At 41.1% G+C, this 144,179-nt stretch overlaps 2 protein-coding genes and 1 pseudogene across 3 annotated transcripts in view; 1 reads left to right on the plus strand and 2 right to left on the minus strand.

Annotated features, from left to right (window-relative positions):
- Positions 1-8,057: 8,057 nt before the first annotated feature.
- Positions 8,058-113,306, plus strand: LRP2 (LDL receptor related protein 2). The gene is made up of 60 exons (XM_004744018.3): positions 8,058-8,333; positions 8,734-9,015; positions 10,466-10,705; positions 11,879-11,998; positions 12,110-12,226; positions 14,201-14,578; positions 15,789-16,037; positions 17,411-17,622; positions 18,370-18,554; positions 19,585-19,813; positions 21,105-21,282; positions 23,342-23,467; positions 28,728-28,894; positions 29,976-30,119; positions 34,178-34,287; positions 36,232-36,409; positions 39,492-39,705; positions 40,796-41,029; positions 43,077-43,265; positions 44,939-45,859; positions 45,992-46,157; positions 46,702-46,860; positions 47,933-48,222; positions 48,967-49,170; positions 50,078-50,320; positions 54,968-55,093; positions 56,390-56,509; positions 59,086-59,217; positions 60,602-60,803; positions 63,444-63,739; positions 64,797-65,313; positions 65,832-65,984; positions 66,499-66,669; positions 67,943-68,166; positions 70,771-70,948; positions 73,114-73,310; positions 74,009-74,254; positions 74,946-75,068; positions 76,143-76,262; positions 77,662-77,778; positions 78,485-78,601; positions 79,451-79,588; positions 81,088-81,210; positions 84,182-84,310; positions 89,050-89,181; positions 90,296-90,427; positions 92,146-92,289; positions 93,767-93,932; positions 95,566-95,694; positions 96,879-97,099; positions 97,841-98,017; positions 100,404-100,523; positions 102,768-102,858; positions 103,678-103,745; positions 103,934-104,051; positions 104,562-104,691; positions 105,745-105,846; positions 107,613-107,720; positions 111,442-111,513; positions 111,703-113,306. The coding sequence occupies exons 1-60, from the start codon at positions 8,264-8,266 to the stop codon at positions 111,859-111,861; spliced, it is 11,103 nt and encodes a 3,700-aa protein (XP_004744075.3). The 5' UTR covers positions 8,058-8,263; the 3' UTR covers positions 111,862-113,306.
- LOC106004976 lies at positions 53,638-54,450 on the minus strand (annotated as a pseudogene).
- Positions 113,307-142,059: 28,753 nt separating the features above from the next.
- Positions 142,060-144,179, minus strand: part of DHRS9 (dehydrogenase/reductase 9) — a 21,514-nt gene continuing 19,394 nt past the window's right edge. For both annotated transcript variants that reach the window (XM_045066757.1, XM_045066756.1), the window contains exon 5: positions 142,060-143,690. In XM_045066757.1, coding sequence (XP_044922692.1) covers positions 143,467-143,690 — 224 coding nt within the window. In that variant the 3' untranslated portion in view covers positions 142,060-143,466. The remainder of the gene's footprint in view (positions 143,691-144,179) is intronic.

The raw sequence follows: 144,179 nt of genomic DNA on the forward strand, positions 1-144,179 counted from the left end.
AAAAAAAAAAAAAGAGTTTGGAAGGAAGAGGAGAAAATGTATGTGGTCAGTCTTCTACTTTGAACCAGAGTGCATCTTCTCTGGGGACCAGAGTTAGTTCCTCTGTGGTTGGAAGACTGCAGGCAATCTTAGTTCTCACCAAAAGTCAGTGTTGGGTCTCACAGCCCCATCTAAGCTCAGTCTCCTACCGGTGTCTCACAGCTTAGCTCCCTTCTGCTTTGTCAAACTGGAATGCTCATCATGCTTTTTGTCAGTTTCCAGTCTACATGTTGAGCAAGTTACCTTTTAAAATATTCTGTAGTCAGTGGTTAAACTTTCTATGCTTTGGTGAGGGAGGTATTGCATTGCTCTTTTCCAGGGAGAGGAATAAGTGTTGGTGAAAACGTGTAGAAAATGAGTTGTTAGAAATCAGTTAAAGTCAAGATCAGTTGAATGAAGCTCAGGAACTCAGATATGCTCAAATCTCTCATCCTAAAAATTTAACCCACTTGCCAGTTCCTGTGTCTCTCTAGTTACTGCTCTCTCCACTGTTGGTTTACATGTTCCTGTTCTCACTTCCACATTTGTACTTGCCACTTATTTCTCATGCCATCTCAATCTGCCAACTATGTCACTTGAAACCCTTCTCATCTTGGTCACCTCCAGTCTTGTTTTCTTCTCTTTCTTGGCCATTTTTTTTCTGGTGCTCTTTACACGTCTTTCCTTCTTTTCCTGTTTCCTAAACAACTGTATTCTCTGGTGTTTAGCATTGGTTCTCTTCTTCTTCATCTTCTGCATGACTTTGCACCTTCCGTGTCTTTGATTACTGTTTATGTAATGATTTATCAATCAGTGTGGGGAGACTTATGATAGATTTTCCTCCTAACCTGGGGAATGAAGGAAAGATCAAGAAGGCTCTTTCAGTTGATGATATAAATCTCTTTCTGAGCTCTCTAAGGTTCAGCCGTATAATGCCAACTGCCTTGGATATCTCTCCATATATCCCACAACCACCTCAAAACCAAGAGGTCTAAGTGGACACCTGGACCCAGTTTCTCACAGACGTCCTGCCTTAGCATAGAGCATGGCCACTCTCCCTTCCCCTCTTATTCTTCCATTCCTCCCAGGATCTGGTGGTTATCTAGACTTTTCCCTTTCTTTTAGCCTATGTCATTAACGTGTTAACTTTGAAACGTGGAGTTCTCAGTCTGTCTCCCTCTCACCTCCAAGCTTTCGCTTTCCTATAGTATCCAATTCAACACTTCTTTGGGAAAGTTTTCCTCATCTCTACATTGCCATACGCTTCATTTGGAGTCTGTGTTTCATATCATTCTGTGCATACCTCTGTCATAACACCCATTACTCTTTGATTTTTGCCCCCTGGCTCTGTCCCACTTCATTTATAAATCCCTTGAAGGCAGTGTCCACACTTCTTTCAGGCTGCTTCACTTTTCTAGGACTCAGTTTCCTCATCTGCAAAATAGAGATACTAGTAATACCTTGACTGAACTAATGTAAAGGTGGATGAACCCATGTAAAATTCTTGGACCACTTCCTGGCTCATAATTAGCGTTCAGTGAAAGCTATTATAATACTATTAGCAATACTATGTTTCCTAAATATCTAGTTACGGTGTCTAGCACCGAGAGGACTTTTCTTTTTATAATTCACTAAGTAGATGAATGGAAAAGGCAGTAACATTGGTTGTCCTACATCAAAAAAAGAGTTGTCTTGTACTGTGACTTAGATTTTCTTTAGCAAAAATAGGAAAAAGAAAGGATAAGACAGAAAAGTTTCACAAAGAGGAAAGTGGTCTTTTTTCTCCCAAACCCAGTTCTGGTTTTCTTTTGGTATCTTCACTGGTCTTTTCAAAACGTGGCAACTTAGAGTTTTTGAAATGCCGTTGATGAGAAGGTTGGGCCATCCCACCTCAAAGATCCCTCCCTCCCCCAGTCGTACCTGTCGGTGTCAGCTTATCAGAGCTGTCTGTGGGTGGTGTTTGTGAGTATGTGAACTCAGGTATCTTCTCTTCAGATGTTCTGCAATGAGAATTTTTAAATTTTTTTTCTAGAAGGTTGACCAGGGGAGTAAATGTAGGGCATATCATTTCTGGTTCTGTTTATCAGAATCATTTCTGTTCTCTGAGATCCAAACTTCGGGGAATGGATAGATTCTAGGTTTATCTCATGTTTTTGCTCAGCAGTTTAGGTTTTTTTTTTTTTTTTTAAAGGAATTCCATATAGGTTACTGAAATATACTGTAACTCTGACACTATTTAAATATGCAGTAGCAGGAAAATGTATGTCATAGAATATGCTTAAACTCTGTCCATATTTCAATTTACAGGAAGAGAGATTCTCACTGCCAACAGGGTGGAAAGTGTTGAAAGTTTGAGTTTTGACTGGATTTCAAAGAATCTCTATTGGACAGACCCTTCTTACAGGAGTATCAGTGTCATGAGGCTAGCTGATAAATCGAGACGTGCAATCATCCAGAATTTAAATAACCCACGATCAATTGTAGTTCATCCTCTCGCTGGGTAAGTGTGTTCATGTTCCCTGAAGATCTTGGAACGGTATGTCTTTTAAAGTTACGGAAAAGTGGTGCCACAGTTTTTTGGCAAGTTTAGCAAATGTAGGATAGAACTATATAAATTGAAATCACCTTCAATTTTATCCCTTTAGCATAAGCTTACATAATCACTTTATCTCTTTGAAAACACTTTCTCCTTAGTTTCAGCTTTCCCAGTCTTCACTAAAATTTGGATTTTTTTTTTTCCACAATTGAAGAGGACCAACAATGTGATACAGATTGAGTAGAGAAGGATTGAATGTACAGTGGAATTATCAGGAAAGGCTCAAATTCTTCCCCTGCTTTAATGTATTGATATAAAGCGTAGCAAAACTTGCTTAATCATTCAGTAGTTTTCAGACTAAAAAGTCTTTCAGACTATACACTGATTTCATGTTTAACCATTCCATGACTGGCAGTGTCAGACAAAAACAGTTTATACTATTCTTTCTAGGTTCTAATCTTTCTAATTTAAATATGGTTTATAGCTAATATGTTTGTTTTCAACAGGTCTCAGCTGGGTAGTTGTAGTTGAGTGGAATTTAAAAAAAAAAAAAGAAAGAAAGAAAATGTGTAGGAATTCTCGAAAGCCTGACTCATGGAGGGCGCATAGTGAGCACTTCACATAATCTTGTCTAATTCAAAAGCTGGTTTGTGAGCCGGGTAGATGACTGCCTGTTAAGCCATAGTTAGGATTCAGATTCCAGGCCTACTTTGACTACAAAACCTTTGTGTCTAAGAACTCTGTATGCTGCCTCTAGAATGTTTATTTTGTATTTAAATTTTCTCCCTGTGAAATAATGTAAGAAACATTTAAAAATTGGTGATACTATTAATAAGAAATTGTATTGCCGTGTAGAGAGTTGATTTTCTAATGAATTTATCTTAAACCAAATCTTTGGCATTTGGTTTTGAAAAGCTGTTAAATTCCTTTCCTACTGACTCTTCCATTTAAAAGAATATGAAGTCACATTTTAGAAAGTTACTTTTGGAAAAGATTAATTTTAATTTCTAAGGCTCACATGAAAGAGAAGTTTTTTTTTCTGCTAGATTTTTCTTTATGTTACTCCTCAGAATAACACACACATGCCTTGGGTAGAGATTGTATGAAAGTTATGTTGGTTTGGGTGCACTCTTCAGTTGGCGGAGCATGTGACTCAGTCTTGGGGTTATAGTTTCGAGCCCCATGTTGGGTATAGGGATTACTTAAAAAAATAGAATCATAAAATGTAACCTGAATTATGTCTTTTTATAAAAGAATCTACTTGATGACAATAGTTTTAGCTCCTAGGTTTACCACAGTGGTTCTCTCCTCTGGATGCCCATTTTAATGCCATTTGTATTTGTGACTTTGGTTATATGTCGATAACCAAACTTTTAATTAAGAGACCCAAAAAACAAGAGTTAGATCAGTTGTATACTCAGTCTGCTTAATAGGCAGATTTTATTTTTTCTGTATAAGCCCAATAGCATATACAGAAAATGAAATTAGTTGTAGCAAGTCTCTGGAAAATCTGAGTTTGTGCTAAATCTCTCCAAGTCCTGTAGTTTGTCCCAGTGTTAACATGTTTGATTTATTATCTCTTTTTTTAGGTACATATTCTTCACTGACTGGTTCCGTCCTGCTAAAATTATGAGAGCGTGGAGCGATGGATCTAACATTTTGCCGATAGTAAACACTACTCTTGGATGGCCCAATGGGTTGGCCATTGATTGGGGGTAAGTAGGAATCATCCCAAATTACTGAGTTCCCACTTACTGTGACATAATTATGAAACAATATAATGTAGTAAGGAAACTGGTACTACTTGCACTCAGATATTTTCACATCATTGATTGGTGCTGGGAGAAGGCTATAGAATGATACAAGGATGCAAACATAGTTGGCCAACTTCTCCTGGGATGAAAACTAATGCACTGCATGAATATTCTGAGGGAATTGATAGAGGAGGCAGAATAATAGGACCTTTTGAGAGGTCAGTACAGAGGAGGCAAGACCCAAATCCCTTTAGATATAAGATAGAGATTTGATGAAGTTCAAGTCGTGTAATTTTCATAGAGGGCATCTTGAGGATAGGCAATCTTTTGTGTCAATTAATCAACAAATGCATATTTGCACATGTATGTACTCTGGGAGAATTTTGAAGTATAAGAGAATTCTCAGGATATTAATGATCTTAGAATATAGCAAAAGCTATCAGGGTAAAAAAGCTGACAGACATGAAATGCCAAAGTAGTTTATAGGAGAGACCAAAGAAAGAAGTATATTTAGCCTTTTAAACATGGTTTTCTTAACTTGTGGACTTAACCAGGAGAAAAATGAAATACCTAACTTGAAGATAACAACATCTTAAGTTTTCTTTTTCTTTAAAGATTTTATTAATTTATTAGAGAGAGAGAAAGAGTGCATGAGCGGGAGGGAGGAGCGGAGGGAAAGGGAGAAGCCGACTCCACACTGAGCAGGGAGACCCATCTGGGGCTCGATCCCCGGATCCTGGCATATGCTTAATGAACTGAGCCACTCAGGCACCCCCATTTTATGTTTTCTAAGATAATTAAAAAGCACTTTGTGAAAGTACTTGTGTCAGGGGGGCATACAACTATTAGGTTTTTAATGAGTATAATTTAGTTTTTAAAAACTTTGCTTAGGGGCGCCTGGGTGGCTCAGTGGGTTAAGCCGCTGCCTTCGGCTCAGGTCATGATCTCAGAGTCCTGGGATCGAGTCCCGCATCGGGCTCTCTGCTCGGCAGAGAGCCTGCTTCCCTCTCTCTCTCTCTCTGGCTGCCTCTCTGTCTACTTGTGATTTCTCTCTGTCAAATTAATAAATAAAATCTTTAAAAACTTTGCTTAATAAATGTTTCAACTGAACATACCATTTATGAATGCCCTCAGTGTAGAGGATGCATTACTAGTTTCTGGATGACAGATAACTAAGTATTTTATCATTTTAGTGCTTTACGGTTATACTGGGTAGATGCCTTTTTTGATAAAATTGAGCACAGCACCTTTGATGGTTCAGACAGAAGAAACCTGGGCCATATACAGCAGATGACTCATCCATTTGGACTTACTGTCTTTGAAGGTATGCTTTGAAGCAATAAAAGTGTGTTGTTTTTATACTCTGCAAATTGTTGACAGTGGACTCATCCTCATTTGACAGTCTCACACTTCCAGAAAAGTTGGTTACTTTAGAATATGAAAAATGAAAATGGTGCTATTATGTATAGACTAAATATTTGGGTTTTTTTTTGTCTAAACATTTCACTGTTAAGGTGTATTTTTCTTATAGATGCTTTTAGATAATAATTGGTAACTAAGTAGGTATAGCATTTTGTAGGTTGCATGTATTATAAAGTTTAACTCCCTGAGTACTCTTTTACATAAATATCCCACAAGGAAATAGTAAACTACTGCTTTCATCATTTTCAGGAATAATACAAGAGCGTTTGTGGTAACCTGTAATGTTTTGTTGTTTTCTCTATGAATGTCCTCAGATTCGCTGTGGAAAAACCATTACACATATTTACCAACTGCATAGTTACTGAATGACTCTGAAGCTTTTTAGACACATGTTGAGTAACTGATACAATTGTTGCGTAGAAATGTTAGAACATGGCTTGTGTAAAATAGCAAGATGTACTTGTTTTTTCATCAACCTTTCTAACAATTGACTGCTGCTAGTAAAGATTGTTGGGGACATGGAATTCTGGGAAGCTACAGCCATCGGGATCACACTGATGTATCCTTCCCTCTTGAGTGAAGGCATGGTATTGTGGGTTGAGTTGCTGGGAATAAGAACGTGGCTTGGCACTTGTGAAACAGGTGGTTTGTCGAGTCTTGAAAATAAGGTTTCTGTGAATGATTGAAAAGTTTGTGCATTGCACAAAAGTGCCAGGTCAGGAGGGTGAGGGGACACTAAAATCTACCATGGTTCTGTTTGAAAAAACCAGCATTAGTCCAGTTAGAGATCCCATTTTGGGATCCACCAGAGGCCTTAACCCATGGGCTAGTTGTGTCCCTGGTTGAAACTTCCTACTCTGAAAAATCAGCCAGGTGCTTTTAAAGACTAGACACTGACTCTAAATCAAAGACTTTCTCCCACACATACAGTGTGGAATGATAACTAGTAAATATATTGCATGTTCCATCCTGCTGTCCATTTATCTATGGAGGAGGGCATGGTATTTAAAAATATTTTAAAAATGCTCTTGAAAGGGTAAGATTTTTGATGAGATGAGTCAGTTATAAATACTCATCCTTCCTCTTTATGCCTTCCCATTTATTCACTCCCTTTTCATTAATGATGTCAGACAGCCATTTGCTGTTACACCGGAACATTATAACAATGTTAAATTTTCTCTGCTCTTGATAAAATGCTTTGGGATTGAATAAAAATGCAGCTTCAATACCTTTTTGCTTTATCAGTATGAAAAAAAATTTGGTGTATACTCATGAAAAAAACACTGTTTCCCAAATAATAATAATAGTAATAGTAATAATAATAATAATAATAATAATGTTTCTCAACACTGCCCTCATTGTGAATTTTTTGTGGAAAATTCTTTGATTGCATAACATCACAAAAATCATCATTCTTTTGAATGAAAGGCTAGATCTGCTTGACTGTGCACCACACAGGAGTGAAAGGTTTATTGAACTTCTTATCTATTTAAGTTTAGTAAGATACCTTCTTGAGTGGTGGGACTCAGTCTAGATAAGATTTAGTAAGTCAGTGACTGATTAGTCATTGATTAGGCCACAGATAAGGAAAACTGGTCTAATGATAAAATTTGTGGCATTTTAGGCATTTTTTGGTTAGCTGGGAATTTTAAAAGTATCCTTAAAGAGAAAAATTCACTGATTCTTTAAAAAATGTATACGTTCCCTGCTTCAGTAGTTAGTGTAAAGTGAATATGACTAAATTTTTGAAGTTTAGAGTCTTATGAATCCTCTTTCTCACATTTTGAACTTCATGGAAAAGGACTATAGCCGTAGAGGTAGGCACACTACTGTGGATCATTTTACTGATCTCCAGAGCTACAGCAAAAGTTCCTTTTTGTACCAGATCTGTATTTTACCCTTTCAACAGCTTCCTAGTAAAGTTGAGTGTAAAAAAAAAAAAAAATTAGTGTCCTCAGTGAAGACATGAGATATATAGAATGGTCGATCTGAAAGGGAGGTTAGAGATTTAGTCTGTTTTCTTAATTTTACCAAAAACAAAACAAAGCTAAACAAAAAAACCCTCGCACAGTTAAGTATTTTGCTTGTAAGCACTCAGAAGTCTAGTGCTTTAGCTAGAATAAGAACTCAGTCATATGAGGCACATTCAGTGCTCTATTGAATAATCCAAAATTTTATTTTTACTTAGGGAAATCTAAACCTAATGGCTATTAAATGCTGTCCACATACTCCATGCATGCCTGCCTGAACTGGAAACCTGGTATCATTAAATATATCATCTTTGCCTTGTAAAGAGTCATTCCTAGAGAGTAACAAGTCACGGAAAACGATCACAGAATCCCATTACAGATACTTACTGGAAAATCTTCTTGCATTTGCAAAAGTGTTGCAAGCATGTTGTATTTCCCAAAAGGATTTATAAGGGAGCTGTGATGAAAATACTAACCACTGGTGTTTCTTCTTAGACTATGTGTTTTTTACTGACTGGAGATTGGGTGCTATTGTTCGTGTCAGAAAAACGGATGGTGGAGACATGAGGGTTATCCGAAATGGCATCGCTAATATAATGCATGTGAAATCATACGATGCCAACATTCAGACTGGTAAGATTGCCACGTTTTTTTCACCTGATTGTATTTATTTAACATGGTGGCTTCTTTTATCTTTAGTACTTGCAGTGTAGGATAGCTCCTGATTGTTACACATTCCTGTCACCTAGATAGTTAAAGAATGTAAGACTTAAAGTTTCTTTTCAGCTCTGTTAACCCTAGAAGTATTGCTGGGAAAACATATTTTAAGGACTTTTCTGTGTTTGTACTGAATGTTATATTTGGCATGTTGATTTCCAGAAAGAAGCCACTTCGTAGTGTTGAGTCGGAACATTGTTCTTTTCCTGTTTGTTTTCCTTCATAGACTACACCTGTGATCCACCCAGTGGAAGTGTACATAACTCACTGTTGTCCCGTCCGTGCCCCGCCCCCACCCCTGGCATTGCTTTTTCAGGTTCTAACTACTGTAATCAACCCACACATCCGAATGGTGACTGCAGCCACTTCTGCTTCCCGGTGCCAAATTTCCAGCGGGTATGTGGTTGCCCGTATGGAATGAGTTTGACTTCCAATCACTTGACATGCCAGGAAGACCCATCCCATGAACCGCCCATGGAGCAGTGCGGCTCCTTTTCCTTTCCCTGTAACAACGGCAGGTGTGTGCCCAGTCACTACCGCTGTGATGGAGTAGATGACTGTCACGATAACAGCGATGAGCACCTGTGCGGCAAATTCAGTAAGTAACTTACACCCAGGAGAGACTTCTGTGATGAGCAGAATACAGAGAGGTGCCCCCCTCCTTTATTTAAAGGTTGGGTTGTCTCTGTGGGAAAAAAATCATCTGGAATTTCACATTTTAATATGTAGTCCAAGGCCTTAGGAATCTAGGTAATAAATATCATTAATAGATAATGTTACCAGTGATTTCTGCCATTGATTTGGACTATATTTTTTCCCCCTGACTTTGCCTGTTGGATCACCAGTACATCATGACATAAGGCAAGCACCTCAAAAAGTCATATCAAAATAAATAGGCTATAATCTTTCATATATATCTGAAAGGATAGTATTTCAAAATAGGTACTTGGAATCATGGCATTTGAAAAAAATCTATGTGCTACTTTCCCTTTCCCCCACTTTGGAGTAAAATAGGGCTGAAATGGTGGTCTTAACATTTATATTTTTCTTTAGTTGTAATCTAGTCTACAACCTTTGGGGCCTAATGAATGCTATTGCAGAAAACAAAAGCATCCCGTTAAAATGTAAAATGTAAAAAAAAGAAAAGTAAAAAAGAATTGAAATCTAAGAAATTTCTATCAAGGTGAGATCAATGGTAATAATAACCTGATTTTTTTGGAGAGAAAGAAGAGGGTCAGATTTGAAAATAAAAGTGTGCACTTGCACTTATCTGAAATTTCTAAAATTTTCTCTCTTTTGTTTGTTACTTCCTGTCTCTGAAAGTACCCATTTTTGCCTGAATATTTTATGAATTTGCATTTCTTGGATGGCACATTTTCAAGGTTTCTTCAGAAACTGTGATTAGAGGAACTAGCTTAGAAGTAAGGGATGGGCCTCAGATCACACCAACTAGAGATTGAATATGGGGCTGGGTCCTAAGTCTCCCAAAGCCTCAGTTTCCTCATCTTTAAAATGCAGATAATTCTGCATACTTCCCAGTATTCATGTGAAGATTAAGAGAGAAAAAAAATACGAAGCACTTAGAGAAATGCCTGGTGTATGATAATTGCTAAAGAAATGTCCGCTAGTGATGATGAGGTTGATGATAAGGACTTGAACATTTCTTCCCTTTTTGAATTTTTAATTGATTTATTTTATATTTTAAGATTTTATTTATTTATTTGACAGAGATCACAAGCAGGCAGAGAGGGAGGCAGAGAGAGAGAGGAGGAAGCTGACTCCCCGCTGAGCAGAGAGCCCAATGTGGGACTCCATCCCAGGACCCTGAGATCATGACCTGAACGGAAGGCAGAGGCTTAACCCACTGAGCCACCCAGGCGCCCTCTTTTATCTCTCTCTTTTTTTTTTAAATTAAGTTCCGTTAGCCAAGCTCCTCTTCTCATTTGGTATATTGCTCCCGTTGAAAAAGAAGAACTGGGTCTTTCCAAGCTAAGAACGCGTCTGACATAGAAACAAACATCTTGGTGACCAGTTTATTTTCATTGTAGATAATTCCTGCGCACCTTCCGCCTTCACCTGTCGAAATGGAGAGTGCATCCCCGCACACTGGAAGTGTGACCAGCAGTTCGACTGTGTGGACGGCAGTGACGAGGAGAACTGCCCCTCCCAGGCACCCGTTTCCTGCCCTGCATCCTTCTTCACCTGCGATAATCACCTGTGTATTCCAAGGAGCTGGCTCTGTGACACAGATAATGATTGCTCAGATGGATCTGACGAGAAGAACTGCGGTAAGTTTGGCACGGACTTCCGTTGGTGGGTCAGCCTAGCAAACAGATGTCAACAGTCAGGAGGCCTTGTGCACTTTCCTCCAAGGCTCACAACAGTTTTCACGATGTCGTTGTCACGTCTGTTGTATCTGTCAGTTCCCGTATCAATTGGCTGTAAGATCAAAGACACCAGAAACTTTTGATTGCCCCTGAGCCTGGAGTTCTGTGGATGCAAAACAGGGATCTGGGTCTGATGTCTTAACATCCAGACTCGAACTGGGAAAGAACTGCTCCACTGACTTTTCACATATTTAAGGCAAATTTGTTTTTTTCTAAATCATATAAATGATCCAGATATTTGGCTACTGGTTTTTCTTCTCATTTCATAGAGGCAAAAAGGGGATAAAATACAGAGGCATGGGAAATTTAAATTTCCATTAGAGCTGTCTGCCTGCTTTTCATCTTGATAGTTCTGATTTCTTTTAGGTTACTGTTTTTGTGTCTGTAATCATGGTTTAGGGTGGAGTTCCCTGGAGGAACGTCTAGTCTTGGTTGCATGACTTGGCTGCATGACTTGGCAAGTCACTTTCCTCTGTAGCATTTGGACTTTAAGACCTCTTTTAGCTTTCACATTCTGTGAGTCTCTCTTTAATATGGCTTCATGAGGATGGGGCAGCCAGCAAGCACATCTGACTCAAAGGCTATGTGTCTCTTCCACATGGTGAGACCCTGGTTTCTAGAATTAATTGTTCTGCTTAGACTTTGGATTAAATGCAGTCGTGACCTGTCTGTATACTGTGGCTGCTAGGCCTGTGGGTCTTGCCAACCGTGATGCCTAGTTGGGCTCCATTGCTTAGCATTGCTGTGGAGCCACAGACTCTGTCCGCAATACTCATGAGGTGTTGTCCAGTCCAAGTTCATGATGCTCGCTCTGAAAGTGTCGTCTGTTTTTCAAAGTTTAATCACAGATTATAACTCTGACCTATCATCTTTTTATTCCTCTTTCTAAAAAACTGTCCTGGCTTTGCGTGCTCTTTCTGGGCTGACTTTGGCAATGTGGCCAATTTGAAAGAATTTTGGACACACATACAAATGAGATGACTTGTGTATCTCCTTAGTGTTTTGCAGTTTGGCTCTAGTAAGCACTGAACAAGAAATAAACCGTTACTTGATTTTGTTTTTGAATGACATTAGAACTTACAGAGACATGCATGCCTACTCAGTTTCATTGTCCTGATCATCGCTGTATTGACCTATCTTTTGTCTGTGATGGGGACAAGGACTGCGTTGATGGATCTGATGAAGCTGGTTGTGGTAAGTAGATTGCTTTATTTTTATTCTTGATGTTTAAAATTAATCTCAGTGTTTAGTGGTTTTCTCCTTGAGCTAATTTCTAATGCTTTTTTTTTTTTCCCTCATTCTTAGTAATTAATTGCACTACTTCTCAATTCAAATGTGCCAGTGAGGGTCGATGTATTAGTAACATATATCATTGTGATGGTGTTTTTGACTGTGATGATCACTCTGATGAGATAGACTGTCGTAAGTACCATATATCTATCTGCATGTATCATTTTTCTTAAAAGATTTTATTTATTTTAGAGAGCAGGGGAGAGAGGGAGGGTGCTAGCAGGAGGAGGGGCAGAGGGAGAAGTAAAGAAAGATTCTCAGGTAGGTTCCATGCTGAGGCCAGAGCCCAGAGTGGGGGCTGGGTTTCAGGACCCTGAGATCTTGACCTCAGCTGAAGTCAAGATCAACCAACTGCACCACCGAGGTACCCCTGCACGTTTCAGTTTTATTGGCATTGATACTACTGCAGGTTTTCCCTAATTTGGATAAACTTTGGAGGGAAGACAGCCTGAATTACAAACTATTATCAAAGGATTATGGTATTGAACACACAGTAAAGTTGACTAGGTATTTCCAAATAATGACTTAAAATTTGTGAATCAAGTGGTTGTATAAATGGGCATGTTCTAATAGTTCTTAAATAGGTTAAATATTTTTTAGATATTTTTGTTCTTACTATTAATTTTTCCTAGGATATCCTAAATTAGTGGGTTTTAAGTTTTGGGGGCTTCCTATACATAAAGATGTCTTAATGGTTTCTTTGAAATCTCAGTAGAGAGATCAAATTATGGTATAGATATGGTGTGAAGTGGTATTTGATATTGACTCAAATGAATTCATTTCAGCTAGTATTTGTTGAATATCTGCTGAGATGTTCCTTAGAGTAGGGTAAGAGAAATTATGTAATATAAGAGATAACTGAAGCAAAGTATACAGTTACAAGGGCCTTAGAAATGGTACAAGTAAAATTCAGTTGAGGTTCACAGAAAAGAAATTCCTTCTGGTCCTATGATTCAAGGAGAACTTCATGAAATATAAATCTGATGGATCTATAATCTCCATGGTCCGGAGACCTATAGTGGACGGGAACTCTTATTGCTCACTTTTTGTGTTAAATAGATTTTATACTGTAAATAAATGATCGTTTGTTAGAATAATGGTGTTTTGGATCATAAAAAGTAGATTTTTATTAATTTCTTTCTCCCCAGTAAGGAAAAAAAGTGTTTAAATCTATGAATACAAAGAAAAGTTAAGGGGGGCCTGGGTGGCTCAGTAAGTTAAAGCCTCTGCCTTCAGCTCAGGTCATGATCTCAGCATCCTGGGATTGAGCCCCACATCAGGCTCTCTGATCAAGAGGGAACCTCCTTCCCTACCCTCTCTCTCTGCCTGCCTCTCTGCCAACTTATGATCTCTGTCAAATAAATTTAAAAAAGAAAAAGAAAAATGAAAAGTTAAATAAGATGTATATTACTTTATAGATGTGTACCGCACCCAGAAATTCTTAATCACTGATTTCCTGTTTCATGTTGAAAACATGAAAACATGAAATTCTTCTGTGATGGTTTGTGGTTAAACTGTCAATTGCCGTTGACTTGGCTGTTGCTTGACAAGGTCCCTGGGAGGAAGCTTGGGTTTACCCCTGTGAGATAGGGAAGCAACTTTTATCTCTCCAGGATTGCTCAATGAATAGTGGAAAGTTTACAAAGAAGTAAGGATTTACTGTCACCTTTTGTTTACATGATTTGTGCTGGTTTCATTGGGTATAGGTTGCTTGAGGGTAAATTAATAACATCGAAATATATGATACTAAACAATGAATTCAGAGTAACAAATTAATGGCTGTTTAAGCTCTATTGAAATGCACTGGTGATTATTTAATAAAGAGGCAGACAAATTTTATTTAACCTGTAATTGAATGAACATTAAAAACATAGGAAACAGAATTTTATTTTGACTCAGGAACTTCTCAGACACATAAAGATTTCTCTTTACCACAGTGTTTGAAAACCCTGTATCATTTGAGACTTTGCTGTTTTAACTTGTCATAGTCATTATCATAAACCTACCATTGATCCAAAATCATTCCCTCTGAATCTAGGAATTCTATAAAAAGGATTATGAATTCACTGCATTCACAAGCCCTTCTCCCCCTTGCATTTCTCTTAGCAACTAGGCCTCCTGGGATGTGCCACCCAGATGAATTTCAATGCCAAGCAGATGGTGTCTGCATCCCGAAGAGCTGGGAGTGTGATGGGCACCAAGACTGCATCTCTGGATCTGATGAGCACCATGGCTGTCCCCCCAGGACCTGTCCTCCTTCTCACTTCCTGTGTGACAATGGAAACTGCATCCGCAGAGATTGGCTCTGTGATGGGGACAATGACTGCAGGGATATGAGTGATGAGAAGGACTGCCCCACTCAGGCCTTTCACTGTCCCAGTTGGCAGTGGCATTGCCCTGACCATAACATCTGTGTGAATCTGAGTGCAGTGTGTGATGGCGTCTTTGACTGCCCCAAAGGGACAGATGAATCCCCACTATGCAGTAAGTTTCCTGACCACAGTTTAATGGCCATAAATTCATTCTGAGCACACAGTAGCCTGTTGGCCATCACCGTTGTCTCAGTCACCATATAGCTTTAAGGAAGGGATTTCGGTTCCTCTAAGAGTTCAAATCTGTGTAGGATAAGCATCATGGAATTCAAATAAATCACCACTGGCTGCTATTTCTCATTAAATCCTTTGCACTTGGTTCTGTGTTTTTACTTAATTTTTTAAAAAATGAGACCAAATGAGGCCATTAGATTGTCAAATTAAAAAAAATTTTTTTTTCGGACTGTGGTCCTAAGGTTTTCTAACTTTAATATTTTCTAATTTCAATCACAACTTGCCACAAAACAAATGAAGTTCGGGGATTTGTGTTTGCTGTGATTAAAATCCTGTGATTGGCATGTGATCCTAATTGCTGTCCTTTCTTTCTTTCCTTTTTAATCAATGCTCACTCTCAGATGAACCCTGGCCAGGTATGATTGCAAAATATTTTAGATTCCTATGATTTTAAATGAGTTACGTTTGTGCTGAAGATATTCTAATCATTTTGACTGACTTCTCCCTCTAGAGCGTGTTTCATATCAGGACTCTGAAAAATAACTTTAGAGTATACACATGACAATGGAGGGCATTTGCATCCCAGGCATAAGACTGACTTTGTTCGGGTGGCTTCAGGCATTGCTGTTTTGGCCCGGAAAGGAAGCAATGGTGGCTTGCTGGTGGATCTGTGCCCTCTAGTGTTCCAACTGCCTTTCCCTTTTCCATTTATTCACTTTCATAGATCTCTGAGCTCTTGCTCTTGAATGTCAAAGTCTTACCTTCCATTTCTCTGTAGGTAGAAGAACGTCAGGAAGCAAGTGGGAAGTAATTTAAGTCTCTTTGCATGCTTTATCAATGACGGTTCTGTTTCTTGATGCTAGCAAGATTTTCCCAAGATTGTCTCACTGCACCAAATGGAGTTATAATAGAGGGTATAGTGAAGAAAATGGTTTAAGTCTAGTAATTGTGAAGCACAGTAAGTCCTTGAGCAAATTAGAGCACATACTGATGAGCCTATGGGACTTATCCAAGTGAGTGCTTTTCTTAGTTCTTACCTGGGTATTGTGTTGAAGGTGTCAGCAGGCTGTATGACAAATGTTACAATAGACTAAACCAAAAAAGCAAAGATTCCTGACTTTTCTCCTTTGTGATTCTCTTTATTCTAGACCAGGATAGCTGCTCAGATTCCAATGGTGGTTGTACTCATCAGTGCATTCAGGGCCCCTTTGGGGCTCAGTGCCTGTGTCCATCAGGATACCTTCTTGCCAACGATTCTAAGACCTGTGAAGACATAGATGAATGTGATGTCCCAGGCTTTTGTAGCCAGCATTGTTTCAATACGAGAGGTTCTTTCCGGTGCTGGTGTGATGATGAATACACATTAGACACTGACAGAAGGACTTGCAAAATTACAGGTAATGACTGAACTTGAAAGTGAACTAAGTCCAGCCAGTAAAACAGCACACTCCAGAATTTAAGATCAAATGTTGCGTGCTGGTGTTTGACAGTGTTGGGAGTCAAATGGACTTGAATCTTAGATGGGTTATGTAACCTCTTTAAACCTCAGTTTATTATGAGGATTAAATAAGTTAATACTCATAAAGATCTTGGCATATTTTGGAAAATGGAAGTTTAAACATAAGTAGGTAGATGATTTTTCTATTATTTAAAGTACTATCAATGGTTTTTGAATTTTTTAAAAATGATGTCTATATCACATGAGTCAGTTCGACCAGTATTAATTCAGTTTCTATGATGTGAAATTGATTTTAGTATGTGTGAAGCTATTGATTTGACTGCTTCAAAAGGGACCAAATAAAGAAGTAAGAAAAAAATAGATGGTTCCTTTCTTGATTTCAAGTAGGAATGTGGATGGTAGACAGTCCAGGGGATAAAGTTAGGGGTAACGGCTGTGTGCCCTGCTAAAACTTGGCGTCATTCATTACCAAAAAATAAGTAGAGAGGGGATATTGAGAGATAATTAAAAGTCTGCTGCAGCTCAGTGCCTCAGGCAAAACAAAAATATTTTAAGAATTAATTCCTGTTGTTAGGAAGCCTGCATTCCAGGAGGGAAGATAATGTTCAAAAGTAAGTACAAAAATAACAAATAATAACCGGGAAAAATGCAAGGATAGTTCGTTCCAGATTGATAGTGAGACAAACATTGCAGTATAATTATGCAAGGAAGAAAGCTATTTTGGAAAAAGCTTATATTAAATACTCGTGGAAATCAGCTATTAAGATAAACATGAAATGAATAAATTATTTTTATAGGGACTTCTCTTTGTTTTTCCTAGTACTATAGTTTGGAGTTAAGTCTTCCTTCTGTTACCAAAAGTATTACATCAAATATTTAAGAGATGGTTTTTTTTTAATTTTTAAATTTTATATAAACACATAATGTATTATTAGCCCCAGGGTACAGGTCTGTGAATTGCCAGGTTTACACACTTCACAGCACTCACCATAGCACATACCCTCCCCAATGTCCATAACCCCACCACCCTCTCCCTATCCGCCACCCCATCCCCTGCAACCCTCAGTTTGTTTTGTGAGATTAAGATTCACTTATGGTTTGTCTCCCTCCTGATCCCATCTCATTTCATTTATTCTTTTCCTACCCCCCAGACCCTCCTCGTTGCCTCTCAAATTCCTCCTATCAGGGAGATCATTTGATAGTTGTCTTTCTCCGATGACTTAATTCGCTAAGCATAATACCCAAAGAGGTGTTTTAATTGTGTTGGTTTCTCCCACATTCATTGACATTTTTCATCTTCTTCTTGGGCAGGATCTGAAAGCCTGTTGCTGCTTGTGGCAAGTCAGAGCCAGATTATTGCTGACAATATCACCTCCCACGTTCACAGTATCTATTCAATTGTCCAGAATGGTTTTCACATTGTAGCTCTTGATTATGATTCAGTCAGTGGTCGTGTCTTTTGGTCTGACGGAAGTCAGGGTCAAATCTGGAGTGCGTTACAGAATGGAACAGACAGAAGATTAGTAAGTACATTTCTGTTGATCTTCAGCCTGACTAGTCCCCCTATCTTGGGTCTGTTACTCTTACTCACCCAGGAGAACAGGTCTTATCTCATCCTGGGTAGCTCTCCTATTCCCCTCTGGGCTGTATTGCACCCCAAAGGCCTGGATGTTCATAACTCCCAATATATACGGATATTTTAGAAAAGAATGTGGCCTCCAAAGGCAGATCTGTGATTCTGAATTCCAGGTCACATGATCCTGAGACTTCACAATTTTTTCCCCCATAGTCGATGAGAGCAAAGGAAAATATGTGGGAGTTAGTGGTTGCTTTTTCTTAGTTTTAGTCTGGTTATGTTTCTCGATCCATCTCCCACAGTTTGTTTCTTAACACTTGATGGTTGTGTTTCCTCAGCCCTGTAGGACTTAATTTTGTAATTGTTGGCATTTAATCAGTAAGGAGATTATTTTGGCATGTGAACATTATAAAGTTTCATAGATTTGCCAGCTTAGCGAATGGATAGAGCTTTTGTTTAAATGCAGAAGGTTTAAGCAGTAGAAGTATCCTAGAGTATTCAATCCTACAAAATGTAGTATATTTTTCTTGGAAAGCCCTACTGTTGATTTGGTGGTTAGCTACCTGGAAGACAAAATTTTCTCATTGTCATAAGCAATCATATGAGTTCAGTGTCTTATTATAGATTTTCATATAATTTCAACGTCTGTATCTATTATCTTTAGAATTCACTTTGTATTCATTTTTGTCTTTAGATACTTAACAGTGGTGTCACTATGGCTGAAAGTATTGTGGTAGATTGGGTAGGTCGCAATCTTTACTGGACAGACTTTGCTCTGGAAACAATTGAAGTATCTAAACTGGATGGTAGCCACAGGACTGTGCTGATCAGTAAGAATGTATCAAATCCAAGGGGACTAGCATTAGATCCCAGAATTGGGTAAGGCTTTTTTTTTCTTTTTTCTTTTTTAATGATACCGCTGTGACATGATTATGAGGGAAAAACAGTAGTAACCTGATGTGGCTGACATGCATACCTCAACATTTGAAATGCAGCCTTGTTTAAACATCTCTGTAGAAATGCTAACCATCCAAGGGTTAATTGGTATCCTTCCTTTATCTGTTTAGTCTTCTTCATAAATCATAAGAGCGATTGGTTGTTCACTTGAAGAACACATGGATTCATTAGCTTGGTGATACAATTATTGAACCGATTGTTACAGAATTATATAATTAGGTCTCCAATGAATGCATATAATAGTATCCCATAGATGGGCCAGTTTATTACTTTGATATCTCATTGTTATACAACAGCAACAACAAAAAGCAAGATTTTCCTGCTTTAGTTTTATGTTATTAGAGTTCCCTTTTAGGTCATATAGGGAGGAAAGAGTTTGCTTGCTGGTCAAACAATGGGAAGGAGAAATTCTCCCATGTGCTTTGAAACGTTGGATGGCTTCCTTCCTTGAATTTACTTCAGATTCTCTAACTTAGATTCTCTTCAGTAGAATTGTGAGTTAGGCAGATGATACTCGATGGCAATGATGACTTCTAGGTATTGAGAAGTATTACACACCAGTGAAATTTAAGATGGATCTCTGACGATTAACAAGTGACTCTCTTATCTTAAAAAATGACAGCATAGATAAACAAGGCTAGATGGATGTTTATAGATCAGCTATTTGTGGATTATACAGAAACATGAATAGACATTGAGACATTTCATTGTCATAATGTTCTGCATGTTTTATGAACATTATAGAAACCCCCAGATGGCTTATGACTGCATTATGATCACAGTTTTACTTGGGGACACTGAGAGGAAGTCATACACTCTGTACAGACTTTCTCAACTGGAGATGATTTATTTTAAGCAGCACATAATGATGAATTTGTCTTACTTAAAGTGGCAGTTATTTTCCAGATTGAAATAATATCCTTTCCAGTTGGTAACAAATTTCATTTTGCAGTGACCACTTGATGTTCTGGTCTGACTGGGGCCACCAACCCCGTATCGAGCGAGCCGGCATGGATGGCAATCTGCGCACTGTTATTGTCCAGGACAAGATTTTCTGGCCCAGTGGCATAACTATTGACTACCCCAACAGACTGCTCTACTTTATGGATGCCTATCTTGATTACATAGACTATTGTGATTATAATGGACAGCATCGCAGGCAGCTGATAGCCAGTGATTTGGTAAGTTGACACAGAGGAAGACTAAACTTACGAACCCATAAGAGTAGCTTAGTCGAAAGCACATACAGTAATAAGAAAACTAAGAAATGAATTATTGTGTCTTAGACATTACCAGGTCAATCCAGGGACTGTCAACAGGAGTCAGGGCTTATCCATATTTTCTTACCAACAGAAAATAAATATTTTCATTCCAGTTCATGGTCAGATTGTACCATGTCCAGGAAGGATTAATTGTTTGTGTGATTTAGTTGACCTGTAGATGCTTATCTGTTGCTTCTACGGTTTAGATAAGTGTGTTAAGCAAAAATTAATAATTTCATATTTAAATTCCTCAATTAATTCATAACCTGTTACATATTTCATATCTTTCATTGGAGTATAATTGTTACACAATGCGATATTGGTTTCAGGTACACAACTTACTGATTAGACAATTCTGAATGTTAATCAATTTTTATTCAGAAAATGCCAGTGAATTTACTTTCACAAGTTAAATGGGAAAATACAGAAAACATGTATTTTACCAAAGAGCTGTTCCAGACTTATATTTAAAATTGTCATTGTTGGAGTGCCTGGATGGTTTAGATAATTAAGGTCTGACTCTTGATTCAGCTCAGGTCATGATCTCAGGGTCCTGAGATCTAGGCCCACATTGGGATCTGTGCTCAGCATGAGTCTGTTTGGGTTTCTCTCTCCCCTTTCCCACTGCCCCTTCCCCTGATCATGCTCTTTCTGTCTCTAAAATAAATAAGTCTAAAAAAGTAATAAAAAATAATACAGTTGTCACTGTTGATAGTTCTGTTGCCTTAGGAGACCCTGGCAGGGCCTCCCTACCTTCAGAGAATAGGCATCTACTATCAGATTTATGTGAATCTGTGACTGGCAGAGATAGCACTGGATAAACAGTGGTGATAATGGGCTGGGGGCTGAGGCTTGGGAGTAGGAGATCCTGATAAGTCATCTTACTTATTTTTAGACTAAAATGTTGCTTTTGTTCGTAAATTGGATGCCCAGAGTAATTACCAGAGTAAAAAGGAAGACTAAATGACACACACAGGTGAAACAGTTTTGAGTAATACAATGGGATATAATACAATGGGATATATATATATATAGATCAAGCAGTGCATTTTTTTTATGTCTCTTGCACAATGGCTTCCCCATGTCTTTATTAAATAATTAAATGCTAAAGGAAACCATCTTCTTGGACAGATACCCTTTTCCTTTTGTATATTAGTCACCTTGTTTTTTATTTCTGGGTGAAGTCTCATTGTTCTCTCTGGCTTCACAGATTCTGCGACATCCCTATGCCCTCACTCTCTTCGAAGATTCCGTGTACTGGACTGACCGTTCAACTTACCAGGTGATTCGAGCCAATAAGTGGCATGGTGGGAACCAGTCAGTCATAATTCATACTGCTCAGCAGCCCCTTGGGGTTGTTGCAGTCCATCCTGTGAAACAACCAGAGGGTAAGTGGTATAGAGACACATGCCTGGGACTAGCTTGGAAAACACGTGTGCAGGGAATGCTGAGTGTACAGTGTTGCAGACCTGTTTGAGCAATACATTTTCCTTTCCTCTTCACCAACCACCCCAGTCCTAACCTTTCCATTACTTTCATTTACTGTGGTAGACAAAAATCTTGTGTGTAACAACAGTGACTTGAAATTGTGTCCTTTTATTCAGCAGTTGGCGTCTGTCTCTGGGACGGCCTCAGAATCCCCATGTCCTTGGCCGACAACTGGAACACAGACCAGATAGTCTCTTCGATCCTTTTCTTGCTACCACTCTGGGGTTTGGAGCAGCTTATTCTTAGGACTTGTTTATTATGGCACCGGTGTCCTGAGGGTTCCGTGCTGCGGCTTCCCCAAGTCATCCTAGACGTAGGGTGTGCATGGCTGGGGGTGACTTACACATTTGGCATTGGTAGTGTTCTTTCTGGTGGGAAGAGGGATAAGTTGCTTAATCCTCACTTAATCTTCTCTCTTAGAAAAACAAACAAGAAACCCTCCCTGTAGTACTTTCTCATCATGTCTCAGAATCTGCCCCTTTTTCTTCCTTGTCTCTTCTTCCTTTTACTCTTGCCACGCTGGACTTCATTTTGGTCCCAAAGCATACCAGGCTGCTTCCTACACTGAACTTCTGTACCAGTTCTTTCTACTACCTGGAACACCCCTCTTCCAGACTTCTGCTTGAGTTCTTCCTTCAGGGTCATTTTGGATTCTCTCAAATACTCCTTGGTGGCCCTTGGCTGCCCTACATCCAAAATAGCGTGCCTCTCTCATAATGCTTCTGCTCTTCACCTACACATCTTGAAATCACATCATTTATGAGTTTAGTCCTGTCTCCTTTGTTAGAATATCAGCTGTATGTTTACAGTGTTCTCAGTGCTTAGAATGGTGTTTGGAACATAGTGAACATTTTTTTGAGTGAATGAATCTAACGCATTATATGTAATAAGGACACAGAGGATCCAGAGAACATTCTGTGAGTTGGGGATGCACACAGGATCCCTTATTTTTTAAAAACAGAGACACACAAACATGTCATCAATAGAGGAATAAAAGATGACTATCTAACCAAAACTTGGACGACAGTGGGTAAATGTCAAGGTCACAAAGGGAATGTGCATGTCAGTTTCATTTAATGTAAAAAGATCTCTCTTAGCTCAGGCAAAGAGACATGTAGTATTTGGCATCATGTATCTATTACTAAGCTCTGGGCTACTCAGTGGCTGTTTGTTCATAATCTGGTTATAGACAGGATTGATCTGTGACCTTGGGCAAGTCATTCCCCCCTCTTCCCAATTTTGTGTTAAAAGCACAATGCTAGGGAACATGGGAAAATATAACCCAAACCAACAGGGGTATCTCCACTGGAGGTCTCTGGGAGGACAGTAACAGCATGACTGTGTGCACATTTAAAAAATGTATTCATTTATTTTAATTGAGAGAAATTTGACATACGAGGTTGTATTTTTAGGTTTACAACATGATTTGATATCTGTATATATTATGAAATGATCATGACAATAAGTTTATTGTCCCCCATTATATGAAGTTACAAAATTTTTGTGTGTATGATAATTTTTAAGATCTACCCTCTTAACTACCTTAAAATAGATAATCAGCATTGTTAACTATAGTCATCATACTGTATATTACATCCTAGGACTTACTGATCTTTGTAATTGGAAGTTTTCACTTTAGACCACCTCCCCCCATGTTTCCCACCGCCTACCGCATGCAGCTGGCAACCGCCAGTCTGTTGTCTCTAAGAATTTGGTTTTTCTTAAATTTCACATACCACTGAGATCATGTAGTATTTGTCTTTCTCTCTGATTTCACGTAGTGTAATGCTTCCAAGGTCCATCCGTGTTGTTGCAAACAGCAAGAGTTTCTTCTTGTTTATGGCTGAATGATACCAATAGTGTGTGTGTACCACATTTCCTTTATCCATTCATTCTGTGCACTTAATGTGAGAGGTCTTCGATTCACCAATGTTTTTGTCTTTCCTTTTTCTGTTACAGGTGAAAATTCATGTGCTTTTTCCTCCTGCAGTCATCTGTGCCTGCTTTCCCATGGGCCACACCTTTATTCCTGTGCTTGTCCTTCCGGTTGGATTCTTTCTCATGATTCTGTGACTTGCTTGAAAGGTACAGTATGCCTGAAAGGGGAGCCCACCGTAGTCTAACAAAGCGGTGTCAGCTCTAATCCACTTGCTAATGGAACGTGGGCTGTGTTCCCTTCCGTGCAGCGAGTGTCTGGAGCACGTGCTCTCTGGGGTGATTGAGGTGAGCCCCTCAGCTGTAATATGGTTTCTGTATGTGAAGCTCATAATGTACGCATGTACTTCAGCAATCTTTAACCTCATATTTTGTCTTACCTGGTTACAGGTAGGCAAGCTGTGAAGATAGGAAGTTCCAGATTCTGTGCCTAAGAAGTAACATTAAAAAAAAAATTTACTTATTTATATGACAGAGATCACAAGTAGGCAGAGAGGCAGGCAGAGAGAGAGGGGAAAGCAGGCTCCCTGCTGAGCAGAGAGCCCGATGCGGGGCTCAATCCAAGGACTCTGAAATCATGACCTGAGCCAAAGGCAGAGGCTTTAACCCACTGAGCCACCCGGGCACTCTGAGAAGTAAAAATTCTTTAAAAAAGGGGGGGGGTGGGGAGTAAAAATTCTTGACACTTGTGTATGGCTTTATTTTTCAAGTTCCTTATTTTATTTTTATTGTTAACAATAGGAGTGTTTCAGTGTGAGTCTTCTGACACCAATTTCAGTAATTAATATCTGGTATTTTAAAAATGAAAATTTTCTTTTTGTGATAGACTGTAAGCGACTCTTGGAGCAATTTAATTTTGTTTCACTCTAGATATTTTTAGAAATGTATGTGGAGAATTATACTAAAGTTCTTCAGGGAGTAAGAACAAAAGGGAAAGAGAGAGTCAGTCCACTGAAGAGATTTCTGCTGGAGTATGTACTAGATGTATAACAAAAAATCATTCACCTTTTGGTCAAAAATCTAGAAAGTTATCTAAGTTCCAGTTCTTTTCTTTTCTCAGAGGAGTGAATGTGTTTTGGTACTGACAGAAATGGTTGCAGAGAAGTTAAATATTTAATGATAAAAAAATTCTTAAACTGAGCTAAAGTAGAATCCTAGTCTAGAGGGAAGTTAGTTTTCAAGTGGAAAATTCATGCCGAGTCCAGGAAATTAATGGTGTTTTCAGATTTTGCAGATGGAGGCTTACTGAAAATCGAATTCCATCAGGATATAATATTTTGCAATGATACTTTCATGATGAAAGATTTTAATTATTGGTAATGCTTACAAAGGGATTGGCATTTGCTGTTTTTCTCCAGAGACTTATTATGCACCTAATCCTTGTTGACATTGTTCAATTTAGTGTGTCCTCTGAGTCTTTCAGCAAGAAGATTAAACTGGGGCTATAGACATTTTGGATACAAAGCATTCTTTCACCCCGCAAAGGTTGTTGAACTGTGCATTAGGGATTGGTGTAATCAATAATACTATCTGATGGTGATTGATATCTAAATAGTAGCTTTTGTTGTTTCTTAAATAATTGCACTGGTTGTTTTCCATGGGCTGACTTTACTGAAGTGGAATTTTTGGGGCTATTTCTCAGGTGATTTCTGAGCACCAGTTGGGTAACTTAATGCCAATATATTTTAACTAAAAAAGAGTTCCACTTTTTTTTTTTTCAATAATAAGCTTAGAAGACTTGTAAACACTTAGGATAAGAACATTTTTCTTCATTTACAGGTTAAATAACTTTTAAAATATTGCTTACTAAGTATCTAGAATATCTTTGGAACCGCTCACGGATAAGGTAAAGTGAAAAAGTAGATACTGTTCAGTATTGGCCATAGGAAAAAAACGCATTGAAAAGGTCTGGAAGGAGCGCTTAGGTGGCTCAGTCGGTTTGGCGTTGGACTCTTGATTTCGACTCTGATCAGGATATCAGGGTTGTGGTATTGGGCCCTACATCGGGTTCTACACTCAGCATGGACTCTGCTTGAGATTCTCTCTCTCTCCCTTTCCCTCTGCTCCAACCCCTCCCCCAGCATGTGCTCTCTCTTTCTCTCTAAATAAAATAAATAAAATATTAAAAAAAAATAAAAAGTTTGGAAAACAACAGACATGAACATCAATAGTGGTTACAGTTCAGCAAGGGAATTACGATGTATTTCTATTTTTTCCGATTCTATGTTATAAAATTAAAAACTGAGAAGTGTCTCTGCATGAAATAGCTTTTTATTCTTTAGAAAATATGTTCTCTGCAATGGCAAAAGACCAAAAAATAAACAAAAAGCAAACCAAAACATCTCCCAGCATCCTCTACAATAAACAACCTAAAATCCAAAAGAGGTTTCTGGCTCAGACTGAAGGACACAGGGAACTTTTTTCAGTGATTATATGCAACTTAAGAAGAAAACACTGCCTGCACACACTGTTGGAAAGTTTGCAGGCACTGATCAGTTAGTGCAAGGTCTGAGTTAATTAAGGAGGACCTGGTTACGGAGAAATAAATGTTGCTTTTCAATTACATCATCAATTTCCAATTACATCATCAATTTCCTGTTTCTGACTGCTGTCTCTGCTTCTCTGCTCTGCTAATATTAATCATAATGGGATCATGACATAAAGAATAAAAATGAAGAAATGATTTTTTATTTCAAAAGACAGACAGGTGCACCTGGGTGTCTTCGTTGGTTGAGTGTCTGCCTTTGGCTCAGGCTATGATCCTGGAATTCCAGGATTGAGCCCTGCACCAGGCTATCCTGCTAAGCAGGGAGCCTGCTTCTCCCTCCCTGCTTCTTCCTCTGTCTCTCCACCTTCTCGTGCTCTCTCCCTCTCTAATAAATAAATAAAAATCTTAAAAAACAAACCCAAAAGACTGAGACATGCTGTCCTAGGATGGCTTAAATGTCACTTCCTCCTGAAGTCCTTCCCATTCAAGCCCAGTCTATGCATATTCCTTCATTGGGACTCATAAGCGTCCATGTACTTTCCCTTGTTTTGTAGACTCTTAAGTTCCTTGAGGATTTAGTCCACCTGATAGGTACTCATTGCCTGTGGCACATGACAGCACTGAGTAAATGCTGAGTGAATGACAAGCCCTTTAGTAACCATTTTTTCTCCTTCAGTTCTGTATTTTGAACCCATTTGCTCCTTTATAGCTGTGTAATGTCATAAAATCACTCCCCTTTTTCCTTTACCACTGAGTACTTTTTATACTCCCCGCCCTATGCCACTTGTCTCAGCGGTCAGTCCTGTCTAGCTCTTCCCTGGCATCACCCTTCACCTTGACTCTCACGCTTCCTGACAGCACAGCTTTGAATGACACTCCCCCTGTGGTGCATGGCCCATAAATATTCCCAAGTGGTCAGTCCTCTCAAATCCAGCAGCAGCCATCAGATCAAGGGGCCCGAGACATAGCCTTGTGAAGGAGTAGTGGCCAAAGGAGTAGATCTGGGTAGGGCTAGAGAGGAGCTGCTTGGAGGAATCAAGAAGGCCCATGTTTGATGGATGAGAAATGCAGTTTTTAGGTGCTCTGGTTGAGAATCCTCCAGTTAAACAGAAGGAAAATTACATATTTACAAGAGCAGTATTAAGTTCTGAGTAAGTAAAATTTAAAATTTTCCCTGTGATAATTGGGGAATATTTCTTGTTTTTACTGAACAAATGAACACTTATAATGTATAATGAATATCTCAATATAATTTCAAATACATCGGAACTCCTAATATAGCTTTCTTACTGCAGTTAAATGAAGTGAGTGATAATTTGATACTCAGCCTGCACTTTTTGCAGAGTAGTGCTTAGGAACATAAGTTCTGGAGTCTGAAGATCTGGCTGTGTGACTTTGGTTAAATCGCTTTATTTTTTGTGCCTCCTGTGAAAGTTGGGGTGTGGGGAAGTGTTATGACCTAACAAACAGGGTTATGAGGCTTTAGGGAGATAAATTAAGTGAAATAATATTTGGGGCATAGTATGTGGCACATATTCTCAATAAACTGGGACGATTATTATGGGTTTTGCATTGGTTCAGAAGAGAGGCAATGTGGAGCAGTTGAGAGAGGACAGGCTTATGAGTTAAACGGCCGTTAGCCCCTGCAAGTTGCCTTGGCCTCGGTTGAAAACAACTTTGCAGGTTTATTGGGAAAGACTAAAGCTATATATAATAGCTGTAAAATATAATAGTTAGTGGTTGCAATATTACTTTAAATGTTTACTATGTTAATAAATGCTAAGTTATTTTTAGTAATAGAAATGCCAGGAACAAGGAAAAGCTAATGCGGTGTTAAAATAAGTAAAGAGCCAAAATAATCCCTTTGAAGAGCTAAAACTTTCCAGATTATTAAAATAACGCAACCATAATTTTTAGCAGGTGAAAATTATGCAGTGATTAATCATTTTAATTTTACTTAATATGTGATATGCTCATGTAGATGTTTTTTCATACCACAAAACTCAAGTTGCAGTTTTCCTTTTCTGAAATAGTCATAAATAAAACCCCACTCTTGAATTTCATTGATTTAGATTTTTTTGCTAAAAGGACTACAGATGGGATAAAGGTTATCTTTGAAAAAAGACCTCTTACTTCCTGTTAAGGAGATAAAGTGAACTGATAGTTAGAATAAGACACTATGAGGATGTTTAAGTTGCAATGTACAGATACCTTTGAGGACTTCAGAAGATACTATTTACATATTCATTTATGCTTCCATCTGTTTATCCATTTATGGTTCTTTCATTTGGTTAGCAGATACTTATTTGGCAACTATTACATGCCAGGTTTAGGGACATAACAGTGAGTAAATCAGACATAGTTACAGCTTTTTTGGGAGTTAGAATGAAGCGCAGAAGACAGCTGCTGATCAGAGAACATTTGGAGAGATAATACATTGGATTTATTTAGTAAAGTCTCTAATAAACACTAAGCTACACTTGATAATATTAAAACTAATAACTTGCCATTCAGCAATAATAGTACATATGTTTTCTTTGACTTTTTTTCAAAATCCTTTTCTTGAGTTATTGGGTATTAGGTTTGTCTGTGTGTTCCCTGTGATGCTTAATAAAAGCAGATGCTTTATCCATGTAAGCAAGGGCTTCACGAAGAGTAAGGGAAATACAGACCTGCCTTGTTGGGGGAAGTCCAGGAGCACTATATGTAGAATTGGAGGTCTGGTGCCAGGGAAACCTGCTGAAACACCCAATCCAAGGCCTGGGTTGTCTAATGAAATGTGTACCATGTATGATATTAACTGCTGCAAAACTGCAAGGGCATTTTATCCTAGGAGGTGATAACAATCCACTGCCTTCCATTACTCTACATGTCTGGGAATAGTGGGGTATAATTTTGATAAGTATTTTTCTGTTTTCACAGATGATCAGCCTTTCTTAATAGTCATGAGAAACAGTATAATTTTTGGAATCTCCCTTAACCCCGAAGTGAAGAGCAACGATGCTATGGTCCCCATAGCAGGGGTGATAAACGGTTACGATGTTGAGTTTGATGACTCAGAGCAGTTCATCTATTGGATTGAGAATTCAGTAAGTTTTGAATAACATTGAAAGTGTATAACTGGTTCTTGGAAGAGTCTCCCTGCACCGATGCCTTCTTAAAAGCAAACATTTGTTGGGTGGATAAAAGGGAAGTGGTTCAGAAATTAATTTACCACTCAGTTTTTTAAAAAAAATTACTTGATTTAAATTCAGTTAATTAACACATAGTGCCACAAGGTTTATTTTGGTGAATAATGTACATAGGAGGCTGGCCTGGAGTAGTCAGATAATAAGCATATTTAAGCTATTGGATGTTATTTATTCATCCAGCAAGTATTAAGTGCCTACTCTTTGCTCTGCGCTGAACTAATGACTTGCTGCTGTGGAATACACACCGAAAAGAAGGAGCAACAAGGCTTGCTCTTGGGAAGCTTAACCTAGTAGAAGATATTAGACGATCATAAAAATGATCATAACAAGGCTTGCTTTTGGGAAGCTTAACCTAGTAGAAGATCTTAGACAGTCATAAAAATGATCATAACAAGACAAAAAGCAATAGTTCCCTGAGGAAATTCCAGCAAAACATTTGATGCTGGGGTCTTCATCAGCATATTTGCCTCCAGGATTAAAAAAACATTCTTTAGTTCCCTTCCTGTGGGAACTCACCCTTTAGAGGAGAAGATCTTTAGATCAAGACCATCAAGATCTTTAGAGGGAAGATCTTTTTGTTTGATGCTTCTCTCCTCTATGTAAATAAAATGGGCGTTTATGGCTGTTTTGGCCTCCTGATTTTCACCTATGACTTGGGTTATTTTTATGACATTTTTATGACTCTGGTCTGTGATAGTTAAGAAATGAATCTCTGTAGCCAGTCTCAGGAGGCAGCCTAAATGATGAGACTTGAACAGTCCTCAGACACACTTAAAAATCAGTGTTTTCAAAGTATTGCTGATGTTAGTTAGCATTATACAGTATGTGCCCGCTCAATGGTGCTGAACCTTTGCCTTGTCTCCAGATGTGAGGAGTGTTCAAGAAACATGGCAGCCAGCAGTAGCCACAGTGAAGAAAGTGCCTCCATATAGAAACTGTGGGCTTGAAACAGCTCACTTCTCTTCATCTTTCTTTCCAGGGTGTAATTCAAAGAGTGAAGACAGATGGTACCAACAGGACAATATTGGTTTCTCTATCTAGGGCGGGGCCTTCCATGAGCCTGGCCTTAGATTGGATATCAAAAAACTTATATTACACCAGTCCTGGAACTTCATCAATTGAGGTAATGATTCCATAATACTGTTTACAGGAACACTGGTTTTTGATGCATCTAAAATCTGTTCACAAGAAATATTTTCCTAGATTTTGAACTTATTTTTCAGCAGAGGCGAAAGGGAGGAGTTTATCAGTATGAACTATCAGATTTAGAAGTGAAAGAATAAAACCACCTTAGAAATAAATTATTTGGAACTTCCTACTGCCTTACTTTATTTTCCTCTTAAGCATCAATATTAGCTTGTTCATATAAAAGGATTTTAGATGATCTATAAAAATATATAAAAAGATAAATGAAAAAATTACATAAGGAATTCAGCATTAAGTATGAAAGAATAGAGTAGGCTGGAAATTTTCCCTATCTTTCCTCACCAAGTCTGTAACGTATTTCAGTACAAACCAAATTTATAGGTTACTTCTATTCTAAGATGGAAATCTTTCTATGGCTCCATACAGTTTTTCTAACAGTGAAACAGAAAGTAGAAACTTGATTCTAATTCCTTTGATACTTTCCTCGATGTGATAAGTATTCTTTTTACTTTAATTCCCAGAAGAAATTTTAGATGGGGTACTGGTATACAATCACATGAAGTAAATCAGAGGTAACTCAACTAGTATTGGTTTGCTCCATTCTGGGACAAGGTTAAAATATACAAGGGATTATTAAAGATTTTTATTTATTTATTTGTCAGAGAGAGAGAGAGAGCACAAGCAGGGGGAGCTGCAGAGGGAGAGAGGGAAGCAGGCTCCCTGCCCAACACAGGGCTCCATCCCAGGACCCTGGGATCATGACCTGAGCTGAAGGCAGACACTTAACTGACTGAGCCGTCCCGATTTTCCTGTAAGGGATTATTAGTTCATAATAATTTGAAAGTGAAAATTTCTAAAGCAAGGGGAGGGTCTTGTGAGCGGGGCAGTTAGTGAGGATGTGCAGAGTGACAGTTCACAGCTCAGGGTGAGGCACCACCTGCTTAGCTGGTTCTCTGTGGAGTATTCAGAAAGACAGATGCCGAATGAAGGTGAGGAAGGCTTCTAACAGTCAAGTGGGTAAGTCAGCACAGATTGGACAGGGGAAGTGCTTATTTGACGGTCAGAACCATGCTTTTAGTTTACAACGGTCTTCTACAAACAGGATCTCGGTAAATTATCACAGCATTCCTGAGGGCAGGTAAGGGTAGTGCACATTCACAATGAGAGGGACATTTGAAATATGTACAAATGCTAACCTAAGCTCTTAACATGAGGGCGATCTTGGAGATTCATCTGGTTCAAGCCCTTTGTTGTTTAGATAAAAGCCTGAATTTTACATAATTTAAGAAACTGGCTTCAACAGTTAGCTTCCCTGCCCTGATTCCCAGGAGGTGTTTTGAGTTTGCCTTGTTAAAAAAGGACAATTCCAGCAGTCCAGCCTGCTGTAGCCCCCTTTGATAGTGACAAAATACATTTTTTCATAACCTCAACTACAAGTGTCACTCTCCCATCAAAAGACAGGCATGATTGACTGCCTAAAACTCTTAATTCCAAACTCACATCTTAGCACATCTTCATTCTGAATGACAATGTGTTCCTACTCTGTCTTTTGTTTCTTGCTTTGTAAATAGTTTTCCGAAAGTAGGGAGCATGTTTCCTCCATCAGTATTAAGTACAATGAAAAGGCACCAGCTGATGGATACTGTGTGAGTGAGTGAATGAACGTGTGTGTGTGTGTGTGTGTGTGTGTGTGTATGCACGCAGTACTGGTAAGGCCTAAAGTCTAATTGTGTCCAAATGCAGTGAGGCACGGAGGAAAGATAATTTGCTTTGGATTCCAAACACCTGCTTTGAGTCTGGCTTACTGACTTCCTAAACACATAGTACTAAACAGAGATCAGTCCCACGGTTAGTCCTGGATCTTCAAAGATGAATAAAATACTTGTTTCTTCCTTTAAGTGGTTCACACATCTGACAGACATGCAAAGAAATCGCTCTGTTCCAGTGTGTTAGGTATAATAGGAGCAGTGACTGTAAAGTGTTCTGTGACTAGGGGAAGAGGTAAACGTGTGAGGCGGGAGAATGGCAGGAGAACCAATTTCCAGGGAGCTGTGTCCTGAAAGATGACTCATACTGATCTCTGCTAAATGAAGAAGTAAGGAAAAGTCTTCCCATGCGGAGAGAAGCACTTGATAAGGACTTTAAGATACAAAAATGCATTTTGTGACTGGGGACAGCACTGTATTTCCTCCACTCCCCGGCTATTTGACCTTGGACAAGTTACCTTTACTTCTCTGAGCCTCTGGTTCCATACTGTAAAATGGGGTTCTGGCTCAGTAACTAAAAGTACTTTTGGACACTAAGGTAGCCCGTGAATACAGAGTCCGGTTTCCCTCAAACCACCAGTATGTTCAGAATAGCCACAGAGGAGCTATGAGAACAATGATCCAGAGGTAAATTGCACTTTTAGTGTTTTTTATTGGTTTTCTCCTCTGGTGTTGTCAGTAGTGACTGTCTCAGGGGAATGTTAGATGGAGTAAGGATGCAGAGATCGTGTTCGCTTACTGTTTACACGAACCCAATAACTTCCGGGATAAGAATAACTCATACTTAGTTCAAATTTGAAAATAAGAGAAATACTGAATAAATTGTTTTCCACTAGGGGTAGCTGTGTGCCCATTCACTAAACGCAGTTATGTTGCTGGAGAATGAGGCATACAGAATGGTTGTGTGAGAGAGAACTTGATACAAGCCAAAAAAAAAAAAAAGGGAAAAAGAGCTTTCCTTTGAATTTAAAGAGATCCAGTAAAAGTAGAGAAATTTTGACAGAAAGAGGCAAATTAAAAAGAAAGATACCAGGAAGGAGAGAGAAAAATTTAGAAGAGTGAGGGATTAAAGAGAGGTGTGTATGGGGGGGGGGGGATGAGGAGGAGGAGGAGGGAGTTAAAAATACATATAGAGACAGAAAGAGGGCAGAGATAGAAATGTAAACACTGATCCACAAATAATCTATTTGCATTAAAAAACAGCTTTATAGAAAAACCTTAATGCCAGTCAGCAATCAACATACATCTTCTAATCTCTTACCTCTCTGATGGTCTTAAGTGCATATTAGAATAGCCTCATTCCTATAAGAAGGTATTTGTAATATAGTAACCCATATTTTTCTGTGATGTTTCAAGATTCTGCTAACATTAGTTTTCACAATTTACAGCGATAATAATTAAAAATAGATAACACTGAGAAAGCCACTTAAGGTCTCTTTCATCATATATAATAATATATAGTATATATGATATATAATAGTTTCTTCATATATAATATGGGCATTCATAATATGGTATCTGTCTCACAGAATTATTGTGAGGATTCAATCCAACAATGCTTACTATAATGCCTGCTACATAATAAGTGTCCAGTAAATGGACCAATAAGAAAAATAGGAAACACACACTGGGTGCCATGTTTAAGGCTTTACATGTATTATCTCATAGTTCTGTGCAGAATATCCCATTATTGTCCACATTTTACTAATAAACTAAGTTCAAAAAAGTGAATTTACTTGCCTCAGGCAGATCTAGATGGTCAGGGATTTGAACTCTTGCATTTTAACTTGACTGTTAACCTGTCACAGATTTCACTCAGAATAAATTTGGACTGTTTGGTCAACTGTATTTTCGATGATGGGCCACTGGGTGCCAAGTCACTGGAATTCCAGAGAGCTCTGGGGCTCCTATGTTTCTTCCAGAGTTTTCTCCTGTTTCCTTTTCTGAAGACATTTTTGTAGTTTCTCTCAGGTGATGAGTCTGCATGTTTACCCATTTGAATCCTTCTTTTATCCATATAAATTTCCTCTCCTGAAACTTGAGGTGAATTGACATAGGAATTTAAGGGATGATTTTGCTTTTCTTACTTTCTATTGAGCTGATTTCCTCATAGCCCTGAAATGCAATTAGGGATTATCTGAATCTCACACAAACCCTCCCATTCATCTCTAATTGGGCTTTGGAATTTGTTGTGTAAGTTCTCCTTCATCTCAGTTTTCTTTGTTTCCCCTTATGAAACTCAGTTCTAATAAGTGATTTTGTGCTATAGGTTTTGAAACTGCAGGGAGATATCAGATACAGAAAAACACTGATTACCAATGATGGGACAGGTTTTGGAGTTGGTAGTCCAGTTGGCATAACTGTTGATCCTGCTAATGGGTGAGTGTTCATAAATGACACGTATCTTCTATGCAGCACCATTCTTGTTAATATTATGGCCTGATAAAATGGAAGATTTCAAAGTTAAAACCTTTTCTGATTTCATATGCCAACATTTTGAAAAATACAGAGCTCAGTGAGAAAGAGAAATAGCTCCGAGTTAATGTGAAGCATATAATTTGTGTTTTGTTCTATGTTCTTTAAATTAGCAACATTGGATAACTGGATAACATTTGAAGTAGAACTTGAAGAATTCAAGGCTTCTCATAGGTAGAGAGTGGGTTGGAACTGGGGAGTGGTTCTTGAGGTCAAGTGAGCAGTGAAGGCATAGAAACATTTCAAGGTTTTAGCATGATCATGTGGAAGGCTGGAACCAGAGGTTTCGAGTTAGGGGTGGTTGACAGGATGGGAGCTAAAGGTATTTGGGGACAAATCCTGGAAGGACTTTAATGTCATTATACTAAGAAGGTACATTTTATTCTTTTGAGAAATAAAAAGCCAGCTGGGAATTGGGAGGAAAGGAATTATGATAGAATCAAATACGTATTTCAGGAAGATAGGTCAGATAAGAGTGGAAGAAACCAGGAGCAGGGAGACTAGTTAGGAGAAAATGTTCAGCTAGGGGAGAGAGTTCCCAGTTAAGGTTTGGTAGCTTAAATTTTTGGTCAACTCAGAAGTCACAAGAGTTTTGTGACTTTGTCCAGCAAACTTTTGGTAGCCTGGAATTTGAGAGAAGAAAGAAATTATGACAGGAACTCAGGGCCAATGACTAACAAGTTAAGCACAATGGGAGATCAAGAGAATAAATAAGGATGTTGGTAAAATGCTTATGCATTAAGTCCAGGCAGAGAGGAACCAAAGGTTTGGAAGCTCAGGCAAGTTTTAAGGTCGACGAACAGACACAATAGAAGAAACAAAATAGGAGCAGTGAAGAGATGGGAGAGTTTGGTCAAAGCAGAGAATGTCAGAGTTTGAGAACTTAGAAGTAGGGAAGTTTAGATTTGAAGATGAGGTTCATGGACAGGCATATGGAGGGTGCAAGAAGTTTGCAAATAACGACTGAAATGAAGCGTTTTGAAGACTTGTGGGAAAAGACCATAGTCTCCTCAGGCTGTTGCAGCAGATGAGGTAGAAGGAATGGAAACTTGGATTCATATCCAGAAGGTATGTCCACAGAGGACTTGGAAAGCAACCCTTCATATACCTTAATGAAATTTTATGTATTATGTATTTGGCAGTTGGAGATTAGGTTTATGTACAATATTTCATTTTTCATCACAAAAATCAGAAAAGAAAGTAGCTGGTCTTGTGCCAGATGATGATTTGGAGAAGAGTTAACTAACAGGTCTGAGAAGTAAGCAGGGAGGTACCAGTGTCCTTCCCAGGACTGCATATGCGCGATTCTTTGAAAGGCATTGATTGTTGATGTAGGCTCACTCTTAGTAATAAACTTTGAACTTACCTGATCAGGGTTAAGGATCCTCCATCAATGTAGGTTGCTAGCATCCTATTTTAAATACCATTTTCTTTCTTTCTTTCTTTTTAAATAAGATTTTATTTGACAGAGATCATGGTAGGCAGAGAGGCAGGCGGGGTTGGGTGGGGGGAAGCAGGCCAGGGAGCCTGATGTGGGGCTCCATCCCAGGACCCTGAGATGATGACCTGAGCCGAAGGCAGAGGCTTACCCCACTGAGCCAGCCAGGCGCCACTAGATACCATTTTCAATAGACTCTATCCTAATAATAAGAAAATATACAGACATTGACAAAACCCCAGCTAAGTACTCCTCCATGTCACAAGGTACTAACAGTTCCGATTTCCTCCACTGAACTGTGCACATTTCAAGGACAATCAATAACACTTTTTTTTTTCATTTAAATATTTAATGTAACTGTTTTATGCCTGTCTGTTTTGTGAAATGCTGGTGTTTTTCCATGGTTGAAGGAAACTGTACTGGTCAGACCAAGGAATAGACGGTAGTGTTCCGGCCAAGATTGCAAGTGCTAACATGGATGGAAAATTTCCAAAAGTTCTCTTCTCGGGAAATCTTGAGTACGTGGAGTTCATCACCCTTGATATTGAGGAGCAGAAACTCTACTGGGCGGTCATGAGCTCGGGAGTGGTACGTGCACTCTGTTGATCTTCATTGCCTAGCTTGTGTAGCTGATACTGATGTTCCTTGTCTGTCTGGGGTTCCTGAATAACCTCCCTTGGCCACTTGGACCAGTGTTTTATTGCCCTTTCTTCCTAATAACTTTTTTCCCTAGAGCAAATATTGCCCTAGTTGAAGTCATTTTTCACTAGTTTGTGCATAGTTCCTTATAGAATAATTTTCATTGTCGTTTCCCCGATCCTTTGCTTTTCTTCAAGATAAAAATATTTCCATTTTTCATTTCTTATTTGTCCTTGAAGAGCCATTTCTTTCATGTTTTAGTGATTTCAGTGATTTTCTTTGAAAGCTATCCAGGCTCTCCAGTTGTAGAGACTAAGGGGATAAAAAAGTAAATACCAAGCCTTTGAGCATGGCATCCCCTCCTAGCTATGTGCCATTCTCTAAGGTCTTGACATGGTTGATGCATATGGGAAAAGTCCCTTTGGTGGTAATTTTAAACTTCAAGGTTGAGCTCATTATTTTCTGCAGTAAGATGAAGAAACTATATAATTACATCCATTCACAGAAATAATGTTTGATCATCACTGTTGTGCTTATGCAATTGAGGTGTGACAAGGCATGTAGAAGGTGCTCAGTAATAACTATTGATCAATTAAAATATTGCTGTGGATATTGTATTGAATATGTGTCAGTCTCTTCCCTGTTTTTTATTTTTTTAATTGGTATTTTTTTCTAATTTAAAATCATCTTTAGTAATTTGTTTTTATGAAATTTCATCATTAGTATGTATCTGTTTTTCTGAAGAGCAGACTGTGATCCAGTCTTTGCATTGGTAAGTTCCTCTCAGTGGTTGGTAGTAAATGAATCCCTGTAAATATTATTATCATTACCATTATTATTTTCAGTTAACCAGCATTTAGTACCTCACAAGTTTTTGTTGTATTGTTCAACAGTTCATTAGTTGTGTATAACACCCCGCATCATCCCAACATGCACACTCCTTATACCCATCACCCCGTTACCCCATCCACCCACATCCCTTCCTTCTGTAAGCCTCAGTTTGTTTCCCAGAGTCAAGAGTCTCTCATGGTTTGTTTCCATCTCTGATTTTTTCCCATTCAGTTTTCCCTCCCTTCCCCTGTGGTCTTCTGTTTTATTTCTTATATTCCACATATGAGTGAAACCTTATGATAGTTGTCCTTCTCTGCTTGACTTAATTTCACTAAGCATAATCCCTTCCAGTTCCATCCATGATGATGCAAATGGTGGGTATTCATCCTTTCTGATGGCTGGGTAATACTCCATTTATATACAAACCACATCTTCTTTATCCATTTGTCTGTTGAAGGGCATCTTGGCATCTTGTGGACATTACTGCTATGAACATTGGGGTGCATGTGCCCCTTCTTTTTACTACTGTATCTTTTCTTCCCTGCTTTTTAAATAGTGGTGATTTCAGATGTTTTGGACATTTCAGATGTTTTGGACATTGGTCCTTAATGTTGCACAGTAGGTCCGATGTTCAGTTTGTTATTAGTTCAGCAGTGCCAGTTTCAATCCTAATATGGACTTAACAGTGGTGATAAACTAAGAACACTGAATAGAAGTAGTGATGAGTGAAAGCACTTCGCGCACTTCAGTGTCTGTATGCAGTAATGAGGGAACTCTTACCACATGGTGTGATCTCTCTGGCAACTTAATATGTCCCAGACAGTGCCCACCACCTTTCTCCCTTCCTATTTTCACATCTGCTCTGCCCTCCTGAATGGGTGGGCTTTCTGGAGGTGTGACTCTCCATCTTTTCTCCCAGGTCAGAACCCTCATGTTTCCCTCACTCTAATATCCATCAAAAAGTGCTGGCCATTTGTCCTCTGCCTCTTTTCTCAGGTGCAGCCTTTCTCTGCCACTTCCACCCTTCTGGGCCTTGATCGGATGATCGCTATCATTAATCAACCTTACTTTCACGATGGAGGCATGTTGTCTTCATAAATCCACAACAAATAGGTCTGATCACTGCTCAGCTTGAGGAATAGCTCCAGACACCTCCCTCAGCTGAGCTTGGACAGCTAATCTGGTCCTGGTCCGCTCCTTCAAAGCTCCCCTCCAAGCTTATCTTCCCTCTGCTCTGACTTTCTGGAACTTCTGTCAGTTTCTAGGGCATAACCTGCTCTTGTAACTGCTGGGTTTCCTTGTCCATTGAGGTCGTGAGCCAAACCTCATTTGTCTCTCTTGCCAGTACTCGGCTCAGATCCTGGCATAGAGGAGGCCTTTGAGACAAGTTTCTGGAATGAAATCAAACCAGCTGTGTCTACAGTTTATTTTTCTTCTAGAAGCAGACTTGCCATTTCCCATTAGGAACTTCATTTATGTGAGTTCTTTTCCAGCTTATCACGGTCATTTTGATGAAGACTTGTTACCTGTTTGAATACAACAGCACCATTCAATACACCATTCGAATACAACCTTGTCCCATTCAGTCTTGCTGTCTTGTCATTGAATAAAACATGTTTCCTAGTCCCATTGTAGAAATAGTTTGTGAAGATGTTAAATGCAGGGTCCATCAGCTCCTGGGTAGTGATCTACAGTTCGACACTAAATGTGTATCCTTGTCCAGAATATGACAAGGACTAGCGAGGTTTAGTTCCCCTTTTCGTCACCATGTCGTCTGAGAATGTTAGTTGTCTTAATTGAACTGAAACTTCATTGTCAGTGAAATGGGCATGATGACATTTGCCTGGCCTACTGCTCCATGCAGTTGTGACTATCAGATCCTAAAACAGATCCGAAAAATGTCTGTGAAGGATAGAGTGCTAGATAGATGTGATGTATTTTTATTAAGAGAATGTAGTTTGCTGGAGGGGAGGTTGGTGAGGGGTTGGGGTAACTGGGTGGTGGGCATTAAGGAGGGCCTGTGATGTGCTAAGCCCTGGGTGTTCTATATCCCTGATAAAGTACTGAACTCTGTATCTGAAATTAATGATGTACTATATGTTGGCTAATTGAAATTAAAAAACAGAGAGATAATGTTAGTTTTAAATGTTTCTCTCATTTCACCATCAATCAGTCAATCATGACAATTCTGATGTTTTAGATCGAAAGAGGAAATGTGGATGGTACAAATAGAATGATCCTGGTGAACCATCTTTCCCACCCATGGGGAATTGCTGTCTATGGTTCCTTCCTTTATTACACGGATGGACACTATGAAGTCATTGAAAGAGTTGATAAGGCCACTGGGGACAACAAAGTAGTCTTGAGAGAGAATTTTGCAAATTTGAGGGGTCTTCGAGTTTATCACAGACAGGGTAAGTATTTGCCCCTGAAACACACACGTTCATGAATGTAAAATGTACATTCACACTTCTGCACACTGACATATGTAAGTTCACACCCGCACATAGACCCATGTACACATACATGCATGTGAATTGAAATTACCTCAAATATTTTTGAAATGATAGCCCTGTCCTAAGGTTGGCTGAGTGTCAGAGACTAACCTGGCATCTGAGAGGCCAGGCTGACTTCAGAGTAAGCTTAGTCCCCATTCTTTCCCCATCATTTTAAATTCCTTACTTTGCTTTGCTTCATAGCGGTCCCTGACATCTATCAGTTTGTTGTCTGTTGTTTCTAGTTAGAATGTAAACTCCATAAGGACAGGCATTTTTTTCTGTCTTGTTTCTTGCTCTCTATCCAGTAACTAGATGAGTTCCTGGCACGTTGAAGGTGGTCAGGAAACATTGGTCGGGTACCTGATGGGGAAGTGTTAATAGGTTAGAATTTCTAATCTTAAAGGGAATACTTGGCTGTTTTCAGCATTTTTTCGTAGATAATCTAACTTTTGATTTGCCCCTTAAACTAGCGTTGTGATACAGAAATTACATTTGGAAGTTTTGACATATTTTGTAGCTTTTAGTCTCTAACCAAAGTTGACTAAACAGTTTGCTGTCTGTAACCTAGGTTTGTCACTTGGCCTTTGTTTTTATTGCATGTGAAAAAAACCTTTAAATGTTCTTAATTAATATATTCTAAATCAAATGCCCATCACATTGTTGATCATATAATTAAAACTGATATAATTTTAAATGCCAGTACATAGGTCAGAAGGGTTAACAAAATTAGAATTTGCACACTGATTTCCCCAATTCTTCTAATTTCTCTATGATTTATGGAAGAAAAAAATGGATGTTCCATTCTCTATAATAGTTGTGGTACCTTTGTGTGTTAATTGTTCAAGCTGTAGTCTCTTCAATGCTGTTTTTAGATTGTTAACCCAGGTGCTGTATTTTGTTACTGATTTTTTGTAATGAATTATTCGGTGACCCAATACAAGATATTTGAGGTAGAGTGTCAAGTATGTGAGGTCAAAAGTTACAAACTAATTTTGATTTCATTTAGATTCATCCTCCAATGGCTGCAGCAACAATGGGAATGCCTGTCAGCAGATTTGCCTGCCTACACCAGGAGGATTGTTCTCATGCGCCTGTGCCAGTGGACTGAAACTCAACCCTGATAATCGGACCTGTTCTCCATATAGCTCTTTTCTTGTTGTTTCAATGCTGTCTATAATCACAGGCTTCAGCTTGGAAGTTTCAGATCACTCTGAAGCCATGGTGCCAGTGGGCATCCCAGGTATGCCAACTCCAGTAGATGTAAGATTTCACTCTGCTGCCATGTGAAATTCTTGGTGCCATAAAGCCATTCTCCATGTTTGGATTTAGCATGTAATGAAGCTGGTCTTTCCCTTGAGATACACTGGCTCTGCCTTGAATTGTTCTCAAACGTTAGTGTACATCCGAATTGGAGAGCTTGTTAAAACTCAGATCTTGGCCCCATCTCCAGATTTCCCCATTTAGTCATTTGGAGTAAGGCTAGAGAATCCACATTCCTTTTTTTAAAAAATCATTTTATTTTCTGGGGCGCCTGGGTGGCTCAGTGGGTTAAATCCTCTGCCTTCAGCTCAGGTCATGATCCCAGGGTCCTGGGATTGATCCCCACATCAGGCTCTCTGCTTGGCAGGGAGCCTGCTTCCTCTCCTCTCTCTCTCTGCCTGCCTCCCTGCCTACTTGTCATCTCTCTGTCAAATAAATAAATAAAATCTTTTAAAAAAATTTTAATTTCTAAAAATTTAAAAAAATTTTAAAATTAAGTTTAATTAGCCATCATTAGTTTTTTTTTTTTTAAGATTTTATGTATTTGACAGATTTATTTGACCGGAGCCAAAGGCAGAGGCTCAACCCACCGAGCCACCCAGGCACTTCAACCCACCATTAGTTTTTGATGTAGTGTTCATTAACATTGGTTGCATATAACACCCAGTGCTCATCAGATCATGTGCCCTCCTTAATGCCTGTCACCCAGCAACCCCCACTCCCTTCCCTTCTTCAACCCTCAGCTTGCATTCCTAGCAAGTTCCCAGGGCATGATGATGTCTCTGGTCCATGGATCACACTGAGAATGAGAGGCCTAGAGCAAGATAGAATGTAGCATGAGACTGCAGGAAGTATGCAGAGTTGGTGTTTAGAAGAACAGTTAATGGATATTTGGGATCAAGGTTAGACTCTTATTTAGAATAGTAATACAGTAGTCCATAATCTAGTTTATTATATATTTGATGAGTTGAAATAAATGAGTTGGCCATATTAGAATCTTCTTAGTAAATGTATTTTTGCAGTATTTTGTGTTTGTATACTATGAACATAGAAAGTGATCACTGTTACTGTAGGAGGAACCAAGTGTTCACTACCATCACAAGGGGTATGTCACAGGTAATGATAGAAATAAAAGATAGAAAAGGAAGAAAAAGGGTGAAGGGAATGGAGGGGAGGAAGAGATGGCCAGAAGAGATGACCATACACATGGTGGAAGGAGTCAGGGGATGTCTGGTACCATGTATGCTCTTGGCTGATGGTGCTAGGCACAAGTACGCATGACTCTGCTTTGTTTTCCCCACATCTGAAATGTTATGTCTCTAAATTACCATCTTATAAAGATCATAAAATCAATTATTTTTTCTCCCAACTTTTCATTTTGAAAAATTTCAAATCAGAAAAGTTGAATGAAAGGTACAGTGGCCATCCTTACATTGTAAACCTAGATAGAAAAATTGTTAGTTTTAACACATTTGAAATTGTTATTTTAACATATTTGAATGCTCAATCTGAGTACATGCACATGCATATATGTACATTTAATGTTACTGGTTTCAGGGGCACAGTGTCATCATAGATTCAAGTTTTTATTCATTTTTAAAATTCAGTGTGTTAAAACATTTACCACAATTACTCTTGATACTGTATTGGCCTCATTTTGGCCAAGTAGATTTTCTGTTGGAATCAATGACTGCCTGTATTCTTTTGACATGATTCCGTGAGTGTTTGAGTGCTTCCTTGCTTCTGGGTCTAAGAGCTTCTAGGTTTACCTTGTACCTTCCCTTCCCAAACCTAGAATCAGCTATTTTTCTTGGGAGCCAGTTCTCCTTATTGTGGGAAATGGCTTTTAGAAACCCAAGATCTGGGCGCTGGGTGTACTCATTGCAACTGAGAAACAGTTTTATTTTGTCACAGGGACATGGTCAGAGCAGGGGGTTGGGAATGACAGATGGAGAGGAAAGGCGGGAATGTCAAAGTTCTAGTTCCAGTTAGAGCATTGTTTAATGAACTTGTCTTAAATGTTTCAGGACAAAATGCACTGCATGTGGATGTCGATGTGTCTTCTGGTTTTATTTACTGGTGTGATTTTAGCAGCACTGTATTAACTCATAATGCAATCTATAGAATCAGACCCGATGGGTCTGGTTTTTGGAACATCGTTGCAGATGGGATAGGAGAAAACGGAGTTCGGGGCATTGCAGTGGATTGGGTAGCAGGTAGGTAAGCTGTATAGGGATTTAATTGAGAAATATTTTGGTGTTTACATTTTATTTTATGCTTGAAAGTTTAATCTAACGCTGTATGTGCTATAAGTCTTTTTCTAGATAACTATTGGTATTATTTAATGTAAATTGAATTATGCTTTTAGACTAAGCTGTATGCCTATTAAGTTAATGACAATGTGTTTCAGTGGACAGAGTCCTAACAATTCATTTTCTTCCATTATTAACAATCAAAACTATAGGCAGAATGGCTAGGAAAATTATGTTGATTTTTTTTCACACTTAAATTAGCACCTAATTTCTAAATTAGAAATGTCTAAATTTTCAAAGAGGAAGGGATATTAAAGTAAGTGAACCATGAAATGACAATGATTTATTTTAAAGCTGAGCAGTTTTAGTTGACAAATTCTTAATTGCTTATCTCGTTAATGTATAAAAATCCTTTGATCATTAGGCACTTCTTTATTATAATTATATTGAAATGCTTGACCCAGTATTACATTAACTTAGTCTATTGATTCATGTACCTAATTATATTACTTTTATTTTTTATTTTTTTAAATAATGACATATACAGCATACACTTATTAATATTGTAAACAACACTAGGAATAAAATGTGATCTCCAGGTGGTAACAGAACCTGTCACCACTGACTTATTCCCTCATTAACCATTGTTGCAGCTCCCCATGAACCCTGCCTGTTCATAACCCCTGTCTCTCCTTTGATGTACTAAGACATTGAATTGGTTGGTCATTACCCTCATTTAAGACTCGACATGTTTCCACTCTTGCATAACAAAATTCTTAAAAAATTTTTACCTTAAATTCCAGTTAGTTAACATACAGTATAATATTAGTTCAGGGGTCATGTACTTAATTTTAAATTACTATTTGTTTTTATTTAGTGATGAACTGAGAAACAGATGTATCAAATGTATTCTAATTTTGAGACTAGACTCTTAGTACTAAACATAAAGGAGGACTTGAAGACATCAAAATAAGCTGAGAAGCTCTTGGCTCTCCCTCTTTGCTCATTTTGTCGTGTTGGGAGTAGAAGTTATGCTATGATAATGTGTATTAGAGTGTTTGGAGATTTAGGAGTTAAACATTCAGGTGGAAGAGGAAGAACATTCTGGAAAATGATTTTTCAGTAGCAAGTGGGTTATGACGTTTGCTATGAATTCTGATCTGATTTAGAAGCTGAAGGCGGGCACTTCCTCTTTCAATGTGAAGAAACAATTTTTTTTCAAAGGGATTTATTCATTTATTTGAGAGAAAGAGAGTGTGTGAGGGTTGGGGAGAGGCAAACGGAAAGGGAGGGACTCTCAAGCAGACTCCCCACTGAGCGTGGAACCCCACATGGGGCTTCATGCAGGCTCTTCACAGGGCTGGGTCTCCCATCCCCGAGACCATGACCTGAGCCAAAACCAAGAGTCAGATGCTCCAACAACTGAGCCACCCAGGTGCCCCAAAACAGTTTCTTTAGTTCCTAAGAGTAAATATTTATTTTTCTAACTCTGAACTGGGACTGTTTACTATCTTGTAAAAGACAGCATTTATTGACCCAAACCTCAGCTTTTTATATTTTGTTCTGAATTTGAAAAGTTTCCCTCTTTTTCCTTCTTGGTTTTGCATTTATCAGCACGTTCTTTCATTTTCCTGCAGGAAATCTTTATTTCACCAATGCTTTTCTGTCTGAAACACTGATAGAAGTTCTGCGGATCAACACCACTTACCGCCGTATTCTCCTTAAAGCCACTGCAGATAGGCCCAGGGATATTGTTGTAGACCCCAAGCATAGATACCTCTTCTGGGCTGACTATGGGCCGAGCCCAAAGATTGAACGTTCTTTCCTTGATTGTACCAATCGAACTGTGCTTGTATCAGAAGGCATTGTCACCCCACGGGGTTTGGCAGTAGACCATAGCAATGGCTACATTTATTGGGTTGATGATTCTTTAGATATAATTGCAAGGATTGGTATTGAGGCACAGCAATCTGAAGTGATTCGTTATGGCAGTCGTTACCCAACTCCTTTTGCCATCACTGTTTTTGGAAATTCTATCATATGGGTAGACAGGAATTTAAAAAAAATATTCCAAGCCAGCAAGGAACCAGGTAACAGTGAGCCACCAACAGTGATAAGGGACAATCTCAAGTGGCTAAGAGATGTGACCGTCTTTGACCAGAGTGTTCAGCCTCGGTCACCAGCTGAGGTCAACAACAACCCTTGCTTGGAAAATAATGGTGGATGCACCCATTTCTGCTTTGCTTTGCCTGGACTGAACACCCCAAAATGTGGCTGTGCCTTTGGAACCCTAGAAGGTGATGGCAAGAGCTGTGCCATTGCAACAGAAAATTTTCTCATCTTTGCCTTGGAGAATACCTTGAGAAGCTTACACTTGGACCCTGGCGCTCATAGCCCACCTTTTGAAGAAATACGTGTGGAAAGAATTGCTGTAGACCTGGCCTATGATGGCATAACTAACAGAATCTACTTCACACAATCTTTAGGATCTGGAAATGGTCAGATTTCGTATGTCAATCTAAATTCAGGGACCAGGTCTCCTACGACCATTATTTCAGGTAAGGGCACTCCAGGAGCAGCTTCTCTTGGAAGTTGATGCAACATAATCAACACATGTGTTTGACCCAGAGATTCTAAAATGCCTTTGAGACTCTTAATGCCTTTGTGTGTGTTTGTTGGTATATATCCAGGTAGAGGGACTCCTGAGGGCATTGCCTTTGACTGGATCAATAGAAGAATATATTATAGTGACTACAGCAACCAGACAATTTACTCCATGGCTGAGGATGGTTCTCAGCGCACTGTGATTGCCCATGTTTCAAAGCCAAGAGCAATTGTATTAGATCCTTGCCGAGGGTATGCCATGGTCTTATTTATCATATTTCTCTATGTTTATTTCTGGAAGGGTTGGGGCCTGAAATTATGTTATGTCCATAGCCAATATTTTACAGGCTTGAAACTCTGTAGCTATATGTTCAAAAGTGAAAAAACACAAGCAGTTTTTTTTTTTAAATATTTTATTTATTTACTTGAGAGAGAGAGACAGTGAGAGAGAGGATGAACGAGGAGAAGGTCAGAGAGAGAAGCAGACTCCCCATGGAGCTGGGAGCCCGATGCGGGACTCGATCCCGGGACTCCAGGATCATGACCCGAGCCAAAGGCAGTCGTCCAACCACCTGAGCCACCCAGGCGTCCCACAAGCAGTTTTTAATGGGAAGTAACTCTTGTTGTTGCTAGAAAGGTTGGCTTTTGGGCAAGTTGTGTAGATGAGAATGGAGAATGGAGAATGGAGAATTTGCCATATTAAATGTGAGATTTTGCAGTTGAAGAGGGCTGCCATTCTTAAGTAAAAGGTATTATGATCCTTGTGAATTAATTACAACTCCATTTGGATGACTAGGTACATGTACTGGACTGACTGGGGTACTAATGCCAAAATTGAGAGAGCTACACTGGGAGGAAATTTCCGGGTACCTATTGTGAACAGCAGCCTGGTCTGGCCCAATGGGCTCACTCTGGACCATGAGAATGACCTTCTCTACTGGGCAGATGCCAGTCTGTAAGTTCTTTCATTCTTTTGTGGGTGCTGATAAGAAGAGTTCTTGCTTTCACTTTCAGAGGAGAGATTTGCATAACATGATAAAATTATAATATGCCAAATGGAAATGGCCAAAATGTAGAATCACAGTTTTTATGAACTGAATTCTAGCTTGGTAGATGTACCTGTCAAAATTGATCTATCATGAGATTGAATAAGAACTAGAAGGCATCTAAGGATACATTACTAGATGAGTTAATTTCAGTTATAATTACAAATGTAATCACTCAATTTATAATCTCCAGGCCCCATCTAAACTATCAGAAAATTAACTACCAGAAAATGTGGACAAGTTTTAAATGCACATTGGTACTAAGTTTTCTCTCGGCTTTATTTAGCCTTCAGTTAAAAACATTTTCCTTTAGTCTTTGTCTATTGGTCATCTTCTCAAATAGATTTTTCTTAGCCAATTTGAGAGTATTTTCCTTACAAACTTCTGTTGACTCTAATTTCTCATGTATCTTCTTTAAGTAGCCCTCAGATTACTCACATTCCAATCATCTTAATGGAATAAGGATTTCATTTATTATTGCTGGTGTCTACATGTCAGGAATCTCAACTTAACTTTGCTTATTTTCTTAAGATTGTGATTTCTGCTTGTGACACTAAGCACCTAATGATCTCATCTTTTATCCTCTCATTTGGAAGCAAGCAGTGATATTTAGTGTCTAAATTTGGATCATTATAGGTAAATATCTCCAAGTACTGGGTAAATGACAAATCGAGAAGGTCATTAAGGGAGTGGGAGGAAAAAAGTAATTCACATTTTATTGAGACTACTGTGTGCTAAACACTGAGTTCCGTGCAATGTGTGTATTATTTCATAATCTCCTATTTCTAATTTTGGCCTGGTTACCTTTCTAGGATAACTTACAGGTTATATTAATACTTGGAAATCAGTGATTTATGTAGGCCATATTGGAAAGAAAGTTGGGGGCTTGTGAAAAGAAGTGGTTAGGCCCAGGCATTGGGCTGCCATTTGAGGTGCTTATTTTTCTTGAATTCCAGCATTTTCTTTTATACTTCATTTTAGGCAGAAGATTGAACGCAGCACTCTAATCGGCACGCAGCGTGAGGTCATTGTCTCTACAGTCTTTCATCCTTTTAGCATGACTGTCTATGACCAGTATATTTATTGGACTGACTGGAGCACGAGAAGAATTTATCGAGCTAACAAATATGATGGGTCAGGTCAGATGGCAATGACCGTGAATTTTCCCTCCCCGCCTAATGGTATTCGTGTTGTTGTGAAGAATCCTCAGCAACAGTGTAGCAATCCTTGCAGCGAGTTTAATGGAGGCTGCAGCCATATTTGTGCACCAGGTAAGACATTGCCAATGAAGACTGAATCATGTAGGGTAATAATGATAATGATTGGTAGGGAAGGCTGAGGGGATATTCAGCTCCAAGAGGGGTAGAAAAAATCCAAGTTCTCCTTGCTTTCAGGATAATTCATAAAATAGATTTGGGTATTTGTAGGTTTAGAGGAAGACTTTGACAGATTTCTTTTCCATTTAATGTGGAGCGCTCCCATCAGGCTTGATGGGAGTAGAAAGAAAGATGGGGTCTTTGGATGCCAAACTTAGTGACTTGGATAGAAATTCCATCAAAGAGCTTACCTCCCTTAGGAAGGGATCTAGTTCTTCCACTTAGGAGGTACTATTTATAGTCTGAAGTATTTCTGATCATACTTGAAAGTGTGATTCTTATGTATCCCATAGTGTGGTTTATAGATAGCAACAGATTCGCAGAAAGATGTATCTTTTGATGCTGTTGTTTTACAGATGTTCCTAAGAAGGGAGGATCATTTCTATTGTTTCAGTGTAGGCAAGAGCTAGTTGTTAATGATTAGGGTAAATTAGCCACATTTATTGGACTTGGTGGTGGTTCTTCATGGACAAATGACGCAGAATGTAGTTGAGAGGCTGATGGGAAGAGTTTCTATGGCTTGCCTTACAGTGCCTTTACTATAGAAATATTGCCACTGCTATTCTGGAAGAGAGAATATGAATGGGTGCTCCACAGATGTTTTGCTTTTTGGGCCAACTTTTATTTTTTTTTTTCCAGGTCCAAACGGTGCTGAGTGCCAGTGTCCACATGAGGGCCACTGGTATCTGGCCAACAATAAAAAGCATTGCATCGTGGACAATGGTACACGGTGTGACAATTCCAAGTTCACATGCCTCAATGGACACTGCATCTCGGAACAATGGAAATGCGACAATGATAATGACTGTGGTGATGGCAGTGATGAGTTGGAAAGTGTCTGTGGTGAGTTGGATTCCTGGAGTTTTGGTTAGGCTATAAACTTGTCTTTATGCCAAGTGTTTGGTACAGAGTCCTGCTGTGTGTGAATAGCTGTGAATTTTGTGCCTATATGTCCTGTTTGAACTGAAAACATTTAGTCCAAGAACACAGACTGTTAAATCCCATATAAGCTGATGTACATGCCAGGGATTAGTGTTGATGCTTTATTAGAAAGCACCTCTGTAGTGGTTAAGAGCAAAGGGGCTGGATTAAAATCCTAGCTCTTCCCTTTATAATCTGTGCAGCCTCAGGAAAGTGACCTAACCTATCTGAGCCTCCGACACCTCATCTGTTAGATGGAGATATTCCTAGGATTTTTGTGAGGAGTGAGAGAAGGAATACATAAAAATCACAGCATGGGGATTGGTGCATGTCAAGCATGACTTAGCATGGAACTGGGAGCTCTATTCGATGATTGTTATCATTTTATTAATTTTCATAGCAGAAGGATCATTAGTAATTTACTGAAATCATTCAGTATTCAGCTTCCATCTGGATGGGGTGAGTCAAACACTAGAAATTAGCTACATTTTTCCAATAGACTATAGGAGCTAAGAGTTTGATTTTCCCCAAAGACATTGTATTTGCATGCTTTTCTGGGATTGGGGTAAAATTTTAAATTGAGATAGTAGAGGAAGCAAAGCGACTCCAACATTCGCTTAAAGTACCTAATTTGCCTAAGAAAAGTATACAACATATTTTGTTTGATCTAATTTAAAGTTTATTTCACTTTGCACGCAGTCCGTTTTGCAGCCATTTTTGCTTTAGAAGGTAACCTCAAAGAATCCATTTTATTTGATTGTACTTTTTTAGAAACTAGGATGATGCTCTGTGATCGGGAACTCTCTTCAATGTTTTTTCCTCCTTGTAGCATTTCACACCTGCCACCCGACAGCCTTCACCTGTGCCAATGGGCGATGCGTCCAGTATCATTATCGCTGTGACCACTACAATGACTGTGGTGACAACAGTGATGAGGCAGGGTGCCTGTTCAGGGACTGTAATGCCACTGTGGAGTTTACCTGCGGTAATAAAAGGTGCATTCCTCTTCAGTTTGTCTGCAATGGCATCAACAACTGCCATGATAATGATACCTCAGATGAGAAAAATTGCTGTAAGTTCATCAAGGACTTATTCTGCTTTGTGGGTCTGAACTCTCTTTGTTTGCTTGTTTTGGGTTTTGTGTGTGTGTGTGTGTTTTGTTTTGTTTGGAGTCTCTTTCACCTCATGGGAGATAGTTTTTATGTAGAAACAAAGGCTTTCTACAAAAAAAAAAGAACCCTAAGTATTCATCTAGAATATAAGTTTCATTTTATTATATTCTGCTAAATGGTTTTGTAAAAACAAATCTAATATATCTAATTATTCACCTAAATTTATGGACCCACATGACCATTGAATATTTTAATCTTGACTATTTTATCCTTGGTTTATTTATCTGCCAGATAAAAAACTCACTTGACAAAATTTTTGATTGTTTTAAGACTTTACCAGTAGTTGCTGACAAAAACTATTGTCTAAATGTGATATGGTTAATCTTTGCTCTGCACAAAGCTAAAATGATTTCTTTCTTTCATTTTTCTGGTAAATTGTTTTATTGATTTTTCCAAAATTTCTGGGATTTGCTCTTTAGCATGTAGGGAAAAGAGAAGAGCAGTGTGTAAATTCAAATACATTTCAGTTTGGATATATCTACTTGCTCTGCTGCTTTTGTAGGTAGAATTACATACAATATTTCTTCGGCTATGCATTTTTTTTTTAAGATTTTATTTATTTATTTGTCAGAGAGAGAGTGAGTGAGAGTGAGCACAGGCAGACAGAGTGGAAGGCAGAGTCAGAGGGAGAAGCAGGCTCCCTGCGGAGCAAGGAGCCCGATGTGGGACTCGATCCCAGGACGCTGGGATCATGACCTGAGCTGAAGGCAGCTGCTTAACCAACTGAGCCACCCAGGCATCCCGGCTATGCATTTTAAAAGAACTCCTTCTTATGGAAAATTTCAAACATACACCAAAGTACAAAGAATAGTAAAATATATCCATTAATCAGCTCCAACGTTGATCAATAAATGATGAGTCTGTTTCCTCCATTTCCCCTGACTCCCCTTCCTTTGAATACTAGAAAGCAGCTCTCAGACATGCATGTCATTTATGAAGACATTTTGACAACTGACCATCATGCGGTAATGATGTCTGGCAAGACTGACAGTACTTACTTGACTACTCAGTCCATATTCAAATCTTGCAGTTATTCCCCAAATATCTTTATGCAGTTGTTTTGTTCAGATTAGCATTCAGGCAAGGTCTACACATTGGTTTTGATGATTATAACTCTGTAATCTCTTTAATGCCTCAGCAGTGCCCCCTCCCCTTTTTTCCAATGCCATTGATTTGTCCTGTGGAATTTCCCGCACTCTGGATTTGACTAATTTCTGAATTGAGCCATCTATTTTGTCCCTCTTATTTCCCATTAACTGGAATTTGTACCTAGTCATCTGATTGCATTAGGTTTAATTATTTGGGTAAGGATTATAGAGGGCACGGATTGCATGGAGCACTGGGTGTGGTGAAAATAAAATAATGAATACTGTTATGCCAAAAATAAATAAAAAATAAATTAAAAAAAAAAAAGAATTCTCCATAGGTGGAGCTGTGTATTTGCTGTTGCATCACATCATGAAGCATGTAATACTTAGTTGTTCACTTTAATGATAAAGTTAATTAGTAGATTTAGAAGTCAGCCTAAATCTTCCCTTAAGAACATCCCATCAACCTGCTCCCCAGTGGTTTTAGCATACATGGATGGTTGTTCTATAAATCCATTATTTCTTTAAGGGTTACAAAATAGGCATTTAAAAATTCTGTTATTTCTTCTACATGTATTAGGTAACGTTCCACAAAGAAGAAATTTTCCTGATCAGCTATTTTGTTACCCTGAAGTACAATTCTGTAGGAGAAATGGCTTGATTCCTTTCCTTTGTCAGTTTTCAGAGTAATGAATTGGTGACCAGTGAGCACTAATTTTTTGTCTTTTAGTATTGCTTTTAGTATTAGACTGATGAATTTCTACCGATTTGATGACTTTTAGTGCAGTAAAGTCATTTAGTGTTTCTGGTGGTCAACTTCCCTCTCTTAGGCCAGTGGGAGTGCTAAGTTGGCTTTTCTGTTATGGCCCATTTGGTCCATTTCCTGTCTCGGACCTTTTGGAAAGGGGAACCCCTTTAGGGCTACATGTTCCTTTTGCAGATTTAGAGATTACCACAGTGTATGGTTGACCATTTCTATTTGGCTCTCATTGCTTCCAGCACTTTTCAGTGTACAGAGCTAGGAAATAGAATTTTTAAGGAAAAAAATTTATATTGGTCTTTCCCATTTTAATTTAAGATTACAACTTCTTTAGATTTTATAATCCTGTCTCTTGCATGCTTAAAATATGCAATGACGTAATGATGACATTAACACAAATGCTTATTTGCTTTATTCTACCGTAATTTCAAAATGCCTATAGTTTCAAAATACCACACAAGTAATACTACTACCAGTAAATTTACTAGTGATAATTTAAGATTTTTAAGTCTCTCTTGTTCTTAGATTATGTCCTGCTATGTAGTACTGGTTTTAAAGTCACTTGAATTCTTTATTTATTTATTTTTATTTTCAGCATAACAGTATTCATTGTTTTTGTACCACACCCAGTGCTCCATGCAATCTGTGCCTTCTCTGATACCCACCACCTGGTTCCCCCAACCTCCCACCCCCCGCCCCTTTAAACCCCTCAGATTGTTTTTCAGAGTCCATAGTCTCTCATGGTTCACCTCCCCTTCCAATTTCCCCCAACTCCCTTCTCCTCTCTAACTCCCCTTGTCCTCCATGCTATTTGTTATGCTCCACAAATAAGTGAAACCATATGATAATTGACACTGTCTGCGTGACTTACTTCACTCAGCGTAATCTCTTCCAGTCCTTTCAATGTTGCTACCCCAATGTTTATAGCAGCAGTGGCCATGGTCGTCAAACTGTGGAAAGAACCAAGATGCCCTTCAGCGGACGAATGGATAAAGAAGATGTGGTCCATATATACTGTGGAGTATTATGCCTCCATCGTTTTTTTTTTTTTTTAATTGTTGTGCTATTAACTTGATGTAGTACTTACTTCTGTTACTATTTCCAAATTTTAGGAATTGCTTTCCTTTTCCCATTTTTTTTATTTCATTCTTTACATTTATACAAAATAATATAAAATAATACGTGGTTCTGTGGTCAAAATTATATGATGAGGTATATTCACAGCAGTCTTCCCTCCTTTTTTTTCCATTTTCTCCAGTTTTCTCCATTCCACTCACTCTGATCTATTCTCAATCTATCCATAGGTGTGACAACTGTCATTTTATTTTTTCATTATTTTTTTTGACACTAGCTGAAAGAGAGCTTTTTATTACTTTTTATGTACAGAAACTTCAACCCCATCGAGTCCTTTAACCTTTGCCTTTTCTAGCTTTGCAATGGATTTTGGACCCAGGTCGTTGCTTCTCCATTGACCATGGATGTCATCGTAGCTGTCATTGTCATTGGTTCTGATAGCTTCCACTAGCTTAGCCAGAGCTCCTTAGTGTTCTCCGTTAACCGGTGTGAAAGTGACAGTGATGCAGGTCTTCTATGCACCAGACGCCCAGCCTGGCCTTCCCCTTGATAATGGAGAAGGGAGCGCCCATCCTACAATACAGAGCAGGCAAGAAGACAGCCAGCTCAGTGGGATCCACAGCATGTTCAGTCACTACCAGCTGAGCCGCCTTGTTTTAAACCAAGGGTGGTGACAGTATTAACCCCAACTTGAAGGACAGGCAGCTGCTTAGTGGGGACATCCCCTTTGCCAGCAGCTGTCTCTCAGCCTGGGCCAACGTCTCTGCTGCTTCTCTTGCTTTGTCCCTGGTCTGTATTTATGGGCCAACTTAAGTGGTGGAGAAGCTCTCTGGCTGTCCAAAGCCTGCATGAGGTGATTAATTGTGGGAGGTGCTTCTAGATGTTCACTGAGAATAGCCCTTTGCCACTGTGGCCAGGTGTTGCCAGGCCATTTGACAAAGTTAGTGAGGTCCCTTTAGGGCTACATGTCCTGTCCGATGCAAGAAATCTTGAACCTTTTCTCAGATGGAAGACTGACCACCACCTTGGCTTCCTGCTTCTTTAGAATAAATAGAAGGGGCTGGGACCACCTTCTTCCCATAGCCTTCTTTCCTTTCAACATCTTGGAAGCCTGGAGATTCATTATTGTTTTTTAACATAAGCATCTCTCTCTGTTGTTACACACACAAACATACTGTTTTTTTCTCACACAAAAGATAGTCTGTGGTTTTTTGAATCTTGCTTTCTTTCTGTTAACAACATGTGCTGGAGATCATATCATCATTCCTTACCAGTGTTTAGAGATCTTCATTCCTTTTTATAGCTATGTATTAACCCATTGTGTGGATACACTATAGTTTATTTAACTAAGTGTTGAGACTCTTGTTGGTGCTATTAAATAATTAAAATGGATGACTTAAACTACAAAGTAAGCATACCCCCCCCCCCCCGATAGCTGGAAATACCTCCTTCTACTTTAGAAGCGATGGTAGGAAATGAATGTTGTGGATGATGCCTTTGTGAGAGCTTTAAACATGCTTCCCTTCTGGTGTTTTGAGTCCAGTAGCTCTGTTAGCATGGACATTTTTAATGTTCTGTGTATGGCGTGGATCGGTTCCAAATGTTTCTCTTTTATCTTTTCAAAGCTGATCGCACCTGCCAGCCCGGCTATGTAAAATGTCAGACAACAAACATTTGCATTCCTCATTTTTACTTGTGTGATGAAGACAATGACTGTGGAGACATGAGTGATGAAAGCCCTATTTTCTGTGGTAAGATAGCCAGGCTGTTCCTTCTGTGGTTCAGGGATGCCTATCTGGAGCTAAAGGTCTTTGGGCTACTAGTCAGCATAAGTTGACTGAATCGGTAGATGGAGTAGGCAGTTACTTTAGTATGTGATTGGAAGAGTGTAAGCAGCCCCTGTCTCTGTTCTCTGGATGGATCCCCTACTCCAAATATTTCTTCAGAGACTTGCTGTGGTCCCTGACTTTTTATAATTGCAGAGCCATTTCTCCCAGAGTCAAGGGCCTTTTGTCTTCAGGAACCCCAGGCAGAATGTGCTGGTCAAGCCCTTACATTTGCTCTTCATTTGATTATAGTTACTATTTAGTAACTGCAAGAATTTTTGTATCTTTTTAATATGCTTGAATTTCAGAAAACTTTATTTCATTTTCAGTCAAGCATTTTCCTGTATTTATAGATCAAATCAGGAGGCCTTTCTTAAGCTCAGTAACTTTGAGTCTATTAGTGTAATAGGTACATAATTAAAGAATTTAGTAATTATCACCAGAGGAAGGTATAGGCCAAGAGCAGGCATCGGTTGTAATAACAGCCGCAGGAAGAAGCAGTATTCAGGATGTAGCCATCAGAATGGGACATATAGATTAGAGACAGCACTGACCTTTCAGGGGCCTCTGCTTCCTGATCAGTTTTACCCCTGGCAAATCATCTGATATCTTGGGCCAAAGTAAGGGGCCTTGCAGACCAGAAGAATTGTAAGACCTGTTTCTGGTTTATACTACCCACGTAACAGTTTAGAAAATACATCTGATCAGGGTTACGTGAATTAATCAACGATCAAACATAGGTAGAGTCATTTTTGCTCAAATAAAGATCCCATAAGAATGAATAAGAGCACAACTTTCTTTTTAGAACCATGTGTGCTGAGCTCAGATATGGTTATATGTTGTTTTTGCTTTTCATACTATTTCCATAGAATTAATCCAATTTTAGGTTACTGCAGACAACATAGAGCCAAATCTTCTTATCCATAACTTGTGGTTTCATGTATGAAAGAGATATTTCTTAGATATTTCTAACAAATACAATTTATTGTTGGGTTTCTAGAATCTAGAAAGAGAAATTCTGGAAAACTGAAACAGTACTGTCCGCCTTCTCTCCCTGCACCCCCATCCCTTCCTCCCCATACAAATCTTATATAAAACCATTTTCCAGGTCTCAGCCTTCCTTCCCTGGCACCAGTTACCTAGTTCAGAGCTGTGGGCAGATGGTTAAGGTTGACGGGAACAAGCTTGTATTTTACTCCTGGGTTTTACCTCCATCCTCAGCTTCTCACACGTGCAGCAGTGACGAGTTTGCCTGCACATCTGGACGTTGTATCCCGAGACACTGGTACTGTGACGAGGAAAGAGATTGTCCTGATGGCTCTGATGAACCTGCCACTTGTGGTAAGAGAGCAAGCAAGCAAGCATGCCAAGTGTTATGATGCAGTGAGAGAAACTCTTTCACTGCTTCCAAGTACAGTCTAGGACCAGAGCTGACTACTGTTTGCGCTCTCTGCTCCTGCTTTCAGCTAGGAGGGTGAAACCACTCAGCAGAGAGTCATTAAAAACCTGTTAGTGTGAGGAGGGATCAGCATATAGAGGCTGCTGACTGATGTCCATGAAATGAAATTATGTTGGTGATGCACCTAATACTGTGCCTGGCATGTAGAACTCAATTAATTTTAATTGACTGTGAATTGGGATTTTTGAATTTGGTTCAGTTGTAGCCCACAAGGCTATGGGAGGATCCAAAAGAGACTAGAATGATTGTATCCAAAGGGAAGAGGCATATTATGGCACACATCCTCCTCCTGGTCTGTGTGCCAGCTTATGAGGTAAGGTCCCATTGCCATCTGAGTTTCCCAAGAAGTTATAGAGCCCCTCTGGTTGTATTCCTGGAGGCACTTCTACCTATTTGTATTTGGAGGCTGCTGTTAACCTTTACAAGTTCTAATCTATATCCATGCACATTTAAAAAAATGTAATGGTCATTGCTTTTTTTTATCTGTTAATAAATCATTCTGCAGACTACAGCCATGGCCAGCTGCCTGGCTTTATAAAGTTTTATTAGAAGGCAGCGACATACTGTCTGTGGCTGCTATGTGCTACAGTGGCAGTATCAGGTAGGTGTGACAGAGAACATTTGTCCTATAAGCCTAAAATATTTGCTATCTGGTAAAAAGAAAGTTTGCTGATCTTTGTTACACAGTCTTCATACTCGTTTTTAATGGCAGTATAGTATTCCATCAAGTGGTTATATTTGAGTTAATTGCCTCAATTTTAACCACTTGAATGGTTTTTATTCCCCCGTTGTTATAATCCAATCATCTACAATACAATCCTCACATATAAAACTTTTTATTTGGGGATGTTTTCTTAGTACCGTTTTTAGAGTTTTATAGATGAATTCAGACTATTTTCTGTCCCTGTTCTCTCTCAGGAGAGTGGTATCTGAAATTCTTTGCCAAGTTCTTTTTCCCCAACACTGAAAGTTTTGTGGAAAGCAAAGAACATGTAGAGTTTTGAGGATCTTAATATAAATACATAACTGTGAGTAGAATAGTGTTAGGGAATGATTTAGACATGTGAATGATGGGTTCAAAAGTACGAAGAGTAAGTATACTTTCTGAACTTCTCTATGGGAACCAGAGTCAGTAAGTGGTACCAACTGCATGTCTTATTTATGAATACATTCTCATAATATGTAAGAGTATTACAAGTCTTAAGGTGTATACAAAAAAGCAAAATTTACATTTTCTCAGCCTTCTCTAATCTCACTCCCCAGAGATAATCACTGCAAAGGGTGAGTGTGAATTCTCCTTACCTTTTGCTGTATATTTTCATATATAATTTTTAAAACACAAATAGAGATCTTACTATGCATCTTTTTCTGCAGCTCTGCCCCTTACAGCTTAACTGCACCTTGTCAGCTTGTTAGTGAACACAGATCTACTCATTCCTTGGCACTGCTGAATATTACTCTGAAGTGTGGGTGGCCCAAGTGACTTTTCCTTTGCCTATGTGATGGATGTTTAGCTTATTTTCATTTTTTCACTATGAAAAGTAATCCTGGGGTGAAGACCTATTTATTTATTCATTTATTTATTTATTTATTTATTTATTTATTTATTTATTTGAACATCCTTTTAGAAACCTCTATGTGCATATGTGGGAAGATTCTTCTGGGCTAAATTTCTAAAAGTGGTGTTTTTGTGTCAGAGCGGCTTTGTCTCTTAAAAAAGTTATGGTGATGTACACTCCTTTCTTAGCAGCTAATTTTCTTTTGCCTTAGGTTAATTTTGAGGGGACCCTGTGTGTATGGGCCTATGGCAAATAGTTGATAAGGACGTGTAGGTTTATGATGAAAGAATTTGAGTCAGTGATGACTAATATAAAGCATAGCGTATCTTATCAGTTAAAATCAACAAACATTTATTGAGTGCTTATGTTCTAAGTACTTTGGGGCCCACATTGGGCTTATATTCTGGTGAGGGGACACAGGCAGCAAAACAGATAAGTAAATTATATAGCATGTTGAAAGGTGGTAAGTCCTATGGAGAAAAGCAAAAAAAAGAGAACAGGAAAATGGAGATCAGGCATGCTGTGGGGGATAGTCTACATCAAATAAAATGTTCTGGGATGAAAAGTAGACTTAAAAATGGAATGTGTGAAGTAGTAGTTTATATCCTCTTCGGAAAAGACTGTTAATTCTCTATCATACCTGTAAGGAAATAGCAAATCACATCCTAGTAACAAAAAATAGTGAGGGCTTTCCACCATCAATCAACTGCTTCAGTCGCAGACCATTGGTCACCGGTATCGGTCTCCTTGGAGGACCCAGCAGAGCTGTACATAGCTAGGGAATGCTCTCCTCGAGTTTTTTAGACAGCCCATGTGATAGCAGGCTTCTTGTAAGATTTTTTAGACTGCAGACCACTTTCTTTCCCTGAGACTTTTTTTTTTTTTAAATCTTTTCTCAGAGTACCATGAAGCAACATGCTTAAGTAATGAGTTCAAGTGTGACAGTGGGAGGTGCATTCGAAGTGAATGGATCTGTGACGGAGATAATGACTGTGGGGACATGAGTGATGAGGATGAAAGGCACCACTGTGGTAAGAGAAACCGTTTGTTCCTCTGCAGAGTTACCTTCTAAGGAAACTCAGGAGATTGGTTTTGTGTCTTTGGAGAGTATGACTGGTAGATTCCTCTTTAATTGAGTGCATGCTGATAAATTGTTACCTTTATTTTTCCACTCTGAAATGGTTGGAGAGCATCTACTTAAATGCCTTAAAATGATAGAAAATGATTTTATTGTTTATTGTCTTTCTCTTGCATTTAGCTGACAGGAATAATGTCTTAAACTTCTTGAGCAGATAAAGAGAACTCAATTGGCCAATCTTACTAGTAGCCTTAAACAGTGTAGCAATTAACTGTGCCTCAAATTTCATTGATTACCTTGTTGATATTATTTTGAGGAGTGGGTAGTGGGAGGGTTATTTCTTTTGTGTAATTTGTGGAACAGACCATGGAACACCATTTTCCATTACCGATAGAACATGGAACTCTTTTAACTGTGATGTCTTAGAAGAGTATCTTTTCATGATCAGCAATGAAAACAATGGCTCCCTGATGTTTGCATTTCATTGCAACCCCATATGTCATTGACGTTGGTGGCTGTCTATAGTTCCATGTGTACTCCATCCATTGAAATGGGCAGTTGGCAGCTGCACAAACATAGACTATAGCATGTACTTCTCCCATCTCACCTCACCAAGACACCCCCTCTTTTTTTCCCATTCATTCACAGGGTGATTGGATAAAATGCCGGTTCTTTTATTCTGCAGGCATTAATGATGATGTGTTAGCATCTCTTCTCTTTCCTGACAGTGTCAGGGTTTCTGACAAGTCTTGGTGATATATTCTGTTCCTATATATGCTTATTCTACTTGGGTGTAATATAGTTGAAAAAGCCTAAATTTGGAGGAGAAAGACCTATGTGTAAAGCACTAGGTCTTCAGAAAGTTCTATGACTTGGAGTCATCTAGTTTGAGCTCCAATTTTTATCTGTAGAACTGGCATAAAAATACCTATCTCATACTGTGTTTTTGTGAGTACACTTTATAAACCAAACATTTTTACCAAGTATGAGGCATTTTTGGTACACAAATAACAAAATGGGAGTAGGTTTCTGAAGTTCTAAGGGAAAAGTATTATTTTACATAAATTTTATAGTAAATTAATGAGATGCTTTATTATGTTTTATTTCTTCTTAAAAAAAATCCAAGGTCTAGAGCAATTAAAAAGGAAATTTGAAGGTTTTTTTTTATTATATTCTGTTACATGAAAGCGATGTGACTTGTCCACGTGTGGTACTCTACTTTCCTTTCATCCCCCTCACTAGTACGTAACGTAAAGCAAGGGGAATGGTTCAGAATGAATTTGACTACTGGAATGAGTTTTCATGTAGTTTCTGTTTCTTTTGTGCTTTGGTTTCAGACAGCCACAGCTGCTCAAGTTCTGAGTTTCTCTGTGCAAATAATGAGCCTCCAGCCAGGAAGTGCATTCCCCAGTCTTGGGTCTGTGATGGTGATGCGGATTGTACGGATGGCTATGATGAGCATCAGAATTGCACCAGGAGGTCTTGCTCTGGCAGTGATTTCACCTGTAGTAATGGATTGTGTGTTCCACACTCATACAGGTGAATTGGGGCTTCAGATTTTCCAGTAACCTCAAATATACAGAGGGGCAGGGCTAACATCCATTAGGCATGGTGGCCACAATGCCTAAGATCATAGTACTTTTAGTGGTCCATGAAAATATTTGGATTCCTTTTAAAATCAAAAGAAAAAAAGGAAAGTTTAGATCAAAGAAAGTATTCTAATGTGTAAGATTAATATATCTGCCTTTATCCCAATGTGGTCATTAAATATAATTTTTAATAAGCTCCTGGAGGAGGGAACCCATGACGGTAAAAAGGCTTATGGCTCATGAAAGGCACAATGTAACCTTGGCGCGAGGGCCAGGGAAACAAATGAGGTGAGCTTAATAGAAGAAAACTCTTTCTTAAAGTAGGTGAAATCTTGGTTTTCAACTTGGAGTAGAGGCAAGGGTACAAGATACTTGATTTCCTTCTCTTTGCTGTAAGAAAAAGAACAGTACAGGCATGATCATGAACAGAGCTTGGCACTTAGGCTTAGAGCCAGTGAGACATTGGGGAGAAGCAGGTGAGGTGAGCTGAGAATGCATGTTGTAGCTAAGAGATGTGAATGCTGTTCTGCAGTGCACAGGAGTGTGTTTTTTTTTTTTTTTTTTAAGATTTTTATTTATTTGACAGACAGAGATCACAAATAGGCAGATAGACAGAGAGGGAGGGAGGGAAGCAGGTTTCCCGCTGAGCAGAGAGCCTGATGCAGGGCTCCATCCTAGGACTCTGGGATCATGACCTGAGCTGAAGGCCGAGGCTTTAACCCACTGAGCCACCCAGACGCCCCATGCTGTTCTATTTAGTACCATCAGTCTGAGATATATTCTGAAAACCTAGCCTTATAGTCTACAGAAGAGATTTCTATCAGTTCTTAATGTTCATCAGATTCTAGATTTTGTCTACTTCCTTTCTGAGCTCTTTCTTCACAATGCCATGATCAGTGTGATCTTGTAGCTGACTTACCCCTGTCCTACCAAACAAACCTTCACTGCTTCTTTTCTTTTCTTTACTTATTTCCTCTTTTCTACACTCCTTTCCACCTTCCTTCCCCTTTCTCTCATCCTAGTTTTTTGTTTGGTTTCTGCTGAGCTTTCAGAACTGCTTTAGCCAAGGGCGATGACAGAACAGAAAAAATACTGCTTCTCTGTAAACCTGAGCTACAGGTTCTAAACTAACTGCAGATTCTGTTTGCTTGGGGGTGCCACTAGCTGCTAATAAGAGACCTGTTCATGTGCACTTTTGCTTGCTTGGCACAATGTGTTTTCCCCTATTTGAGAGATGGTCAAGGGGATCATTTTTCCTTTTGACTTTTTTCTTCCTAGCTCATTACTGTTGCTGCCGAGGAATCTGGATAAGACTGAGTTGTGAGCCGTTTGCTGGAATAGTAATGTTCAATTATGTCCAAAAACCTTCTGATTTACTTTACAAACTGACTTTTTTTTTCCTTCCTTTTGAGTGGGATCTAAGCTAGAGGAAAAGAAAGCGTTTGTGTTTCAGATCATTTGGAAATGAGTTAAGCAGCTCCTGGGAGAACAAATGGGGCTGAACCAGCTTGCTCTGATCACAACTTTCTTTACTATTACACACACACATTTTGTTCTAAGTCACTTAGCCAGTGCCCTAGGTTTATGGATGGCATTGCTTGTTAGTGACCTGACCATAGATCAGTTATAAAACTGACCACATTCAGCTTTGGTACCTTGACGTCTTCTAATGCTAAGCCTCTAGGCCCTATGCCCTCCATGGTAAATCCTTTTATGAATTGTCAAGCACAAGCTTTGCCAATCCCTATCCAAGGTGCTTTTATACTTAATTCCTTGCTTTTGACTTCCATGATTCCTTTATGCTTATGTTTTGTTACTGGCAGCAGGAACCCCTTCAGTAATCATAACTTGCCAAGGATTTTGGAATAATGTAGAAAAGAAATAGCAGTCTGGCTTACAGAACTTCAGGGAACCTTATTGTCTTTGTGATGCCTGGGAATGTTAGGTCCCCAAATAGGACTAGGAAGTGCCTTGTTCCTTTGCCCACAGCCTTGCTGTTCTGCTGGTTCTCCGTCTTTCCAGCACCATGACTACTCACAGCTCATGGTGGGTGGCAGGGTATTATGATTAAAGGTGGAAGGAACAGGACAATGTAACCATTACTCCGAGCGGAAGATACATACATGTTCTTGGAGGACACATAGTGATCTTCCTATGTATAATACATGTTCATTTGGATGTGGGCACTTCTGTCATCTGGCTGCCTAGGAATTTGCCTGTGCCCATAAGTCATCTCATTGTCTCATGAACAGATCTGATGAACACCAGAACTATGAGTTTATGTTTAATTTGTTGACTGCTTAAAAAAATGAATGCAGTTATTTTTAATATCTCTAGATTGCCATTTCTAATGGTAGCCACCAGCACCTGGAGAGATCATATAGAATGCTAAATATTAGATTCTTCTGGAACTGGAGATTGGTGGGGTAGATAGTGATTCCAGGAGAGGGAGAACTAAGGACATGGGTAACCTTGCGACTGAAATGCTCGGCCTGACATTCAGGTAGACAGAGGAGGAAGCAAGGCCCTGAGCGTGTGATAGTTGGGACTTGTCAGCCTCTCCAGGAGTGGTACTGGTCTCATCACACAGGTGTGACTGGCGCAATGACTGTGGGGACTACAGCGATGAGAGGGACTGCTCCTACCCCACCTGCAGCGAGAACAAGTTCACCTGTCAGAACGGGATGTGCATTTATAAGCAGTATATGTGTGACGGGGAGAACGACTGTGGTGATGGGTCTGACGAGCTGGAGCACCTGTGCCACACTCCAGAGACCACGTGCCCCCCTCATCAGTTCAAGTGTGACAATGGGAACTGCATCGATATGGTGAAAATCTGCAACCGCCTAGATGACTGTTTGGACAACAGTGATGAGAAAGGATGTGGTGAGTATAACAGAGGATTTGGGAAAAGGAAAACCAGGGAACTGAATGTGGTTTCTCAACACTTCATGACTCACCAGGACTTTTCCAGTTGTCCTCTAAGTAGAATGTTACCAGAAAATGACTATTGCTTGTCTTTGTTCTTTTTATCAAAAGGCAAGCGTTTCTTAGTATATGAAGTTAGTACACAAACATTTTTAGGCTAACTCATCAGTTAGGCAGTCATTACAGAAAATAGAAGATGAGTAGATTCATACCATTAGTAGCTAACACCATTGTTAAGCAGGACAATCACTTTGAACCCTTGAAACGACTTCTCTGAGGTCTCCCTCTACTAGGATTCCTTCCCCTGTTCATTTTCATCTTCAGGTGATGGGAGAGTTTTAAACTCCCTCTCACTCCAACCTTCATGGGTAAACCAGTTGGGCATTTATAAAATATAATTACTAGGAACATACTCTCTTCCCTATGTAGATAGTTTCTGGGTGAGCTTGGCCATGTGTCACAGGACCAGCCAGAAGGACACCCAGTGGACTGCTGGGTGGCTCATCCTATCTTGTGGGAGCCAAATGTATGCATCTCTTCCAGCTCTGTGTCCAGTGAGGTCACTCTGGTAACCTGAAATTGGCCATGGTATGAGAGTCACATGGCCAAAATGGAAGATGCTACAAATTACAGCATCTCCCTACCCCCGAGATCTGTTTTACCAGCACACCACTGGCCAGGCGCTTTTCTTCAGCTCTACTTTCTTCTCTCTCCTGCCATGTTACTTTTTAAATTATTGGTTACAAGGAGATTGGCAGCTGTAGGATTAGAAGTCAGACATAAGCTTGTTCATTATATTAGTTGTTAAAACCACTGGTGAAGGATTAATTGGGGAGGAAGTTGAGAAATAGGGAATTTTGAGTATCTCTGGCTTTTAGAAAACCCTTATTGTCTGTATTCTTTTAGCATGTTTCATTAATAAATAGGCTGTCCAGAGGGAAGCTTGACTTTGGACCACTCTGGTGGGTATATTGTGGACATTTTAGCATCTTTAATACCTGTCTTTTACTTACAGGCGTTAACGAGTGCAGTGACCCTTGGCTCAGTGGCTGTGACCAAAACTGCACGGACACCCTCACCAGTTTCTATTGTTCTTGTCTTCCTGGTTACAAGCTTCTGGCTGACAAACGGAGTTGCAATGACATTAATGAATGCAAGGAGACACCCTTTGTCTGTAGTCAGATGTGTGAGAATGTAATGGGCTCCTACATCTGTAAGTGTGCCCCAGGCTACATCCGAGAACCAGACGGAAAGAGCTGCCGGCAGAACAGTAACATCGAGCCCTATCTCATTTTTAGCAACCGTTACTATTTGAGAAATCTCACTACAGATGGCCATTTTTACTCCCTCATTTTGCAAGGACTGGGCAATGCTGTGGCCCTCGATTTTGACCGAGTAGAAAAGAGATTGTATTGGATTGATACGGAGAATAAAGTCATTGAGAGAATGTTTCTAAATAAGACAAACAGGGAGACAATCATAAATCACAGACTACCAGCTGCAGAAAGTCTGGCTGTGGACTGGGTGGCCAGGTAAGAAAACACTGAGGAGCTCTCTAAAAGTTGAAATGGTTTTAAAAAGTATATTATAACCAATAGAGAATCAAATCTAAGCTTGTGGCCATAATTCAGAGTTCCTTCATGCAGTCTCAATAATTCACTTAGATAAGTCTGTTTCCTTGGCTCTACCATTTAAACTGTGGTTCACAACACTTAATGCCTCTCTCTTCCACATCCCTGCTCCTCTAAGCTCTTACCTTGCCTGGGAAGGATGCTTATGCTGCATTAAGAAAGTAAAGCCAGAATCCTTGTGTGAGGTGTGGCCCCAGAATTCCCTATGTGACAGTGGGAATTATAGCTCGCTCTTGAATCTTCTGCCTCTTTGCGCGGAAGTCCATTTCCTGTTTCCCCCACTGTTTTCTTGGGGGAAGTGCCTTCTAACAGTTGGCTTTGGGATTCCACTGTAGCTTGGATAGGAAGTTCAGTGACTACTATATACTGTTTCCCAAGCAAAACGTCTTGTCGTCGTAACTCCTGGCTTTCCATTTCAGAAAGCTCTACTGGGTGGATTCCTACCTGAATTGCCTCTCTGTCTCTGACCTTGATGGTCGATACCGCCGCAAGTTGGCTGAGCACTGTGTGGATGACAACAATACCTTCTGCTTTGATCATCCCAGAGGAATTGTCCTTCACCCGCGATACGGGTATTGTCTCCCTGTAATCCTGGGCTCTTCTCTCATGCCTATATTCTGCCTCTGTCACCAGAAAGGCTGTTGACATAGTTATCTCAAGGCCAGTATCTTGCTGGGATTTGTCTTCTGCTCTTCCTAACTGGTAAATGGTTTAGTTGTAATGGGTAGAAGCATGGCATCCTCAAATGATATTCATCAGCTCTTCTGTTTTCTTTGCCATGACACACCATTTCACTTTTCAGATTACCTGTTTTGGCTGCATGCAGAGAAATTGTAGTTAAAAACAAAAAAAAACAAAAAACAACCCACCTTTACTTGACTCTACACGTCAAATCCACTGAAATGCCCAGTTAATCATGTTCATTCTTGAGCATTTCCTATACATCATCCCCTTTTAGATTATTTTCTGTCATTTTTTTTTTCCTTTCTGAGACAGTGTGTAGAATTCTGATTGGAGAAGAGTTATGTCTTTTGGCTACTGACTTTTTTAACTTCAGGGACTGACCTTTTGTGTTTCCTCCAATAGGCATGTCTACTGGGCAGACTGGGCTGACCGAGCCTACATTGGGAGAGTAGGCATGGATGGAAGGAATAAGTCTGTGATTATCTCTACCAAGATAGAGTGGCCCAATGGCATCACCATTGATTACACCAATGATCTACTCTACTGGGCAGATGCCCACCTGGGTTACATTGAGTACGTAAATAGAACAGGATAAAGTGAACCAAGCAACTATTTATTCCAAATACTAGGACTTGTATTGCTAATGTGTTATTCCCATGTAGATTCTAACTGGTCTCTGTGTTAGAAGTCACTCTGAAGTCCTTTTCAACTAAAACTGCCTATAGGAAATACTGAGCTCTGTGGTTATGGTATAGTAGAAAGAGTATGAACGTTGAAGCCAGATCCATCAGGTTTTTGTCCTGGTGCTTTTACTTCTTTTATTTTCCTGTAGAGAATAGAGGTAGTAATCTCTCCTCTATTGCAGACAGCTTAGTCCTCAACTCATCTTAATTTCCTTGTCCTCCTTTTAAACTGTTCATTTCTAAAATTGAGATCTAATTGTCCTGTAACATTGGCCATGAAGGTCTTGAAGTTTTCCTATGGCTTCTATAAGTTCACATAAATTGTCATTTTTGGACAGCCTTTTTAATTTTTTATGGCTAGCATCAAATTTATTAGCTGCTAGCTCTCCCCACTTTCTTTTTGGATTTTAGGGTCTAGTCTAAAATTGTAAAATATTAAAATACCAGTATTTTGACATAGACTCATAGAATGAGTGAGATATTGGAATTGGAAGGACTGGAAATCTGGCCATGGATGCTCTGTGATACCTTGAAATCAGAAAACCTCCTCTGGAATTTTAATTGTCTGGAAAAGTATTCAGAAATAGAGCCTAGGGCATGATTAATAATAAATGTGCTGCCACAGTAAGCAGAGTGAAGCCTGCAGGCCTGTACTCTATCTGAGTTGGCATATTCCTCGCATGTGACACCAAGAATCTTGGTATTTCCTAAGAACAGCTTCTCCTCAGAAATGTTCATGAAAAGGCAAAATTCCAGCTTTGTATTGCCCTCCTCTAATTTCTTCCAGTGACTTAGGAAACGAAAATGGTGTCCCAGGGATGTTGAATAGAGAACATTAATCGGAGCGGTTATAAGCCTCTAAGAGCTGAACCAGCTGTATGTCCAGCAAAGCAGCTGTGGTTGGGAATTAAGAGATGGTTGAACAACTGTGGCTATTACAATTCTTTGAGCATGGCTTTTTCAATTTTTGCATGTTTCGTTTAGTCCAAAATATGTTTTAAGCTTAGCTTTTGTTTTAATTAGAGTCTAGGAGTTTGGGGGAGGATCTGGGCTGTAGGTACCCTGAGAAGGTAGAATTTTATTAATTGATTTGTCAGTGCATCTGTCATTAATGTCATTGGAAGAAAGATTAGCTTGACTGAGTGACTCTTCTTCTGCCCCAGGTACTCTGATTTGGAGGGCCGCCATCGGCACACGGTATATGACGGAACGCTGTCTCACCCCTTTGCTATCACCATTTTTGAAGATACTATTTATTGGACCGACTGGAATACAAGGACAGTTGAAAAGGGAAACAAATATGATGGATCAGATAGGGTTGTGCTGGTGAACACAACACACAAACCATTTGACATCCGCGTATATCATCCATACAGGCAGCCAATTGGTGAGTGTGTGGAAGTTTGGCCCAGTTGCTTTAGCTTCTCCGCATGCCATTCTTATTTAAGAGTAAACATGATGATTTACAAAGAGAATGTTGTTAATGTGGTAATGTTTATTACGAAACATATGGGAAAACCTGCTTACAACTTTTTTTCCCCCTTAACACCTGGTTTACTCTTAAAGATCAATCTGGGTTTTCATTTTTGATAAGAATTAACAGTTGTTGTGTTGCTGTATTTTCTGAGCTGAAGTGACTGAAGTATTTTAAAGTGCGCCAAACCAGTCAGAATGGCTAAAATAAAACCTGTAGAAACAATAAGTGTTGACGAGGTTGTGGAGAAAGGGGAACCCTCTTACACTGTTGGTGGGAATGCAAACTGGTACAGCCATGTTGAAAACAGGATGGAGGTTCCTCAGAAACTTAAAAATAGAACTATGACCCAGAAATTGCTTTACTAGGTATTTATCCAAAGGATACAAACAGTGATTCAAAGTGGCACCTGAACCCCAATGTTAATAGAAGCAATAGCCGAACTACAGAAAAAGTCTAGGTGTTCATTGACAGATAAATGGATAAAGATGTATATATACACAATGGAATGTTACTCAGCCATCAAAAAGAAAGAAACTTTGCCATTTGCAAAGATGTAGATAGAACCACAGGGTATTATGCTAAACAAAATAAATCAGAGACAAATATCATGTGATTTCACTCGTATGTGGAATTTAAGATACAGATGAACAAAGGGGAAGGGTTAGAAAAATAAAATAAGATGAAATCAGAGAGAGACACAAACCATAAGAGATGCTGAACGCTAGGAAACACACTGAGGGTTGCTGAAGCGGGGGGGTGGGGGTGGGTGGGGTGGGTAATCAAAGCATGGTACTGGAGTAAGAATAGACTTAAGATTGGAGAAAATAGAGTCCAGAATTCGATCCACACATACATGTCAAGTGACTTTTGACAAGCTTGCATTGTGCATCTTCCCTGTCCATGACTTCTGACTGCTCCTGGCAACCACTGGTCTGATGCCTATCGCTACGAATGAGATCTGCCTGTTTTAGATCTGCTTGTAAATGGACTCAAAGCACAAGGATTTCATAACTGGCAAGTCAAGGGCATAGTTTGATTTGGGAAGTGTTCAAATAACTCGATTAGGCATTAATCGATCCCTTGGCTCCTCCATCTTCTAGTTGACTTCACTCACAGTGTATATTCTTAAGTGGTGGCAAATACGGCCAACAGACGCTCCTGTACTATGTTCTTTCTTTTTTAAGATTTTATTGATTAATTTGTGAGAGAGAGAGAGTGCACAGAGGGAGAGTGAGAGGGAGAAGTACACTCCCTGTTGAGCAGGGAGCAAGATGGGGGCCTCCATCCCAGCACCCTGGGATCATGGCCTGAGCCAAAGGCAGACACTTAACAACTGAGCCACCCCGGTGCCCTGAAATAAAATCTTTAAAAAAAAAAAAACTATCGTGATATTCCACTCCTAAATATTTAAGATAACATCCTTGAAAAATAAGGGCATTTCCTATGTAACCACAATAAATTATAACAAGAGATAAACAGTCATTCCCTAATACCCAGATTAATCCATTAAAATGATTGATTTAAAAGAAATGTTTAAAAAAAGTGAGAATAATTATAGAACACAATTTAGTAAATTTCTATTTGAATATTAAATTTTGTGTGTTAAACATATGCTTGTCATCTGGAAGGTAATAATGTTAAGAGCAACACAGTGTCTCATTATATTTTTTTTCTTGTGAACTTATATTCCTCATCATGTAGTCAAAGCCATTTCATGATTTATAGATAATCTAGCAAAAGTTCAGAATTTACTCCAGAATGGATTTTTTTGGCTTCCTTTGTTGTGTTTTGTTTAAAATGGGGTAAGCTTGAAAGTAAGGAAAAATGAGAATTGGCAAAATAAAAGATACTCAGGGTCTCCCCCTACCCCGGAAGTTAATATTCTTTATATTATTTTAGTGAAAATTCGAATTAGGAGCACGTGGCTGGTTCAGTTGGTAAAGCATGTGATTCTTGATCTGGGATCATGAGTTTGAGCCCCACGTTGGGTATAGAGTTTACTTAATTAAAATATATATATACATGCATACATGTGTATCTATCTATATCCATTTATAAAGAAGTTCAAATTAATTTCCATCTACAAGTGGTGACCCAGTAAATTAGTAAAGATGCCACACAGTTTACCTGTCCATCTCATTCTTGGCCATACTTCTGTTGCCCATATTCTTAGAATGAGAGAATATAGCATCTGCTAGAAATTAAAACTGTTAGGTCTAGCCACATGAATGTAAGCTAAGTTTCCCATCCACTCTCCAAAGATGTTGAGAAACACATCTTTTCTAGCCCAGAACACCAGCGGGTATGTCTCACTTCTGGTTGCACATAGATCCGTTTTCTCAAAGCACAGCATTGCTTACACTTCTGCCATCTGTCCCATTTATGAATTTTGCGAAAAAGCGTGAAACTTTGGTATGATTTTTCTTACTGAGCGATGACTAGTTTAATGAGATGGGCAATCAATTCATGTGTGTTGGATATTCTAAGTGAACTAACATATTTTCCTTCTACTAGTGAGCAATCCCTGTGGTACCAACAATGGTGGCTGTTCTCATCTCTGCCTCATCAGAGCAGGAGGAAATGGATTCACCTGTGAGTGTCCAGATGACTTCCAAACCCTTCGTTTGGGTACCCTCTATGTCTGCGTGCCCAGGTGCTCCAGCACCCAGTTCCGGTGTGCCAACAGTGAAAAGTAAGGCTTGCTCTTCCCTCTGCCCACTGCCTCTCCATCCCCTTGGATGGACACACACAGAACTTTGAGGGTCCAGGGGATGGGAGTTTCCTAATGAATTAAGATTTGGGATAGTTAATGTGGCTCATTTGGAATGCGCCAAGACACTCAAGTCTCCAATCTCAGATAATTTCTTTCATGGATAGAAGCAGTTTGTTAAGCAAAATGTATGCAAGTATTTCTTTGTAGAGAAGGAGCTAGAAACTACGTGTTTTTTTTTTTTAATTTCTAATAAATTGTCTTAGGTGTCAGGATCAAGATTGTATATGTGTACACTGAAAAGTGGACCTTAAGAGTGGTAGAATTTCCAGTAAAGGGTCAGTATCCAAAATATCCAAACTTATAAAACTCAACACCCAAGAAACAAATAATCCAGTTAAGCAATGGGGAGAAGACATGAACAGACATTTTTTTCCCAAAGGATACATCCAAATGGCCAGTAGACATATGAGAAGATGCCCAATACCACACATCGTCAGGGAAATTGAAACCAAAACATAATGAGATACCACTTCATACCTGTCAGAATGGCTAAGATTAACAATACAGGAAATAACAGGTGTTGACGAGGATGTGGAGGAAGGGGAGCCCTCCTACACCATTGGTTGCAATACGAGCTGGTGCAGCCACTCTGGAAAACAGGATGGAGGCGCCTCACAAAGTTAAGAGCTACCCTATGACCCAGCGATCACACTGCTAGGTGTTTACCAAAAAGATAAAAAAAGACTGATTTGAAGTAACACATGCACCGTGAAGTTAAAGCAGCCTCATCAAGAATAGCTAAATTATAGACTGAGGAATGGATAAAGAAAGATGTGGTATACATATGAGAGAGTATTACTCAGCCATCAAAAAAGAATCAAATGTTGTCATTTGCAGTGATGTGGACGGAGCTAGACTGTATTATGCTAAGCAAAATAAATTGGTCAGAGCAAGACAAATACCATATGATCTCACTCATATATGGAATTTAAGAAACAAAACAGGTGAACGTAGGGGAAGGGGGAAAAAAGAAAGGGAAGCAAAGCCTTTAAGAAACAAAATGGAGGATCATAGAGGAAGGAAGGGCAAAAGCAAGATGAAGTCAGAGAGGGAGACAGACCATAAGAGACTCTTAATCATAGGAAACAAATGGAAGGTTGCCTGGAGGGGAGAGGGTTAGGGGATGGGGTATTTCGGTGATAGACATTAAGGAGGGCACGTGATATAATGAGCACTGGGTGTTTTATAAGACTGATGAATCACTGAACTCTACCTCTGAAACTAATACACTGTATGTTAATTAACTATTTTTAAAAAGACTTAGCTGAGGGTTTCTAGAGGGGTGGTAGTTGGGGGTGGGCTAAATGAATGATGGGGATTAAGAAGAGGACACTTGTGCTGAGCACTGAGTATTATGTGTAAGTGATGAATCACTAAATGCTACTTCTGAAACTTACAGGTACACTATATGTTAACTAAATAGAATTTAAATAAAAATCTGGAAAAAATAAGTGGTAGAGTTTCTCTGTCTTTCACACTCATACACTGGCCTAGCTTCTTAGTATTATGCCGGAGGATCCAGGATTACACATTTACATCCACTTTTGATTATTTGTATCTGTTACAAAACATGGCCACAGTGGCCATAATCCATTGGTGACTGGGGATACTGAGTCAGAGGGAGGAGACATTAATGCAAACCATTGCATTTAAGATCCAATGGCAGATTGTTTTGGTGATTAAATAAGATACCTTAGATTAAGAATCTAGCATTTATTGATCTTGACCCAGGCTTTCAATAAATGTAAATGCCTTCTGCCTTCCCAACCAGTACCCACCAGTCTGTTATGTCACCCCAGCCGACAGTCCCAACCATTTCCTGCTACCAGAACCATAGCCCTACACACATAGTCCACTGTGTTCTGTGGCAGGAATGTAATCATTAGGTCAGAGCATTTTCTCAGCATGAATTTGGGTCTTAACAAACGTGGTCCATCTCCTCTAGTCATGTTTTCTCTGAAAATACACCACAGTAAAGGAGCTCATGTGTGTAATTACCTGGAATTCAGTTTTGATGTCTTCTCTTCAGGTAGCCTCTACCCCCTGTGCTTTGCTAAGAGAAACACTGTGTTTTCTCTGTGCAGGTGTATTCCTATCTGGTGGAAGTGCGACGGGCAGAGAGACTGCTCAGATGGCTCTGACGAGCCGGTGCTTTGCCCGCAGCGCTACTGCCGGCTTGGACAGTTCCAGTGCAAGGACGGCAACTGCACCAGCTCACATTTCCTGTGCAATGCTCACCAAGATTGCCCTGATGGCTCAGACGAGGACCAGATTCTCTGTGGTGTGTTCAGTTACCGTCTTTGGCCCACTTCTGTAGTAGATTGTGAACAATCCTGATTCTGTGGGGATTTTCTGCATGTCCTAACCCCCAGACCAGTCTAGAGTCCTAGGAAAAAAGTCAAGAGCCCATCCTATATTTTTATGAGGTTCTTAAGATAGACTAGGGTCTCCGCAAGGCAGAGTGTTGAGGTAGACGGTGTGTTGTCTTTGGTGGTTTGGTGCCATGTGCTGTGCATGGAATCCTCCTCAAGAGTGAACACTGGGGGCCAAAGGAGGGCTTCCTACTCTCATTTTAAGGATGCTTATGTGATATTTGTTAGTGTTTCCATTTTTTGAAAAGCAAAGGGGGAAAACCCGCAAAACTGAAAACAACACACTGACAATAGCAGCAAACACAAAGTTTGAGAAATACTGTCCATTAGGAGAATAGGGATGGGAGGTGGCCATCAGAATTCAGTAGGCCATCAGTGACACTGTCTTTAACCCCTAATTCTGCATGCAAGAGAAAGATATTTAAGAATTTAGGAGTCAGTAATAGTCAAGTGAATAACTGACGTTTTCGTGGTATTGGCTGATAATAAGTGCATTAGGACAAAAGTACTCTAAAAAAGAAGTTAGGATGAAGCTCTCGAAGATCCCTCCATGTAAATCAGGAACGTCTGTCCATAACACCTAGCAACCAAATGCCCCTCCCTGCAGAGCATCACCGCTGCCAGTCCAACGAATGGCAGTGTGCCAACAAACGGTGCATCCCCGAAGCCTGGCGGTGTGACTCGGAGAACGACTGCGGGGATAACTCGGACGAAGATGTCTACAACTGTGCCAGTCGGCTCTGCCGGCCGGGCTACTTCAAGTGTGCTAATAATCACTGCATCCCTCAGCACTGGAAGTGTGATGTGGACAATGACTGTGGCGACTACTCGGATGAGCCCATGCCCGAATGCTGTGAGTTCTGCGGGAGGGACATGTGGGAGCACGGATGGGAAAGCAGGAGGACCCGTGTGGATTGCGAGATGACAGGGAAGCCCCTACTTCAGCCCCATGGCACCCTCCGTCTTGGCTCTCCCTGCTAATTCTGGCACTTGAGGAAAGTATAGCTGTATGGTTGGCAGGTGGAACCAGACCTTGTTCCGAAAGAGGCTCATTCCTCTGTACTCTGGATATCTTAACTCTCCAAAATACGATCACAAGAACTTCCATTTGTGTATGTCTAGCACTTTCTCATTTGAGCCTCAGTGAAACACTGCCCAGTAGGGAATGTACATTTACCAATTTCCATTTTCCAGGTGAGGAAACTGAGGCTCACCTTAAGTAGTTGGTCACGTTTCTGTTGAGTGGTAGAGCTGACACCCAGGTGTTTTTTTGCTTCAAGCCCAGGCCTTCCCCTCCTCCACCACCCCCCTGCCCCGTAGTTAATCCTGTAACACAAATGAAGGATACTTTGACAGGGAGGAAACTTAAGATGCTTTCTGCTCTGGGTAAATAGATCACACCTAAAACAACACACGTGGCCAGAATCAATCCAGTTGGTAACACGGTAATTGCCTCCTCAGCACCAGGTCCTTCATATGACAATGCGAAGGTGTCTTTTGGACTGAACATTCAGTTCCAACTTTGCTTTTTCCTGTCTTTTCAGTGAGCCATCGCTGTGACAACCATACAGAATTCAGCTGCAGAACGAACTACCGCTGCATCCCACAGTGGGCTGTGTGTAACGGTTTCGATGATTGCAGGGACAACAGCGATGAGCAAGGCTGTGGTAGGAGGGGCTGCAGGGGTGTGGGGGAGGGGCAAGAGCCCGGAAGCGTCAGGTGCGCTCTGGGTGAGGAGAGTGCCTTTCCCATGTCCTTGCTCCTCCAATTACCTCTGAAAAAGCATCATCTATTGATCTTTCTAGTAACACATTACTTTTTTTTTTTTAAGCATTTAGCGGACTTTGGGGGAGTTTAATTTATATCCTCTTAAATGAAATCCCATCCTGAGGAATGTTGGAATTGGGGAAGACATTATTAAGATACTAGGAACTTACATAATTTCTCCTAAATGTGGAATCGTTATTTGCACTTGACAAGTTTAAATTGTCTAATTTTATAGATTTATTGAAACTGATGGAAGGGGGTAGAGAAAAGATTTGATACCTATCTCTAAAAAGAATAATTCAAAATCAGAACATTTCTTATTTGGAGATTTTCATATTCCGAATGTCTCTCTGTCCGTATCTTCTACGAGAAAGCTGTTAAGTCACATTGGCAACATGGAAAGAACTTAGGGACAGAAGGTCAAATGAATTAATAGAATCTGTCAAGATTAGCCATACACTTCAACTGGAAACCTGAATATCTGTGAGTGCATATTAGGTTTAGTTGGCAGAAAGGCAGATAATGGGTTATTTTAACACTGAATTTAATCCCAGGACAGTGGGATCATGACCTGAGCTGAAGGCAGCCGCTTAACTGACTGAGCCACCCTGGTGCCCCATTTAACACTGAATTTAACCAACTGAAGGCAGTGAGATGGAAATGTTCTGTTAGCATCACTTAATCTTCCTCTCCAGGTCTTTGTTGCAAATTAGAAGCCAGATGTCAATTCATTTTTTGAGCAGTTGCTCCAAAAAAGAATGAATCTAGTTTAAAGCAGTTTAAAGTTGAAGTAGGATGGGTTCAGGTTGGCCAAAAGAGGAATATTGACCGTGAATGCTGTTAGCATTCCTCTCTCTGGAAGCTTTGAGAATATGGGAGCATAGTTCTCCAGTTGTCTCACAAGAAAGCCAGTGCTACCTTGGCATTTCTTGACCTCCAGCTTCTGAAGTCTTTGCAATGACTGTGCTTTGTAGAGGAGAGGACGTGCAAACCTTCCGGGGAATTTCGCTGTAATAATCACCACTGTATCCCTCTTCGCTGGAGGTGTGATGGGCACAATGACTGTGGAGATCACTCAGATGAGGAGAACTGTGGTGAGTGTTCATGGTTCTCCTGTCTTTATGTGCTGCCAGAGTTGTGCTTTCTGTTCCTCGCCCATAATTCAGTTCTCTATGCCATTCATCCTAAACGGGTAGGGTGACAATTACCTGATTGCTTGCATTCTCCTGACTAGTACATTTCCACTTTTTCTTTGACTAAAGACAGAAACATCTCCCTTTAAGATGCTTATAATGAAGTTTTGGGAGAAGGGTGTTTACCCAAGTATATGTTTTGTTTGTTTATATCTAACTTTTTTTCTAAAAAGAGTGTGAGGCGACTTGTAATACAGGACAATTACAGTAAGATAAAGAATAGAAACAAAAAAATAAGGACCAAGAGAAGTTCTAGAAGCAAAGGTGCTAACCCAAAGAATTTGCTTCTTAAGTGCCTCAAAATGGTCTTAATAGCAGAGGAAAGAGATTTTGTATTTAGGATTGTCCTCCCCTCTCCGCCCACCCCAGAATGTCTGACTATTTTAGGAGGGCTAGTGATTAAATGACAGGTCAGGCTTTAGTTTCTTTCTCCCAATGAAGGTGCTGACTATAAGGAATTGGACAGGGAGGTCAAGGATAAGAAGCCAAAGATTTGGGTCACATCAAACTAGATAGTCCTGAGTAATTGGATATATTACCCTGCTCTAAACATAGGTCACTGATTCATGTATATGTCAATTTCAGATCGATTAATATGGAATACGGTTTTTTTGTTTTTGTTTTTGTTTTTTTAAGTAGGCTCCCAATGTGAGGCTTGAACTCACAAGCCCAAGATCAAGAGTCTCATTCTCTACCAGCTGAACCAGCTAGGTGCCCTGTAATATGCAATACATGATAACTTTAGTCACGTTTTGGAAGTAAGAAATGATTGCCACTTTCCATAGGCAGTTGAGGAAATATATCAGTTGACTAAAACTCAAGACAAAAGTGTGATCCAGTGGAATTTTAAATTTGAGAAAGTTAATGTTTAATCCTATAGGAGGATTAAGATAATTGTTGTAAGATAATTGTTGCTTTCATGATAGTCTATAACCTATCTTACAACAATTATCTTAATCCTCCTATATATAGTAGATAGTCTATATCTATCTTAATCCTCCTATATATATAGATAGTCTATATAACCTATAGGAGGTTATCTAGACTATCATGAAAGCAACAATTATCTTACAAGTAAATCACCTTTGGAGAAAAGGCTTAATAAAGGCCCTTCTTCACATTCTTAAAATCGAGGTAGAAGGTCTAGTTTTGGAGGACGCGTAGTCTGCCTGCCCAAGGAGATGGCTAGGACTCGGGACACAGGAGTGCCGGCATGCTGAGGATACTCAGGCCCTCACCAGTTTGTCTTCTGTGTATGATTCCTGGTTCCCACTGATGGCTGGGTGGCTTTCCTTTGCAGTCCCTCGGGAGTGCTCGGAGAGTGAATTTCGATGTGCTGATCACAGCTGCATTCCCTCTCGATGGGTCTGTGACCATAACAACGACTGTGGCGACAACTCGGATGAGCAGGACTGTGGTAACTGTCGGGTCTTTCAGAGGCTTACCACGGGGTGTAGTACCAGAGTCGGCATAGTTAACAGAAGAAAGGACTTCAAGTGAGAGTTCGTATGTTTTTTTAAGAGTAAAACAATTTTTTTATACTTTGTGTAATACATAAGCCTTCCCAGAGCGCAGTACCTTCCCCTCTGTATTTTCTATGCTTTATTCTTATAGTAGTCTTAACTTGTAATAGGCGAAAAGGGCAAGAAATTGTTGAAAATCTCATTTTACCTTAAATATTTCCTAGGAGCAGACTTGAATCTGCATTGTTCTTATAAACGACAACAACAAAAGCATTCATTTTTCCTACTGTTCCCTGAAAGTGTCTGTGGGGGATATATTTCTGTAGCTCCATGGTGTAGGGGTCAGGGGCATTAGACCAGGAATCATAACCCCCAAGTGACTTTTATAGCTCTTGACTCATTAAGGGTTGGGTCTAGGAATTCAGGTTTCCGAGAAAATGCTAGAGATTATGTAATAGGGGAGAGAGGGGTACTTCCATTTCCATATGTTGAATGTGGTTTTGGTGCACTTATTCCTTTTCTAGACACAGCTGTGCATTTGCCGTGCACTAGTCATAGGGTTTGGATAGGAATGGGATGAAGTCGTTAGTTCGTTAGTCTGTTCCCCAGACCTGTCTGAGAAGAACGAGACCTTTTGGAATGACAGTCTTTTCTCTTCAGAGATGAAGACGTGCCAGCCTGGGTATTTTCAGTGTCAGAGTGGACACTGTGTGCCTGAGCAGTCGACTTGTGATGGAGTGGCTGACTGTCTAGATGCCTCCGATGAAGCTGCTTGTCGTAAGTGTCTGGGCCCCCAGGGCCCTGATCATCTGAAATGCAGCAGATGGCCTTTTAGACCCCACCTCTCTAGCAGCCACCACTTCTTAAATGGCTAGGATGCAGGGATTTTCTCCTTGGCGCTCATTGGCGTTCACTTAGGGGTCTGAGTCATCATACCCAAATAGTCCTAGTAGTCATTCAGATGCAATTCATTAACCATATTTTAAATAGAGAATATAGTAAATATCTGTGCTAACAAAAATACTATCACCTGCAATACAAATTCATTGATTGAAAAAAAAAAAAACCACCTCAGGTGAACGAGAACATTCAAGCAGTGAATAGATGGGTATAAAAAACTTGGATTGGGTATTAGAACATACTGAATTGACAGCATTAACACCTTTCTGAATTTTGTGATGGCATATAAAAAGCTTAAAAATGAAGGTCAGTATGATCATTCACAGTTTAGTCTTTATGAATCACTGAATAAATATGGACTGGTTTTGATGATCTGTGATGGGTATTGTTAAGGATGTAGTTGCCACATCTTAAATCCTGGTTTCAGAGAAACTATATAAATGGATGATGGATAGGGCCAATGCTGACACAGCTGAAGAGGTGCCCTTGCCTATGAAGAGGAAGTCCAGTGCCATCCGCAGAATGACTCATGTCTTTGAAAACTGGGATGGGACAACGGTCCTGAAGAGGTAGTCCATCACAATTTCAGGCAGTGGAAGGTGACAGTCCATCTCGAATAAGGAAGACAGGCTGTCATGGAAAGAGTTACGGGACGAATAACAGCCTACCTTTTCAAAACTTGTTACTTTTTCTAACAGTTGGAATCTGTCTCCTCTCTACCAACAGCCACTCGCTTCCCCAATGGTGCGTATTGCTCAGCGACTATGTTCGAATGTAAAAATCACGTGTGCATCCCGTCACCTTGGAAATGTGATGGCGATAACGACTGTGGCGATGGTTCTGATGAGGAACTTCACCTGTGCCGTAAGAGGGAGATGAAGGGCGGGTTTGGGAGTGGTGTCATCTGGCAAAATCTCAATGCTTTTTCCATGGGGCGTGTGATGCCAGAGGCCAGTTGGACAATGTTTGAAAACTGGATGCATTTTACTTGGTCTTCTTTCCCAGTTCGTTGTTTGGAACATGGGAATGTTAGAATGTTAGACAGACATTCATCCCTGTCCTTTATAGCCTGGGGATTGGACAAAAATGCCACGTCAGTATTTCCTTCCCTTCGGAGCACTTTAATTAGGGTCCATTATATTTTCACAGCAGCATCTCCACATTTTCTTGCCACATCTTTTCTTGTTAAGAATTAACCCTGTTCTGTTTTGCTTTTAACTTGATGGATCTTGAAAAATACCTTCACCCTGTGGAACTTAGTACTTAAGTACTTAGGAAGTTGCTCCCTCAATGAGATAAAGTGCCTGCAGCCCCATTAAAAAGTGGAGAGGCAGAGACACAGCCCCATTAAAAAGCGACTAGCACTGTTTTATAATGTGCGCACATCTTTCACAACAAAGAATTTCTGCAACAGTTCTGTTAACAGTACTTCTAAGAATCAGTTCTTAGGTCTGACTTTTTTATCCCCAGCCGATCTTATCATGAGTTTCTGCTTTTGTTCCTGTGTGTGATGCAAAGGCAGAAGGAGAAATCAGATAGCCAAAGCCTTCCATGTGGAAGACATGTGTATGTTGAGATTACCCAATCTCGGGGGCCTGAACAGAGGACAAGTAAGGGACCTGGGTTCTACCTTTGGGTTCCACCTTTGGGTTCCTCACAGGTGCATAAGCATCAGCTAGAAGTTTAACTCTGGACAACAAGATGAGTCAGAGGTCAGTTGTGAAATAGCAACTTTAAATGTAAGAGGTAAGCACATTCAGGAAGGAAAGTCTGTCACTGTGTGAAATTTCATGCTCTGGAGGGTCAGTGACAACTGCAGTCAGAAAGATCACAGCAGCCTTCTTAATATTAGGATAAGTGTTCATGTATGGTCCCTGCCAGTCTCTCCAGCCTCATGGCTTGTCATTGTCCCCCTCATTCTGTGCTCTGGCTGCAGGGATTATAATTCAGGTCCAAACATGGGCTGTGCTCCTTCCTGACTTCAAATCTTCCCCCAGCCTCTTCTGATCTCTATCAGCACCACGTACCCTACCCCCAACTCCCACCCCTTGCCACCATAGATGCCATGATAGCAGGTCTGGTTTGTGGCTCTTCTCAAAGTTATAATTGAATGGTTAATTGGCAAAGTCTGTTTTCCTGTTAGAATGAAAGTTCTGTGAGTTCCAGGACTGTGTCTGTCTTGTTCTGCATCGTTTCTGGCTCCTAGCACAGTGACATGGTGTGTGCTGGATCCTCAAGGTGGATTTGTGGATTGGTTCATTGAATGAACAGATGAATGGATGAATGGAGCGAGCCTGGTGCTGGCACAAGAGCATTTAGATACTACTTCTACTCTCAACTTGCTTGTCTGTTTTGCCTTCCAGTGGATGTTTCCTGCGAATCACCGTACCGGTTCCGATGTGACAACAATCGCTGTATTTATAAGCATGAGCTGTGCAACCATGTGGATGACTGTGGAGATGGGAGCGATGAGAAGGAGGAGCAGTGTAAGCAAAGTGAAGACGAGGGAAAACTAAGGGCCCCAAGTCTTCTGCAGTTTGCAGAATGTACCTCTGGGATTTCAGTTTGTTTGGTAGAGGCTGAGCTGGGCCTACGGCTGCAGATCCCCTTTGACAATTGTTTTCCAGACCATATAAACACACTCACTACTCAAATACATCCCTCCCCTGCTTATTCCCGCCTCGTTGGAGCAAGTTGTCTAATTTTTTAGTCTTCATTTACGTAGTCAATAAGGGTTTTTTTGAGACATTGAGAACAAACACTAAATGCTAGTTGACCCACGCTTCACAAATTAATGGTTTATTTATTTTCAAAAATGAGTTTTGGTCACTCTTCAGCCTCGAGTTGCTAATTGTTAATCTAGGCACGTGAGCTGCTGAATGCTCAGCTGAAATGATCACGCTCAAAAAGGCAGCACCGGTGTTAACAGAGCTGGTCCTATGTGCATCTTTAAAGTGGAAATTCATTTCCCAGAAGAGTTAAATTCTGGATTATTTTAAGATAGAAGTTTCAAACCGGTGGTGTTAAATGTTACAGATACTGGAAGAAAAAAATCTGCGCATTCCCCTTGTGAGAATGTTTTAAAATCTGTCCATTGAAGGGGAGAGTTGATTAATTTGGGGGTAATTTATCTAGAGAAAAGTCAGTAAGAGAAATGATTTCCCCTGACTCCAATTACTTTTCTTCCTAAAAGGATGCTCTTTGGGAAAATTTAGATAAATGACTCATTTTTTTTCTATGTCCCATCCTTTGTATTGCTGTGGCCTTAGAATGCTCACCGACAGCTCTGTGTCAGAGAGGACGAGGACACTCTGGCGGCGCTCTGGCTTGTACTTTCGTACCTACAGTATTTGGCAGAGGTGGCCCGGTGGTTTTAACATCGTTCCTAGGTTTATTTGAGGCCTGGTACAAAAGGATGAAAACCAAGAAATAGAACATTTTAAAAATTTTGAGCAGGTTTCGCCTTCTCCCATTCTGTTTCCATTTCCCTTATTGCTCTTGCCTTTTCTTTCTTTCTTTCTTTCTTTTTTCTTTAATGGAGCAAGACAATTGGAGCATGTGGTCAAATTTGAGAGTGGATAAAAGGGGCAGTAAGCTTACTCTTCCCAAAGAATTGGATGTTAGAGGAATCACTGCTTGCCATCAAAATAGACAAACCACAACATTTCAGTGGCTTAAAGTAGCAGAGGTTGAATTTTTTTTCTTAAGATTGATTGATTTGAGAGAGACCATGAGGCAGAGAGGGGCAGAGGGACAGGGAAACCCCAACAGACTCTGTGCTCAGCACAGAGCCCACTGCAGGGCTAGATCGCACAACTCGGAGATCATGACCTGAGCTGAAACCAAGACTTGGATGCCCAACCATCTGCACCAGCCAGGCGCCCTGGGAGCAGAGGTTGATGTAAAGTTTGATGAAGGTCAGGCAGTTCTCCATCCTGTAAGTATGTCACCTGCAACACGTAGTCTTCAAGGTTGCCAAGCAGGAGAAGACAGAAATGAAGGAAGCATGCAGATTTGTATTTTCCTGGGCGTGGAAGTGATAGATCTTGCTTGTGCTTGTGATCCTTTGGTTGGAACTGGTCACAAGGTTCCAATCTCACTGCAGGGAAGTGCAGGGGTTTTTAATGAATACCAGTGATTTTGCCACAATTTAACCTTGTGTCACTAAGAATCCATTTATACTTTTCTTCCTATGCATAGAACACCCTGAACCTGTCCCCAAGGGACATGACTCATAGTCCCATTCAGTAACTGAAATCCAGGAATCCTGGGTAATAGGCTTCAGTCCTGCTGTCAGTTGCAGACAAGGTTCCTCTTGGTTTGAAGAAACATAAACTAGTTAAACAAGTTTTATTTATGCCACTCTGCCCCTAAGAGATAGTAGTAGATCAGGGGAAGCATAATAGAAATAGATCCCATTGGGCAAGAAAGAATGAGAGACTCATCACATTCACCAGCCTCTAGCAGTTCCAGAGGACCAGTGGGCACGGCTGTTTCCTTTGAGACATAGCTTTTGAATCTGCTTTATATCTTTGTTTTTCTCATGCACCTTTGTCTCAACTGATAATCGGTTACATTCAGCCCATCTAGAAAAATAGATGGGCCATTATTTCATCCAACTCAGAGGTTTTACTGGTTATTTGTGTCTCAAAGCCTTCTAAACTTCATAATCTCACTGTTCAGGATCTAAATGGAGTCAGCTTTTCCCACACATCAAATTGCTGGGCTTTATTTCTTTTCTGCTTATAAATCAACCGGCTCTTCCCTGAACTTTTTCTCTGATTGATACTCCCCTGCCAAACTCAGGTAATGGCAAGCAATGCTACTAGCATCCCGTTTTCTCATCTCTTTCCTTAGATCAGCAGGTTCAACAAGCAGGTGATCTGCAGGTGATCTGCTTTCCAATTTTTCCAAAGTGACACTTTCACCAAAGTCTTTGCCTTTGCATCATATGGGTCTCCATCTTTCCTATCTCCAATATCTCTTTCCTCATTGCTTGCCTCCTGACCATGAAGACAGCATCCCATAATTTACCTTTTTATTATGAAAGTACCTTACATTTTTATTATTCAGGGTATCTCATGCCACCTCTGCACCCAACAAATTTGCAACTCTCAGGGGTGATACCTTATGAAGACTCACTTCTCACCCAAGTAAAGCCCAGTGCATGTTGCCCAGCCCCTCCAACTTGTAGCTGGGCCACCTGAAACCCATGACTTCCAAGGTTGCCAAAGCGGGAGACACAGAAGCTTTAATTGCTTCAGTCATATCACTTCCTACTCGTAGCCCATTGGCCAGAACTAGTCACATGGTTCCAACACAACTGCAAGGGAGACGGAAATGTAGGGAAGCACAGGCTTACCTGTGAGCAGTAACTGTCTGCCACAAAGGGAAGCATCTTGTTCCACAGAAGAGAAAGTTTTGACTTTGACTTGAACTTCTGTTCTTAAATTACAGGTTTAGCTTCAACCTCTAGACCTTGTACAGAAAACGAATTTAAGTGTAGCAATGGACATTGCATTTCACAGTCTCTTGTATGCGATGATGTTGATGATTGTGGTGACCATTTTGATGAAACTGGTTGCAGTAAGTAAATATTGATTATTGTATTTCATCGTAATAACTCGGGTTTACCTAACAAGAGTGTGCAATAACGTAAGAACATGATAACCACATATTTCTCTTTATTTTGTGCTCTGAATTGCAATCAAGCCTGTAGCTATCTGTTATTGAGCACGTACTCTGTACCAGACATTGTGCTAAACACTACAAGGATTATCTCATTTTACCCTTGTAACAACCCCATGAGCTGAGAATGTTCACCAAATTTTTTAAAAAGATTTGTTTATTTATATGAGAGGGAGAGAGAATGGGGGTGGGGAGGGGCAAAGTGAGAGGAAGAGAGAAACCCAAGCAAACTCTGTGCTAGGTGCAGAGCCGGACGTGGGGCTCCATTTTACGACCCTGAGATCATGACCTGAGCTAAACCCAAGAGTTAGATGCTTAACCAGCTGTGCTAGCCAGGTGCCCCTGAAGTATTTTTTTTAATGAGGAAACTGGCTTGCAGGTATGAAAAACCTGCATGTCTTTTTGCCATCAAGAGGCTGAGGATTTAAACTCTGATCTGCCTAACTCCAGAGCATCTCCCCCCAGTTAACTAGGTGCCTCCCAGCACCTTAAAGCTGTGTATTGTGTTTACTAGTCTGCATATTTTTTTCCGCCTTAAGCCAAATGCAGTATCCTTCAGCACTAAGGGGAAAAGCTTAACCCCATAAAGATGGAGTTGTCAGGAGGAACATTTATTTTTAGTTTTAAAGTAGAGGGACTACTTTGTGTAGGAAAAAGATAAGGAACACAAGGAGTGGTTCTAGTTCAGTGTTGTGATGGAAATGTTGGAATGGCATGTTAATTCACACCTTTTTAGTCCTTTAGAGCTCTTAGGAAATCCTTGCACATACATTATCTAATTTGTCACTCAAACAAACCCCACTGGGTTACTACTACTATGTCTTATCTGTATAAATAATCTCAGAGAGCTTAAGAAGTTGCTTGAGGTCATACAGTGTGGCAGAGGCAAAATTTGAATAGTCTTGTGACTCCAGGTGACTAGAGCTGGCATCTAGTTTCTTTGGCCACTACCTGTGCCCCTTTGGGCATCAATTGACCTCTCCTGGCCTCAGTTGCTTCATAGGAAAACCAAAAAAAGTTCTTCAGACTCTAGGAGCCCATGACTTAGTCATCTTAGCTCCACATATTTTTTAACTTCTTGGGCTTTAATGTTTTTTTTCCTGAGGCTTCCCAGTGATTTCCGGGCAACTTTTCTCCTGTGTGAGTTACAAAGGAGGGTAACTAATTGATCATTAATGCATTGATTTGTCCTTTATTTTACTCACTTGCCTAGTGGACCTTGGAATTTTTTATTTTATTTTATTTTATTTTATTTTTAGATTTTATTTATTTATTTATTTATCAGAGAGAGGGGGGGAGAGAGAGCGAGCACAGGCAGACAGAATGGCAGGCAGAGGCAGAGGGAGAAGCAGGCTCCCTGCTGAGCAAGGAGCCTGATGTGGAACTCCCATCCGAGGATGCTGGGATCATGACCTGAGCCGAAGGCAGCTGCTTAACCAACTGAGCCACCCAGGCGTCCCGGGGCTTGGAATTTTTGACATAGCAATGTGACTTGATTAAATATTTAAAAATGCATGATCATGACAGGATTTGCAAAACTGGGTGTTAGATTTGAGTTCTGGTGCTGCGACGGATAAGTAAGCTGTTCCAAGAGTTTGGAGTATTTTCTAGTTGGGCTTGGGTCAAACCTTAGTTCCTCTTTTAGTTAGCCATTTAAAAAGCTTAACAATCGACTACAGTCCTTTTAATTCAAATAACATTCGATTGAAAGCAGGACTTATTTAAAGAAATAAGTAGCATAGGTATTAATTTAAGGTATAGAAATAGCATTTGTTTTTAGGTATTAAGTGAATATGTGATATTGTATCAGTCTTACTGCTGTGGGTCGATAATTTGAGACACAGAATTCTTATTTAATAATACCAGTTCTTGGGGCACCTGGGTGGCTTAGTGGTTGAAGCCTCTGCCTTTTGCTCAGGTCATGACCTCAGGGTCCTGGGATCAAGTCCTTCATCGGGCTCTCTGCTTGGCAGGGAGCCTGCTTCCCCCACTCTCTCTGCCTGCCTCTCTGCCTGCCTCTCTGCCTACTTGTGATCTCTCTGTATGTCAAATAAATAAATAAAATCCTTTTAAAAAATAAAATAAGATACCATTTCTTGGATGCTACTAATCCCCTTGCCTTTCTCCTCTTCTTACTATTTAAACAGGATCTCTGATGTTCGGTGCATATGTTTGCTTTTTAAAAAGTATTTTAAAATCAGGAAAGGAAAGATACGAATATTTTTAGAATGTCATATGTTTGGGTTTGGATATGATCTGTTGTTTGTGGATTAAGATGGTGATTGTTACTGAAATAAGTCATAAGTTCCTCATATTTGGGGAAGAATCTTACAGTGTTAAATGGTTTCTGCTCTTGTTTGAAGGACTCTTGTTTCATAAGAGTGTAACTCACTCAGGGGGGCACTTGGTCCAGAAATATTTATTTCCTGGGATCTTTAGTCATGTTGTAGATTTTAGAGCTAGGAGAAGATTATAGAGTCTAACATGCACATGAGACCCAAGGAGGTTACGTGACTGTCTAAAGGCTATCCAAGAATATAAAACAGGCCATATTTATTAACATTATAGAGGAGACATCACTACCAACCTTACAGAAATTTAAAAGATTATAAGGGAATAGTATGAGAAACTTCACGTCAAGAAATTAGACAAATGACCAAATTCTTAGAAAGCCAGAAAGCAGTGAAGTTGACTCTGAAGAAATAAAAAAATCTAGATAGATTTATTTAGCAAAAATGTGTAGTTCTTAAGAGCTAAACTGAGGTTTTCATGTATATAGCTTTGAAGTTTGAGCTCCAAGGGCAGCATTTCATTGAATGCTCTTGTGCTTTATTTTGTGATTTTTTTTCTTTTTTGAAACTCAGTGTTTTTAGGGTATTCAAACCATATATACTTAAATATCCTTAAAGGATCCTCATTTCCTACTGTAGGAGACAGACAGATATAAGTCTGTTTTGCTTGGGAAGAAATGAGCAGGAGATACTACAGTCTCATTGGCTAAAATATTCAGAAGTCTGTGACCTAGAGATATTTTATTTGAAATGCAGATAAAGCTTAAATCCTTTATGGGGATAATCACCACACTTCCCCCACCTTGGCCTCCATTATCACTCATTAGGTGTGTTCATCTTTGTCTGCTTCCTTGTAAGATCTAGGTTTGAGGGTAGATGGAGACTCAGGATAGAAGAAGCAAACTTACAATAATAACAAAAATGAAAGCCAGATGGCTTTGACAGATATTGGCAGAGATAAGAACTCAGGGCAGTGATAAGCAGTGAAGTGTGAGGATGGAATCTGAAATGTTAAAAGTCTGTCCTGGAGTGTCTGGACCCCAGGATAGCACAGATAACAAGAGTCATTCATATAAGCCCTATAAAAATGAACCATTGTTGAATTTTTTCTTTGTATTGCGAAAGCTGTGAAATCCAGAAAATATATTGATGATCAAAAGTAAAAATCACTGGACTCCCATAACTAAAAGCAAACTAATCTTAAGTTTGGTGTACTTCATTGTCTTTCTTTGCACATATACGTGCAAAAATCAATTCTTAATATTAAAAAATTTAAAGATGTATTCTATATTTAGTATTACTATATTTCCCTCCATTTTTGTTAATAGATATTTTCCATGTAGATCATAACTCATTGATTGTAAGATGCATATTTATTTTCACATTTAAATATCTCTGAAACAAGAATAGTTCTTCAATTGATAACATGCCAGAGTGTAAGTCCCAGAGTGTTTCCATTTTAGCATTATATAAAATAGGGCATCAATGGTGTCTTACTTGGGTTTGATAAAACACAGTAAACGGTAATTGTTCAAGTTGTTTTCAGAATTTTATCAACAATTTATAATCCTTAAACATAAATTATAGTATACCTTTTTTATTCCTTTTTGAGGGAAAATGCATTAATGTGGAATAGCTGTATAATAAAGTGAGTATTTTTAAAGTCCTTGATTCATACATGTTGTTGTGAAATTTCTTCCCATGTGTGCCACTTTATGGTTCTTACAGCAGTTAGATGACTGATAACTATATGCATGTTACTGTGCCCTGGCCAACACTTGGTATGTGTACACATACCTCAGTTGGTCGTCTTACAACATTATAATTTCCTCCTGTTTGTTATGTTGCTTTAAACTGTACCATTGTTCTTTATTACACACATAACAGGATATATATTACACATACTACATCTATCTTAATCCCTATTTCATATATATGTATACACACACATATATGTATGTATACACATATGAACCATCTGCATCATACATGTGCATGTATACATACATGTATATATGTGTGCGTACACATGTATGTATGTATGTATGTATGTATGTAGCAGATGGTTACAGTTGTAAAGAGCCCCAGACTTCATAGTTCTGCACTCTGGAATTGGATGCTCTGGGAAGCCTAGCAGTGCTGAGTATAGTGGGAAGATTGTCTCAAGCATCTAACATTATATACAATTACATAAATGGCATTTGCCCCATTGCCAGATATCTGAATATACAGAAGCCTTCAGTCTTCTACAAAGACTTACGGAAAGGGATGATCTTGAGATGTCTTACAGTAGACTGTAGGTAGATTTATACCTTTTATTTGTAATGCTAAGATTGTTTTTCCCAGACACAGGAAAAGAAAGATCATGTGCAGAGAATCTATGTGAACAAAACTGTACACAGTTAAGTGAAGGAGGCTTTATCTGCTCCTGTAGACCTGGGTTTGAAGCCAGTATGTTGGACAGAAACTCCTGTGACGGTAAGTATATTTACTCCAATTCCCATTAGGAGATGCTCATACGTCAGGTTATCTACTCATTCCCTTTTATTAAACCACTGTTTTATTCCCTTAATGGGGCTAAACTCTTAGTTCTAGTTCATTAAAATACTTAAGTGCACAAATAATTATACTGTTAGAGGGTGATGATCAGTTCTGAATGAGAGTGTAAGCTGTAATTCAAGACGTATATAACCTGTGATGACAAATGTTAAGATTTTGTGTCTTAATTTCTTGGGTCATGGAAAAAAAAACAAAAAGCAATACTCAGGGATGCAAGTTACCTTTGTTCCATGCTCTCTTGCCAATCCCTAGCAGATGGCTAGGCAGTAATGTCTGTGGAATTGATAAGACTCACAAAGTGTTAAGAAGCAATGCCTGCTTATTTTATCAGTGTGGGAGATCAGATTTTTAAAAAATAAAGTTTTACTTTCTTCATCAAAGTCCAAAGTCCAATAGCACACCTACTTTATTTATTATACATCTACTTTATTACACACCTACTTAGGCCAGACGTAAGTGAGATCTAAGGTATGGAGTTGGAAGGTAGCTTATCAAGATGGTAAGGAATGAATAGGATTTCATTATTTGAATTTGCTCTTTCTAACTCATGACGTGTCATGCTCAGGTGACTGAGAGAGTTCTTTCAGAAGCTGAAGCTTAAGAACTCAGTGAAGAAACCGAATGAAAAAAAGTCCCCCTCCTGAAGCTAGTTAGGCCAAGGGAAGTGATATACCAAACAACACCAACATCCAGCAGCTTTCCAAAAGTGAATGTTTTGCTTTGCTGTTGGCACAGAATCACTCTGTTGTAGTTGAACCCTGTCTTCATCGCTTATTAGCTTTGGGACTTCGGGTTTAGGCATAGTCCATATTGCAGAGTCATTTTGGAGAATTAAATGAGCCACAAACATGAAAAGCATGTGAAACAATGTCTGAAGCTTAGGAAGTGCTCCACAAATGATCGCATCATTGCCTGTCTTCCTCTGCAGCCTTCTCCGGCTTCATTGCTTATGACTTTGGATTTCAGTAGAGGCAGGGCCTGGAAGGAATGGTTGGGAGCAGATGTTGCATATTTGCTTTTGTTTTATCTGCAGACATCAATGAATGTGAGCAATTTGGGGTTTGTCCCCAGAACTGCCAGAATACCAAAGGAAGTTATGAGTGTTCCTGTGCGGAAGGCTTCAGGTCTGTGAGTGACCAGTATGGAAAACGATGCGCAGCTGATGGTATGATGGATTCATGTTGGGATTAATCAGTTGACTTTCAGAGAACTAAATGCTGATGAGTTCAATAGACCAGAAAGTGAACTTCAGACTCCAAAAGTCTTATTTTTAATTCACCAGCTACTTGTCCTCCAGTGCTCATCCAGGCTCTTCTCTCTCCTCTCCTGCCAGATTAAAACAATAACTGCAATACTGCAACAGATATGCAGGAATTAAAATAGGAGTCAGTATTGTTTATTGTTCTGGGCTTAGGCTCTTGTCCGCCTTGATAAAACTTCAAAAAGTGAACAAGATGTCGTCTTCCAGAATATTCAGACAACAAAAGCTTGCCTAGAGAGTGGTAGGGTGGTGGTCAACAGAAGGAAATTAATGAAGCCCTCCAGCTCCCACTGCAAGATCAATGTTTGAGGCCCTGTGATTCAGGATGTGTTACATTCAGTCAGGGCAAATCAAGGACATTGTGTTGATAAATTTTTTTGATTGTTCATGGGCTGCCGATCACAGATGGAGGGAGCATGGCTCATTAATAACTTCAATCACTAGTTCTGCATTTTGGGTTAATGCTGGTATCTGAGAGTCAGGCCTGATAGAAGGCAGTAGTAAGTACTAGATAGAAATGACAAAAGACTACGTGGCAGAAGTTTTATATAGTCCAAATTTCCAGAGGTCTGATCTAAATCAGGATATCCCCGTCAGGGGGTATAGGTCTTTATGAGTCTTACAGATTTGAAGTTTGTGCTAGAGTTTAAAGAACATGATATGGAAGATAAGAAAATAACATTTTACTTTGCAAATTAAGGTTAAAATGGCTGTCCAAGTTCTTCATACAAATTGGGTTTTAAAGCATACATCTGACAAGCATTCTTAAATTGTTTTACCCCCCGCCCCCAAACATTTTGACAGTGAATGAAAACTAGGGTAAAGGCATTTGAGCAATTGGTCTGGTAATTAGGCAGCCAATTAAAAACTAGTTAACTAACTCCTTTTAACTAAGGAGATGACTGAAATAAATGCTCATGGTCATATAAAACACAATGCCAAGACAGAAGAAATATATAAAGTGAACTTTCAAAAGTTACTTAAATGAGATTCGATTGACCTTATGCAAGTAAATTAAATTTTAAAATTATAGACCGTGCACCTCAGGATGAGTCACCATTGAAATCGCTACTTTGTGTGAGAACAAGAACAAGCTGTTTTTTTGTCATTAGCTGAGAGATAAATTGAGTCGTGGAGCCGATTACCTGCTAAAAGAATCCAAATCTGTCAGTAAAGAATAAGAAATGAGGACATTCTGGTAAACTTCTGGTATCACTCTACATAACTGTGTTTCTTCCATCAGATTGTCTGCAACCTTGTCTGTTTCATTGTCAGTGAATAAGGGCAAAAAATCAGGGGAAAAGAGAGACTCTGTGGGGGTCTCCGTCCTGTCTTGTTTTAAACCATTACCTACAGAGGACAAAGAAGAAAGAAGTGATAACATCCCTAACAGAAACACTAGCTTTCCACCTGAGAATGGAGACAAGAATGTCCAGTCACAGATTTTGCACCCCAGTTGGTAGTCGTTAGTTCCGTTGATGAGCAGAGGTAGTCAGATTCCTATAAAAACTCATGTTTTTTTTAAAGGTGGGAGGATACTTACTATTTTATATCTGCTTCATTTTAAAGAAGAGTTCAGATAGAATTCAAAGAACTATAACCGCCCTTGTCTTTTTTAATAGGTAGCCCTCCTTTGTTGCTACTGCCTGAAAACGTACGAATTCGCAAATACAATCTCTCATCTGAGAGGTTCTCAGATTATCTTGAAGGCGAGGAACGTATTCAGACTCTTGATTATGATTGGGACCCCGAAGGCATAGGTCTCAGTGAGTATGAACTTTGGCAGCTGCCGTTGATATTAATTGAATTACAAGGTTTTAAACTTTAGGGCATCTGATTTTTAGTGAGTAAATTTTGTTGCATGAGTGGAGGATAGAGCTCCTCCTATCCAGTGTGCTCAGGACGCCTTAATTTGGCCATGTGTCCCGGCAAAACATTCTCAAGTTTTAACCGAACCTTCTCCCATCTCTGGGGACTATCCTTTTAGGACCACCTCATATCCCTTTGTTTACTATTTCTTCATCTCTGCTCATGAAGGGATTGTTCTCCCCTATCCCTGTACCCTTCAAAATTTCTACTCAAACTTCAAAGACTCGGTTCAAATGTCCCCTCCTCTGATATCTTCTATAACCCTTCCTGGGCACAGTTCCATAATTGCTCACTGGGTGAGCCTGTAGGGTTTTATACATGCTTTCACTAAAGCACCTGTTAACATTGAGTTACAGCATCCACATAATTTTCTCCCTGTACCTGAACCATGGGCTCTTTGGAGGTAGGATTGAATCTTACTCGATTCTGCAGGGCTACCATCTGACCCAACATCTGACCCAGCATCTGACCCAGCATCTGACCCAACAGTGTATTTGCTGGTTGCTTGAGGTCTTTAGTTCAGTGAATGAAAACATGAAAAATGTTTATTGTTGAGTCTCTCATGGCTCTCTGGTGTGTGTGGGAGATGGTAATGGGGCAGGAATCAGAAAACTCATCTTAGATGCCTCTTTCCCTCATGTACTGAGCTTTATAACTAAATAATTGTAACGATTATAACAATTCTCTGGTTCTCCTTTTCTTAACTGTAAAATAAGAACAGTAATCTTGTCTGCCTGCCTCCCTGGAGAGTTCTTTAAAGATCAAATGAGATAACAGGTGTGAAAATGTTTTGCAAACTAGCAGTAACTATGCTATGTAAGATTTATTATGGCTGTGTTTTCACACTCGTTTACATGATGCAGTAAACTTTTCAAGAATGGCAAACACCTAGGAAGGTATATCTTTTCTTAAAAAGTCTGCCTTAAAAGTTGCAGTCTTCCTATGCATTTTAAGATGCCTGCTGTCCACTTTCCTTTGGTGTATACACAAAATAGGACTTCTCATCTACATAGCTCCTTTACTGTAAGTTATTGACTAACCTGCCCCTGGCTTATCTATACATTTCATTTGGGAAACTAGAACTTGAGAGTAAATACAGACTCTTGGCTGAAATGTATTTTAGTAAGTTGCCTTTGAAATAGAGACACCCAAGTCCGTATCAATAAGCTATCAGTTGAAGTATTTGTAGTTAGTAGCTCAAGTATGATGTCCTGAGGTTTGATCAGATCAGTATAATTGAATTATTTGTCTTATAGGAACAATGAGGAAGTAGAGATGTCAGTAAATGAACAACAGTTGACCTACTTAGACCCCCATTTCCTCCCTTATCTGATGTCCTTAACATGAAACTCAACTGTGTGTCTTGCCTTGCAGGTGTTGTGTATTATACTGTGCTAGGGCATGGCTCTGATTCTGGAGCTATCAAACGTGCCTACATCCCCAACTTTGAATCTGGTACTAATAATCCTGTGTCGAAAGTTAACCTGAACCTGAAATCCATAATGGAACCAAATGGGTTAGCAGTGGACTGGGTTGGAAGGTAAGTTTAGTGGCATTCCTCTCTTGTCTCTTTTGTTATCCTGGCCAGACCCCCTACAGCTTGTCATAAGCTGTACAGTGAGTTATAAGCTGGCCCAGATAAGGGTAGCCCTCAGCGCTGGTGCAACTGTGTGATGCCTGGGCTTGGCGTATCTAGCTCCCTCTGCCACCTCTGCTTATCCCAAGGTGTCAAATAAACATTATCATTTCCTATATTCTGTGGATGCCATGGAAAGGTTTGGGAGCGCACCAAGGTCAAGATCTCATATTATATCCAGGAGAGCGTTCTTGCCAACAAAGTTTTGGATTCCCAAATCAGAACTCTCAGTATGGCAGCACTAGCTATTTTGTGAGGAAGTGGAACAGCCTCCAGTCCTACCAGCAAGGCAGTTGAGATGAAACATTTTTCTCTATGGTAATTATTTTGAGGGGCAGCAATCCACATCCTGTGTTTTCAGCAGGGCTGTTTCGTCTGAACAGATTGGAAATTTGACTTTCCTGTTTAATGTTTGGTTTTGAGTTCATAGTGGTGTCAGCTTTGTTCTGCTCTTTCAGATTTTCTAGAACCCCAGGGACCAGAGCCAGACATTCTGTGTGATCCCTAAATATGAACCTTAAGTAGGATACAGGAGATGTAAACTGATGTGGAAAAGTTCATAAGCTCCTTCTTCAAGAAAGAGCCTGGCATCAGGAGTGACATTTATGGGAAAGGGATTACATTAGGATCTGAGCTCAAACATTTATTGAATTCCCCATGTCCTTGAAAATGAAGGAATAATGAAAATATGTTTGAGAGGAAAGGCTCAGGGGCTTGTTGCCCTCTGGGATAATGGAGAGTCATTTACAGCATAAATTAATTTTCACCTTTTAACAAACTTGTCTGGTGCTTCTGGAAGACTTGAGCATCTCTGAAGAAGTTAATTAGGTCCCTGCTGTGCCCACAGGCTATCAGGGCACTCATTTCAGTGTTTTCTGTCAGAAATCAAGGCCTTTGGAGAGTCAGTAACTTGAAACTCTAGACTTCAGCACTTCCTTCTGAAAATCAACCAGGCAATTCATGTTTGAAGTTTCACTTCTTTCTTAGCCTTCATGAGTGAGTACGTGAAGAAACTGATGGAAATCTTTCTGCTTGTACGGGACTGAGACCTGCAGGATAGTGGAACAGGGCAGGATGGCCTTGCTGAGTTTGTTATTTTGGAAAGGCTATTTCCACTCATTCCTGGAGCTGATGCCGGACTGCTGCTGATGCCAGTGGTGCTCTTCATTAAGCAGAAGCAGGGTCCCAGGGCAGTTGGAATTGGCCAGCTCACCAGTGCCTTATGACTTCCACCTGGCAGTGCATGTCTCCTAGCACAATGTCAGATGTGAGTCCATCATCATCACTGACGCTGGCAGATGAGGCAGGAGTGCCCCCTCCACTCCTTAGGCTTCCACTCGTAACTTTCCAAAGACTCTTGGCGAAAGATATGGGGACATTCCCCAGAGCAAGAAACTCTTCTCTGACCACTGGTTATCTAAGTGGTTGTCTTCTTGACCCCGGCTTCCAAATCGAAGGCTCTCCTCTTTAAACCTATTCCCCAGAAGTGACCCGCTGAGACTTTTTTAGATGTTTAATTTTGTTTTTTTAAATTCAGGCATATTTACTGGTCAGATGCCAAGACCAAACGGATCGAGGTGGCTAAACTTGATGGGAGGTACAGAAAGTGGCTGATTTCCACCGGACTGGATCAACCAACTGCAGTGGTTGTGAATCCCAAACTAGGGTAAGTACTCGGAGGGGTCCTTCACGTTCTAGATGTTTTCCAGTGGATTGTCAAAAATTTATATCTCAATTGTTTTTTCCTAATTGGACTGAAATTGTCCTTGGACTATTTGGAGTGGCATCTATTACTAACTTAAAGAATTACAGTATTCTCTAAAGATCATTGAGAACCATCCTAGCCTCGGACTGATACTGCATAAGGGGAGGGCCTCTGGTCACATTTTTTCCATAGCCCAGTTTGTCTAAAATCCACACATTTCTCAATAGAATTTAAGGGTCGGTCTCAACCTGATGATTAGACTAGAGTCTGCAAAGTGGTGGCTGGTAGCCTAAATACAGCCTACAGACAGATTGGACTTGAACAAAGCAGAGTTTTAGGGTTTTAAAAATTTAGTTACAAACACTAAAAAAAAAGTTTAAGCTATGTTTTTGGCTTGAAAAATCAGAACAACTGATAACACTATGTAGGTAATGACTTCTTTACCTAAAGGGGGAGAGGGAGAGGTTTCATGCCCGGTGCGGAGCCCGATGGAGGGCTCGATCTCATAACCGTGAGATCATGATCTCGGCCAAAGTCTATAGGCGGACTCCTAACAGACAGAGCCACCTGTGGTGCCCCAGTAGGGATGCCTTTCTTGCTGCAGTGTTGCCTGGAACTTCTAGACAGGGCTTTGCTCTTACCATCACTTGATGTTTGTAACTGTGATGCACCACTCATTTACGTCTCCTGCCTGGTCCTTCCAGGTATTTGAAATCGTGCCATCCCTGGTCTGTGCAGTTCTATAATTATTAATTGGATGCAAAATAATCCATTTTAAAGTTATAATCCTTATTCTCTGATACATCTCAAACACAGAACAGTGCTGCTAACACAGAAGGCATTCAATAAATATTTTATGAAGAATGAACAGCTTTTGTGATTATACATTTTAAAGTGTCTGAATATATATACTCAAATAGGGCTGGGCAATCTTTATGGAGGAAGTTTTCAGGAAGGATAGACCACAGATGCACTGGCTCCTCCTTTTCTCACCCTGTCTTCTAAAGTAAAGTGCAAAAACCGCATCACTTAGCACCCAGATCTCTATGACACACAGCAGATTTCCCTGCTGGAAGGTCATGTTCTGCTTCGGTGGAGAAGCCTCACTAGATGAAATATTAAAAAGATAAAACCTTCTGTTACAGGCTTATGTACTGGACTGACTGGGGCGGAGAACCTAAAATTGAGTCTGCCTGGATGGATGGACAACATCGGAAAGCCCTGGTGCAGGGGGACCTCGGTTGGCCAACAGGCCTTACTATTGATTATTTGAATGATGACCGGATCTACTGGAGTGACTTTAAGGAGAGCAATATTGAAACCATAAAACATGATGGGACTGATAGAAGAATCGTTACAAATACAGGTTAGAAATGGGTTAGATTTTAATATGTTCTGTAATCAAGAAATATATTTCTAGTGTCTGCCCTGATCTTAGGTGGATACAGTTTCTTAGCTATCACTCCTTCCAATCCCCAGCTGCTCATTTAAATGCAAATGAATCCATTAGCAATAATTAAGGTGTTTTTCCTTGTAACATAATTTTTAAAAGTTGCTCTTAGCGACAGATATTGGAATAGCTGAATTTCCTGTTAAGTTGGCCTGATAGAGTGGCATTTCAGGTGTACCAGTGGAAACCCATGTCTAACCACTTCTAGAGCCATTTGTTTCGATTTATGCTCAATTGCTTACTTTGTACAACTGGAAACATCTAGAAGGAGAGAAGCATTTTGTTCTCCAGATTTCTGCAGAATTGCAACAATCCAGTACCTGTTAGCTCTGTGTGATAAGCGGTGTCTTACGTTCAAAGGAAAAAAAATAGAATCTCTGCCATCCAAATTGTTGTGCAAACATAAAATTAAATCAGCAACTTGAAAGTGGGCAGGTTCCCTGTAATTGCCATCAACCAGTAGGCATTAATCTAGTTCAACATCTGTCATCTTGATCTCCCAACATCGCACACTTCTGTGGTCACAGTAGAGAAAGCCTGCCTGAATGTTGTATTAGGGATTAATTCAAGCATAATGATATCTGATATAAAAGAGGGGTAGGGTATTTTCTGTTCAATAACCTTGTTTTGCTTTGGCTTTCCTCTGTGGGTAAACAGCAGTGAACCCATATAGTCTGGACATCTTCGAAGGCCAGTTTTACTGGATATCTAGGAATAAGGGAGAAGTGTGGAAGCAAGATAAATTTGGGCGAGATGAGAAAGAGAAAATGCTGATGGTGAACCCGTGGCTCACTCAAGTTCGAATCTTCCATCAACACAGATACGATCGGTCAGGTAACACCAACCTTGGAATAAGATGTTCCTTATTATCTGGAAACTTTATTTCAAATTAATGGCTATATTGTTGGAAAGTGGTAATGGATTATAATAGTCTGATCTCTTGGTAAATGAAAGGGGAGTGTGTGTGCGTGTCTGTGTGTAGACCATTTTGACCAGAGAAAGATAAAATTGGAGGTCAGATGCAATTATGTACATCACTAGCAGGCATGAAGTAAAAATATTTCAGTCCTCATTGGAATTGCAGGTTTATACTTCTAGGCCACAGAATCCAGCAGGCATCAAAATCCTGCTTGGGGGGGGGGGGGACGCCTGGGTGGCTCAGTGGGTTAGGCCTCTCCCTTCAGCTCGGGTCATGGTCTCCGGGTCCTAGGATCAAGCCCCGCATCGGGCTGTTTGCTCAGCGGGGAGCCTGCGTCCCTTCCTCTCCCTCTCTGCCTGCTTGTGATCTCTGTCTGTCAAATAAAATCTTAAAAAAAAAAAAAAATCCTGCTCAGTGGGTGTCAGGTGGGTTACAACAGGTTTCCTGGATATGGTTGGTGTTCCACACCCTTACAATTCCAAGGCTAGGTGAGTCACGTTATCCTGAGCTATGAGAACCTAGTTTAAAATTGTCAGTCATATGCTGTCTCCTCCCGTCTTTCCCATTTTCTTAGTTGTGGGTCCTATTTCATCAGGTTAGCTGTGTTCTAATGCATCCTCACTGTTGAATGGAGTAAGGTGAAAGGGAAAGGAAATTCTTCTTCTTATTATTTTTTTTAAAGATTTATTTATTTATTTGAGAGAGGGGGTGGAGAGAGAGAGAGAGAGAGCAGGAGAGCAGGAGGGTCAGAGGGAGAATCAGACTCCCCGCTGAGGAGGGATTCCCAACCTGGGACTTGATCCCAGGACTCTGGGGTCATGTCCCGAGCTGAGGGCAGACATGTAACCGGCTGAGCCCCCCAGATGCCCTGGAAGGGAAATTCTTGAAGAAAGGAAAGGAAATAAACGTTTATTAAGCTCTATAAGTCAGATTGTCTCTTCAAGTGTTAATTCTGACAGATGGTTACCTCAGTTAATCTCCAAAACTGTGTAAAGAGGTTTTATGTTCCTCTCACGTATAAGGAACCCCACTGATACAATAGCCCTTATGTCTTCCGTGTAGCTGGGACTCTCATCCTGGGCAGTTTTGAAGACAGGAGGAGAGAGCACAGTACACATGGTGAGCCCACTCTCTGGCCTTTGTAGAGAAGGCTACCTAGGAGTTAGAGGAAAATCTGGAGTCAGCTGGGCCCCCTTAAGAGAGGGCTGATGACTGTGTATGCCGGGGACCTAGCCCAGCTTTGTCAGATGAGCATTTACTCTGCACAAGTAGTTCTACCATTTGAGCATGTATCAGAATCATCTAGAGAGCTTGTTGGGCCCCACCTGAGGGGTTTCTGATTTAATAGACCTGAGGTGGCCTAAAAATGTCCATTTCAAATAAGTTCTCAACTGATGCTGGTGTTGCTGGTAAAGGAACCACATTTGAAAAGTCCTGTCCAGGCCCTACACAAGAGTGGGCCATGGACGAGTTGCACTGGTATCTTAAGGGAGTTGGTGAGAAATACAAGACTGTCAGGCCTCACCCAACCTTTTGGAGTCTCATTTCCTAGGTGATTTGTATTACATTCAAGTTGGAAACGTTCTGCTCTAGAGAGCTGAAGGAATGGGCAGATTTTGTGTGAGTCTTGGGAAATGGTTTACAATTTTATAGCCATGCCTTGTGTGTGATTCCACATCGAATGACAATGAATCAGGATCACTTAAAAAATAAGTCTGTGAAGGAATTTAGAGATCCTCTATATCTTGGAGATATCATAATAATAGGCTAGGATAGAGTTCAGAAGACTCCAGAATTACTTGGTAAGCTTTTAATGGTAACACTTTTGTTGTATCCTAGACCAATTAAAATCTGAATTTCTGTGACTGCACATCAATAGTGGTGAAATAGCTCCCAGGTGATTCTGATAATCACAGCCTTACGTTCCCTTGTCTTGCAAGTAGGAGAACCAAAGAAGTCCAGAAGAAGGTCCTCCTATGAGGGTAGGGTAGAAATCATATCTAACATTTGATCTGGATACATTATGATCTATGGTAATGAGAAATCTTGACATAATAATAGGGTCTTACTGGTCTTTTGAACTATCTTGTTTTGCATTGACTAGGTTTTGAGGTCATGCAGTGCACTAGACACCTACTTCCACACCTGCCAGGGCAAGGGCAGAGCTAGGTAATGCCAGGAGAACATGTGAGCCGTACAGGAGTAGGATGGAAGGGCCACAACTCAGTTGATGAACATATCCTTGGTTGGCGTTCTCATTTCCTCCTTGGATCCTAACCGCTGTTTTCATGTGCTTTCCAGTGCCCAATCGCTGTAAAAATGTCTGCAGTCACCTCTGCCTCCTGAGACCTGGAGGGTATAGCTGTGCCTGCCCCCAAGGGTCCGCCTTCATCGCGGGGAGCAGCACTGATTGTAATGCAGGTAAGGCCACTGCCTGGGCAGCTACGGAGGCTTGGGAACACTCCCCTGCTTTCCTCAGTTTCCCTACTCAGTTACACCTTCTGGGGGAATCTGAAAAATCCCTGTGCTGGGTCCTTTGCAGGATAGAGTAGGGGTGGCTTGAAGGAGGGAGGAGATAGGGAAATACGAACAGAGCTGAGTGGGACTTAGGGAGCCCAACAGGACTGGTGTTCCAAAGATTACTGAGAATTATTTGCCCCCATATCTACAGTAGTGTTGTTTTGTAGGTATTTGGAAGAGTGGGTTTTCTAGAAGGCTTCCACCTCCTTTCTCTACCCCATACCAGATGTCAGTTGCTCTGGAATCCATTCAGCCTTACCTGGAGTTCAAGTGGGGCACTAGGTTTCTGTGGTGGGAGGGCCTCACCCACTACAGATGGGAGGGTAGGAAGAGGGTCACTGTTTTCCTCGCATGCTCATTTCAGAGTTTTGATAAATGGAAAAGGGCCACATGGTAAAAGGCATTGTACACTGTTGGGAGACAGAGGCCAGATAAGGATGCAGTGGTTTTTTTTCTCATCTGAAATACTGTGGCTGACCTCTGCCTGGCAAGACTTGTCTTCGATGACTCTTCTCAAATTAAGAAGCATATCAACCATAGGTGTCCACTGGTGATCCTAATTAGTGTCCAGTTCTTAATATCCACATTTAAAAAATCATCCTGCAGTTCACCAGTGGCCCATTTTGTGGCTCACGTTCTTGTTTTTATGTTTTAGTGACCATTTTATGGTTCCCATCCCTCAGTTTTAGCTGATGGGGAGATGCTTAACCACCTTTGGCCACCAGGGGGAGCAAGTGGTCAAACCATGCACCACCTTTTGGCTCTTCCCAATCAGGCTGGAAAGTTGGCAGGTTTAGAGAATGAACTCAGGGAGAGAAAACTGCTTCCCCAGGTTCCCTTCCCGAATCCCCACCCTTTCTGAATCCCCACTCTCATCCCAAGGCTACTGGAGAAATACTGGCAAGCTTACAATATTTAGCAATATTTTGAACCAAACGATTTCAGGCTTTTGACATTTGTTCTCTGCGGTAGATGGACGGTTCTGACATTTATTGCGATTTCACACTCGGGAGTGGTGGTGTCCAAATTGTCACCCCGTGGACTACTTTCCTCATTTACATTTTTTGCCAAGTGCATTATAGTAAGATTCTTGGTTAAAAGAACTTAACCAAAGCAAGCATGCTAATGGTGGTAGTTATTCCATATAGGGTCTTGGTTTGGTATATTAATTAGTTAATTTGATAAGTTTTTGAGTGCCTACTACATGCTAGGCATTAGTGCTGGAGGTAATGGAAGTGAAAAAACAATGTTTGCTCTTGTTGGGTTTATATTCTAGTAGGACAGTAAATAGAGACCCACCCACCCCCGTATATAATATCAGGTCGTAAAAGCAAAAGGAGAAAACCAAAGCAAGGTAAGAGGGTTGAGGATAGGGCGGGAGTTGGGTTGCCTTTAGCTAGAGTTCCAAGAAGGCCTCTCTGATGAAGCAGATTTTGAGTAGACTTTCAGATTGAGGGACTGAGCCAGGAGGACATCTGAACTCCTTAAGTAAGGGCACAAGTTCTAAATACTCGCTGAACATCTTCTAAGTATGAGACATGGCAACACTAACAAGCCCATCAGGCACATCCAGGGAGTACGTGGGGGCTGAGCTGGAACAGGGGCCCAGAGTGAGGGCAGTTTTGGAGGACTTAAAAAAATAAGACAGCTCTGACTAGCTGTCTTATCCGGCATCTGTGCCCCTGCATTGTGTGTCTGTCAGTTGCTTGATGGGTCCCTGATGCTTTGGAACCTTCAGTTCAAGTCCAGGTGTCCCCAGACTGAGCTCTTGTATTTAACAGGGCTTGTGGAGGAGAATTCTGAAAACTTCCAATGAGAACGTGAATGTCCTAAGAGATCCCTTTACCATAAGCGTCTTTTAAACATTAATGTATGTTCTGGAGTATAGTGTCTCTCCACTGTTTGGAGGGGAAATACTATAAAATTGCCTCTTTCCTTCCACCAAATGTGCATTCCTTTCAAAAACCTTATTATTAAGGAAATTTATCTGACTCCAGGGGAAGGTAATGTTTAGAGAGGGAGGCTAAGTAGCTGCCCTGCCCCACCCACTCCCCACCCCAACCCTGGGCCTGAACAGATCTGCATGGTTTGGGTGGCCTGCAGAGTGTGGCTGACTAACGCTTGCATGCCTTTCCCTTTCTGCAGCCATCGAAAGTCCTATCACCATGCCCCCCCCATGCCGGTGTATGTATGGAGGAAGTTGCTATTTTGATGAGAACGACCTCCCCAAATGCAAGTAAGTCTGAATCTTGAGGTCCAAGCTGTAGGCCTTGTGTCTCCTGGAGGAATTTTAGACCAAGTGGCCAGAAAAATAACAAGAACCTTGCCACTTCACTAATTTTCTCGTCTTTGCCAGCTTGCCCTCCCTTGGGAGAGTCCACAGAGAACCAAGGCAGTGTGTCTCCACCTGTATACTGTTCATAAGAATCTTCTGGATCAAATGGCCTACCCCCTTCACAGGGATTCTGCATTTCCCATCCCGCCTCCCCAGGAGATGCCACAGGAGTGTGGGCCAGCTCTAACAAGGGCTTAGAGAAGTGACAGCCCCATTTTTTCCCTACTCATCTGGAGGTGGTAATAACATTAGGATTGTGGGAGATCAGGTGTCAGCAGTGGTGCTCCAGCCCAAGCCCTCGTGATGAGCAGAAACTGGGCCAGAGATGTGGAAAAAAGAGAATTACGGAGAAAGCTCTAACACGGAGCAAGATAAATGGAGGTCTCTGAAAGTACTTAATGAATACGTGTCAGAGGAAAGAACACAATGGTGATTCTCAGTTTTCTCTTGAAGGAAGAGTTCTGGAGGGTAAATGTGACACCATGAGGTTTATTTGATATCAGGGTCACAACACCAAAAGTGAATTTCAAAGTCGGATTGCCATCCTTTCTGCTCATCGCCCACTGGCAGAGCACAGGAAGGTCGTGCAGGACACATTGACTGTTCTGCACATAATTTGCTCAGTCTACCCTCTCTCTACCCGAAGACGGGCTTGTAAGAGCTATGACTCTGGAAGCCTAGGAAGGCCATAGCTTGTGAACCATTCTTCTTCTACTTCAGGTGTCCCAGCGGCTACATGGGGAAACACTGTGAAATAGGGCTTTCCAAAGGTGTCCCTCCAGGAACAAGTAAGTTCTAAGAATATGAGCAGCCTGGAAAGGCCACAGCGCTCCTAAATTCTGAATGCTGTCTAGATTCTGTTTAACTCCGTCTTGGGAGAAAGAGTGGTTCTACCCCATGCTTCCACCGTAAAGTCTTCCGGTGCCTTTCCCTTTCCACCTGCTGATATGGTCCCTTCTCCCCTCTTTGACGACAGCAGTGGCTGTGCTCTTGACCATCATCCTGATCATCATCATCGCCGCTTTGGCGGCTTTAGGATTTTTCCACTACCGGAGAACGGGCTCCCTTTTGCCTTCTCTGCCCAAGCTACCAAGGTCAGTTTCAGTATGGGGAAGATTGATGTTGGAAGCCTGGGTGATGGGACCGTTTGAATCAGTTAGGTGTTTTATTTATATATATTTTAAGCACAGTGTGCAGCTTGCTTTTTCTGCAGAAACAAAAAGTAGTGAACTTGAAGCCATCATTTCAGATGACAACTTCTGAATCAAGTGCTTCTTTGGAAGCCTAGGTGCAGATCCTATTTTATAGTTTAAATGGTTGTGCCCACTGGTGGGCATTTGGGTCAGACTGGAACTCTCTCTGTGGGATGGACCACTCTTTATTCCTGCAAGTTACCGGTTGGCTCTCTCTCAGATCTCCCACCATTCGGGAATGTGCTTTAACACTTCCATGTAGCTGAGGCAATGTCCTACCATATTTGATGTGGAGATTCATAGTGGGAATCCAGCCCTTCATTGAAGGAAGAGTTTGCAATATGGAGGAGAGGGCACTGTTGCCAAAGGTTGTTTAAAAAATTGCACATTGTTTCAATTACTTCTTTTCAGCTTAAGCAGTCTAGTAAAATCCTCTGAAAATGGAAATGGGGTGACCTTCAGATCGGGAGCAGATGTTAACATGGATATCGGAGTATCTGGTTTTGGGCCTGAGTCTGCTATTGACCGCTCGATGGTGATGGTGAGTGTGGCTACAAGGGACAGTTTGAAGGTTTTCATTTTTACTGTTTTTTTCTTTTTTAAAGAAAAGAAATACTTTTATAGAGAATAAAATTAACCTAGTAAAAAAAAGATAAAGCATTGTGCCTCTCAAGATAGTCTACAAAATCAGGAAACATTGTTTGTTGCAGAAAGTTCTCTAAAAATACTAGTAATACAATTGAACTCTACCTCTGCTCTAAGTCACAGTTGAATCCTGAAGAGTGTTGAATTTAATGGGAATCTTAAGCAGCCTTGTGTGTTTTGGGAGGGGGAGAAAGAGAGCATGGTGTTGCTTTAATTTGGTGACTCCTTGTATGTGAAAGGAAAGAGTAGGGAAATACGTCTCCTAGTCTCATATATTTTACCACCAATGTAAAATATTGACAGAACAAGCAGTGATTTTTAGAGTCGGTGGTTGGTTCAAATCGTAATTCTGCCACCTGCTAAGGACGTTACAGTAGGCACGAGCTTGATCACTCTGACCCTCACTGTCCTCATCTGTGAAATGGGTACAGTAATACCTCTTGTGAGGATCAAATGGCTACTTTATGAGTGGACTAGTACAGTCTTTATAATCAGTACTGGAAAATCACTTTCAGTATTCTGCTTTCCCCCAATTCTTTCATGTTTGCCCTTGCATAAAAGTACAGGGTGATCGGTTCTTCCCTTTTTCATATCTCCCTCTTCTCCTCTTAGCTCTTTTTCCATCACCCACTCTTTTCTCGGTTGTACAAACCCAATCCCCAAGTGAGTTATTTGTATTAAGGAGCCAAAGACAATGTGGATATAGGGGGGGAATGTTTGCTTTCTTGATCTGATAAATGAGTGCATTTATTAACTTTGTGTAATGGTTTGCCATACGGAAGCCTTATGTCTCCTGCCCCCCTCCGTTTTTTGGGTTGGGGTAAGTTCTTTTGGGGTATATTTGGCATAGTACCTGAAATTTCTTGAGGTATGAGGAGGGCACCTTCCTTTATGTGTGAACCAGATATATATATATATATATAATTATTATTTTTTTTTTTTTCATCAGAGTGAAAACTTTGCCATGGAGATGGGGAAGCAGCCCATAATATTTGAAAACCCAATGTATGCATCCAGGGACAGTGATGTCAAAGTGGTTCAGCCAACGCAGGTGAGAAATCAGCCCTTTCTTTGAGGAGCTGCTGTTGTTGAATCTTGTTCTATTGAATAAGACCCTCTTAGAGTTCTCCCAACTTACCTTTGAATGGAAGGAAGCAGTGTTCATTCATTCTTCTGCTTGATATATGCAGTCACAGGATGGACCCAAGGATACGACACCAATTTCGCACATAGTTGCTGGGGTTTAGCGGCCCTTGGGGTGCTGACCAAGAGCCTTTTCATTCTGAGTGGTCAGGGCAAGAACTAGGAATCCATTCAGGGGCTTGGCAGGCAGTGCCAGGCACACACAGGCTCTCTGTAAGTATTTGTGAAATGGACAAGTGAATGATCGTCAGGTCATTATATAGAGATTTGGGGGACTGGATATACTCTCTGGGTTCTTACTGATAGCACAAGGGTGTTATTTGAGGTGACCTCCCTATACTTGCCTTCCCCATACATCTCTGAAAAGTACAAAAGTCTCCAGAATAGATAGGCAGCTCTCTCAGTTTCCTGTGGTGCAGCCCTATTACTCACTCCCTTCAAGAGGAGCAGGGAGACAACATAGGTGTATAGATGAAGGAGAAGAGGTTTTCATGGGCTTTGGATCAGTAGCTCCCATACCATTTCTAGTGCTTGTCAACTCTTAGTCTGTCCTTCTTGTCTTTGTGAAATATGGTTTCGTTGTTAATACCTAAACTTCTTTTGAAATCATAAGATATGCTACCTCTTAAATACAGAAGTGTTTATTTTATGAATAGCTTTCCTAAGATCAGAAATAGTTGCATCTTGGGGCGCCTGGGTGGCTCAGTGGGTTAAAGCCTCTGCTTTCAGCTCGGGTCGTGATCCCAGGGTCCTGGGATCGAGCCCCGCATCGGGCTCTCTGCTCAGCAGGAAGCCTGCTTCCTCCTCTCTCTCTGCCTGCCTCTCTGCCTACTTGTGATCTCTGTCTGTCAAATAAATAAATAAATCTTTAAAAAAAAAAAAAAAAAAAGAAATAGTTGCATCTTGAAAGCATTTTGTCTGATCCTTTGATATCGATAGCAAAAATCTAATCACATGATAAAACAGATGTGACATCTCAGTTGGCATTTTCACTTGAAATAAAATAAGGCCATGTTTATAAACATACCCACATTTGAAAAGAAATGAAACAGTGAATATAAAAATACAGGAAAAAGTGGATTTTTTGCCTTGTAATTTGTTAATTATATATTGATAGTAATTTGGGCTTAAGAGGGGACCTTGGAATCACATGAATGTTACAGAAAAATGTCTAGAGGGTTATTAATTCCATTATACCTTTGTTTCAGATATTCAGCATCTTATAAGCAGTCCTCTCAGATTATTAATTTTACTCTAAATATCCAAAGATTAGATTCTCAGTTCTGATGAGTTTGGGAATAATTCATGCTGTTCCTCTAGATTTGGTGGCCAGTGTACAGCCAGAGTTGTTGATCGAAAAATACGGTCCGCAGTGGGAATACGGGAGCACAGACAACACAATAAAATTGTCATTACTGAGAGTGTAAGCTGTGATACGTGTGTTTGCCTCCCAGGATTAAGGCATGACATGGATGACATAGTGGTGGTGCTTCTGATTTGGGGAAGATGGAACAGTGTTTAGTCGTGGGCGATGGGGTTAGGCTCATGTAAGAGAAAGAGTGCCTGGCTATGTCTGTGGGAAAGCAAGGCTATGAAGAGAGCCAAAGAGTTAATAAGAAACTTCACAGCCAGGATTGTTTCAAAACTGGATACTGTGCTTTAATGTGCACACAGGTGACTGTATCTGGAAATGTGGATAACCAGAACTATGGAAGTCCCATCAACCCTTCTGAAATAGTTCCAGACACAAAGCCGACCTCCCCTGGTGCTGAGGGAACTCAGGTAACAGTGGATGGCTACTGAAGGGACGTGAGATTTGCAAAGGGCTTCAGAGTTGCTGGGTTTACTAATGCTCAGGGTAACTAGGGAGACCCTGATAAGCTCGTGGAACCTATAGATAGGCAGTTAAGAAAGATAATTTTTTAAAAAAAATAGTAAATTGAAAAATTTTCCACAGCTAAAGCCACATTTCTGAAACAGGCATGATACTCCTGGTGACATGAGAGACCATAATAGAAAAGAAAGGCAACAGACTTCCAGATCTAGTCTCTTCAGACCGAGGTGCTTGATTTTAGAGAATGACTTCACTATGTCATTGTGTCACTGTGTCAAGGATACATGTAGAAGACTCTTTCCTTTTGTTACATAGTGGAATTTTTCTACAGTGTACATCTTTGTTCCCTGAAAAATGTGCTGTGTTCTTAGCTCCTCTGCTGTTAACCTGTATTCACCACGAGATGGCACTAGTTGATACTCTCCATCTATCCATGTGGCCATCCAACCAACCAGTGTTTTCGCCCTCAGTGTGCCAGGCACAGTGTTTAACAACCAAAAGTAAAAGAAAAAAGACCGCTAATGGAACTTCTCTATCATGCCTTCAGGCACTTTGAAATTTTTAGACTATTTGGTCTACAGAGAGAAAGTCAGTAAATAAATCTGATAGAAAATTTTGTGTTAATGTTTAATCAATCCCTAGTTTTAATGGCTACGTATGAAGCTAAATAAGATTTAGCTCTCTGATCCTGGGCCAACTATTTTACCTCTGGGTTCTAGAGTCTTCATGCTTCTCCTTAGGGCCACTGTTGGCATATGAAGTGAAATATTTGTGGTACAAAAGTTTGTCTCTGCTTACCAGGACATTTTCCCATTCTGGACCCTGTCCGTGGAGCATCAGCTTTCTGTCTCCCTCAGTGCACTGTGGCCCCCCAGATCCTCTTCCACTCTGCCTCCCCCCATATTCCCAGTGGAGGACAGAAGGATCTGGCATGTCTCTGTCTTAAGGTTCTGTGACTTCTTCTGTGAAGTGATGTAAAAAATCAAATCCAAGGGTAGTTAGAAATCTGGCCACTTACATCATCCTTATTTCTCAAATTGCACCATCTCTGTGCATAACTGGTATCTGCCAAGTTAACTGGGAAGTCGTGTTGGATTTCCAGCACCTCAGATACTGGTTCCTGTTCCGCTTGTTTGGATCAAAATAAAAGTTGAACTAAATTCATGCTCATGAGGGATACCTGGGTGGCTCAGTCGGTTAAGCCTCCCTGACTCTTGTTTTTGGCACAGGCCGAGATCTCAGGGTCTTGAGATCAAGCCCTGCGTCGGACTCCTGTGTGGGCATGGAGCCTGCTTAAGATCCTTTCCTGTCCTCCCTTTATGCCTCCCATTCTCTCTCAAAAAAAAAAAAAAAAAAAAGATGCTAATGAAGAACTTAGCTCTCTGTCTACCTTTTTTCTTCTTTTTTTTTTTTTTAAGGTTTTATTTATTTATTTGACAGAGCGATCACAAGTAGTCAGAGAGGCAGGCAGAGAAAAAGGCAGGGAAGCAGGCTCCCTGCTGAGTGGAGAGCCCGATGTGGGGCTTGATCCCAGGGCCCTGAGATCATGACCCAAGCTGAAGGCAGAGGCTTTAACCCCCTGAGCCATCCAGGTACCCCTCTCTGTCTATCTTTTTATATTTCATGTACTAATTCCTTCTCCTCCTGACACACACACACACACGAGACACATACAAATGTTGTCTTAGAAAGGAATTTTCAGTTTCATATTTTTCAAGGGACTGAATTTCTTTCTTCAGGCTACATATAAAAGTGGATTTTGGAGATTAATTTTCCACAGACACCAAAAGACTTGAATGTCACAATGCTGTGTGTCTTGAATGTTCCCTGAGCCTGACTCAACCCCAAGGCAGTGTCAGGTTTATTTTATATTCTCACTTACTTTTTCTTTTCAGTCCATTTCAAGTCTAGTGATCTCTTCACTACACCGAACTCTCTCCCAGCCTGAGCAGGAAGGGAATGTGGGGTGGGGCGTGTGCTGCAGCCTCTGACCTGCACGCCTGTCATCAGAAACAAAATGAACATGGAAAGACTTCAAATGAGAGATCTTCACCCATTATAGTCCCTTCTTTCTCATCTTCCTCTTTGCAGTATGTCTGCTCTTCCTCTTCTTTTTTTCTTTTATCGATTGAGGCTGAGACTCTCTCTCTCTCTCTCTCTTTTTTTTTTTTTTTTTAATTTATTTGAGAGAGAGAAAGTGAGACAGCATGAGCCAGGAGAAGCTCAGAGAGAGAAGCAGACTCCCCGTGGAACTGAGAGCCCGATGCGGGACTCGATCCCGGGACTCCAGGATCATGACCTGAGCTGAAGGCAGTCGTCCAACCAACTGAGCCACCCAGGTGTCCCGGGGCTGAGACTCTTTTAAGGTCTCTTCTGCCCGGCATATCTAGTGATCTCCTCATATCAGTCATGCCCTAGGCACTGGAAGGGGCAGCCAGTGTGGCTTGAAGCCATAGAGGCACTTGGTTAGGATCTCCTTAGGTTAGCACTCATGTGCCAGAGAGGCTCACAGATCTGTCATTCATCAGTAAATGGGCTCAAAGGACTCAAATCTAGGAACATGAATTCCTGTAACTCCGTTCTGTCATTTTCCAAAAGTCACATTGATCTGCATTGGGTTTCCCAATGGGTTTGCAGTGGAAATCACCATGGTTCCTCTTATTAGTAATTGTTTAACCCCAGGTAGTCCATTCCACAGGTGTAAGTTTCCCGCTCTTGGCCTGAATGAGTCATCTTTCTCTTGGTGGCGGTCATGTACGGAGTAGGTGCTCACTTACATACAGATTACAATGAATGGTCTTCTGTGGTCATGTGCCCCCCTGACTCCTTCACATATTGGCCCCCTACTTTCACAGAGCAAGAGATACCCCTAAAATAGATGGGCTGCCTTAGCTACCTGCTGGAGTTGGGTATCTGCTCCCGGCCTCCACTGGGTAGCCAGAGCTGTGTCCAGCAATGGCGCCATGGACGGCTTTTCAGCAGGCCCCGGGCTACCCGCCATCATCGATGGTGATTTCTCTTTCGCTTCTTTGGTCTATGGGCCTCAGAGTCTGTAATTACTGCCTACTCTTCCACCTACAATTCAGTTACATGAGCTTGCTGTGACTCTGTTTCCTCATCTGTAACAAAAGAGCACCCACCTCACAAACCTGCTGGGAAGGTAAATTGCAAAACTTGTAGGCTAACCCCTGATACCTAGTGGGCTCTTAGTAAAGACTCATTTTTGGTATCACTATGGCTGTTCTGATTATAGGAAGAAATGAGGAAGGGAGAAGGGATATGCTTGCGTTGACCAAGGATCAAAACCCCATTTTAGGAAATGGGAGTTACCATCTGGCTTTCTCTTTACATTTTTGGCAACCCCCGAAGAAATCTCTACTCTCTCCCAGGGCTTCTAGATTCTAGAGGCACAGATTCTGTCAACTCTACATGTCAAATCAAGGAAATATTTTGAAATTTATTAGACGAAAAGAGTCAGAGACTTCTCAGTTTCAGTTTGGGGGCCGTCTGAGGAGGAACTGAACAGTTTACCCAAGGGGCAAGTCACATGGTCCCAGGTCCAAATTTGCTTTGTCCTTTACTAAGAAGACATTTTAAAGCTTGAGGGGACCAAATCCACGCCAGAGAATTCCATTACTGAAGGTTTTCCATTTCCCCTTTTTCATTTAGGCAACAAAATGGAATATCTTCAAACGAAAACCGAAACCGGCCACGAACTTTGAAAATCCGATCTATGCAGAGGTAATCGTTGACAATTTGTCTTAGCACAAGCATTCGGCATTCTTCCTTAGCAATCCCTTGCTTGGCTCACTGGGATGTATGCTCAGATTATCTTGAGCAAACTGGCAATGATTTGTTTTCTTCACACGAAACTGTTTCTAGTCCTGTTGGGGGAATAAATGGCTGATCCGTGTTTCATTGTGGCCTTAGATGGAGAATGAACAGAAGGACAGCACGGCTGTGACTCCACCTCCAATGCCTTCTGTCCCTGCTAAAAGTTCCCCGAGAGGCCCAGTGCCAACCTATACTGCAACAGAAGACACTTTTATAGACACCGCAAGCCTTGTTAGAGAAGACTCTGAGGTATAGCCATGCCAGCTATCTAGGGAATAATTAGAAACACACTTTTGCACATATATTTTTTACAAGCAGATGAAGAGAAAGTTGACATTCAGTACTTTATTAAAAAAAATATATATATATTTTTCCCAGTTCGCCTATAGTTGGAAGTGTCCATGGAAACTCTGCCTTGAGTGTCTTTTTTTTTTTTTTTTTTTTTTTACACTTAATGCTGTCTCCTATTTTTACAGATAATTATCACAATGTACTATATGTATATCTTTGCACTGAAGCTCTCCGAAGGTAATTCTATAAATATGTTGTACATTTGTAAATTTCAGAAAGATTATCACATCATTAAATTTGCTGATAAAAGTATCTGCTGAATGGGTGGTGATCATTACCGTAAATGATCCAACAAGGAAAGGAATTGACGGGGCGTGGGGTGGTGTAGCCATGTCTGAAGAAGGGTACCACTCCTGTTCTCTGTAGGATTATTCAGGAAAGAGATCCGGGCCCCACTCCTGGGTCCACTTTTACACCTTTGGCACTTAATGAATGTTCCGCATTTGTTCAACATTACCTGTAACCTGGTCGGTAGGCGTATGGACAGAGGGTGCGGTGTGTCGTGCGGACATCTGGATCTGCTTGTCGCTGCCTCCAGTAGCGCAGAAAGTAGAAAACCAGCTTGGTGCTGCCCTTCTGCACGTCTGTGCTGAATGCTCTCACATGTCTTTATCTCGCTAGCTGCCAAGTCAACATTCTTACCTGCGACATCTGTGAGAAAGTCACGTGTCCTGAGGTACAAGTGTCCTGCAAAGAGTTTATCAGATTGCATGAACCCTTTTGCCTGATGGATCCTAGGGTGATTTCTGTCCTTCCGTGCCTCTCAGGCAGTTCCCTACCCTGGATGCTGGAGCTCAACCGCTGAATTACTAAAACCAAACCCCTGTCTTCATCAAGTATGGTGCAAAACAGATACCAGTTAAGCAAAGCCTCAACTGGGTTTTTGTTTCTGTGTGTGAAAATATCATTATAATGACTATTTATTTCCTCAGTTGAACATGAATAGAAAGGGAAACTGTTCTTCTTGAGCCTTTTCTTTTTTTTTTTTTTAAAGGTCCTTTTGGCTAAATCGTACATTTGTGTTTTGGAATGTACTGTAGAGCCTAGATTTTTCTCTTGAGTAGTGGGTTCCCACAATGGGAACCATGGCAGGAATATACAGTTTCCGTACTACGTAGCATTCCTGACTCTCTGTGCTAATATTGCACATTTTTAAAACCATGAATGGATGGATGGATGGATGAATGGAAGAAACATGTACTACTGATTATTTTATTACTGAGTTCTCAAAATATTCGTGGCTCCTATTTTGGGAGCTTATTGCAATTTTTTTGAAATGTACTTTGATTAGAAAAGCAAATGGAAATGATGCTGCTGAGAAATTTCTAATAAATTTGTATTTTATCAGACTACTTTGGTGTGTTTCTTAAGACCAGCTCACGAGTCTGTTGTATTTTTCTGCGCAGAGAACTTGGGGCTTTGAGTGCTAGGCCACCTGAGAACTAAGGGTGCCCAGAGGTGGGGGGGAGGAGTTCACAGCACATCCAGCCCTGACAGGCCTGGTGGGGTAATTAATCTCAGAGAGGAGTAAGCTCCTTAAGTTCCCACCTGACCTCTGGGTGGGCAGCCCCCTTAATTGCCTTTCAAAGTCAATTTCCACCTCTTCTTTTCCTTCCTTACATTCTAGGCTCTGAGCCAGGTCCTCCTTTTCAAATCTAATTGTGCTCCCGAGCTCAGTGAAAGTACCCACTGCTGAGGGGTCTCAGAGCTCCTCCCGCTGAGAGCTGAGAGGACAGAAGAGCAGTGAGGATGGTCGCAGCTGGAGAGGGTTTTGTTCCACATTGGAATTCAAGCTTCAGTGCGTTGTATTTGGATGCATTAACTCAGGGACGGGGGCATCAGCCAGCAGAAAGCGCGAATACAAGAGTGAAAGGAAGCCACGAGAACCTGTGCTTGGAAATGCTTGTAATTTTCAGCTTTGGTTTTTGTCTTGGGCATTAAGCTCAATATGAAATGAGTCTTGGGCATTTCTTTTATGAAAATTCGTGTTCTGCTCGCCTTGGTTTCTGAGTGTACCCCAGAAAGGCATCAGAAAGCCTGGCAGTGCCTTCGGGAAGTCAACCTACTTTGGCCCTCCCATTGCCTCTCCTGGGCCATGGCTCTCTTGGTGCCCAGTTCTGACCCTGCCTTTGTTTCCAGCCCGAGCAGCTGTTCGGAAGTTGGGCCAGGGTGGGAGTGCCCCGGGGACAGGGTCCTACTTATGGGACTGAAGTTGGTGTTACTCATCATTTCATCACGTGAAGCAGGGGTCATTTTACTAGCAGGCGTGTACTTACACTGCACAACACAAGATCGCAACAGTGTGTTCACAGAAAGCTGTCCGGTCATACGGTCACCCATTTTTAGGGTTTCCCAGTAAGTTTTTTATTCGCTCGCTCGCTCGCTCACTTACTGTGGGTTCTACCAGCATTCAGTTGCAGGCAAAGTTTGATGCAGAGACCATGGGTTTCAGGAAAATAGGGGAGAGGAGAACTTTAAATTGAGAACTCTATCCATTAAATTGTTTTATTTTTTTTCTCTGAAATGGAAAAAGACCATTATTTGATTTTTGAGGCGGTGTATTTCAGGGTGGCTCACAAACTGTGAAGAACTAGGTAGGCCCTGGGGTGAGGGAGGGTTCTGAGGAAGCCAGCTGGAGATGTACAAGCATTCCTAGGGGTCCTGGAAAGAGCCTTTAACTTCGGCCTGGAGCCCTTGACTGCCCTTGACCTGTCATCCTCTGTTCTTGTCTTCCCCTGCACTCACTGTGGTCACAAGCCTGATGGGGATAGTATAAAACCATGTGTTTCCTTTTGGAAAGCTCCCTTAAGAGCATAAAGCATAAAATTACTCTCTTCTTTGAAATAAACTGGTGTGTGTGCTGGGGAGAGAGGGAGGAACAGAACAGATGCAAAGAAATCGGCTGTGAAACGATTCTTGTTGAATCTGGGCATGGGGTCCATGATGCTATCATACGGTCCTCTCTATTCCTATGTATGTCTCAAACTTGCCTGAAAGAGCTAAGAGCTCAATCCTTCCACTGTACTTGATGTCCTTTCCAAATAATACAGTCATGAATTGTCCCCATAGTACCCAGTGTTCCAGGCACTAGAACTATACTAATAGCTTATGGAACATTAATGTGGCAGGTTCAGGGGTGAGTACCTTACGTGTTTTATCTCACGCATCCTCATAAAAATCCTGTGAGGTAGATACATTATTATGCCCATTTTTCAGATGAGCCACAGAGTGTTTGAAGCCCTTTCCCAAAGTCACACAGTAAGTGACAGGGCTAGAATTCAAACCCTGCTCTGTCTCCAGAGCTTGTGCTCTTCAAGACGCTGCTGTGGCCACTTCTCTCAGGCATCTGTGTTCACATTGTGTCCGTGACATTCTGGAATTAGTGATAGGAAACAAAGCAAACTGGTCGCTAGAAACTACTAGATGTCATTGAGTCCCACCTAGATAATGATACTGCCAGTCACTGAGTGCCTTCCCTACTTAACGCCAACCAGAGACTAGGGGCAGATTTCTGTTCCTTTGGTAACTAGTGCCCCCTAGTGATTGTTGTTTGCCAGGAGGACGAGTGACCAACCAGCCCAGGGGCGGGGCCATCCTCCTGCTTTTAATCTCAGCCCCAGAGGCTGCTTCTAGAAAACCATGGGAGTCCAACATGTAATGTATGTAGAGAAGGTGTTAAGCCCACTGGCTGGCACAGAGTCAGCCCTCTGTCCACAGTAGACATGCTTATGGTGGTTGATTGAGTGAGGAGAGGGGAAGGACTTTTTCTTAGAAAGGAAATATATTTTTAAAAGCTCAATGGGGAATTTTAATATGTAGCCGGCCTTAGAACTACTGATCTAAATAGAAGTAACTGATATTTTTTTTCTTTTAAAAGATTATATATATTTATATAAATATAAATAATAAATATATTTATACAAATTGTGTATATAAATATTATATATATACATATACATTAAGTTTCTTTAAAGAGCAAGTGTGGGGAGGGACAGAGAGGGAGAGAGAGAAAATCTCGAGCAGACTCCCTGTAAGGACCTATTTAGCCAGAGCAACTCCATCTTGGTTAAAGCCATTTTGTTGTTTGTGCAGTAAAACTTAAATTGATCCTGCGCCCCACCCCTCCCCACCGCCTCCCCTGAGAAACTTACTTAGAAGCAAGTCTGGGAAACCAGTAAAATATGGTCAGCTAGTTCCTAATAACAGAGCCCAGAATACAAGGCCAGGTCGGCCAGTTCTTGAGAACAGAGCCCAGAATACAAGGACGAGTCGGGCCAGGTAGAAACATCCAATCAGTAAGAAGCACACGTACTTTTCCTCTAACCACCAAAGAATGTAAACCCTGCCATTTGGGCGCCAACCTTGAGCACCAATTCTGACCAGAGTAATAGGTTAGGTCAAACAGCTACTATAGGGTAAATTGTAATTCAGTTGGCCACGTGCGTGTGACCTAACATGACTACAATCTCATTGGCCACCTATGTGTGGCCAGACTTTCGCTCTATAAAAGGTAGTCTGTAAGATGGGTCGGGGTCGCCCTCTTCGGAGGCGGCCCTGACCGGTCAGTCAGTCAATTCTTGAGCCTGTAAGCTGGGGGTGGTGGCTCTCTTCAGAGACAGCCCTGGCCAGTCAGTCTGACTTCTAAAACTAGCATAGAATAGAGCTTTGCATAACTTTCGCCTTATCTCTGTCTCGTTTCCCTGACCAATCAGTCTAACTTCTAATACTTATCATAAAATAAAGCTTTAAATAACTTTCACTTTGTCTCAGTCTCGTTTCATTTAATAATGGACCCAACACTTCCCACTCAGTGCAGAGCCCAACACCGGGCTCAATCTCACAACCCTGTGACCATGACCTGAGGTGAAGTCAAGGGATGGACGCTTAACCAACTGAGCCACCTAGGTGTCCCTAATTTTTTTGTTTTGTTTTTAATAAACGATGTTAGGGGGGATGTTCAAGATTTTATCTGGGTCTCTGGAAGAATTCACATACCTTGTCTTTAATGAGGCTGCAGTGGAGGTGATAAAATTTGGGATCTCATTTTATTGTTACTTAGATGTAATGAGAAGGCAATTCATACCCTTGAACATGAAAGACGGGAAAACCAAGGCTGAGAAATTTTAAGTGCATATTTATGTTGCAATGTTCAGAGCCACATTTCTTGTTCCAACAAGGCAGGGGTAGGGCCTTCCACAAAATTCCTGTATCTAGCACCCAGAACTTCACTGGATTAAAGATCAAGTTGACAACAGAAATTTATTCTTTTATCCCTTTCCATATTTCCTTAGCTTCAAGGCTTAGCCTCAAGGGGCTTTTCTTTCTTTCTTTTTTTAAATAGACTTTATTTTTTTAAAAAATTTTATTTATTTGACAGAAAGAGAGAGAGCACACACACAAGCAGGGAGAGCAGTAGGCAGGGAGGGGGAGAAGCAGGCTCCCTGCTGAGCAGAGAGCTCCATGAAGGACTCGATCCCAGAACCCTGAGATTATGACTTAACCCGATGCTTAAATGACTGAGCCTCACAAGAACTCCTCTGAGGGACCTTTCACTGTATTCTATTTCTTAGTTTTCCTCAGCCCTAGGGTGGCTGTGATTTCCACAGGAGGCCTCTTAGGGGCTAGAGAACAGGACACTTCAGAAAGCCCTGAGCCTCCTTGACATGAATGACACTTCTACCAAAAGTCAGGTAGGACATGGTCTCTTTCCAAGAGTGCAATTGTGTGTTTACTACTTCTAGGTTTCCATGGTTTTATTTTTGGGCAACTTCTAAGAATAAAGCATTTCAGAGCGATCCTTCAGTTTTTTTAAGGTAAGCGACCTCATGTTCTTGGCATGGAATTTGCTGCCGTTTTCTGAATCTTAAAGCAACCAAATGCATTTGGTGGAGAGCACTGGAGACTTACTTTGCAGTAGAAACCCGCATTATGCGGGGGTGGGGGGGGGACGCCTGGGTGGCTCAGTGGGTTAAAGCCTCTGCTGGTGGCTCAGTGTGTTAAAGCCTCTGCTTCCGGCTCAGGTCATGATCCCGGCGTCCTGGGATCGAGCCCCGCATCGGGCTCTCTGCACAGCAGGAAGCCTGCTTCCTCCTCTCTCTCTGCCTGCCTCTCTGCCTACTTGTGATCTCTGTCTGTGAAATAAATTAAAAAAAAAAAAAAAAGAAAGAAAGAAAGAAAAAGAAACCCGCATTATGAAGGTAGCACTTGGGCTTTGGTGGGTGTGTGTGTGGGGGGGGGGTTGTCAGTTTATCTGTTCTTGATCCTTGTTAAGGGCCTCAGGTGTAGGGCTGACACATACCTCAGTCACACTGGAGAGACGGAAGCTCTAACTGGCTATATGACCGTGGGTAAGTCTTTTCACCTCCCAGCCCATTAATGGCTATTTCTGGAAAGTGAAGAGGTTGGACACAGTTTTCTAAATTCTCTTCCAGCTTTCAAAGGCCATGGTTTCGATGATTTATCTGAACTTGAGCCTTCATGTGGAGTTGAGTTCATTTCAAATTCACTGCAGCTGTTCTAGTAAGTTCTAAGCTTGTTACAACAACTTCAGAGAAGGCAGATTCAGTAACAGTGTCTTAATTTTTACCCACAAAGGCTGTCTCTCTCTCTCTAGGTGAGCTATCAAAGAGATGCATTGTGGAATACTTTTTTAAGTATCTGAAAGCCTGCCTGTCAGTTTCAGAGCTGGAAGTTGCTACAAGGGGTTCCTTTCTGTAGGAAACTCCTGCAATCCTTTATACATCCAAAGCTGTGGGGCCCTTTATAGGACTCCAGGTCCAGGCCAAGTTTCCTAGGGTACACGAAAGGACCGTAGCCAGAATGAAGCTTCTGGCGGAGCAGGAAGGCACCTGTGAAGAACCAACAGCATCCGGCCGACTTCTGAGGAGATTTGAGGACCATGGGTGGTCTCTGGATTAACGAACAGATGAATCTGGGACTGAAATGAATCACGTGGTTTCCATTCTTTGAAAGTCAAACTTGAATTTATTTCTGAATTGTAAAATACACACGATAAAAATTTAAACTTGAATTTGTAGTCATCAGCTTGGTATCTGGGGCCTTGTTTTTGTTTTCCAAGATGGCCTTGGAAGGCTGTCTATAATGTCTGAAAATCCCGGAGTCATGATCCTTCCTTCTACTGTTCTGTTTCAGAACCCATGAAAAGATGGCAAGAGACAGAGCTCAGCCCAGTTCAGCCCAGGAGGAAATGCTCTAGTCAGTTATGATGGCCACCTGGGTTAACACTCAGAATGGGTTGAGCTGTGGTATTTGGAGTATAAAGTCACCAATGTTAATAATTTGAGCAAATGGCCACCAAGCTGCAGTGTAGCAGTGAGATTCGGCATCTCAGAAAGTAGAGCTGGCTCTTTACTTAACTCGCTCATGCAAACTACTAAGCTTCACTATACCTCCGTTTCTGACCTAAAACAAACAAACAAGCAAAAATCATGGAGATGATGAACTCCACAGGACTCTCTGGCTAATACTGACTCATTGACTCAACAGCTATTGAGTGAGCCTCTAGTAGTTTCCAGGGCATGGTATCAAATAGGAGCAGCTCACATGTCCTGACCACTTCATGTGAAGGATCTCACTGAGTTCTCCTGAGAGCCTTACATGGGAACTACTATTGTTACCACCTTACAGATCAGAAAATGGAGAGACCACAGATAGGAAGATGCTTTCTAGATGATAACACAACAGAGCATGCTTCGGCACAAGACTGTGACCTAGGAACAATTTTCCTTGACTTCCCGTACTGGAATCATGTGGATTCTTGTACCCTATACCGTCTAGCAACAACAGCAGTAACAGCAGGTTTTCTAGGTGTCAAGACATCTTCTAGGCACTTTCCAAGCATGAACTCATTTAATTCTCCCAACGACACTATGAAGTGGATTATTATTGTCATCTCCATTTTATAGATGAGGAAACTGAAGTCAGAAAGGATTGAATAGCTTGTACAAGATCTTACATCTACTAAATGTTGGATCTAGGACCCTAGCTCGGTCTGGCCCCTCGGTCTGCACTCTGCACCATTTTGCCTCACTGAGTTCTCACATAGGTTGGTGGGGAAATATCCCGTCCTAAGCCACTTAGACCTGATTCCTCTCCGTCTCCACTCCCTTACAGCTTCCCTAACTCCTAGCCAAACTTCCTGTTGCAAGGAAGCCTTCAGGGACTTGGGTTCTACTGAGGGCAGAGAAATCCATTCTGGCCCCTGGTTACTATCTTGTCTTCAGTTAACACTAATGTGATTTAATAAAAGCCCTTGGAAGAGAAGGCTTCAGTCACACAAAGGAACTCCTTGTGCGGGACAATCTCTTGGGGTGCTCCTTCCCTAGGTGGGTGCTGGTTTCTCTCCCTATGAAGGGCCAAGCCAGCCCTGACTAGCTGTGCCAAGCAGCATTAATCCTTTTCTCGTGCAAGTCACTAACGTTTAAATACATAATGAACCAATGCCATGATTTTATTCTGCGGAAGACAGGCTGAATATTCATGGTGTGACTTCTGTGTCCCACAATGCAAGATCCTTCTGTGACTTCTTCTGGTTGTTCCCGGGGAACCAAAGACACAGGGAAGTGTTAAAAGCAGCTGCAGTGATTTTTCTGAGCTCTATCTCAAAACAGGTGGTGGAGTCCCACAGCTCAGACACCTAATGCTAGACTAAATTCTATCTGTAATTTCCTGGTGGGTCTTTCACTAATCAAGTGGGATACACAGCCTTTACCTGTACTGTCACGGCCTTCCCAGCTTGCCTCCATTCTGCTCTTCTGGCAGTGACATTACAATATACTTTATTAAAATCGGTCCTTTCTGCATCTCGCTCCTACTCTGTGTGAGTATCTTAGGGACGACGGCTAGCTTTCTCTCCATCCATAGCCCCTCACACTGAGCCTGGCACTTAGTATAAATGTAAGCTAAGTAAATACATGAGAAAAGTTAAAGGTGAAGACATGAGAGAAATCTGCTGAATTCCGTACCCCCAGTGAAAGATAAATCACTTCACGGTACATATTATCCTGCTTACCTCACAGGCTGCTTCAGAGGACTTCAAGCCTGTGAGGGCACTCTGGTCACGATAATGTGGCTCTTTGAATTAACATCTTGACTTTTTTCTTCTAATGTCCTGATAAAGGTTTTTAACTGAACAGAATTGTCAAATGTTGTTTAAAAGACATCTGAGGAGTTTATGCGACTGCGGCAGGTTACAGGAAAAGAAACAGGCTGTTACTACAGGTTCACCCAACAGAGGGAGAGAAGCTCGGTCCCTCCTGGGTCCCCAGATTCCTAAAACTTAATAGTGCCCTCCTACGAAACAGGAGTTGGAGGACCACTCATGAAACCGCCCCGGCTTTCTGGCCTTTTGAGACCAGGCTCGGGAGGAACTTGGGTCCACAGCTGGTGCCTATGGAGCAGTTAGTCTATGCTCTTCTGTACCTGGTTTTTATACATAGCATCTCATTTAAAAAGAGTCTAACAACGGGAGGGAGGTACTATTAATAACATCCTCATTTTCCCAAGGAGGAAACAGGCCCAGAATTAAAACAGTCTGCTCAAAACTACACAAGGAGTAAGTAGCAGAGCCGGGCTTTGAACCAGGAGGGTTCAGTCCAGAGCCACATCTCTAACCAGGGCCAGCCACATTTCTGGGCCCTCTCTGTGATCTGAGACATGATGCTAATGGAAAGATCTCTGTTCTTGGTAGCCGAAGACTCGGGTCTTGATCAGGTTGGCTGGAAATTAGTAATGTGATCTAGTTGTCTGTTTTTTGTATTTCTTAAATGGAGGATTGAGGATCATTTTTTTTTTAAGATTTTTATTTATTTATTTGACAAGACAGAGATCACAAGTAGACAGAGAGGCAGGCAGAGAGAGAGGGGGAAGCAGGCTCCCTGCTGAGCCAAGAGCCTGATTCGGGGCTTGATCCCAGGACCCAGAGATCATGACCTGAGCTAAAGGCAGAGGCTTAACCGACTGAGCCACCCAGGCACCCCCTGAAGATCAGTTTTTTAAAAAGTCTTTCATGGGTGCAACTGGGTGGCTCAGTTGTTAAGTGTCTGCCTTTGGCTAGGGTCATGCCCAGGGTCCTGGGATTGAGCCTTGCGTCTTTTAACTCCCTGCTCAGCGGGGAGCCTGCTTCTCCCTCTGCCTGCTGCTCCCCCTGCTGTGCTCTCTGTCAAATAAATAAAACCTTTTTAAAATATTAAAAAAATAAAAATCTTGCATAAAGGAAGACTCTCTTTTATTAACGCCATGAAGCTAATGCTTTGAAAAGTATCATTTATTAAAAGAATTATATTTTACAAACAATTACTTTGTTTTCTAGTTTTTATTAATTAGGTCCCATCCAAGCTATCCGTTTCAGTGAGGGCCCATCTGTCCCACTTACCTGGCTTCTACCCTCTGTTTTTCTGTGTCACCTCACCAGTTGTTTTTATTTCTTAGTCCCGGCCACTGTATTTTATGTACTAAGTCTGTTTACTGATTTTGTCTCTCTCCCTCCCGAATGTAAACTTCTGTGTGGGCCCACAGTTCATCTGTTTGTTTACCTCTGGAGCCACCTGCTGCAGGCAGGGTGACTCTCAAGGCTGGATAATACAGCAGACCTGTGTTCATGGGGCAGAGACTCCTGTGGAGCAGAACTTCTCTAAAGATCCCCGATACCCCTTCTACTTAGTTATTGGACAGGTTGAAGGAGTTGAAGAAAAGACTATCTTCATCTATCTATACATCTACGAAAGATGCTTGGATTCATCCCTTTAGGAAACTAAATATTAATATGGGACCTCAAGAATGTTCTGGAAAGCTAGTCATGTAGCTATAAGGACGGGTGGGACAAAGGCAGGATGGGGCAAGGGGAGAAGATGAACTCTGATGCAACGGGCATGAAGGCCTCAGTCAATTCTACAGGATGCTCTGGAGCTGGGAATGGTCCTTCTAAGTTGTCCCTAATTGAGGTTGGGCCAAGCCTTTGAGGAGCCAGGCATGGGCCACCAGCCTCCTGTGCTGGTCTGTTCGGGCTGCTCTAACAGAATACCAGAGACCATACACATCATAGGGTGGTTTATAAACAATAGAAATTTATTTCTCACAGTTCTGGAGGCTTTTCGAAATCCAAATCAAGGGGCTTAGAATGTTGATGTTTGGTGAGAACCTACTTCCTGTTTCTCAGACAGTTGGCTATCTTCTTGCTGTGTCCTTATGTGGCAGAAGGGATAAGGAGGTTCTCTGGAGCTTGTTTTAGAAGGACATTAATCTCATTCATGAAGTCTCCACACTTGTGACAAAATTACCTCCCAAAGACCATACCTCCAAATACCATTACATTGGGAATTAGGGTTCCACACACAAATTTTAGGGGACACGAACATTCAGTCTATATCACACTCTATGACCTTGGGTGGGGCAGCATGCTAGCTGAGGGCAAGTCTGTCAAAGGGCATGGCTGTGAGAACTTAGCAGCTGGGGGATGGGTACATAGGCCTCAAAGAGGGATCTGGAAGCCATCCCAGTTAAGTCTTTAATTTCCATCTGATGCTGTCGCCATTACTTAGCATACTTGATTACCAGAATGGAATGGAACAGAAAAATGTGCTCAGCCAGGACTGTGTGGTATTTAGCAAAGGATGAATCAACCTAAATACAAAAATGGCCCAGCCTTTCATTTGCCAGATTTCTAGGCAGAGCAACCATCCCCAGTAAGCACTAAAGGAAGTTTCCTAACCCTCCTCTCTCCTCACCTGTTTGCTTCCCCTTTCCTCTTCTCTCTTTGCTTTATTTTCCCTCTAAGCCGACAGAGGCAGCCTTTGAGGGGCATGAAGTTAGTCCTCTTGGCCTTGTCCTGGAGAGGGAGACTTAGGGGGTGGGAAAGGAAGGGGCTCACTTCCGTGTGGGAAGGTAGGAACATGGCAGGGGCGAAGGGAAGGGAGTAGAAGCCCTCCTTCTGGGTCAGAATCCTTTCGCTGACCAGAACTACACACGTCAGAGCTGTTCTAAATGGAAGGAGATGGCCAACAGTTTTCTGAGAACATGCAGCTAAAACTGAGCCAGGTGGAACCAAAGTTCTATATTGTGCAAGAGACGTGTTTTGAGCTTACAAACATGAAAGGCATTTCTTGGAGATCAAATGTTAGTCAAGGAAGTGTGTCCGAGGGTTCTGTCTCTAGTGACCCCAAAGCACTAAACAGATATTCAATTTTAGAAAAGTCAGGCGTGGTCAAGACTGCTCCCCTTGACTTAATGCACCTACCCTCAGACTTCACGGGAACCCCGGCCCCTCTAGAGACCTTAGTTTGTTTCTTTAGCTCATTGACGAGTGAGTGTGTGTATGTCACGCTGGATTGCAAAGAGAGTTTATGTTTCTAAATTTTTTTGGTGATAAAATACACCAATCCTTTAGATCCCAGGTAACAGTTTTTGAATGAACCTGTTATTTTTTTATGTTTTAATTCAAGAAGAAAATATCTAGACAATGACTCACTCCTTTGACAATGACCTGTTCTTGAGGCTTCAAGGAGGCTTGAGAACACCTCTAACTAGACCCATGGAGGCTGTGGTCATAAAGACGACCCCCAATTCACAGATGACCCATAGCTCCCAGCCTTCGTCTCCTGTCCCCTTCCCTCAGCTTGGGGGAAATGTGAGCCTCTTGAGAGTATGTGGGTTCAGACGACAAGACAAGGGAGAGGCTGACCAAAGCAATAGCCTGGGGCCCCTGAGCCCAGTTCTTGACCCTATCTGTGGTGGGTTGAGGAACTGGGAGCTCTGGCTTCTAGATGGCTGGGCCCAGCAGTGAAGACATAGACACAGGAGTCACAGAGAACCTGGCTTGCAGGCCTAGTTTCATTGCCTAAACCAGCAAGTTCTTGTGGTGCAAATCAAATCTCAAGGCATCTTTTTTTTAACCGAATAACATGAGGATATGACAGTTTCAGGCTTCTAGGTTATGAAAACGACATGAGATAACGGATGAGACTGGAAGCTCCATGAGGACAAAGACATTTGTTTCATTTGTGCTCTCACCCAAATGCTCAGGCTCACACCATTGGTCTCAGTGCTCCAGTATTCGCTGGCTAAAGGAAGGAGGCAAACCACTCCGCCTGGGGCCTGCAGCTTGGCCAGGGCCCGGGGCATCACTGCCACTGTGACTCTCCTGGGGATGCTGCTTCCTGGTCAGAACATCTACCAGGAGTTCTTGTGCAGGCTCATGGGGCCCCCACACTCACTTGCTCAGCCCTCCCACTCCAGCCCAAGGTGGGTTTGCTGGTTCCCTTGTGTGACTCAGCAAGACAGCGGATCCACGCAGCAGGGCCTGTGGGCTTGAAACGGCTCATCTATCGCTGGTGCCTTCAGCCTGTGAGGACGGGGCCAGGCCTAGGAAGGGGGCCAAGTTGATGCCTTTCGAACAGCAGGAGTCCTGGAATACTTGAGGCCAGGCTGTTAGGTGCTGAGCAAGGGGCCCAAAGGGGGAGTTGCAGGAAGCCACAGGCACAACGTCTCTGGTTTGTTTTAAGAACTTTCCCAGGACCAGTCCTGTACCCAGAAAAGCGGAAAGACATTTTTCTTCTCTGTTTTTCTGTATTCTCCTCCCTCCTGATTGTGTGAATTCTGTAGTCCAAACACGTAAGCAAGCCTAGCACCCTTCGCGCTACGGCTGAGCCTTGGTTTAGATTGCCTGGACTCCTGCTCTTAGGAGAGAAACCTGAACGATCCACTGACCCGTTGTTTCCATGAGAAACTCATTCCTAGTTGCACACAGATGATTAATGGTGTCGGTCTCAGAAAGAAACCCCTTCTATACCCTGTCCTGGAATCCTGACAAATCGGGGTTTGATTCTGGTGGCAGGCCTGGGGTGGGGGTGGGTGAATGGGGGGGTGGGGGAAGTGGGGGGCTGTGTTTGCATAATAAAGACTTTGCAGGGCCCTGGGAGTGGGGGTGAAGGCAGACTGGGGGGGGGTTGGCTATCAGCTCCAGACAGATAATTCTTGGATTAACTGAAATGGTCAAACTGGAGGCTTCACATACTAGAAAGTGCTCTAGTAGGGTAAGAGCTCAACTTGAAGAGAGAGACCAGATGCATCCACTGGTCGGGAGGGCAGCTGAGTTTCCACAGCAAGGAACATCTTGACCGTGGCCATCTAAGTGTTGTTCAAAGTCTCTCCCAGCCAGATTCCTGAAGGGAGCCTGGAGGGCCTGTTTCTGGGGCAAGAAACTTAGTGAATGAGCAGAGAAAACCATGGAAAAATGTGCTCCACCAGGAGTGTGATGGAAACCCAGAGAGGGGAGTCCTTCTGGAGGCACCTCATCAAAGATTTATCATGCCGGTGAGAGAGCCATGACTGAGGCCATGCCGGGGTTGGAGGGGGTGGGGAGATGACCAGATCACTCTTTGGCAGCCAAGGACTCACCTGTCTGTCACCCAAAGGGGCAAGGGGTGCTGTGAGAGGAGTCCATGGGTAACCGGCAGACTCTTGGTGCCCACAGCCTCCCGGCTCCTACAAGTTCCCCACGCCCCACCCCACCTGAATGCACCCTTTTTAGCTACGATCAGAACCAGAGTTACATTTATAGAAACTTCTGGAATACATAAGGTTTGAAATTAGGGGATTCAACCTATGGATTTCAGCTTGGGGTCTCCTCCCATCTTCCCTGTAATGAGTAAGTGGAAGGAGGACTCTGAGGAGCTGGGCAGACCCGTGCAAATGTGAAAGGACCGAACAGATTACCCAACTTGTTTCCGGTTAGTTCCCTGACACCCCTTACTAGCTACAGCAAACTGATTTGACAAAGCTTCACCCAAAGGGCAGGCAGATCGCTTTCCGCTGCCTCCTTCCCCTCTTCCTGCCCACAAGAAGAATGCTGGGAACTGTTGCCAAAGGATTGGGAAAAAAAGAAATAGGACATTGGAGGCTGGAGCATTGCATCAGAGCTTTTCACGTGCCATCCAGATGCTGTGTTTCTCTGGAACACTGCTGTTGCTTTCACAGCTTATAAAATAGGATGGTATGTCCAAATTACACTCAGCAAGAAGGCTGAGGGGGGAAATATGCCTAAGGGAAGTTAAAAGGGGATCCCTAAACCTCATCTTCACCCACACCCCTGCTGCCACCCCATCCCGGAGAGTTGCCAGAGAAGACCCAAAGTTTCCATTCCCCAGTAGAAGCTTCTAGGCCCTGAGAGAACTCAAGGGATCTGCAAGGGCAAGGGGGGGGAAGGACCAAGGATGGGAAATGTAAGGGGCTGGTGGAAGAGATGGTTATGCCTCAGGGCTCTCTGACACTGTGCCCTGGGGTGGGCCAGGGAGGGCATCAGTGGTCCCAGCAGCTCACTTTCCCGTCTCAAAAAACGTGCTTCTTAATACCTGTTTCCATCTCAGTAAGAAGCTAAATTCCAAGCAACGCTAAAAGGTGTTGAAGGCTTCAAGCAGACTTCCACAGAAGGGGCAGACTCGTAAGCATTTGTGTTTCCGGCCACAGGCAAGGACAGCCGTCACACATGGAGGGGAATTAGGAGCGCGGGGGCTGGACACCGTTACTGGACGTGGAGGTGTGGGGTGCTGGTCGTCTTCTGCGGGTCTGCAGCGGTGAGCCTCGGAGAACTCTTTCAAAAAAGATATCCACAAGCGGATTCCTCTCCAAGGGGGCCAGGAATTTGGAACTTGGGTGTAATTCATCTTCTAAAGACTGAATAAGTTTTTGTTTGTTTGTTTTGTTTTGTTTCATTGCCATTCAGCTTTTTGTATTAGGTCTGATTTGACAGTCTTTTCAGGCCTTATTGAAATTTGTCCCCTCCCCGCCAGGCAGGGTGGGTCCGTCAGTCAACACCAGCTGCGGGGCTGCCACCAGTCTCAGAGGGGGAGGGACCCGAGACCCTCACCGCTCCTGTTCCTGTCTCAGGAAGTGATGGATAACAATGCAAAATTCTTCTTTATAATTATGCCAGCAAATTCCCCAAACCCGTTGTCACATTTAGTTATAAAGACATGCCTGCCTCTGAGGTGCCTCCCCCTGAGCCCACCTCCTGGGAGCGCGGTGAACAAAGAAAGAAGTATGGAAGCCAAAGTGATTATTGGGACTAGAGTGACAGGATGGAGAGACTGTAAGGAAATGATACGCACAATTAGTGGGCTGGCAAGTTTACAGACATTACTCAGTAAGCCCCCCCATGAGTTCCCTGAATGCACTGATGGGGGCTTTGTAGCAAACGTTAGTTTTTTCTCCATCTTAGTGGCAATGAAAATAGAGCAAGCGCAATTGATTGACGGAACTGAGTAGACCCTATTGATCCATTCCGGAGCTTTTGTCAAGAGGGGAGGTGGAAATGTCTTTAGCGCTCCGTGGTCTCCGCTCCTCACGGAGACCCCCACCATCTTTCTCCCTCCTCTGAAAAGTGCTTTGGCTCTGGCACAGGGAGGTCAGTGGGAGAAACCAAGTGAAGGTCAACCTTTTTCTTTCTCCTTTATTTTTTGTTAGTCATGGTTAGTGGCTGATTTAAAAAAAAAAAAAAAAAATCCAAAAGCACGAAGTGGGCAACTTAAGGATTCTCATTTGCATATTCATGTCCGACCTGTGTTGCCAGCACTCAGTTATTTCAAAGGCTGTTGCCAAGGGCCCAACTTAGAAGGGCCTCTGACTGTAGGGTGGCACCTGTTCTCTAAATGAGAATATCCCACCACTCTCCTTTCCACAGCGCTCTGCGCTTCCCCCAGTGGAATGAACAGCAGCTTCTTCAAGCGGCTGGCTTCACCCATCCATGCTCCTTTCTCCATGAAGGCATTTAAGCGCCGTGAACTGTGGGCACAGGATTTTGGAGATGGGGGTGATTTTTCTTTTATACCTCTGTTTTTAATCACCTGCTTGGTTTTTTTTTTTTTTTAAATACATTTATTCACTGATTGTGTTCGGTGTTCTTCTGGGTCATGCTAGAGGCAGCAATAGCGGGGAGCAGGATGGTTTGCCGGCAGACCCAGGGGACCTGCTCTTTGCGTTCTCATAGCAAGGACGAGAGCAAGGAGTCATTTAGACGGTCTGAAGAAAAGAATTCTAGAGCAAGAGAAAGGTACCAAATAAAGAAATATAGTATACCAAATAAAGAAATGAGTCTGCTTCGAAGCATGGTAGATTTCGATCTATTAGAAGTGAAACTTCTTAGGGACAGAGGGACAGATGGTCCTTGCCAGTCAGAGCAAACCGGACAGCCAGACCCTGCCTGGAATCTCAGGGGTTTTACGAGCATCCAGTGCCCCCTAGCGTCCAAATGGCACCACCGGGTTTGCAGGCTTTCATCTTGACAAAAGTGGAGTGAGGGAGGAGGAAGTTCACTCCTTTTCCATTTGTTCCCTGGGGTCTGGGATGTTGCAGGGGAGGAATAGAGGAAGGGAGGGGACCGGCTTCAGGAAGCAGCAGCGTCTTGCCCCGAAACCACTTGGAGAAAGGGCCGACCACGTCTAGGGCTTCCTGGCCAAGTATTGCCAAGTATGCCAAGACGCTGGATCTGGGAATCGAACACACTAGAGCTCAACTCCTAATTTAGTCACCAACCAACAGTGCGACCTTGGACTAAGTGCTTTTCTTTTTGATGGTGACACCTTCTTCGTGGTGGCAGGAATAAGTGTATTTCAAGATTTGGAGGAGAATGAGACCAGTACGCAAGGCACGTGCTGCCTCTCAGAAACTTCTGGCCCCCTTTGTGTCTTGCCTGTCCCTCCTCCCCAGTCTGAAACAGCTTCCCAGGTCCCTCCTGTGTGTCACTTGACACACAGGTACATGGGCTGGCCTCATGAATATGCTATTTCTATCTATAAAAATACTAGAAGGGTTTGAGGGTGGTTTTTTTCTTTTTCTTTTTCTTTCTTTCTGTCTTTCTTCTTTTTCTTCTTTTTTTTTTTTTTTTTTGCAGTTTTAAATTGATTTTGAAAAAATAAATCTTCCTTAAACTTAACCCTAAAAGAGCTCAAGCAACCATTTCCAGGTGAGATGTAGCCATTTGCTCTTTGGCAATTATAAGAAACTGCTGAGCATTCGAGCTTGTGCTACCTGCTGGCCAAATGAGGTGATCCACTAATAGGCTTCCCTGCAGTGGTGGGCCACGGACCTCCAGGCAGAATTCTCCTCTTCCTGATAGAGAGCTTCTGGTTTCATTAAAAGTTGGAAATACATTTTCCTAGCGATCCACTCCAGTGTAATATCAAAATATTTTCCTAATAAATCTCGAATCTTCTTAGCTTCTAATTTTCTTTTATCTTGGATTGGGAAGCTTTATTATTATTATTATCATAGAAGAGTTTAGATTAATTAGAAAACACTCTCCTGCTTTCTATTTTTACTATGGAGGAAGAAAAGAAGGGTACCTAGGCTACCTACCCTAGTCTAGATAGGAAAACATGAAAATATTTTACAGGCTAACTTCTCTTACCGTAGTCTTTAGTTTTAAGTCTTACTCCCCTAGAAGAAAGGGGAATAAATTAGAACACATGAATAAGTCATTTTAAAAACTTGCCTTGTGTGTGAGGGGAAGGGGCAGGAGGAATGGAGACATCTGTAGGTCATCCATAAATGTCTAACGAACCAGGATCAAATTCCACATCTGTCCGGGGGGGTGGGGGGGTGGGATGTTTTTGTGTGTGTATGTGTGTATGTGTGTATGTGTGTCCTTGGGCATAACATTCAAATCTTTGTTTTTCTCCTCTGTAAAATGATTCATCATAATAGCACCTGCTATAAGGTTGTTGAGTAGATTATATCCGATAATACATTGTAACACACATTCATATAAAAAGTGTTCAAGGGGCCCCTGGGTGGCTCAGTGGGTTGAGCCTCTGCCTTCTGTTCAGGTTTGGGATTGAGCTCTGTGGGCTATCTGCTCAGCAGGGAGCCTGATTCCCTTCCTCTCTCTCTCTCTCTCTGCCTGCCTCTCTGCCTACTTGTGATCTCTGTCTGTCAGAGAAATAAACAAATTCTTTAAAAAAAAATGTTCAATAACTGGTAGGACTTTCTACAATTACTCATTCACTTCCTCTCTGCACTAACTTATTTTGGGTTCATAATATACCTTTTGCAAGCTTCTTTGGCAATTTGCAGAAGGAACAGGTGGTCTTACTTCACTTCCTGCTGAAATGGAAGAGCAGTTGCTACTTTAACCATCTAGGGATGAAATGTAGAGGGAGAGCTTATGCAATCCTGCAACAGGACATTTTGCCAGCCCTTGACTTGGTTCTGAAAATAGAAGACACTGAGGAAATGCTTGTCACCTAACTTAGAGCTGTTTCCATTAGGAAACAGGCTGGTACTTACACACCCCAGTCATCCTCAGATGTAGCCTCTTGTCTGGGAGCTAAGGGGGCAGCCTAAGTGGAGGGCCTGCCCCCTGGTTTGTTCTTAGTTTTGGGTTTAAATGGAGACACTTGTACCAAAAAGCCATAAGTCAGGTCCCCCAAATGGTGTTTCTGTTGTCATCCCCAGGCTGTTTTGTCACCTAAAGAAGGATGGGGACCTCCCAATGATGTCACCCCCTCTTTCTTTTTTTTTATTCCACAGTACCCTTGTCACAGTGTTTGCGTTGAGTGTGGTGGCTCAAGTTCAAAACCCAACCACAATACTTCCTGTGGTTTCCACTGCATTTCATTACACAGTACTAAAAAAGTTCACGCGGAAAATGCCGTATCATTACCTCAGAGAAGAGCAACGATCTCAGCTAATTTATGGTAGCACAAAGGATATCAGACCTAAATTCACCAAAGATTTTTGTCTAAGAACCTGCTCTCACATCAAGATGATTGTGGTAGTTATTTTTGATGATAGCTTTCAATAGTTCAAAACTCGGTATGGAAGACCAAGGAAATCTACTTCACTCATGAAAGGTAAGACTTCTCACTGCTGTGGCTTAGATGTTCTAAAAATGTATATGCAGAGAACAAGATGGACCCTGAGCAGCATCTGTGGCTGGTGGCTGCCTCTAGGAGGGGCTGTCCAACATGGGAGCAGATTGTCCTGAGTGCTGGCCCCTAGCTCTGGAGTAACCAACCTGAGCCCTACTCTTCTTCATAATCATGGTGCAAGCTTGTTGTGTGAGGATTAAGTGAGCTACTCATGCATGCAGAATAATTAACATGGTGCCATGTGTGTAGCGGTTGCTCAATATTTGGTAATATCACTATCATCATCTCGCTTCTGCAACTCTTCAGGGATGATGATGGAGTTCTTAGATCTCTATAGCTCACTCTCTGGGGTCAGTCTTCCTTCTCTTATCTTTCTCACAAGAGAAGAAACCCATGTTTTATCTGAGCCTTGCTCTATTGGGCAAATGACAGATAATCTTGTTGTAGTTTCCCTATCTTTCAGGGCTTCTGGTCCTTTTTTAAAATAAAAAAAAAAAAATTAGAAGATGGGTCAGAGAGATGAAGGGCCTTGCAACTCTGCTACTCCAGTTCTAACACATGTTGAGTAACTGGGGCCTTGTCAGGCCAGTCCTCCATCTTTGTCACAGTGCCTCAGGCAGGCAGAGTGGGTAGGAAGAAGATGGTGACCAAAGAATGTTTTGCGTGACTGGTTTTCTCCCCCTAGGTCTTGATTCTTCTCCCTTCCATCTCCCTTCTGCTGTGAGTCAAATCCCTTCTTATCACACTTAACTTATAAAACTGGGAAGAAGAAAAATCAGAATATTGCTCTTGCTCTTGTCTTTGGCCAGTCCATTCAAACCATGGCCAAGATGGGGCTGATGTACAGCTAGGATCTGCCACGAGCGTCAGCTCATCTGAGAGGGTGCCAACGAAGTAAACAAGAACAACAGCTAACATTTATTGAGCACTGTGCTACTCTTTGACCTGTATTCACTAATTTAATTCTTGTAACTATCTGAGGCAGGTACTCTTGTTATCCCCAGTCTACAGATGGGGAAACTAGGGTTTAGAGGAGTTAAGTACCTGCCAGTGGTAAAGCCAGTGCTATGGGCAGAGCTGGGTTTTGACTCCAGCAGCTTGATCCAAGAGTCTTTGCTCTTAACCACTGGTGAAGCATGTCTAGACAGATTTATAACAGTTTTTAAAAAGTATTCACCTGGGAAAGATGCTTAGAAGCAAGAAGGTGGACTAGATGAGCTCGTAAGGATTGCTTTACTCCATGATTTTGCCCAGACAATACCATGTTAATACCATCATACGGTTCTGTAACAAAGTAGCACAAACTTTGATTAAACAACAGAAATTTATTGTCTCCCACTTCTGGAGGCTAGAATTCTGAAATCAAGATGTCCACAGGTTTGCGTCCCCCAGAATGCTGTGAGGGAAGGCTCTGGTCCTGGCTTCTTTCCTTGGCTGGTAGATGGCTGTCTTCTTCCTGTGCCTCTTCACATTGTCTTCCCTCAAGGTGTGCTTGTCTCTGTGTCCACATTTTCCTTTTTATAAGTTCACCAGTCGTATTGGATTAGGACCTCACCTAGTGACCTCACTTTAGCTTGATCATCTCTGTAAAGACCCTATCTCCAGAAAAGGTCACATTCTGTGGTCCTGGGGCTCCAGCATATCTATTTTTGTGGGGGGACAAAATTTAATCCATGACAGTCCCCCTCTGTCATTCCAAAGTGATGATCAGCAATGTGACTCCATTTCAGGGAGTGGTTTGCTTAACAGAGAACTCTCCAGGAGGGTTAGTTTTGGAATCCAACAGGGCAACTTTGTTAATGCCTCATTTGCTACTTTTAGCCAATAGTCAAGTAAATAGATCTCTGGGTACTCATCCACAAAACCCAGAAAGGATTGGTTTAAGAAATAAAGAAATAAAGGAAAAGAATTTTAGTCAGTGGCTAAATTTTAGGAGCTCTTGACTGTTGATGATGTGTAAAAGACTCTCAGTGAATCAAAGAACATTCGGGAATCAGATATCTCCCCAAAAGAGGCTGCAATGATTTCTAACTGGTTTCCTAAAAGAGTTAATTAACCTCTCATAGAGGAGCAACTTACCTTCAGAATCACTTACTAATGCATTGGAGATTCCACTTGTAATCACTAGTATTGATAAATAACATTATACTCTTAAGAACTGCTTATAATCAATATAATCATCTCCTTTCTTCTTTTATCCAGGGCAAGGATCAATCCTGCATTAAATTAGAGAAGAAACAAGGGTGTAGGAAATACAAATTTTAAAATATATTTAATGAAAGAATAATAGCACCATGATTTAATGACATTATACATTAGTTAAGTCAAGGGATGATGAAGTAAAATGATGCAATCAGAGCTGTCTATTGCCTCAGGCTGGGCCATATATAAAAAGGAAACTATAAGCATTTGTTTTAAATATTGCTACTCTCTTGTTCGCTGAAATTTGAGCATATTATAGAGAAAAGTAGACCAAAAATCTGTAGAGTCTAACACTGCTATCACTTGTTTAAGAATGAGGGCAAGGAGGATATCTATGTATTAATATTTATCTACAGGTCCTAGGAAGGATACACAAGAACGTCCTAGCTAGGCAGGCAAACTAGGTTTTCACTATGTAGTCTTTGCAGAGCTTTATTTATTTAAGCTATATCCATTTCTAAAAATCAGTCCTTGTTTCGGATAACTGCACATGCACAGCTAAACTAGTCAAGGACACATGGTTCCAAGCTCCTTCCAGCCTGCCCTTCCCTGTGCTGGCTCTGGGGCTACCTCTGGGCACCATCTGGAGTGTAATCTAAGTTCATCTGGAAGTCTATAAATGTGGCTTTGAACACCTGTCTCCTTTGTCCTTGTAAGGTTAAAGTGAGCTTTCAAGGCTTGAAGAAATGAAATTTCAGGCCTTCTATGAAGTGGGGTGAGAAGCATTAGATTTGTTGCTCTGTCAGACTTTAGGGACTGGACTGGAAGTTCTTAGCTGTCCATGCACTTGTATATGTCATATCTGGGGAACACCCCTTGGCCCAATCATAGAATCTGAAGTTTGTGAGAATCTTGAGATGTCAAGCAAGTTAGCCACCTGGGCCCACTTGAATCCCTTCTCCAGCATCTCCATCCCAATGGCTGTCCTCCCTGTGATTGTCTACCCACCACGCTTGTTCTTCAGTCAAGCACTCCTTGGCAAAAACAAAAACAAAAACAATAAAACACCTCCTCCTTGATACTGTGGTGAACTTGAACTCTACATAATTTCTACCCATGACCCTGGCCCTACCATTCTATACTTCCTGGAATGAGGTTAATTTCTGCTTCACAGAGAGGATCCTTCAAGTAAGTGGCTGCCCTGTCCCCTATTTCACAGTCTCCTTTCAAGTAACATCAGAGTCTTCAGCTCTCCTTCCGCTAAGCTGGCCTTCAGGTAACCTCGATTTCCTGGCCACCCTCTTTGGAATGTCTGTAAAGGACATTCCAAAGAGGCTGGGTTCTCAACAGTGGCTGGGTTCCCAACAGTAAAGGCAACATTTTCCCATGGGTCTGAGCAGTTGCGAGTACACAGCTATCACCAACCTTCCTCTATATGTTGCAAATTTAAAATTTAAACCAAGATCAAAGCATCATTTACTTATTTTTTTCCCTGCGGGAGTGGCAGGTGGGGGCGAGCAGTTTACGTCATACCATTACATCACACTGTTGACTCTCTTTGAGCTGACTGTTGCATAAAATGCCTTAGTATTTCCACAACATGGCTCTGAATGCCATGCTTGCTTTTTTTGGAACCATAGCAGAGCCCTGCATCTTTCCCTATATCATTTCCTGTATTAGCCCATGGTTAGAACTCAGATTTCAAACCCAGAGTCTATCTTCTCAGGTATTCCCCTGGTGCATTAACAAACCTGCCTCTGTGTCTTCATCTAAAACGATGATTAAAAAGTGCTCCTCTAGGGGACAGAACTCAGACCAGATTCAATTCTAAATTGGAAGTGAGTGGCCACTGTGGGGAGGGAGCCCACACAAAACTTGAGTACTTGAAGAGTTTCCCAATCAGATACTTAGGTTTATCTCATTCAGAATGAGCACTGGAATTTGTAAAGCATGGAGATAATTGTTCCTATTTTAGGAAGAGCCCTATTTCTAAAAAGGTGTTAGCAGTTAATGGTGGAGAGCGTGTGGAAGCATGAGAAGAGCCTGCAGATCCCTGCCTGTCATTTCTCTCAAGGCTTCAAGAACAGAGCAAGGGGGCTTCAGGGTCTTTGGCCAAGAGGTTTGTCTTGTGCTTTCAGCATACAGAATTTTAGAGTTTTTCATTTAGGATGGCTGCAGAGTTCCAGGAAGAATTTTAAGTAAGTATTTCAAGTTTTAAAATCCACTAACTTTTCTTTCTTTCCTTCTTTTTTTCTTGGGAACTCATATTTAAGGACTTAGGGAGAATTTAGGAATCATAGGTTATTAGAGTTGAGTGAATCTTGACTATTAGGCTCATTTGTGAAATGGGACAGTAAAAGTATGTGTTGTGTGAAAGTTGTAAAGACATGAGAAAATGCATGGACAGTACTCTGAGTAGATGCTGGCTCATTTTAAAGGTTCAGTGAACATGAACTGTTATCATAATGGTTTCAGAACCAGCAGCCCTTTCTCCCCTCTCTCCTCTCTACTGACAGTTTTTGGCTCAAAAATAGTAAAGAACATTCTATTAACTACAGCTAATCAACAAGGTAATTAGGAGGTTATGACCTTACCATTCTTCAGTGGTATTGGAGCAGAAACTTGTCATACTGGGAATGTTGTTAGAGGAAACATCTCTTGAGACATACTGGGCTGCATGTCCTCTTCCAGCCAAGCTGGAATGTCTGGCTACCTATGGTATTATCTTGGATTTCAGTGTGTTAGCTCTAGGAGGCCCTGACCCCAGTCTGCTAAGATCCCCTTTTTTCTCTCGTTAGTATTTCCAGGGATAGTTTTAGCCATGGTGACTAGGACAGTCCAACCCATTACCTCCCAGTGGCACTTCTGGCATCACTTCTCTGCACTGACAAAAAAATACAGCCATAGGGAAACAGTATTTGTGGATCATGGCCTTCTGTCCTTTTTCCTTTTTCTGATCTTAAAAGCTAAAAGATTCAAAGAGCTGGTCTTGGGTCAAGACAGATGATGTAAGTCCCTTACTGAGATTAGCAAAAGCTGATTACATATAAATTCTTGAAACAACCAACAATAATATTAACAATAAATAAAATCAATAATAACAAAAAAGAAAAAAAAGAAGGAAAGTAAGAAAATCTAGACAGAAAACTTCAAGGACCTGAAAAATGGTGTATAAGTGCTCCAGTTATTTTATTGTGAGAAAAGTTTAAAATTAGAATGGGGGAAAACAAAAGAGTCTATATTTATATAAGCTCAAAATTAGGCATCATTTTAATGCATAATATTATTTTTTTTTAAATTTTATTTATTTATTTGACAGAGATCACAAGTAGACAGAGAGACAGGCAGAGATAGAGGGGGAATCAGGCTCTCCTCTGAGCAGAGAGCCCAATTTGGAGCTTGATCCCAGGACCCTGAGATCATGACCTGAGCCAAAGGCAGAGGCTTAACCCACTGAGCCACCCAGGTACCCCCTTATGCATAATATTATTGCCTAGGCAAGACTCATGTTAGATTAGTAAAGTTTTTTTGTTTTTTTTAAAAAACAGGCCCAGAATTGAGGTTTAGAAAAGTACCCTGCTTCTATATAGTGGAGCTCAGTGGTTCTGAGTGTGAGCTCTGGCATCAGACAGTCCAGGTTTGAACCTTGGCCCATACTTACATGGAGTATGAGCTTGTGCAAATTGTCCACCTCTTCGTGACTTCATTTCTCCAACTCTAAAAAACATATCTAATATCCAAAATATAGAAAAACTTCTTTACCTCAATAATAAAAAAACAAGTAACCTGATTAAGAAATGGGTAAGTGCCTTGAATAGATGTTTCTTCAAAGAAGATATCCAAATAGCCAACAGGTAAATGAAAAGATGCTGAATATCACTAATCACTGATGATCAAATAATGCAAATCAAAATTACAGCGACGTATCAACTTACACTTGTTAGGATGGTGATTATCAAGAAAGCAAGAGGTAAGTGTTGGTGAAGATGTGGAGAAATGGAAACGCTTGTGCACCATTGGCAGGAAAATGAAATGGATCAGCTGCTGTGGAAAACAGCATGGAGGGTCCTCAAAAAATTAAAAAAAGAAGTATCATCCAACAATCTCACTTCTGGGTTTTTATCCAAAAGAAATAAAATCAGGATCTCAAAGAGGTGTATGTACTCCCATATTCATTGTAACATTATCCATAACAGTTCACATATGGATACAACATAAATGTCTACCCACAGATGAACCAACAAAGAAAAGGTGATATATAATGACAATGAAAGATTACTTAGCCTTAAAAAGAAGGTATTTCTTCCATATGTGACGACATGGAAGAACCCGGGGGACAGTATGCTAAGTCAAGTAAGCCAGTCACAGAAGGACAAATACTGCATGATTCCATTTACATGAGTTATATAAAATATTCAAACTCATAGAAGCAGAGAGTAGAATGGTGGTTTCTAGGGACTGAGGGCAGGGGAAATGGGGAATTGTTGTTCATAAACTTCATTTATGCCAAATGACTAGGTTCTAGAGACCTGCTGTACAACTTTGTGACTTCACTTACAATCCTGTGTTGTACACTTCATTTAAGAGAATGGATCCCATATTAAATGTTCTTACCATATTAAAAACAAATAAGTGAAACAACAGTAACAACAACAAAACATACCTGAGATATGGTTAGGGTTAGATGAAATCATTTGTGCGATATCCAAATGCATTAAGAACCTTACACATACTAAGTATTAAATAACCATCGATAATATTTTCTTATTATACCTTTGGGAAGCTAGTTTGCTTGGTTTACTGATCCCAAACCCAAGCACTAGCATTCATTGGGTGGCATCGTACTGAAGTTCCAGCTGCCATAGCTAAGAGCAAAAACAGACCCAGATGGCTGAGAGTAATTAGCAACCCCCCACTCCTGCCTCAGGATAGGACTAAATGGTTTTTGCCCAGGGCTTATGCTATGTATCTATAGTGGAATCCTTTCCATGTCCATTTTCTCAAAAGGGACTGAAATGGTACTGTTCAGGGCAGTTGCTGGTTGTAGAGTGTGACAGAATGCTACGTTGCCTTGCCTGACCCATTTCAGGCCAGAGTGCTATTTATTTCTAGGGACTAATCAGCCAAGAGCTGTGATCTGGTTCTTTCTCAGGCAGGTGCTGTGTGCAAAAAGAGCTCCGAGATTCAGCTAAACTAGATCTGCACCAGAGCCCTGACTATTTTAGTGCCTCATATATATAGTAGGATGGAAATTATTCATATTTTCTTTTTGAAAATGAGTCACAGGGTTGAGGAAGAATGTCAGTATTATGAATATCAACAGAATTGTCTTATTTTTTAACAGGCAAAAATCCATGAAATTGTCAACCAGTATAGTCCTTATAAACTGTGGCTTAGTTTAGATTGTTACAAATAATTTCTATACATTACACAGCTTTCCAGTTTGAGACTGTTTAACTATTTCCTCCATCCTGATGGGACTCTGATCTCTCACATTTCTGAGAATTATTAGAATTAATAGAGAATAAAGCTAAAATTCATCATTTTTCTTAGAAGCTCCTGGCTATTTTCTTTATTAAAAATTGGCTGGGTTTCCCAAAGAAGTTATGGATTTCTGAAAAGATTTAATTTAGTATATTAAAAAGTTTTATTTTATTATTTTTAAATTTTTTTTAGAGGAGGGGAGAGACAGAGAGAAAATCATAAGCAGACTCAACGTCCAGCACAGAGCCCCACCTCATAACCCTGAGATCATGACCTGAGCCAAAATCAAGAGTCAGACACTTAACCAATTGAGACATCCAAGCACTCCCAGAGAGACTTTAAATTGAAGTGGTTCTCTTTAGCCTGGCTGGCTTGGCCATATCATCCTACAGGCAGAGAGGTGGATGAAATGATTCCTGATGCTCCCTGTTCTGTGACCACGGAGCCCAGAATGGCTCAACATGGACAGAGGTTCCTTCACAGTGTCTCGGGACCAACAGACCGTTGGCGACTTATTTCCAAAGGGAGGCTTACAGAAAAAACAGGAGGTAAGGAGACTTAAGGAAGTTATAGGATTTTAGTCAAACTGATTCTTTAATACCACAATCAACCTGATATAAGGATTGCCACTCCTGCTTTCTTCTTATGTCCATTAGCATGGTAAATTGGCAAGCCCTATCTTAAGTGATAGATTGCCCCCTAGTCAGAAAGGCTCAGAGAGGCTGATTTCTAAATTCATTCAATAAATATTTTTGAACAGTGATTCTGTGTGCCAGCACTGTGCTAGGCAAGGGAATACAAAGATAAGTGAAGAGTCATGGTTCCTGATTTCATGAAACTTAAAGTCTGGTTGGGGAGACCCATAGTAACAAACTAATTACACAAATATGTAATGACAGATTGTGATAAGGGTCCTGTACAAGACAGAAACCAATTTGGGATACAAAGACTGTGGTCAGAGTTTGGAACTGTACAGGCTTCCTTGAGGAAGGGTCTGAGATCTACAGGATGAGGAAACTAGATAAACAAGAAAAATGGAAACTTCCTAGGCAAGAGCATGGACAAAGGGTCTGAGGAGGCTAGCTGAGGAGAAGAGCCTCAAATGAGGCTAATGAGAAGTGCTGGGGCAACATCATTTATGCATTTTTGTCCTTAGCCATAATGCAATGGAAACCCATTGAAGGGTTTAAGAAAGTGGTGGTGGGGAAAAGAGTAGAATAATTAGATCTGAATTATGAATAATTCTGACTGCAGTGAGGAGAAATCATCGAAAAAATACAAGGGTAAATATACTGCCATTGAGATAAGGGATGATGAAAGCTTGAATAGATGATTCCCTTGGAGAAGAAAAGTAGTAGACGAGGTATCTCCTTAGGAGATCAAATTGATAGTAGTTGGTGCTTGCCTGGGAAAGGGTAGGTCGGGTGAGAGTGGTAGGAACTCCAGATGTGAATATCTTGTGGATATCCAGATAGAGCTACAGAGGATGTAGTGGGATTTTTTAGGTCATATCAGAGGAAAAGTCTGGGAGGTTCTCCTTGTGCCTCCAAACTAAGTGAGGAAAGGGTCCCCTAAACGAGAGGTGGTAGAGAGACAACATCTCACTTTAGCTTGACCACAGATTCCTGGAGAAGCTACTCTAAGGCATCCCAAGTAGTAATCTCAGCTTTTGGATTATAATAAGCTTTATGAAAGAAGGGGCCGTGTCGTTCCTTACTGGCCAGGACTTAGCGGAATGCCCAGTATATGTCCTCCCAAATAGTATAGATAAAAAATATATTATTTTCCTAAGAGCACAGAGAATATCAGAAGTGATGGTGAGATGGAGAGAGTTGAGACAGTCATACCTCAGACTCCTGGGGCAATGACCTTTTTATGCCCCTCCCTTCCTTTCTCCTTCTCTTTCTTCCAGGTCTTGTGCTTTTGTTGAGACTATACCTTTATATTCCAAATACTGCCATCTTCTCATTTAGTTTTAAAAGCTTACAAGGTTGCTTGGATGAATATATTTGATTTTGTTTTGAGATGATATCGTATTTGGGAGCATTCATTGGATTGATGAAACAGGGATTTGACAATTGTAGTTACGTGGAGAAATGAGCAAAGAACTCAGGTCCAGGTGAAACAAAGGAAATAAAACCATTAGGTAGACCCCACAACACAACTGGAAAGGTTGGACATCCAGCAAAGCAGGATCCTGCCGATTTTAAAAGTCCTGGAAGCAGCGGAGGACAGGACGATCAGGGAGAGTGGGCCCGACATTTTTAAAACAATGTGATGAAGCCAGGACCTGGGAATTCAAGGTGAGAAGGAAGAGCCTCAGCAAACAACGCTGATGAACTTCGGCTCCAAGGACAAGCTGTGGGAGGGTTCCCTAACCTGCGGGTGCTTACTGGCAACAAGAAGAACTCAGAGATCTTAAAGGTGAGCTGTCAACGGGACCCCAGGATGGAGGTGACTTCCCGGGGTTGGTAGTGACAATAGCTTAGATAACTTTGCCTGAGAATTCTTCTGATTCCTGCTGTGATTTTCTTCATTTTCATGCAAAAAGGATGAGTGTATTTTCCCTTGAAATAATGACATGTATGTCCAGGTGGACTGACACCATTGAAAATTTGTTTTTTCAAAGTCATTAATACATTGTAAATGTGAGAAGGGGAGACTACCTCATGAACAGATGTTTCCAGAAAGGTGGATAAAAATGAATAGCATTACTGATCTCTTCAAATGGGTATGGTTTCATGCAGCAGATATTAAATATTTTCTTCACAATAAGTGTGTGTGTGTGTGTGTGTGTGTGTGTGTGTCTGTGTGTGTACATGATACAATTTTTCTGGCTCTTTCACCCTATATAATTTAGCCACAAATATTGAATTTTGACACTTCAGGCTTTTCATGTGAATTGTCAACCAGCCTACATGAGTGATACTGGGTGCTGCTATCTGGAGAAGCAACCGTGTAGAGAACTTGTTTTGGGATGAGGTGTGGGACCAGGGTCAGTCCAATAAGGACCACGAATATGAGCAAAGAGCAAGTTACAGCTGTCACTGCAACTGTAGGCTAGAGTCTTAATTTAGTTCTATGTCTTCATGGGGCTTCAGAGACACCTCAAACACAGGCTTTCCAACCTTCTTGGGTGTAAGTTGTTGCAGATATTCTGGGTCTTGTTATATTTACAGTCATCATAATGACATGAATACCTTCTGTTTTTCTTCTTTGGAACGAGTGGTTACTTTTGTTACCAGCTTTCCATAGACAGCTGTGTGGGCATCTGTGTTCACAGCCGCCTTGAAACGGCTGTTCAGCCTCCACAGCTCCCTCTAGAACAGGCTGGCTTGTCTTGGACTCTCCCTCCCTCCACTTCCATACTTGTTTCTTCTTTACAGTCCTCTTGTCTTTCTGCTCCTCCCCTATCCTCCTACTTGCAATCCTCCCTAGTGTTTCTCTGTTCTAGTTCGTTTGTAGGAGTCACATGATGCTTCCTCACCCCACCTTCCCTGACCCACCACAGGTTAGAAAACTGAGTTCCAGTCTTTCTGAGTCTTCTTCTCAGCAAATAAGACATCCAACCCACTCATGAAAGTATTCTACTTTTCTCTGAACATTTTGATACGGGACAAATAATTAACATTCTGGAGTTCAAGGTGTGGGGGCTAGAGGCAATGGGGCTGGCAGTGGCAGAGATCATGTTGGATGGGAAAGGCTTTCAATTTCCCTTCCATATATTAAGCAGACAAAACCTAAATATTGGGCAGGTGCTATCATGGCCCTTTATGGGATAGGTCATTGCTGCCCTTCTTCTCAAAGAAGGCTTAAGAAGGGACCCTGGGACTTTCCCAGTGTGGGTAGGACTCCCTCGTGTATCAAAAGCAGCACATCTAAATGATCTAAATGAGTCTGGGTTGAATTAGGTAAGGAATGAGACCAAAAAGGAGATATGCCCTTGAAAGCAGCCAATCTCATAGCCTGGGGTAGGCATTTGTTGTCTGCTGAGTCACACCGGTCACACCGCCTTGGGATTAGCCAGCTCTACTTTCTGTTTCAACAATAAGAAGTCTTGCAAAACTGCTGGCATGTGAGACAGAGGTATCCAGAAGGCCTTGGCATCTCTCCCAGCAACATAATGGGTCTTTGGGAAGAGACTTGTGAGCGCATGGTCCATGCACTCCACCACCAGGGAGAGGTCCACGTTCACAAAGGAAGTTGTGCCTTTCAGCTTGTCTAGACCTGCAGAAAGAGACAAAAGTACATGTACTCTTTGGAAGAAGGGGGAAAGGAGTGTATGAGGCCAGGGTGTAAAGGGGAGGATGTGTGTGTGTGAAAATTTCTTTTGAATTTGCTGTTATAAATTGAGGCCCCTGTGGTGGGTTTGAAGGATGCAGCAATGTTTTTGTTCGACTTCTCGCTCTCAAACTTGAGTAGGCAGCAGAATCTCCTAGAGGGCTTGTTAAAACCCAGTTGCTGGGTCCCACCACCAGCTTCTGACTCAGTAGGTGTGAAGTGGGACCCAATAATTTGCGTTTCTATCAAGTTTTCAAATGATGCTGTTGGTGCTGGTCCAGGGAGCAGACTTTGAGAACCACTACCTTAAAGCAATGAGAGAAAGATACTTTATAAAGTCCATGAGGCCTCTGAGCCCAAGAAGCTATGGGTTTGATCCTAAATTTGTTTTAAGGGACTACTATATGCTTAGGAAATGGGGAGGGGCTGTGCGAG

The sequence above is a fragment of the Mustela putorius genome, unplaced genomic scaffold, assembly GCF_011764305.1.
Source record: "Mustela putorius furo isolate JIRA1106 unplaced genomic scaffold, ASM1176430v1.1 tig00003869_pilon_pilon_pilon, whole genome shotgun sequence".
Lineage (NCBI taxonomy): Eukaryota > Metazoa > Chordata > Mammalia > Carnivora > Mustelidae > Mustela > Mustela putorius.

Bases quoted from the DNA above. Each gene is read 5' to 3' on its own strand.
- LRP2 (XM_004744018.3), top strand. From the start codon at position 8,264: ATGAGGGTTATCCGAAATGGCATCGCTAATATAATGCATGTGAAATCA. The intron at 28,895-29,975 runs GTAAGTTTTGAA...CTTTCTTTCCAG, and splicing joins TCTATTGGATTGAGAATTCA to GGTGTAATTCAAAGAGTGAA. The intron at 77,779-78,484 runs GTAACTGTCGGG...TTTTCTCTTCAG, and splicing joins CTCGGATGAGCAGGACTGTG to AGATGAAGACGTGCCAGCCT.